Here is a 144,179-nt window from a genome sequence, read left to right as displayed (position 1 = left end):
TTACCTGTGTGTATATTCATCCAGTAAAGTGTAAGTCTAGTGTACTGCATTCTACCTCAGTTTGATCATACCCACACCATACCTGATTTCTACGTTGGTGACCCCGACAATCTGCAATGGCCATGTACGAGGTAAAATTCATGCCCATACATTTGTGACCTTGAGGCAATCTGCACATAATTGTTGTCCTGGCACCTCTATACCTACCTGGTACATTGACCATTCAAAACAAACAGTAAGAAGACAACAGTACATCTGTTGACAGACTCGAGCAGGGTGCCTCCTCAGCTGATGAGCTCTTTGTGATTCACCAACACTATGCTGATTGCCATGCATCATTTGACACACTCTGTATGAAGAACACATTGCTACCACAATGTAATGATGACATATCTGATGCCCTCACCATGCCATGTCATTGAGAGTGGGAGTATACATGTTATCCTGGTCCTGGCAAACAGTCACACCCACCCGAAACCTGACTGTGACCACTCCTCACTTCACCCAATATCTGTGCTTTCACCAATCCCAAACACTCCATGAAACACACATATTGATGCACTGCACTTCGCCTTGTCACCCATATGCCCCTCCACTCGCATCGTCTGTAATTCCTGTCTAGCTGTACAGCACATGGTTGCCATGTCTCTCCTGCACCACTCACTGCCATGCAGCTTGACTGCTGCCTGCTGCCAATCCTGACAAAACAATACTGACCCCCATTGGCTATGTTCACTTGGTTCCATGGTTGACTACCAACTGCAGGCTGATGATATCCGCGACACATCAGAGGAAACAAATAAAACATGACACTGTTTCAATCACCTTCAATTGAAAAATTTGACTCTATTTGACACTGACAACTTTGGTGTGCCTTCACGAGCTTACCACAACAAAGTGATCTCTACAATGTTATCTCTGTCAACACCAATTTCATCCACGACCCAAAACTGGTCAGTACTCAGCATTCCTGCTCCCTCATGGTATCCAGTCTGTCACAGACAGCCACCCACAGGCTGCACCCATCAAAGTTCACACCTGCTAATAAATTAGTAGCTCACATCAGTCGCACTACTCTCTCAACATATGTCACTTTGAACAGGCCAGTGTCTCCCTGGCATGCATGGCCTCCACATGCCAGCATCCTCACCACCAATCCTGTGCCCCCATCTCTTCAGTCGTATCACTGGTGTCCCATGTGGACACTTCCCAAATCAGCTACAGTATACCACCTGTTCAGCACTCATACCACGTTCACTGTGACATCAAGAAATGGCCGAGTCATGTCTCACGTAACTGCCAGCTAGGCATGGCTGATCACATGCATCTGCCCAGCATCACTATGAATAATTGGCCGGTCTTGTCTCATGAAAGTGCCAACCACAGTCATGTAAATCTGTACCTACCACTTCCACAGTCACCGACTCCACTCTAATCTTCCATTCAGTGCTCTCCACTATTCCAAAGGGTCTCTGTGGGGACATCCATTATGGTATATACATTGCTGATTGGCTGTGAGTGCAATATCCATGACTTGGCCACAGATTTCAGTTAGTTTAATGTCCATGATGAATAGCCCTGTTCCTTTTACCTAAATATATATTTGTTCAATGAAATGTAAGTTTACTGCACTGTTTAGTACATCATTGTGCCAGCACTGTACCCAACTTCTCCAAATATGCTTTTGAGAGAATAATTATTGATGTGGATATTCAGCATTTGGATGCATAGGAGAAGCAGCATCAGGCTCAAAATATGTTCAATTCATTGCTTCATGGTACTTTGGCCACATTTCATTGTTGCTTACTAGTTGTTACCAGCAATCAGGAATCAAGGAATTGTACTGATTTTAATGGGAGAGAAATCATTAAGGATCTTTTGGAAGAATAAGATGATAATGAAAATGTTATGAATTATGTAAGTCATGTACTTAGTGCTCAATTAGTTGATGTCACTGCTGATATTTTAATAGATAGTGGTTTCAAGATGTCAGCCTTGCCTGAAGAGTTCTATGAATCTGTCCCAAAGAAAAAAAATTTTCACTTTTGCCAGTTAGGGGTTTGAAAATTTTAGGTGCATCTGGGAAACATTCTAGAGCCATGGAGAATGAAGTACTGTTATGTATGTGCTGAACGGCATGAAGAGAGAGCATAATTTTTTGATTAATCCAAATCTAAGTGTAAAATGATTGGTAGGTATAAATTTCTTGAATGAGTGCAAATAATCTCTAGAGTTTGAAGGTAAAAATATGAAGCTGTGTGTGGAAGACTGAGAGTAGTTCCATTTAAAATTAATTTAAGTTTGAAAGAGACAATTCAGATATTTTATTTGTTGAACAGTTCTTGGTAGGCAATGTACCAAACCAGATAAGCTTCAGAAAAGTAAAAGGAAAAGGTATATACAAAGAGAATCTGAACAGAAGGATACTTTTGAAGAAATGTAGAATAGAGTAGAGAAAATTGAAGTTTTATCTGACAGACAGAAAGGGGATATTAAGGAAGTGATTATGAGTTTCAAGTAACTATTTTCAGAATCTACAAGGCAGGTTAAGGACTTTGAATGTTGATTAAATGTAATATCACATGATGAGTTTGCAGCAAAAATATATGCTGTCCTGTATGTACGAAGAGAAGCAGTAAAAGGAGAATTAGATAGGATGCTATTCCAGGGATTTGTTAAGCGATCTAGAATTGAATATATAAATCCACTCTTAGTTTTTCCTATGTGTAATGGGAATGCAAGCTTAGTTTTAGGTGCAAGAATGCTCAATGATACAGCAGAAAGAGTAATTTTCCAGTGGATCAATTGCTTCAAAAGTTTCATGGTGCAAAATTTCTGCCTTTGATGGATGCCACATGTAGATACTGGAATTTAAGATTGGCCTCTGAGTCTATGAAACACAATGTTTTTCTGCATTATGGTATTTGTTATTAGTTATGTACAGTGCCATTTGGGCTTAACATTGCTGTATGTGCATTTGTTAGGGCCTTGAAGCAGATTTTAGGTCCTTATTTAATGGAACAATGGTCGCCTATGTAGGTGATATAATTTTAGTTGCTCTCAATTGGGAAGAGTATTGCTAATTATAACAGAAGCATTGAGTGCTAGGTCAGGATGAGGAATGAGATTAAAATTGAGCAAGACAGGTTGTCAAAACATATGTGAAATTCTTAGGGTGCAGTAGTGAGCAGGGTATTAGGACAGAAGAAGCTAAATTGGAAGGCATACTATAATTCCCCAGCACTAACAATAAGAAGCATTTAAAAACCATGTTTTGTTCATTCTGCTTTTACTAAAAAAATTTTTTTACCCCAGCATTTAATAATTCACATTTCAATTCTTTACTAAAGAAAGACGAATATTTTTTTATTTTTTATTTCTGTCAATGATACAGAACTTTTGGTTCTTAGATTACTAGTTTCGGTCAGTAATGACCATCTTCAGATCTATTTTATAACATGTTCTGACATAACAAAGCCTCAGCAGCAGCATCACAAAATATGTACAAAATAAGCTTAGCATTGTTCTACACTTTAAAAATGCAGTGTAAACTAGGACACAGTGCTGGTGGAGCCGTATTACCAACAGTTCTACTGTTCATAGCAGTTCAATAGACAGGATGATTCTGCCAGCACTGTGGCTTAGCTTACACTATATTTTGAATGTGTGTGATGATGCTGATTTTGAGTATATTATGTGATGATGTCACTATGGCTTAATTATATTAGGACATATTACAAAGCAGATCTGAAGCTGATCATTTCTGACCAAAACCTGTAGCCTGAGGACCAAATGTTTTATGATCATTGATGGAAAGAAAATAAATTTATTCTACACCTCCTAGATCACTTTTTTAATCCATGAACAACTTATTTATTTGTTTATTTATTTTGATCCAACATCAACTGATTACAAAAAAAGGTTTTTTGTTCCAGTATTCTGGATGAGTCAGAGACTTACTTACTAGGGTTACATATTACTGGCTGGCACTTTTATCTGCACAACGTTTTGTTGAACAGAGTTACATATATGGACTATACATAAAAAATTGTTATTGCCATACTTAAATTAAGGAATCTACAGTTTGTGACATAGTATTCATATCTGACATTCCAATATTTACAGTTTGTGACACAGTCTAAGATCTGAGATTACATCTATTTTTAGATAGATGGTCTTCCATCATACGAGTTTACTAAATCTAGAAACTCATCTATTGAATATACAATATTGTTTAGGAATCATAATTTTAATTTCGTTTTTAGTTTTGTAATGGGCAATTTGGAGATATTAGGATGGAAGCAGTTCAGTAGTTTTATGCCTGCATAGTGAGGGCTTTTCTCATAAAGTGTTCTTCTATGAGAGATGATGTGGGGTCTCTCTCTACCTCTAGTATTGTGATCGTGTATTTCTTCACAGCTTGTGAGAAAGTTATTATACAGGTATGGATGGAAGAATGTGAGGAAGCATTCCAGAGCTTGATAATGTAATCAGCCATTAGTAGATCATCATACAACCCTGATTTTAGCAAGCCATGTTTTATGTCAACTGACACGTATGGATATGGGATTGGTGTTGCGATTTTTCATAGTGGAGAAGAACAAGGTGGGAGTGATCCAGTAGGAATGTTAAATAACCAGAATGTAACTGGACAGGAGACACTGGCATCCATATTTGAGTTCTAAAAATTTGATGAATACATGTTGAAGAACAAAGCAGAAATCTTAACTGATCACAAAGGCTTAAATATCAAGAAAAAAATGACACAAAAGTTTCTCAGAATCTGAAAGGGTGGATCATGTGAGAATAACACATTATTTTCTGCAGGGAAACCATAGTGAAAGAGTTATGAAGAAATTTACTAAGTTGTGTAGTACTTTCTGTTATCAGAAAAACTCAGGATGAGAGAACTTTATATCTGATTTTGTTGGGACAATCAATGATTTGTGGTGTAAAATGGCAGTATTTACTCATTGTGAATTAATATTGGGAGAAGAGCTAGCCAATATTGTCACAGAGAAGGTGAGTTTCCCTGTGACCCCAGTTGTTGACAAAAGATGAGAGGGAAGAACTAGCTAGGAGTAAAATGAAAAAGAAAGCCCAATAGAGGAAGACAAGGCATGATGGAAGAGTTACAGGTGTGATTTAGTCTTAGAAGATATCAGAGAAGAAATCCAATGAAACTAAAAGGTTTCTTCCAGTATATCATGGTGCCTTCATAGTGCAATCATGTCTCCATGAAAATGTTTATCGTTTAATGCCTCCAAGATCTAAAAATATATTTGGTACTGGGAACATCATAGAGTTAAGGAATTATGTTCTGAGTAGTGAGAATTAAGTACATAGGGGATCTGTCATCCTGTCACTGGTGCACTGTTTGGCAGGTGTGTGTCCCCAGCTGGTGAATGGTTTTCTTCACCCTTCACAACCATTCATCTCCCGCACTTCTACATCTACCCCCAACAATAGCATTTTTATTGTCATGGCGACAGCAACCAAGTACACAGTGTATGTTTTTTTTTAAGTAGCTAAGAACATAGATTTTGTACATTTTCTATGCTTACCTTTTACTTATTGTGCATGGTCTCCTTCCAAATACTTTCCTCCAGAATTGATACACCACTTCCAACACCATTTCCACTTTCTGGGTCACATAAAACACCATCTACGAATTTTCTTTTATCTCATCATCGTTGAAGACCTTCATCCTTCAAATGGGGGTTTCAACTTCGGAAGTAAAAAAAAAAAAAAAAAAAAAAAAAAAAACACGCAGCAGGGGCCAGGTCTGGAGAATATGGAGGATGAGGCAGCTCAGTGATTTCGTTTGTTCTGCAGTAGTTACACACCAACAGGGATGAATATGCGGGTGTGTTATCATGATGCAAGAGCCATAAATTGTCTCACTACATTTCAGGCCACTTCCTTCTCACATTTTCTCATAGGTGTTTGCAACACATCCCAATAGTACCATTGATTACCAGTTTGTCCCTGTGATGTGAACTCATGATGAACTAATCCTTCAAAGTCAAAGAAAACTATCAGCATGACTTTGAAATTTGACCTGACCTGACAAGCTCTTTTTGGTCTTGGAGAACTTTTCCTGACCCATTACGGATACTGAACCTTGGTCTCAACACCATAACCATACACCCGCGCCTCATCACCAGTTTTGACTCTCTTAAGGAACATCTCATTCTCATTTTCATGATACAAAAGCTCTTCATAGATTGTGAAGTGAAGGTCTTTCTGGTCCTGACTCATGAGCTGTGGGATGAACTTAACGGTAACACAATGCATTTCAAGATGTTGAGTGAGGATTTCATGACATGACACAACTGAAATGTTACATTCTTCTGCAGTCTCTCAGACAGTCATTGTTTGATTGGCATGTACAATTTCTTTGACATTCCTGACAAGAGAATCATTGGTAGATGTCGAAGGGTGTCCTGAACAAGGCCATTTTTAAATGATGTGAACCATTCGTAACAGCAAGTACATTGTACACTCATCACCACAGGGTTTCTGCAACACGATGTTCTACTCACTACAGCACTGAACAATAACTAACACACATACAAAAATTAAACTTCCAACAGTTATACATTAAACACAGGCATGTACAGGAATGCCACCCACATTTTGCTCCAACACACCAGTGACAAGAGATTACGAATGTTCCAGAATTATCTGAACAGACCTCATATATGTGTAAATTTGATATGAGAGAAAATTGTTTAATTGATGAGGAAAGGAATGATGTATTTTTTTATCCACTGCACAATTCCTGGAAGCCAAAGGTATTTAAATGAAGCTTTTAAAGTATAAGCAGATGTAACAATTAAAGTCAAGGTAAAAGAGCCAAAAGGTCTAAATCTCAGCAAAGTATAAAGCATGTGAAATTTAAACAATGGTTAGGAAACATACCCAGGCCTAAAAAACTGTAAGTGAATACTAATTATGATATAGAATTGGAGGGGTGTACCAAACAGCAAACATAGAAAATGTGGTATAAAAGCTTGGTCATTTATTATTTGTGGACTTGGGAGGGATAGATTTAAGTCACTACTATTGATCAAAATTTTCTGCTGATGAAAAGACATAATTTCAATTGAGTAGACCAGTTGCAAAAGTGGCTAAGTCAGTTTTAAAAGATTTTTGGGAAAAGCTGAAAAACGTAGCCTTGGTCTCACAGCAATATTACAGCGATGGTTAATGTCTCAAAGAAAAAGGAAAAAACATAGAGACCAAATCATAAATGTCTCTATAATCCTACATTAACCACTTATTAGTAATTTCATGTACAAATATGTACTTAGCACGTTTTGCAACTGAATGGGCCAGTTAGCCGCTTCTACAACGGCCTCAGTAGCCATGACGGAGTGCAGTTGGTTGCAAAACCAGCCAAAAAATTAATTCCTGTGTTTATCTGGCTATTTAGATAAGAATGGTAGACTACAGTAGTATACTAAAATAATGTGAAAGGAAGGAAATTAAACAAAGTGCTGAAATACTGTTTTATTTTAAATACTTCAAAAAGACTGTAACCTGTACATAAAAAACTAAACATGAAGTACTACAAGGTACAATATTAATATTACTCAGATTTAATCACTGAATTCAATCTTAACACCTGTCATGAAAGTGAGAAATCTTTGGAAAATGAAATATTGCAAAGAAACGATAACAAGGTAAAATTAAGCATATAACATTTGAGCTATGTTCAGGGAATCATTGTCATCTAAAAGCTCAAAATCAAGTTCTTCATCCTCAACATTTTGACATTCATCTGTTTCCATGATCTTCTGCTGCTCAAAAACATCTGTGTAGAATTTTAACTTTTCCTCCTTGGGCCATGTCTCTCCCCAGTGTAGTTCTAAGAGCTGCTTGATGTCCATAATATTAGCTTTTTTCAATGGGACACCTTTTGGAATATCCTCAGGAAGAGTTTCTTTCATGATATGTTTGCCTCTTTTAAGAATAGATTTTGGCTCTCCACTTTCACAATTGAAGAATGCTTCTCCTTGCACAAGACATAATTTTCTGTTTGCTGTCTTTATGATGATTATTCTCTTCGGCTTTTGAAACTGGAAGTGCCAGGATCCAGCAGCTTTGATGATGCCAGTGGCAACCTTCTCCCAGTCTCTCACTTTCTAGTTGCCCGACCCCAACTGCACCAATGTGGTGAATTTTTCCATTATGCCGACGTATATTACAGGGTTTTCAATTATGCTCAATTTTGAACATTTTCTCTCCGTGTTTCCAAAAACTCTATCGGGGGTATAAAAGAATGACCAACATTTGGGAACCACACTTCAATGCTCTCTAGGTGTACTGGAGCAGCGCACAGGAATCAGTACATCAAAATCCTAATAATTGTTGCATTCTTGTCTGACCCACTGCAACCATCCGAAAAGAGGCATATTTTGGTGACACAACGCAAACTGGTGCTAAGCAGTTGATGATGAAGGGATGAAGCAATCTGATTCAACCCCTTTGCAAATTCATTCTCCAGCCAAACATATGAGGTCACATTTTCTTTCATCTGACTGCTCATAGAGGAACTTCGGCAACTGTGAAATTATATAAGTACATCTGTCTGGAATAATGAGCCACCTGATCTGGGACTTTTGGAAGGACTAAAATTTCTGGCAGTCATAACTTAAAATTAGTTGACCTTGGATTTCTTCCTTCAGTCTTTCATAAAAAAATATCACTCCAAATTTTGTGAGCTGTAAGCTGATGTTCAAAATTTTTCTTTTTCATTGGCCAATTTTCCAAGGAAATCATGCTTTATAGGGATGAGCATGTATCAATATAAGGTGCTCCAAAGCCAGTATTAAAATTATTGCAGAATATTGTCCAGCAGTAGTCACGCTTTACGTCCAGATCAGGATGTTTGTCGCAGAACATTTCCCACATTATTTTTACATTTAATTCACTGGGAAAACATTGGTAGCGTAGCATTTTTCCTCTAAAGTAGTGACTTTCGATCAGCTTGAATTGTTCAATGTGTGTGACAACTGCATTTTTCCTATCTTCATACAACTTCATTCTTCTGTCACCTCCTCTTCTTCCAGCAGTTGCAGGTGAGAAATTGTTCATTATACTCTGACAAATTTTGATGACTCTCATTTTTCTGATCTGCAAAATCCCCATGAAAGCTGCTCTGCAAACCCTGCTGTTTATAGAAACTCCTTCAGGTTTTTTTAGGAGTATAAACTCCATAATTAGTTGCTTTCTTCATACTTTGTCTTCTGTAAGCTTAGATGTTTGAGGAGATGACACAGTGACATGTTGTCGAATGTAGTTGCTCTGCCATTCTCAGTTATTTTGTTCATAAAATTTTTGACGGATCTGTCTTACGTCCTGCATAGTGAGTTCTTTACATTTCAGCTTTCCAGCAGGATGTTTACAGTTTGGCATCTGTGGAAACCCTTTCAGTTGGTACCTATAGATAAATTAAAAATGAAATTGAAAGCCAACTGATAGTTGTTTTGTGTCAATGCAATCAGAAGTTCAGTGTTTCTATTTCCAAGTATGTTGAATTTACAAGAAACTGTTCCAGAAAACGTTAGGTAATGTTGCTAGGTCATTAATTCCAACAACATTAAACATTTAATGAATATTTTTGTATTACTATAAGCAGTGGTCCTTCTTACTGCTTCCATTTCTCGATGTTTCATTTCCATTGCTGTACATTCCATCTTCTCTTCCTATAAGTAGAGTTTCTCATAGTATCTTCCTTCTCATCATTAACAATAATCTCAGCTCTATTGTCATTGAGTTCATCAAAATGTACTTCAGTAGTAGAAATTTCCTCTTCATTACCTTTGTCCATTTTGAACTGTACTCCATTAAAAAATACCTACACAGTCATTTAAAAATACACAGTGGAATGAGTGTGCTGGTAGGTCTTTTTATCATATAACAATGCCTTCTCACACTTTCCTTCCTACAACGTAGCAATAGAAGCAAAAACATGCAAGAATCTACTCAGTACTGCCAACTCAAACATTTTAGTCACATGTTGCTAAAAATCTGAACTTTTAAAAAGTGTTACATGTGACAGTATGTCCGGTTCTGCAACTGTACCCTTTGTCGGTGGCCATTATCCCATTAAGACTCTGCCTCTTTTGCACCCAAGTAGGATTTGGCTGCTTTTGCAATCTAACACGTAAAAAACATAGCCACCTTTGCACCCGCATGCGATTTTTGCACCTCATTTTAAAATACTTAGAACCACATGCGCATAATTTTCCAAGGATGCCGAAACTGATTCATATGTTGTTCATTTAATTATTTCATTTGTTTGATATCTGATTTCAAAGTCACAACAGGTTGTAGAAATGGCTAAACAATTTTGTTTCTGGTTATGGTGTAAATTTTTTATTTCATATTAAGCAAATGGACTGCATAAGCAATTTGACATATCTAAGAATAATTTTCATATGATATTACTGAAATTTAATAGAAAAATAATTTACTCACCAAATAGCGGCAGGACAATACACATATAAAAAAATGATTTTACTTGTGCAAGATTTTGGAACCTGTAACTGGCAAAACATATACTGTCAAAGGCAGAGCTACCTGTGAAATGACACTTGTCATATACCAGCTGTTATATAAACACTGTTCAGACCTTTACATTGGCATAGCTATCACTAAATTATCAGTTAGGATGAATGGGCACAGACAGAGAGTGTATGCCAGTAAAACGCAACATCCTGTTGCAGAGCATGCTCTACAACATGACAGTCATGACCTTGATGCCTGTTCCACACACACACCATCTGAGTTCTTTCCCCATACACCAGTTTCTAAGAACTCTGCAGGTGGTAAATGGCATTACAATATGTCCTTGGTTCTCACTATCCACTTGGCCTGCCCTTTATTTATGTTAACTTCATTGGACTTAGCACTTCTGCTCTGTAACTATTCCTTTCTTTACCCTCTAATCTACCACCACATTTAATGCACTTAGCTTTCCACTCTCATTAACTTGTGTGCAATGTTTTAGTAGTAATCTCTGTCTTGTATATTACCCTGTGTTCCACCTTGAAGCTCTCAGGTTTTCAGATCTCATCTGATGCAGTCCCCAACAATCTTTCCTTCTCATCCTGTCTGGTAAGTCTCTCTGACCAGGGGTTCTGGGTGACTTTTCTGAAATTTACCCTTTTTCCTAAACCTCTCCAGTTCCTTTCCCTTCACCCCTGTCCTTCCCCTTCAACCCTTCTGCTAGAATAAGGAGCCACTGTCTCCAAAAGCTTGCATAGGTAAAACCTTTTTTTATATGTATATTGTCCTGCTTCCGCATGGTGAGTAGATTTTTTATCTATCGCATTACATTATAATGTCAAAAATAATTTGATTTTGGAAAGTTAATGAGTTTCAGCTGATAGATATTCAATGGAATTTTAGGAAATGTTAAAAATTTGTTCAAAGTTTTTTTCTTATTTTCAAAATTGTACAAAATCAGTTCGTTATTGTGTTAAATGATTGGCAGCATTTAATAAAATGGAGGTGGAGTATGAATATCTTTTTCTTTTTACTTTCATTAAAAGTCACAAGAAAATTTTTTGGGTAATAATAACAATAATAATAATAACTTAAAGGTTTCATCTAAATTCTAAGAAAAGAAGTCCATAAGAAGGAGCACTTGAAATGGCATTAAGTAGGTGGATTCCTGGAAATTTCTTATAGAAGATGGTGAGTCCAAGTTAAGAAGGAAGTTCTTAACTCTGCAGGTTAAAAAGTATTTATTTTAATAGTATTCTAAAGCAGATAACAGAAGACAGTTCCTAATGAGTTAGTTACTTCCATTACATTTTGTAGTCTTTCATTCAATTGCAAAAGTGAGTACATCTAATGTGACTCACCAATGCAGGAGCATATGTTCAGTGGACAGGGTGCCAGTTAAGGTGTTGGAACACTCGAAACAATGTGTCATTAGTGGGCTGCCTTAGAGGCAGGACACAAAAATGAGCACTCTGCAAAAATGTTAATTTAGGATTTATTTTAGGGCTTTTGGAGCACTAATGCTTTTTGGACACTGCTCCAAGTGTCTGAAACATTATCTGAGTATCAATGGGTTTTTCTGCAATTGTTACATGCAAGTATTGTGTACAAACAGGAAGTTACTTTGACAGTTTATGCAAGTATCATCTCCAACTTTAAAGGTCTTTAGAAAGACAGTATGGATGCATTCTCAAGTGAAGTTTAATCACACAGATGGCCAATTCTTTGCATATCTGTAGTGTTACATTCTGTTCATTTGTTCAGTGTTGTTATGCCCAAACAAGCAATTGTTTACTTTGGAATCTCCCCCCCGCCCCCCCCCCCCCCCCCCCCCCCCCATGAACCATGGACCTTGCCGTCGGTGGGGAGGCTTGTGTGCCTCAGCAATACAGATAGCCGTACCGTAGGTACAACCACAACGGAGGGGTATCTGTTGAGAGGCCAGACAAACGTGTGGTTCCTGAAGAGGGGCAGCAGCCTTTTCAGTAGTTGCAAGGGCAACAGTCTGGATGATTGACTGATCTGGCCTTGTAACAATAACCAAAACGGCCTTGCTGTGCTGGTACTGCAAACGGCTGAAAGCAAGGGGAAACTACGACCGTAATTTTTCCCGAGGGCATGGAGCTTTACTGTATGATTAAATGATGATGGCGTCCTCTTGGGTAAAATATTCCGGAGGTAAAATAGTCCCCCATTCGGATCTCCGGGCGGGGACTACTCAAGAGGATGTCGTTATCAGGAGAAAGAAAACTGGCGTTCTACGGATCGGAGCGTGGAATGTCAGATCCCTTAATCGGGCAGGTAGGTTAGAAAATTTAAAAAGGGAAATGGATAGGTTAAAGTTAGATATTGTGGGAATTAGTGAAGTTCGGTGGCAGGAGGAACAAGACTTCTGGTCAGGTGACTACAGGGTTATAAACACAAAGTCAAATAGGGGTAATGCAGGAGTAGGTTTAATAATGAATAGGAAAATAGGAATGCGGGTAAGCTACTACAAACAGCATAGCGAACGCATTATTGTGGCCAAGATAGATACGAAGCCCACACCTACTACAGTAGTACAAGTTCATATGCCAACTAGCTCTGCAGATGACGAAGAAATGTATGATGAAATAAAAGAAATTATTCAGGTAGTGAAGGGAGACGAAAATTTAATAGTCATGGGTGACTGGAATTCGAGTGTAGGAAAAGGGAGAGAAGGAAACGTAGTAGGTGAATATGGATTGGGGCTAAGAAATGAAAGAGGAAGCCGCCTGATAGAATTTTGCACAGAGCACAACTTAATCATAGCTAACACTTGGTTTAAGAATCATGATAGAAGGTTGTATACATGGAAGAACCCTGGAGATACTAAAAGGTATCAGATAGATTATATAATGGTAAGACAGAGATTTAGGAACCAGGTTTTAAATTGTAAGACATTTCCAGGGGCAGATGTGGATTCTGACCACAATCTATTGGTTATGACCTGCAGATTGAAACCGAAGAAACTGCAAAAAGGTGGAGAATTTAAGGAGGTGGGACCTGGATAAACTGAAAGAACCAGAGGTTGTACAGAGTTTCAGGGAGAGCATAAGGGAACAATTGAAAGGAATGGGGGAAAGAAATACAGTAGAAGAAGAATGGGTAGCTCTGAGGGATGAAGTAGTGAAGGCAGCAGACGATCAAGTAGGTAAAAAGAAGAGGGTTAGTAGAAATCCTTGGGTAACTGAAGAAATATTGAAATTAATTGATGAAAGGAGAAAATAAAAAAATGCAGTAAATGAAGCAGGCAAAAAGGAATACAAACGTCTCAAAACTGAGATTTACAGGAAGTGCAAAATGGCTAAGCAGGGATGGCTAGAGGACAAATGTAAGGATGTAGAGGCTTATCTCACTAGGGGTAAGATAGTACTGCCTACAGGAAAATTAAAGAGACCTTTGGAGATAAGAGAACCACATGTATGAACATCAAGAGCTCAGATGGAAACCCAGTTCTAAGCAAAGAAGGGAAAGCAGAAAGGTGGAAGGAGTATATAGAGGGTCTATACAAGGTCGATGCACTTAAGGACAATATTATGGAAATGGAAGAGGATGTAGATGAAGATGAAATGGGAGATACGATACTGCGTGAAGAGTTTGACAGAGCACTGAAGGACTTAAGTCGAAACAAGGCCCCCGGAGTAGACAACATTCCATTGGAACTACTGACGGCCTTGGGAGAGCCAGTCCTGACAAAACTCTACCATCTGGTGAGCAAGATGTATGAAACAGGCGAAATACCCTCAGACTTCAAGAAGAATATAATAATTCCAATCCCAAAGAAAGCAGGTGTTGACAGATGTGAAAATTACTGAACAATCAGTTTAATAAGCCACAGCTGCAAAGTACTAACACGAATTCTTTACAGACAAATGGAAAAACTAGTAGAAGCTGACCTAGGGGAAGATCAGTTTGGATTCTGTAGAAATACTGGAACACGTGAGGCAATACTGACCTTACGACTTATCTTAGAAGAAAGATTAAGGAAAGGCAAACCTACGTTTCTAGCATTTGTAGATTTAGAGAAAGCTTTTGACAATGTTGACTGGAATGCTCTCTTTCAAATTCTAAAGGTGGCAGGGGTAAAATACAGGGAGCGAAAGACTATTTACAACTTGTGCAGAAACCAGATGGCAGTTCTAAGAGTTGAGGGACATGAAAGGGAAGCAGTGGTTGGGAAGGGAGTAAGACAGGATTGTAGCCTCTCCCCGATGTTATTCAATCTCTATATTGAGCAAGCCATAAAGGAAACAAAAGAAAAATTTGGAGTAGGTATTAAAATCCATGGAGAAGAAATAAAAACTTTGAGGTTCGCCGATGACATTGTAATTCTGTCAGAGACAGCAAAGGACTTGGAAGAGCAGTTGAACGGAATGGATGGTGTCTTGAAGGGAGGATATAAGATGAACATCAACAAAAGCAAAACGAGGATAATGGAATGTAGTCGAGTTAAGTTGGGTGATGCTGAGGGTATTAGATTAGGAAATGAGACACTTAAAGTAGTAAAGGAGTTTTGCTATTTGGGGAGCAAAATAACTGATGATGGACAAAGTAGAGAGGATATAAAATGTAGACTGGCAATGGCAAGGAAAGCGTTTCTGAAGAAGAGAAATTTGTTAACATCGAGTATAGATTTAAGTGTCAGGAAGTTATTTCTGAAAGTATTTGTATGGAGTGTAGCCATGTATGGAAGTGAAACATGGACGGTAAATAGTTTGGACAAGAAGAGAATAGAAGCTTTTGAAATGTGGTGCTACAGAAGAATGCTGAAGATTAGATGGGTAGATCACATAACTAATGAGGAAGTATTGAATAGGATTGGGGAGAAGAGATGTTTGTGGCACAACTTGACCAGAAGAAGAGATCGGTTGGTAGGACATGTTCTGAGGCATCAAGGGATCACCAATTTAGTATTGGAGGGCAGCGTGGAGGGTAAAAATCATAGGGGGAGACCAAGAGATGAATACACTAAGCAGATTCAGAAGGATGCAGGTTGCAGTAGGTACTGGGAGATGAAGAAGCTTGCACAGGATAGAGTAGCATGGAGAGCTGCATCAAACCAGTCTCAGGACTGAAGACCACAACAACAACAACAACAACATACTGAATGAGTCAGTGAGAGTTAAATTACATATTGCTTTTTAGAATCATAGCCCCTCTAAATTTCAAAGTCAATGAGGTAGCCTTCTTGGCTTTCTATAAGTGACTAACATATGCAGGGTATCCCTCTGTAATGTATTCCTCGGGCATGCTAAAGATTACTGTTAACACAATTGATTGAAGTATCATCAATGGTGCATAAGGGAAGACATTTGCCTAATATTGCTTTCTTTCATGTCCTCTCTATTATGTCCCATGCTTGTTGTCAAATATGTGGGGTCTAGGAAGCCTGCTTACTATGTTCACTAGATAAACATTCAAACAAATCTTATTAATGAGTTTTATTACAAAAAAGTAAATGACAATACTTAACTTTGACAATTGCAATGAATTGTTGCAAGCAAAGGGCGACACACAAAATAAGCAGTTGTCATTGGTATAAACAAGTCTGTGCTACATAGACAGTACAAGCAAAGTAACTATCATTGACAATTCTATCCCAATCACTCATCTTTAAGCTACTATTGAACTGGGATGTCTCAGTCAGTCACAGCACATATGCCCTCTATGCATATGGGTCGCTGCTGTCGTGTTGTTGTCCTGGAGAGAGGTCGGTCAGTGTGCAATTGGCTGACATCTTCTAACAGCTATCTCTTCTCTATCCTTCCTGACTGGCGTGCCGGCACTTGACTTTACGACATAACATTCCTCCCCTCTCAAATTAACAGACTGTCATTGAATAAGGAGCACAACAATGGAAGAGGAGCAGGAGCATGGATGCTAAGATGACCTGGAAACTTTGGCTGCTGGGGACGTCAGACTTTCAGTCATACTCCACCATCTGGCCATCGCTTTGGTGCAAATGTCCCCTGGAAAATACCCGGAAGGCCTACACAAAGATGTAGAAGCTGTCAGCTGCTGCACCGAGGGCAGGTCCAGCTCCATCGGTAGGACGAGAGGAGGTGGAAGAGACAAAGGCTCCTTCTCCATGGGCTCAGCCCATGGTGTTGTGATGACGCCCTCTGGTGGCTGCTGTGGCCATGCTGTCCTTGGGATCTGTGAATCTGGGGGAAGAGATACAGAAGGATCACCATCCACATGACAGTGCCAAATTTGATTGTGATGTCAGCGTTGCAATCTGTCCAGGCCTGAAATGAGATACAAGCATGCGCCAAGTCGACAAAGGATCTCGCCTCATGCCCACTATTTGTTGGCAAACCCTGAAAAACACAATATCATGCAGTGCGAAGTGGTACTTGCAGCCTTCCTACAGTGCTGGATGCTGTGGATGGTGAAGCATGTGGAGCAGTGTCCAATGGCGGCAACCACGAAGCAATGCCGCCGATGATGGTCCGTCTCATGGATGTGAATTATAGGAGGTGAGAAACAGGTGCAATGCTTGATCGTTGGTGTGTGTGGTGCGAAGTTTGGTCATCTGCTGCTTGAATATTCTGACAAAACATTCCACTTCACTGTTTGACTATGTGGGAATGGTGCACTAGTTAGATGCTGTATGCCATTGCATTCTCAGAATATTTGAAATTCATTTGATGTGAACTGAGGACCGTTATCCAACATTATGACCTCAGGCAAACCGTCAAGGCAAAAAATAGAGGACAACGACTGAATTGTGCTACATGACATTGTCGAGTTCATTGGCCTGCTAAGTCTGTGTGCACATGTTGCCATGGTGATTGCAACTTAGGCCAAGTAGAGAATTTTTGTGGTAGAATGGACAGATTTCCTGCCCATGCGTGACTCTGTAACGTGATCAGTTCTATTCTGGTGTCCAGTCCCTGTCAAGTTCAGTGTTGATGTGCTAACTGTTTAGTACAAACAATCCCCCAGTGTCCTTGGTGTTGTAATTGCAACATTTCTTTTTGCAATGCTTTGGCGATCAACACACAACTGTCCACTGTCACTTTGAACAAGAAACACACCTTGCTGTATGGCAGGGCTATGCTGATGTGCAAAGTATTGGTGTACAACAGATTTCTTTATGCTACACAATGAGTGAGGCCAAGATGTGCGAATGTATTTTAGCAAAATGTTCAAATCTGAATCAGCTTCCATGGCCTGTGCAATTTTCTGACAATTCAGAGGAGAGGATCGATGGAATTCAGAATCCTTAGCATCAATGTGACAACAAGATGGAACAAAAGCATCGAAGTCTGTATCAGAGCCAATAAGAAGACATGAAAGTGCATCTAGGCAGTACATACAGGAACCGGCTTCATCACATGAAACAAGAATGGCAATGGCTTGTGATTTGTCACTAAGTAGAATTTTCTGCCATAAGAATAATGGCAGAATTTGCTGACAACATACACAATAGCCATTGCCTCTTTCTCTATTTGTGAATAATTACACTGAGCTTTGGACAACACTATTGACACAAAAACAATAGGCCTGTCATTATCACCAAATCTGTGCAAAAGCACTGCATCAATTCCATAAGAGGAAGCATCGGCTTGCAACACAATGGGTTTATCAGGATCAAAGTGAACCAAGCATTGATTACTGAGAAATGCATCTTTAAGTTTATGAAAAACTTCTTGGCCCTCAAACAAAGGGTACATTCCTGTGATGCAAACAATGCAATGGAGCTGTTATTTGTGCAGCATTTGGTATGAACCGAATATAATAGTTCATTTTCCCTAAGACTGACTGCAATTCTGTGACATTGCAAAGAACTGGCAGGTCATGTGACTGAAGAGGATGTACACCTTGACTGTTTATGACATGACCAAGATACTGCAACTCAGATTTCAAAAAATTACACTTGTCCAGTCTACACTTTAGTCCTGCATCAGATAAAACACAAAACAAAGTGCGCAAATTTGCATTGTGTTCTTCAGGTGTACAACCCGCTTTGACAATATCATACAAATTGTTTGAACAGTTTGGTGCCTTTGCAGTCAGCTGTTCCAAATACCATTGGAAAATGGTGGGTGCAGAAGCACTACCAAATGGCAACCACAGGTATTTAAACAATCCCAAATGAGTATTCACAACACACTGGGCTTGAGATTCTTCATCTAATGGTATTTGAAGATATGTGACACACAAATCAATTTTTGAAAAGTAGGACCAACACCTAATCTGTCCATGAGATCCTCTGGGCATGGCAATGGATAAGTATCAATCACAGTTTGTGGGTTGACAGTAGACTTGAAATCAACACAAAGGTGAATGTGACCTAAAGGTTTGGGGAGCAAAACCAGTGGACTTGCCCATTGACTAGCTTGTATGGGTGCAATAGCTCCACTATCTTGCAATTGTTTAAGTTCAGCAGCTACTTTGTCCCGTAATGCAATGGGAACAGTTCTGGCCCGGCAAAATTTTGGCTGAGCATTGTCTTTCATAGTAATATGTGTAGTAAAACTGTTAGCCTTGCCTAAACCTTCAGAAAAGAGTTCATTGAGTTCTTTCAGCAAGCAAGCTACACTGTCTTTTTGCATTGAATGCAGTCGCTGGCAACACATTGTCCTGAATATGAAAACTGTGCTTCATTATAGCACAGTGGAAGCTACAGTTCACTTATGCGAATGATACATGTCAGTAAAAGTACGTTTTCTGAGAACAGGAATGCCTGGTCCATTCTCAGCCAGCATGTTCATGCTAGATTTAGACAGGCATGGGGAGCTTAATAGTTTATACATGTTACGATTTGGCAATGTAACAGAGGCACCCGTGTCCAACAGAAATTTCACAAGATTTCCACTAATACGCAAATGAACAAATAGTTTGTTAGACTGGCATAGCACTGGAGGAACTGTTTGCTTGCTAGTGTTGTGAATGCCTGCAGCAGGTTGTGAATGTTCTGCATTGATTACATTGGCCTTGTGATTAGATTTGTGTGAGTGGGCAGGATTCTTATGTTTGTTCCGTTGCAAACATAGGGATTGTACATGACCTTTCATGCCACAAGTGTAACACTCTGCTTGTCTGGATGGGCAATCTTGGTGTTTGTGCTATTAATAGCACCAAAGGCCTTACTTAATTCTGTTCTCCTGTTTAGAGAACTGCTTACACGGTGTGGAGAACTGTTTATACGGCATGGCGCACGCGTGCTATTGCTGTCTACTGAGCCAGTCATAAGCAAGAGACAACTTGACCTGACAAATTGGTGGCTGCTTAAATGTATTGACCACTACAGCACTTGAATAATGCTGATATGGTATTTACACTACATGCTGAAATGATTAATTGGACCACTGTTTCAAAATCTGTTCTCTAAGTTTAACATCAGTTACATTGCACACGATTGAATCATGCAACATAGCATCTGAATATAAAGCACCACAAAAGCATGTGAATTTGCATTTCCTTGTCATACCCTGCAAATCTCTTACCCATTCACAATAAGTTTGTTCTGACCTTTTCTTGTAAGGAAAGAATTGGTACCTAGCTGTCACCACATTCACCTGTTGGTCATGATAGTTAAGTGAGAGAATCTATGACCTGATTGTAGGAAAGTTCACTAGGAGTTGCATTAGGGAACAATTTCTGAATGAGGTGAAAGACTGCACTTCCTACCGCTGACAAAAAGTAATGTAGTTTCACAGTACCTGACACTTTGTGAGCAATGGTGTGGGTTTCATACTGCTACAGCCACTCAAGTCATTCCTCTTCTTTACCATTAAACTAGCGGAAAGGTAGTATGGCACCCAGAGCTACCATTGTTGCATGTTACACTTTATTTGTGGCTTGACTGGAGAGTAGCTGCTGGACTGTGTTTAGCAGTGTTGAGTTCTGCTGCGTCTGAAACTGAAACATCTGTGTTAGCTGTGTTGCATCTATTGCTTGCAGCTGTGGTGCCTGGCATGGAGTGGGAGAGGTGGGTTGCTCATTGTGGAACAGGTAAATGTGATAAACAGACAAGGCAGGCAATAAGCACACAAGCAAAGAAAATTTCTGCAACGCTCCCTGAGAACACTGAATAGAAAAAACACCATAAGAGACACTCACAGCACTTATGCCCTCTTCCCATAGGAGTTGCTGCTTTTGTTTGTCACCCTGGAGAGATGTCAGCCAGTGTGCAATTGGCTGACATCTTCTCACACACATCTGTTTTCTATCATTACCAACTTGCATACTGTCACTTGACTTTACACTGTAACACTCTCATCTTAAACCATAGGTTCCAAACATGACTACAAGTATCATTGGTGATGTAAACTGCAGATTAGAAGGGGACGAAGTGCTCCTCAGTTATACTGAATGGTTTATTGCAGTTCCGATCTCTTTATTTAACTAACCACTCCCACTTCCCAAGCCACCTTGATTTATTAAGATAACTCTCTAATAACTACAGTGAGAAATTATGAGAGCAGAAGATAATGACTATCTTTGAGTGTCAGATCAACGACATGGTAAAATGTCAGGGTTGTGGCACTTGTGGCATCTTACAAATGTGAGATGCTCCTTGGCACACTGTCCGCATGATTAATTAATAGCATAGTACCTGTGTATTCAAGTAACTGGCCACTGACATTCAACTGATACAATTCTGGCCCAGTCATGTTTAAATTTTGTTGACATAATAGCTTTCTCCCTGTTACAATGATAGTAAGGCAGTATTAATTAATACATTTTCCAATATACCACCACACCTGCTCAGTTACAAGCTGATTGTATTTCATTACTCGGTCTTCAAAGACAGAGTTATATGGAGTGATAAAAGAATATTTAAATTTAGATTGTCCACTAACATGTCCAGTTTTGAGTGAGGTGTCAAAACATATTGATTAACAATTAAATACAGTTTGCACATCTTTGTAGTAGATTGATATAGTTTGAAAAGTTAATTCTGGCATATAATAATGACACATATTGTATGTCAATTCTTTTAATTTATCTTCTGGTAACTTTTCAATGGTAGATATATTTTTGGATGTATATTCAAATCATTTTTGCTAGAAACACATTACAGTAACTACAAAGCTTCACCTAAACATGATGTTTATATTGAAATTTTGAAAAAGATATCGATTAAAAAAGTAATTCATGAACAACATCTTAATTATATGTATTTCTTTTATTTTAGAAACATCAAATATTCTTCTGCTTCTGATAAAATTTGTTCTCCACATCACATGTCCATTAAGCTGTGTGCTCTGTTTCTTGCTGATAATGCTGCAACTCTGTTGATAATTCATTTATGCGCTGACTTTTTAGTTCCAATAAATTCTCCAAGTGGGATAACTGAAACAACATTATTTAGGCATTTAATTGCTAGTTATGCCATTTTCTGAATGATAATGAAGTTATTAAATAAAAATTTAAGGTTGTATCAGCTTTGAAGAGTTGCTTGATTGTCTCAGATGCAAAAATTTATTATTTACACTGATCAGCCAGAACATTATGACCACTGACCTATTATTGATATAAAGTGATCCAGGTGATAGCAGCATCACCTGGTGAGGAAATGACTGTTAGTCAGACACAAGCAGGGTGCATGTAGTATCACAGAGCGAGCTTTCTGTGTGTAGAATGGGGAAGGCATGCGATCTATTTGAGTTTGAACAAGGACAGATTGTGACAGTCCAGAGGTTCGGGATGAGGATTTTGGATACTACAAAACTTGTCAGGCATTCAAGGTGTGATGTGGTGAGTGTCTTCAACACATGGCAAAACCAAGCTGAAATCATGTACAGACACTGTAGGGTTGGGTGGGCATCCCCAATTACAGATGTCAAATGTTGTAGGGTGGACAGACTGATAAACCAGGATAGACAGCAAACTATGGTCAAACTAACATCAAACTGTAATGCTGGGCAGAGTACAAGTGTCTCTGAACACACAGTGCATGAAACACTCCTAATGACAGGCTTCCGCCATCAACGATCCATGCATATGCAAATCATAATGCCATGACATTGGCAACTGTGACTGAAGGGGACATGACCATTGGCACTGGATGTTGGTGCAGGGGCAGGGCACTGTGTGGTCTTATGAATCCCAATACTTTATTCAAGATTCCGAAGGGAGGGTGCAAATCCATCATCTTCCAGGAGAACATCTCTTTGACACCTGTACTTTGGGATGGAGACAAGTTGGCAGCAGCTCTATTATGCTCAGAGAAACATTCACCTGGAAATCTATGGGCCCTGTGGAGCTTGTGCAAGCCACCATGATGACCACAGAGTATTGTACACTGGTTGCAGACCAGATACACCCCTTCATGATGATCATGTTTCCTGGCATTTTTAAGCAAGATAATGCACCATGTCACAAGAGCATGCGTGTGATGTAGTGGTTTGAGGAACATGGTGGTGAGTTCCAATTGATGTGCTGCCCCCCCCCCTCCCAAATTGCAGGATATGAACCTGATCAAACACATCTGGGATGTGATTGAATGTGGTGTCAGGGCTCATCACCCCCCTCCCCGCAATTTGCATGAATTAGGTGAGCATATGAGGTGCTGGCTCCCATCGTGACCTACCAAGGTCTCATTGCTTACATGCCATGATGCATCACTGCTGTTATTTGTGCCAGAGATGGACATAGAAGCTGTTAGGTAGGTGGTCATAATGTTTTGGCTGATCAGGGTATTTTCTAACATTCTTCACAAGAAGGCTGTATCAACTGAAATAAATGAACAATGTACACACAGGATAACAAAAAAAGTTGCCAATTTGATAAAGTAAACATGTGAGAATACTAACAAAACAGCTGTACTTCATACAGATATGGAACTCAATTTTCCATTGGATTGTACTCCCTTATGTTCATGTTAATCAACTCGACAACTTACTTGTTTTAACCTGTGTGTGCATTGTTCATTTGTTTTGTTGATATTATCTTGCTGTGAAATGTTTGCTATGACCAAAACCAGTACACATGATGCAGACATGCAATTGTTCAAATTCCTGACAGCTGTATCAATTCACCTCATCAAAACTGATTTCCAGCTATGTTGCCACATAATGTTTTGCTTAGTACATTTGCAACTGTAGGGACAAAACACTTTCTATCATATCATAGAACTAGTTGTCAAACAAAAATGAGAGGTTTTCAGGCAGAATGTGATACTTCATTGAGACTAAAATTGACAAGCACTCAGTAGTAAGCCTGAATTATATTTAACAAATATTAAGCAACTGAAAATTATGCATCTGTAAACACAGAAAACAAAGAATTTCTTTAGTTTATAACACGCATTTCCTTTGGTTTAAGTTACTACTGAAACTCTGACACAAACTCATTTTTGATGATATTTGTTTTAAGGTGATTAGGTCATGGCCAGAGGCATATTTGTCTGCAGTAGCCCATAGTTCAAGGCATATTTATCCCTTCGATATTCTCTCCACCATTGGCAGATGAAGTATCGGGCAGAGAAATATTCCTTTGATCACAGCCTAATGTTCATAAAACAAATCAATTTTGAAGGAATTGTGATGTGCACAACCACAATATAAGACACAAAATTATTTCTATTTATGTGATCTCTCAAGTTTTCTCAATGTGATTGTTTAATTGTGTGCTTCCGGGTTTTCGGCAGAGTTATTGTTTTTTGTTATTGCTCAGTAGTGTGTTTACATTTTGTGGTATGCACTGCAGCTGTAGCGGTTTTAAAGCTAAGTACGACAAACTTATTTGTGCTCTGTAATACAGTTATTAAATTTAATGTTTTTCAGCTGTTTGTGCTGAAATAACAACTTAATAAACTTCTGTAATCGTTCCCTCGCTGTGTTTCTCAGAGTTTTCTGTGCGTTGAAGTCATTTAGTGAATTTTGTGCTTTAATTTTCAACTGATATTTATTATTGTTTCTAGTGAAACATTTCATTAAAATTTTCATTCACTGTTTTAACTTCGCATAGTGTTCCAGTGGCCGTCTGAATTTTTTGGTTTTAGCTAATAATTTTGTGAAATTTTGTTGGTATTGGTATTAGCTGTGGTGTAGTAGTATTAATACGAGTAGTTTCTTTCTTAATAGGCAGAGAATTTCGAGACTGTTATTGTTAGTTCTTAAATAGTTCTACTGCTGGAACTGAACTTAAGTAACGTAGACTTATAGTTTTTTCAGTAACTGTAAAATTTTACCATGAGTGAGAAGTATGGGCTTTGTCGTAGGTTTGTGAGTAGTGGGTTATGGTGTGGGATTTGTTCAAAGTATTTTCATTGGGGGAAAAGCAGTGGGGAAGCCAGTGGTCATTTTAGTGAGATCCTCTCCTGGGAATGCAGAATATGTAGTAGAAATAAGTTGATAGAGGAGCAGGAGCGTAAGATCTGTGCCCTTAATGGTGCAGTTACAATGAGCAAAGGAGGAACCAGATAGGTTGAGGAGGGTGAAGGGTGGTGGGGAATGGGAACTGGTAGTTGGCAAGAAGGCAGCTAGGAAGAGGAGGTATTCAGACAGTTTTACATGCAATAGATATGACCAACTGTCAGAGCTGAGTGGAGAGGAGCCTCACGTAGCTGTAGATGTAGGGAACATGCAGCAGTGTTCAGCAATTAGGAGGCCTAGGTTAGTCACAAAGTCTATCAGAAAGAAGAAGGTTCTGCTGCTAGGTAGTTCTCATGGTAGAGGTGTGGGCCAGCAGTTGCAGGAAGTGTTGGGTTCAAATGGTTCAAATGGCTCTGAGCACTATGGGACTTAACATCTGTGGTCATCAGTCCCCTAGAACTTAGAACTACTTAAACCTAACTAACCTAAGGACATCACACACATCCATGCCCGAGGCAGGATTCGAACCTGCGACCATAGCAGTCGCGCGGTTCCGGACTGAGAGCCTGAACCGCTAGACCACCGTGGCCGGCGGAAGTGTTGGGGACTGAGTACCAGGCTACCAGCATTGTGAAGCATAGTGCAGGGTTGGCTCAGGTGACTGACAGCATAGGGGAGTTATATAAGAATTTTACGAAGGAGGATCAGGTAGTGATAGTGGGTGGAGCAGGGAACAATCTCGATAGGGACGGGGAATATGATGTAGGTGGTAACCTGATAAAGATAGCTGCTCAAACTGGTGGCACTAATGTGTACTTTGTACAACTGTTTCAGCATCATGATCAACCTCACCTTTATGCGGCCGTAGGGCGCGTTGACCTGGGGCTGGGGAGGCTGCTGATGGCAGAGGGCATGGGTCACATCTCAGTGGTGCCAGTTGTGTCTATCAGTAGATCGGGTTTCACTAGGCATGGCCTGCACCTCAATAGGTATGGACAGGCAATGCTGGCAAAGCTTATAGGTGAGTGTGGTGGGTGGTGGTGGTGGTGGTGGTGGTGGTGTCACTCATGGAAAAATTCCTATAGTAGTTGGTGTTAGAGGTGCACCTTTTTTATATTGAAGTCAGCTGATAGGCATACCTGCATAAAGGAAGTCCCTCTAACTAAGGGCTCACCTTCCGAGGATGTAATGTTTCCAAGTAGAGAAGGAATTAGCATACTTCATCAAAATATAAGAGGTATTAGAGATAAAGTTAGTTAACTGCTTATAGATGTTAACTCTGAAATTATTGGTATATCAGAGCACCGCTTAAATAATCTGACAATTCAGAGGCTTCCTTTACCAGGCTACAGATTAGCTGGCTGTTTCTCAAGGAGTTCCTTGCGGGGTGGGGGAGTGGCTCTGTATGTAAAAAACAGTATTCCTTTTGAGTCCATAGACGTATCACGACACTGCACTGAGCAGATATTTGGATGTTGTGCAGCGGTAGTTGAATTTAGTGAAACTAAGCTTCTAATTGTTGTTGTTTATAGGTCCACTAACTCTGACTTCAGAGCATTTCTGCTCAAGCTAGAAACGGTTCTTGATTCACTTTGTAGGAAGTACCATAAACTTGTTATATGTGGTGACTTCAATATAAATTTTGTATATGATGGTGCAAGAAAAAGGATGGTGCTAGATCTCCTAAATTCATATGATCTGATGCAAACTGTGTTTTTTCCTACTATATAGGGTGCAGGGGAACAGTAGCACAGCCACAGACAATATTTTTATTCATTCTTCATTACTAGATGAGCATTCTGTTAGTAAAAGTGTGAATGGCCTTTCAGAGCATCATGCACAAATTTTAACACTAAAAGGCATTTGTACTCACACCAATGTCATATTTAATTACAAACTATGTAGGAAAGTTAATCCAACAACAATAGAGAGTTTTTTAAACCTTGTCAAGGAACAAGAGTGGCAGGATGTTTATAGTGCCGGTAACATAGATGATAAATACAATGCTTTCCTTAACACATTTCTCATGCTCTTTGAGAGTTGCTTTCCGTTAGAACATTCTAAATGGGGTACTAGCAGTAACGGGCAGCCCAAGTGGCTGACTAGTAGGATAAGGATATCATGTAGAACAAAGTGGGAATTATATCAAAATGTTAGAAGTAGTCACAATCAAGCTACAGTAGCCCATTACAAACAATATTGTAAGGTGCTTAAAAATGTTATCAGGAAGGCAAAGAGTATGTGGTATGCAATGAGAATAGTTAATTCACAGGATAAAATTAAAACCATATGATCAGTTGTGAAGGAAGTGTCCGGTCAGCAGCACAAGGTTGACGATATAAAGTCAGTTTGCAGTAATAATATTTCTGTTACTAATAAATCAGATATATGTACAATATTTAACAATCATTTTCTGAGCATTTCTGGTGAATTAAATAAAAATTTAGTTTCTAAAGGAACTCATATAACTTTCTTGGCAAATGCCTTTCCGCGATTGATGTCTGAAATACTCCTCTGTGATACAGACAAGAGGGAGATTGAGTCAATAATTAAATCACTGAAGACTAAGGACTCTCATGGTTATGATGGAGTGTCTAGCAGAATATTAAAGTACTGTGCTGCACATGTTACCCCTGTATTTAGCCATATTTGTAATTATTCCTTTAGGAACAGTCAGTTTCCTGAGCGATTGAAGTACTCAGTAGTAGAGCCGCTTTATAAAAAGGGAGAAAGGGATAATGTAGATAATTTTAGACCTATTTCTATGGCATCAGTGTTTGTAAAATTTATTGCAAAGGCCATGTATGTTAGGATAATTGATCATTTTGTATCACATGATTTGCTATCAAATGTACAGTTTGGCTTTAGAAGTCGTTTAACAACTGAAAATGCTATATTAATTTCTCTGTAAGGTACTGGATGGGTTAAGCAAAAGGTTTCGAATGCTTGGCATATTTTTTTATTTAACTAAGGCAATTGATTGTGTTGATCACAAAATATTGCTCCAGAAGTTAGATCATTACAGAATACGGGGAGTAGCTCACATTTGGTTCGCCTCTTACTTCAGCAACAGACAGCAAATGCTGATAACGGCAGTGATGTGGGATCTGAGTGGGGTACTGTCAAGTGGGGGGTGCCCCAGGGATCAGTGTTGGGGCCACTCCTGTTCCTTATTTATATAAATGATATGCCCTCTAGTATTACGGGCAACTCTAAAATATTTCTGTTTGCTGATGACACTAGCTTGCTTGGTAGTAAAGGATGTTGCGTGCAACATTGGCTCGGTTTCAAATAGTGCAGTACATGACCTCAGTTGGTGGCTTGTAGAAAATAAACTAACGCTAAATAAAAGTAAGACTCAGTTTTTAAGGTTTCTAACACACAATTCAACAAAACCTGACGTTTTAAATTCACAGAATGGGCATATGATTAGTGAAACTGAACAGTTCAAATTTCTAGGTGTTCAGATAGATAGTAAGCTGTTGTGGAAAGCCCACGTTCAGGATCTTGTTCAAAGACTTAATACTGCCATTTTTACTATTTGAATGGTATCAGAAGTGAGTGGTCGTTCGACATGAAAATTAGTCTACTTTGCTTATTTTCATTTTCTATTGTTGTATGGTATTATATTTTGGGGAAACCCTTCTCATTCTAAAAGTATATTTTTAGCTCAGAAATGGACAGTTCGGGCAATAAGTGGTGTTATTTCACGAACCTCTTGTCGACCTCTGTTCACGAGTCTGGGTATTTTGACATTGGCCTCTCAATACATATACTCCTTATTGTCATTTCCTGTTACCAATATCAGTTTATTCCCTAGAATAAGTAGTTTTCACTAGGTTAATACTCGGCAGAAATCAAACCTATATTTGGATTGGACTTCCATAACACTTGTGCAAAAAGATGTGCCGGATACTGCTGCATCCATTTTCAATAAGCTGCCACTCGAATTCAAAAATCTTAGCAGTAATCCATGTGCTTTCAAATCAAAACTGAAGAGTTTCCTCATGGGTCACTCCTTCTATTCTGTCGAGGAGTTCCTTGAAAAATTAAGCTGATTTTTATTGTATTGCTGATAGCATTGACTTAAACTTATGGACTGACTTTTTTAAGGTTCATGAACATTTATTTTTATCTGTTATTATGTTTATGTTGTAATTTCATGTACTGACAGGTTTCATGACCTCGGAGATTTGCTCCTCAATTTGGTCCTACAGAACCTGACGAGTAAATAAAATAAATAAATGAAATTTTATACGCTATGTTTCGATGACCAACCCAGCTGTCTTTTTAAGTTTCTGGAAGTTTTGCATTTCTATGTACTCATTGCCTGGACCCCAATCAGTCTCAAGAAGATGACTAGGCCAGTCACTCAAATATTGTGCATAAAATGGAGATAACAACTGGACAGAACTCCCAGAAGCACACTATTGATTTACATTTATGGTGAATCTTTACATGATGATTAATAGTGAAGTTATGTAGTCTGATGCACAAGTTTTTAAGAATCCACCCACAGACATAAATATAAATTGGAAATCCTCGCAATTTGAAAAAATAATAAAAATATTCTGTTAAATGCTCTTTCTATGAATCATCCAGTCATCTAGATTCAGCAATAACAAACAAAATTTGTAATATTCAACAACATAATTTTCACTATAAAATAGGCATTCATCCTTACAGTTCATACATGTGTTACTTTTTAAGAATTACCATGTAAATTTTAAGCATGCAGCAGTATATGAACTGCAGCAGAATAGTGCTACTAAAATGCATTAGGTTGTTCCCCAATTAGGATCTTTTCTGCTAATTTCCTGAATCAGCTGTATTATAATCTACACAAATGGAGATGCCCATAATATCCTGGACTTCACCCAAGGAGGGTGAGGATATGGTTTAGGCATTTCTCTTATAAGGTTCATTCAAATGAAACCTGCTCAGTGCATCTATCTTTGCCTTATACGTAAGATGGCACCATGTAACTGCGGGTATAGTGGCACCATCTGATAGTAGAGAGACTGACACATGCACACCATTTGATGTTGCATAGTGTCAGTGTGGTTTCACACTGAAGAGAAGGTGGTCACACAAGTTATAGTCCACTACCAAACATGCAGGCGAGTAAGCAGGAACAACGAGGAGTGATTTGATTTTTGGCGACGGAGGGAATTGGAGGCCCTGAATGTATCGATGGATGAACGCTGTGTGTGGTGAGTAGTGAGTAGAGTCTCAGTCATTGAAGTGTTGTGGAATGGTGCAAGTAATTCCTTTAGGGGTGCGAGTCCCTGGAAGAAGATGCTCATCCTGGACAGGCTCATCATATCAACAAACTGGAAATGGTTGTGGAAGTGAATGCTTTAGTCTTGGACAACCACAGAATCACTGTGGATGAGATCCATCAGTTACTGGGTACTAGCGTGGGCACTGCCACCACCATAATGCATCATAACTTGAACTTTTGAAACATCTGTGTGCAGTGGTTTCCACACCAACTGACTGCTGAACAGCACAATACTAGAATGGTGCTGTCTTTGAGTCATCTGCAATGTTATCATGAGGAGGAATATGGCTTTCTGTCATATATTGTCACAGGTGATGGAATGTGGTGTCACCATTTTGAACAAGAAAGCAAGCATCAGAGCAAGCAGTGGAAACATGTGACTTCACCACCTCCAAAGAAATCAAAGGCCGTGCACACCAGTTCTGGTAAGGTCATGATGTCCTTCTTTTTTGACCACAAGGGCCCACTGCTTGCTGAGTTCCTGGAATAGCGTACCACCATCAATTCCCAGCATTATCAAGCCACTTTACAGAACTTTAGATGAGCCATCAAGTTGAAACACCAAGGCATGCTGTCCAATGGCATTATCATCCTGCATGATAATGCCCGCCGACACCTGGCCAATGCGGTGAACATGACATTGCAGCAGTTATTGTGGGAAATGCTGAAACATCCACCATACAATCCTGATCTTTCACCGTGTGACTTTCATTCATTTGGACCTCTCAATCAAGCCATTCGTGGACATCGATTGGCAACAGATGACGAAGTGTGTGACTGGGTCCAGGCCTGGATTCAACAGCAGCCTATTAGCTTCTTCAAGGGTGGAATCGACCAGCTAGTGTTGCAATCGGATAAATGTGCCAACAGTTTTGGCCACTATTTTTGAGTATGTGTGCTGTGTATAACTACGTTTTTGAGTTAATAAAATCATTACCAATACTTTACACTAGTGATCTGGTTTTATTTGAATGCCTCTTATATATTTGGCAAGAGCAGTGTTGTTGTCTAATGCTCATTTTCAAATTCTCAACCACTTCTAGTTGCTTCAACTTATAAAACTTCCATCTCCACTATTCCCTGTGTTTCTCTAATTTCTCCAGTTTTAATCTACAGTCCATAATAAATAAATTGTGGTCGGAGTCCACAACTGTTCCTGTAAGCACGCTGCACATTAAAATGTTGGCTATAAATCTTTACCTTCCTATTACATTAGCTATCTGAAACATTCTGTTGTTTTCAGATCTCTTCTGTGTGCACAACCATTTCTCATTATTCTTAAAACAATGAGTAAATTATGCTTTATGAAAAATTGTACTATGTGACATCCCTTTTCATTCCACAGCCTCCGTAATTCAAATTTCAGCCTCTCATCACAATTACATTTTCATTTCCCTTAATGTACTGAATATTTTATTTCATCTCATCATACACTTTTTTTCAGTCTCTTCATTGTCCATGGAGCAAGTATGCACATTTACTTTTATGACTGTGGTGGATTGTGGTTTTCAGTCTGTCTTGGCTATAATAATACATTTACTATTCTGCTCAAAGTAGTTTACCCACATTCCGTCACATCTTCCTTTAGAATGATTACAAATTTTTCTCAAATTTCAAACACCTTCAAATTTGTTGAAAAACATAAAAGTTATGCTAAGTTTGACCTGGCATAACTAATGTGAAACACACATGTGATAAATATGAAAGTGTACACAGTACCAACAGTAGTTCCAGAGCAACCCTTCAGTTTTGTGTGCTGTACAAAGCCTCGAAAAATCACTCATGTACATTCACTAGAAAGTCAGGAATTATATTGAAGTGTGGTTAACTGTGTTAGGAGGTTCGCTCTGTATATGTGGTACCTCAAGATGATAAAATCATTGTGTTAAAACAAAACAGTTAAAAAAAATGATAAAACTGTGTTTAAAACTAAAACTAGAAACGAAGAGAATCTTGCAGCTCACATCTCACACACATTTTGTCTGTGCGCTTATTTTGTAAGTATTCTGCTAGAAAGCATTGCTTTTCATGGCTCATGAACATATACAGCTTGCACTTGAGCTCTGCTGCTAGGCTGGTGTCATCATTGCTGGGCTGGTCCATCATCAGTAAACATCATAGTGGCACAACTAGTTGAGCATGTACCTGGTAAAATGTGTCTATAGGCTGTCTTTCCATAGTTCTGAAAAGCTATCCATCTGAAAATCATTTTGTTCACTGAGCAGTTTGTCTGGCTCCTTCAAGTGATGTGGGAAAATTCTGAGTTCCTTCAGCATATTAAGGAAACTATTCTTCGGGTCTGTATGCATTACTTCCATTTGCTCTTCTATATTTTGTATATTATGCTTTGCATGGATTATATGTTTACTGAATCCAGTTTTTTTTAATTTGTGACTACATATTGTTTGAATCGATTATGGAAACTGGGCCATCTGTCTGTCCAGCATAAAACTTAACACACTCTGCACATTTTATTTTATATACTCCTTATCTGCTGAATTTTCTGCACAATCATCAATCTTATTTTGCAATCTCATTTTAATAGAACCTTGTGTACAAAATGCTATGCTGCCTGATTTATGAAAACATCATGCTATTTTTTTGTGATATGTTTCCTATAAATCCAAGCAAAATACTTCATGTCCTTGATTTGTATGGTTTTGTTTCTTGGAAATTGTTGCGTTTTACTTTTGATTATCTCATGAATTTTTGTTATGTTATTCATGTTACACCCATTTGTCACTGCCACTTGCTTGCGGAAAAGTTTATAAACCGTGCTATTGAAGTAAGCTCATTTATGCTCTGTGGGGTGGCAGTGGTTCTCGCATAATATTTTATTTGAGCACATCATTTTTCTGCATATTTTAAACATGTGACCTCCAGAGGTCTTACGGATTATTATATTTAAACAGTTTATAGTTCCAGTTCCAAGAGCTATTTCCTTAATATACTGAAGGAACTTGAAGCTTCTGTTCTTCATTTGAAGGAGCCAGACAAACTGCTCAAAGAACAAAATGATTTTCAGATGCATAGTGATTCTGAACTTTGTAAAGACATCTTATAGAAATACAAAGGGGTACCAAAAGAAATCACACTAATGTTTTTGTGGGCAGAGCTTTTTTAGTAATACATTTTAGTGCTAGGAACATATAGAGAGAACATTCCAGAGTGAGTAAGCCAAGTGTCATCACAGAAGAATGTTGGGACTAATTTTTGCTGAATACATAGTGACAACTGTTTTGTGTGATTGTCATTTTTGCAATGGCTGATCTTTGTGAATGGCATGTCATGATTAAATAGTGCTTTTTGCTCAGAAAAAAATGAAACAAAAACTTTTAAAATGTTAAGGACAGTGTACAAGGACAATGCTGAGATGAAAACTCAAGTGTCTAAGTGGTTTTGTCATTTCAAAAAATGGTGCAATGTCAATTGATGACAAACCTTCTTCTAGTCATCCTTTCACAGCTCAAACACATGAAAATGTTGAAAACATTCATGCAGTCAGCAATGAAGATTGACAACAGACCATGGACGAAACTGTGGAGCTGATGGGAGTGATTTGGAGGTCAGTGCAGTGAATTGTGACAGAAGATTTGCAAATGAAAAGAGTGGCTGCCAAATTTGTGCAACAACTGCTGACTACTGAACAAAATGATGGTCATGTGGAAGAGTCCCAAAACGAATCAAACTTTTTTCTCAAAAATTATTGCAGGTGATGAAACTTGTTGCTTTGCTTTAGATCCTTAATCAAAGCAACCATCAAGGTAGTGGATGACTTCAAGTTCACCTCTCCCCACGAAAGTTTGTCAAGGGAAATCAGTCATTAAGACATTGCTGATATGTTTGTCAAATGAGAGAGGAGTCATCCATTCAGAGTTTGTTACACAGGGACAGATAGTTAACAAGGATTTCTACTTGGAAGTTTGGAAAGACTGCACAGTAATGTGCAGTGGAAGCGGCCTGACTTGTGGCAGTTGGGTGACAATGCCCCTGCTCACACAGCCCTGTCTGTACTACTGTTCCTGACCAAAAATGGTATAACGTCCATTCCTCATCTCCCATACTCACCCGACCTTGCCCTGTGCAACTCTTTTTCATTTTCTAGAATGAAAAGAGACAGGAAAGGAAAGCTTTTTGCTGATGTTGCTGAAGTGAAGAAAAAAATGACTGAGACACTGTCAAGCATTGCAAAAGATGAATTTAAACAATGTGTTGAAAAATGGAATAATATATTACACAGTATATTAGTGCAAGTGGATTGAAAGCTTTTGCTTAAAATGTGAATAAATAAGTTAAAAATAATAATAAGTTTGATTTCTTTTTGGTACCCCCTCATATACCACCACGTACATACTGAAACAGTTTAAACTGCCCAGTAGTACTAACCCAGTGATTAAGAGATCAGCCCAGCAGCATGGTTGAACTGCAGGTCATATATGTTCCTGTGCCATGAATATGATGCCCTCTGATGGAATAGTCAAAAAAGAAGCACTCTAATATAAGAGACTGAAGACAATACAAGGACGTGCTGAAAAGTAATGCCTCTGTGTTTTTTATGTGAAACTTTAAAGCTTTTTACATAAAACAAACATTAATAACAATCCAAATCTTTGTTCTTCAAGTCTACATATTTATTTCTCAGCCCTATCATTCAACATCACCACCCTGTCATAAACACATTTCTCCCAACGAAAGACAAGTTTGTTGATACCATCACGCTAGAATGTTTGACTGTGTTGACAGAGCTACAACCTCACCTCTGTTTGTATTGCTCTATCAGTGCCAGAGGGAAGTTGTCACAGGTGTTCTTTAAGTTTTGGAAACAGATGAAAATTGGATGGGGCCAAGTTGGGATTGTATGGATGCTGATCAATGACAATGAATCTGTGGTGTTGGATTGTTGCAGATGTCACAGCACTCATGTGTGGTTTATCATTGTCTTGCTGCAGGAAAGGGTACTCCATGTGTGGACAAACTCTCCGAATTCAAAACTTTATGTCGGTGCATCAAAAATGGCATGCTATAATAGTTACATTAAATACTACCACGTTACACATCACAATTTGGAGCCCTCTAGCAGCAGGGGGCTGCAAATATGTAGACATGAAGAATAAAGGTTCAGAATGTTAATAACATATGTTTTATTTAACAAGCTTTAAGAATTTTCACGAAAAAATATGGAGGCATTAATTTTCAGCCCACCCACATATGTTAGAGATGTGAATTGCAAAATTCTCCTCCTCTCTAATTTTAGTTTTATACACTGACTAAAGTTTTATTTTATCTTTGTAACTGCTTCATTTTAACACACTGACTTTATTATCCTCCGATGCCACACATAGAGACCAACACCTAACATGCATGCACACATGCTTTTATAGTTGTTGTCTTTTGCAACTTATGGAGGCTATACTCAGCACATAGAACTGATGGTTGCTGTGCAACTTGTAATGTTATGTGTGCCTCGCTGCTTTTTTTCTTTAACTAATTTGTGCCTGATTTTATTCTGAGAAGCTCAGTAATGTATGTAAATACTGTAAATGTAAATGTGATTCACTCTAAATGTATGGACTCAAAACAACAACCTGTTAATCTGTATCTTGTGGAAAGAAGACGTGCTGTTAGGCCATCACTCAGAATGTATTGTTATATGTAATGAAAATTGATATTCTAGTGATAAAACTGAGTGAAGTATTTGTAAGAGTTGCCAAACATTCATGTGTACAAATTTTTTGGAAGTGGAGACTAGAAATATCTTGTTTTTGGAAAAGGAGGTGAACTTCATTGTCATTGCTGTCTATCAATCGACAGAATTGTAAGTGTACAAAGTTCACTAAAATACAGGAAAAGAAATGCATTCTCTATAGTTTTCATTCAATAAGTAACAACCTCTCATAATTTCTTAATTACAGTAATTTGCTTATGTTCTTGTACAATAGTATGTTGCTGAACTCCAGTGACCAATTTTGATGTAGCAAGATGTGTAGTTTGAAGGAAGTTTGCATGTCAAGCAATCTCCTTTTCTCAAAAAAGCAGATTGCTGTTTGTAACAACAGTGGTCCCTTAGGTATGAAAAACTACGAAAACTTGGGCTCAAAGCTATCCACAATATGGCCAAGTAACTAACAGAGTCGTATTTTAAACCTTTAAGAACAATAACTTCCTCCAAATTGCAATACGTCAACAACTGGTGCTGAAGCTGATAATTCAAGGAGGCAGCAACCAAAATTCAGGTACCAGTTACGACTTAAAGTAATAATCTCAATCAAAAATCAATCTCTCTCTCTCTCTCTCCAAACACATATATAAATATTCATAATGTTATTTAAAAAAAGGTCATTTTACAAACTACAGTTGATATCATACACACTTTTATGTTTATCACATCTGTGTTTCAGATCAGTTACGTAAGATCATATTTGAAATGTCTTTTATTTGTTTTCAACAGATCTGAAGACATTCAAAATTTGAGCAAAACCAGTAATATTTATAAATACCAATGTGACAATAGACTTCAATAGGAAATATTAGAACAATGGTCAGTAATCATGGATTTCACATCCTGTCAAGCTTTCATTTGTCATGCAGAAATGCAATTTATTTATGTACACAACATAACAACATAATAATTAGTTATAAAGTGCAACCAAAAATTGTTAAGTCTGCAAGGAGTGTCTACATCTAGACTTTATTTTAGCTCAGAGGCAGTGCGGAGAATCAAAGAGTTTACAATGCACATATGAAATGTTAGCAGGCAATTCACATCACTGTCTACATCACTCCTCCCCCCCCCCCCCCCTAAATGTCAATGACATTTTGGAGTTGAAATATTGAAATATACACAAAGTCCAAAATGAATTATGACTTGAGATTCACTTGTAAGCATGAGTGGTGGCACTGGAAGACTGTGTGTATAGTGTCCTTCTGCAGTTACACATAGGTAGCATCTCATCTTTGGCTTGAGTCTGGTGATGGATGTTGTGACAGAAGTGCCTTTGATATCAACATTAAACATCTTGTTGTGGCACGCCAATATTGTGTGTGGACCATCATATGGTGATTAAGAGAGGCTTTTGAACAGCATCACACAAGATGAAAATCTGTTTGCACGAGTTTAAGTTACAGAAGATGAAAGGCCACATGGGTAGAATGTTCCTTAGGGGCAGGACGGAGCTTGCAGATCTGTATGTGAAGATACTATGCAAAATCTGAGGTTTCAATAACACTGCCTGCTATGTCACTAATCAAGATGTCTGCCTATACAATAATTCAGCTGTTGTTGTGTTGAGGTCTGCTTTAAAGGCTGTCCTCAAACCTAGTAAAACAACAGATAAGCTATCAGTGCAATGCTCAGATGAATGGCATCTGAATGAAGCCTTTACTTGTTGATGAAGCCATTCTACAAGACCATTAGCAGCAAGTTGGTAGGCACAGGTTCAAATACAGTTAATGTCAAGCAATGCACAGAGATCTTTAAAGACATATGAGTCAAATTGCTTGCTCTCATCAATGATGACATGGAGAGAAACACAAAGCATGGAATCCACTTACAGAAAAAAGGTCATGGCTCGAGCTGCTGCTGCTGTCTTTCATAGGATGTACATGAGGCCAATGAGAGAGAGGGTCAATTCCTCTCAGGCAATATTAGTACCCTTCTAATGGTGGTAAAGGTCCCAATAATGTTGTTGTGAACATGTTTGAAATGTTAGCTTGGTGGGGCAAAGGTACCGAGCGGAGCTGTTACATGCCGAGTTACTTCATTATGCTGACAAGCATTGTGCTGGTGAACAAATGTCAAGTTCCTTCACAATGGCATCAGTACTAGACAGTGCATTTGCTTGTCCATTCTGCTCACCATCAACATGCTGAATGGAAATTCAGAAGTTTTAGCTGACACTGTGATGCCTTGTATGGCTTCTACCAGTTACACTGTACCATAAACATAGGAATAGCTAAATAAGAAAGGTGACCAGCTGAGAGATATATATAATAACAGATAGAGATCCTTTAAATGCAGGGAACTTAACTTATAACAGACTTGAATCCAATGTAAAGAATGTGAAAGAGCTGATCATTTTATGAAGTAAATTAAATATTCACCATCTATTTGAATATTGCTATAGTGTGAAGTAATATTTAAATGTAAATTCATGCAGTAAAGCAAGTTTTAAAATGCTAAGTGTGTATATGAAATGAAAAACATAAAATGAGTATTTCCTATTTGGGAATTTTGTGATATCTACCAAATTGTGCACAAAATATTTTAAATTTTAGATGCTCATCTACCTATAAATTGTATGTAAACTGTTTATAAGCTAAGATGCCAATATTTATGCAGTGCCATTCTTTTATGTTATGGGTTTGGAATTTGTAATATTACTACTTACATTTCTCAGAAGAATGAAAGATACATCAATGCGCATTGTACAGGTAGGTCTCTATGCTTACAGTGAGAAGGTATTTGCTTTTTGATAAACATCAATGTCCTCATACAAACATTAAGCTTGCAGGGGGAGATGTATGGTACTATTTGATACAACTAAAGGAGCAGAGATTTTTTTCAATGTAGTGTCACATCTGGTAATTTTAATAATATGATTACCACATGTATATGCAACAGTTTGCAATAACATTTGTTGTTATTATAGACAAATACCACATTCCTGAAATTTCTATTTCATGGAGGGATCTGTAGTACACAGTTAACTAATACAAAATTTCAGCCTGCTGGAATGAAAAGTAAACATTGATGACAATACACTAAATGTTAATTGACTTGTAAAATTCCCTGGTACTAAATAGATAATGAGTTAAACGAAATTTGCACATCAATAAGCTGAGTGAAGTGGTCAGTTTACCATGTTACCACTTAAAAATCTCTCTCATTATGTTAACATACAGTTGCAGATGCAACAGTTTGCAATAACATTTGTTGTTATTATAGACAAATACCACATTCCTGAAATTTCTATTTCATGGAGGGATCTGTAGTACACAGTCAACTAATACAAAATTTCAGCCTGCTGGAATGAAAAGTAAACATTGATGACAATACACTAAATGTTAATTGACTTGTAAAATTCCCTGGTACTAAATAGATAATGAGTTAAACGAAATTTGCACATCAATAAGCTGAGTGAAGTGGTCAGTTTACCATGTTAGCACTTAAAAATCTCTCTCATTATGTTAACATACAGTTGTAGATGAATTTCTTTTGCATGCTTGGTCATGCTGTTGTCCTGTGAAATAATTTTTTAGGGAAATGCAGAAACTGATTTTTTTCTGTTTTGAAGAAGTACAAGCAATAAGAATATTGTGGGAAACAGATAACCATGTATCTTACAGAGACCACAGCAAAGATCTTTGCACTTATTCTAACTTTCCAATGAATTTAAACTGTATTGACCACTCCTACAAAATATCAGGATATATCAAATACACTTTTAGGAACTACATATGTGGATTCCTCAAATATAAGCTGATTATTAATGGCAGAACAATTTCCTTGCTGAGGGCTTCTACCCCTGCAATCATTACCATAGTGAAACCTGTCCCATATACCCACCCACTACTGCACACTGCAGCCTTGTAACTGGTAAATTCTACAACATCAAAGACAGAACAACTTGTAAAATCACACATGTTGTTTACCAACCAATATATGTCCAATGCACAACATTTTATGTAGGAATGGCCACCCCAATTCTGGCTAAGTGCATCAATGGGCATAGAACTGTCTGCCTTGGGGTCATATTTTATCCAGTTGCTGAACATGCTCTACAGTATGACTCAAAGGAGCTGAGTGCCTGCTTCACCACACACTCACACAGGTTGTTTGGATCCTGATAGTAGTTTCTTTGAAATCCAGAGATAGTGACTTACCCTCCAACATATCCTCACATTTTGACACAATCCTGGACTTAATTACCATTAGAATCTTTCCCACCCCCCATTTTCCTTTTTGCATCACTACAACCTTTTTTTTCATCTTCATTACACAGTTTTATGTATTATGTCATATATAATATTTTATTTGTGAGTCTTTACTTTTTCATCTTGATTACCCTCATTCCCATCACTTATCATTACTTTTTTCTACAGTCTCTTTTTTCTCCTACTTATTAATTACACTGGTCATTCCATTACTCTTCTTCTTACTCTATCTTTACTTCTCACATGCCCCCCCCCCTCACACCCCCCCCCCCCCCCCCCCCCCCCATCAGCTCAGGATAGAAGCTGGCACAATGCTTACCACCACCACCACTATCATCATCGTGATCATCATCTTGAACAGTTTCCAGTTCCAGGCTGGGTCTGTTTAGAACATAAGCCCCACCATCTTGTCCTATTTTCCCATCACCTTTCTGCATTCATGCATTCACTCTGGTCCAGTACCTACCTCTTTTTTCAATACACTCCTCCATGTCTTTCAGCCATCTTACCAATGTACTACATTTGACCTCCAGGTCTCTCTGAGGCCTTGCCCTTGCATCTTCGTTTTTCCTTACCCACAGCTGGTTTAAGACTAATTGGGGTGCCAGGCTGAGAGGGGTACCAGAGGGGCTCCTAGTGTAGAATTTGTACACAGGGTGTATCAATTTAGTAGCAAAAGTAACCCATTTCCACACTCACTAAATTTAGATTTATTCTTAAAGGCCTTGCCAAGAGACCAAGGAATGGCTAATAATATACGTGGAAGTGGGTGAGGGGAGTGAAGAAAAGAGAGGCAGTGTCATAAAATGATATGTAATTCATGTGGGAAAACAGGAGGGGCACCGATTGATATGCTGCTTGTGTGAAAAAAATGTTCTTGGACTGGCCCTGCCCCTATCCTCACAACAGATGGGTCCCTGTCACCTTGGGCTCTGAGAAGCCTGTGTTATATTCACCGATTAACACCCATGTGTGAACAAAAAAATTTTTATTAGGTGGAGCAAAGCCACCGCTTAATTTTACAAAAAGATAAACTTGCTTCAAAAACAAAAGGCTTCTTCTCCTACCAAAATTTTATAACAAGCCAAAGAATATGCCACCTTATTGAACTGAAATATTAGTAACTGAACTGAATTTACATTCCTTTGTTGGGTTTTCTCTTGATGCTTTCCAGTGGATGCTGAGGAGATAGACGGGTGCAGAGTCTGGGGTTGATGGCTGGCATAGCAAAGATGTGGCATTTGGACATTCCAGCTGCATCGAAGTATCTTCCGGGTGGCAGTCTGCGGCGGGTTGAAAGATGCGTGATTCCCTTTCTTCTGGCTCTTTAACACGGCTGCTCCAGTCTTCCTCCGCTGATTCTGGAATGATGATTGGTGGATGGTGATATCATCGTGTGACCATCCGCACCAGAAAAAGGCTCTTGCACGTGCATAGTTAGCGGCTGATTGAATGTTTGGCAAGAACGCCTCTAGCACTGGCTGGCAGAACACACTGCCACTAAGTTGCACGCGCCGCTTAACTCTGCCATGATAGCCGGCAGTTCCGTTTGTGTGGCTGCCCAGTATTTTACCTTCCCTTATTGATCCCTCTTTATTCCCTGATGAAGCAATTAATAGTTTTAAAAGTTAGTTTAGTTTGGCATACTTTTATGTGCATGTGCTGGCAGTGCTAAACATTCTTCCTTGTGCAAGTAAGTTGTGGCCAGCAATTATCTCTCATAGACTTACAGTTTTCTCAAAGGAATTTTCCTTTTCATATACTGAACATCTGAGAAAATCATAACAAGTGATTAAAATGTTCTTTTCCTGATTATACACTTGCAAGTGATCACTGGAGCATAGATGTCACACCCTTTCAAATACTTCTGAATGATGTAAAATAATTTTGCAGACTTCAATTACACACTGAAAAAGCACCGCTGCATTAAAAATTTGTACTGCATACACCACTTGTCTTAAGGGGCCACAGAGATCTAAACCTAAGGATTTGATGCTGTGGGAAAATGCAGGTCATGGAATTGTTTCTTTCCTATCTATTTGTCTATTAAGCACTTCATCTTGAACGATGTAACTAAAAATTGCTTCAACATGTACAAACCACAAGCTTTATATTACCTGCAGGTCCACATCCTTTAACAAGTCTGGAAAAGTGTTCTGAGTGGAGTCCTTATAGATAGTTCCTGTAAGACATGCTGGGAGAATATGTAGACCTATTAGGCAGGACCTACAGTTCAACTGCTGTTGTTGTCTAGCTTGAATAGTTCTATAAAGTTTTCATTCAACAACAAGTGTTGTTTGTGAACTGTAGCAATGGCACAGCACAGAGACTGTTTCAATTTGAGAAAAGGAACAGTTTCTGTAGTCACAACAATGTTTTTATTCACACATAACGTACTACTACAGACATAAAGACTGCAAAATATTTAAATTGAACATATTATTGTGTAGCAGGAATTTGAAAGTTTTTAAAGTCAACTGTGTGTTTTCAGTCCTTTCAGATGACTTCAAAATCATCTCTGAATGCTGTACACAATGCTGGTGGAATAATTTGTGAACTGAGCCATCAAAGATTTTTTGTGAGTTGTCCAGCTTTATTATTCATTTATTATCAGGTCTCTAGTGCTAAAAATAGGTTAATTATATTAAATGCCACTGTGCACATTGTAATTAGTCTAATCTTGTCTCTCTTCACTCCTTGTGGGAGTGGTTATCAGACAGCTGTAGTGTATTTGTAGATTCCTCAATTAGTAATCATTCTTGAAATTCTGCACGCAGGGTTTCAAAAAACAGTCACTAAATATTTGTGCAGATTTTTTTCAGACACAACCTCATTATAGGCAACTGTATCATCTGCAAAAAGCCTGAAGTTGCACTGAATATTTTATGCCATGTCATTAATATAAAACATGAACAGTAAGAGTCCTGGCCCTTACCTGGGGCATATCTGAAGTACTTCTACAACTGTCAATAAAGTTCCACCAAAGGTAACATATTGAATCTTTCCAACCAAGAAATGCTCAAGCCCATCACAGATTTCAGTTTTGGAATTCAGGATGGAGGTCATTCTGTCTGAGATATCACATTAGGTTTGAGCTCATGATATATTAGCAGATTCCACAAAAATCTGATGTTAATGACACTGGACTTTTGTGGATCGATTTCTGCCATGATTTTGTAGGAGGGTGTCAACCTGTGCTCTCTTCTAACTACGTGCACAAGGTATAAAAGGACAGTACATTGGTGGAGCTGTTGTTTGTACTTAGATGATTCACAATGGAAGGTTCTTGATGTGATTATGGCTGCACGATGGGAATTAACAGACTTTGAACACAGAATGGTAGTTGGAGCTAGATGCATGGGACATTCCATTTCAGAAAGTGTTAGGGAATTCAGTATTCCAAGATCCACAATGTCAATATTGTGCTGAGAATACCTAAGTTCGGGCATTAGCTCTCACAAAGGGCAATGCAGTGATCAACAACCTTTACTTAACGAATGAGTGTAGCAGCATTTGCATAGAGTTTCAGAGCTTACAGATGGGCAATGGTACATGAAATAACTGCAGAAATCAATATAGGACATATGACAAATGTATCCACTGTGACAGTGCCGTGAAATTTGGCATTAATGGACTATCACAGCAGACGACCAACGCAAGTGTCTTTGCTAACAGCATGACATCAACTGCAGTGCCTCTTCTGGGCTCATGACCACATTGGTTGAGCCCTAGATGACTGGAAAACTGTGACCTAGTCAGATGAGTCCTGATTTCAGTTGGGAAGAACTGATTATAGGGTTCAAGTGTGGTGCAGGCCCCACAAAGCCGTGGACCCAAGTTGTCAACAAGGCACTGTGCAAGCTGGTGGTGGCTTCCTACTGGTGTGGGCTGTGTCTACTGGCATGGACTGGATCCTCCAACTGAACTGAATAATGATTGGAAATGGTTATGTTTGACTACCTGGAGACCACTTACAGCCATTTATGGACTTAATGTTCCCAAACAATGACATCATGTCACTGGGCCATAATTGTTTGTGATTAGTTTGAAAAACATTGTGGACAGTTCAACAAAATGATTTGGACACCCATATTGCCTGACATGAATCCCATCAAATTTTTTGGGACATAATAAAGAGGTCAGTTCATGCACAACATCCTGTACCATGAAACATAACAGTCCATTGAAATCCATTTACAACACATATTTTTCGATCCAATTTGAAATAAACAGGAATCACTGATGTAAACAAAAGGCAGTGGTATATATAAACCTATGCTTACAAAACTGATACCATAAAACTGTTTACTGAATTGTAGTTGTGTTGAGGTGTATAGCTCCTGTAATTGGTAGGAATATTTAGGATTAACATAAATAGGTGAAATCTGGAACAAATGATCGAGTACATTGGTCAACGTTTTCTTTTTTTTTTAACTGAGATGGATTTGTGTTAAAACAGTATCTAAATTAACACTGTGATATTTAAACAAAAAACTAACTGTGAGAATCAAAATTGATTAAAAAATTAAAATGTAATTAGTGAAAATTATATAAGTGGCGTGTAAACATAGGTAGTACTTTAGGTGTTTTGTCAATAATAAATAAATGATCTATTTTGCCACATTCAATGGGAGACTTGGAAACATATACATTGATGGGAACATTTTTCAAACCATGTATCTTCTGCATTTCATAAAAATAATAGAAGTATTGTTAATATTTCATATTTGTGTATTCACATACGCCTAAAATGTTAAATACTTAAAAGTCGATAAATGTATTTGCTCCATTAAAGCCAGTGCAATTGCTGGAATATGTCATTAATTTTAAGGCAACAGTTTTAATTGTATTATTAAAAAACCCTTTATAGCAATACTGAGGATTGTTCAGATTTATACACTCCTGGAAATGGAAAAAAGAACACATTGACACCGGTGTGTCAGACCCACCATACTTGCTCCGGACACTGCGAGAGGGCTGTACAAGCAATGATCACACGCACGGCACAGCGGACACACCAGGAACCGCAGTGTTGGCCGTCGAATGGCGCTAGCTGCGCAGCATTTGTGCACCGCCGCCGTCAGTGTCAGCCAGTTTGCCGTGGCATACGGAGCTCCATAGCAGTCTTTAACACTGGTAGCATGCCACGACAGCGTGGACGTGAACCGTATGTGCAGTTGACGGACTTTGAGCGAGGGCATATAGTGGGCATGCGGGAGGCCGGGTGGACGTACCGCCGAATTGCTCAACACGTGGGGCGTGAGGTCTCCACAGTACATCGATGTTGTCGCCAGTGGTCGGCGGAAGATGCACGTGCCTGTCGACCTGGGACCGGACCGCAGCGACGCATGGATGCACGCCAAGACCGTAGGATCCTACGCAGTGCCGTAGGGGACCGCACCACCACTTCCCAGCAAATTAGGGACACTGTTGCTCCTGGGGTATCGGTGAGGACCATTCGCAACCGTCTCCATGAAGCTGGGCTACGGTCCCGCACACCGTTAGGCCGTCTTCCGCTCACGCCCCAACATCGTGCAGCCCGCCTCCAGTGGTGTCGCGACAGGCGTGAATGGAGGGACGAATGGAGACGTGTCGTCTTCAGCGATGAGAGTCGCTTCTGCCTTGGTGCCAATGATGGTCGTATGCATGTTTGGCGCCGTGCAGGTGAGCTCCACAATCAGGACTGCATACGACCGAGGCACACAGGGCCAACACCCGGCATCATGGAGTGGGGAGCGATCTCCTACACTGGCCGTACACCACTGGAGATCGTCGAGGGGACACTGAATAGTGCACGGTACATCCAAACCGTCATCGAACCCATCGTTCTACCATTCCTAGACCGGCAAGGGAACTTGCTGTTCCAACAGGACAATGCACGTCCGCATGTATCCCATGCCACCCAACGTGCTCTAGAAGGTGTAAGTCAACTACCCTGGCCAGCAAGATCTCCGGATCTGTCCCCCATTGAGCATGTTTGGGACTGGATGAAGCGTCGTCTCACGCGGTCTGCACGTCCAGCACGAACGCTGGTCCAACTGAGGTGCCAGGTGGAAATGGCATGGCAAGCCGTTACACAGGACTACATCCAGCATCTCTACGATCGTCTCATGGGAGAATAGCAGCCTGCATTGCTGCGAAAGGTGGATATACACTGTACTAGTGCCGACATTGTGCATCTCTGTTGCCTGTGTCTATGTGCCTGTGGTTCTGTCAGTGTGATCATGTGATGTATCTGACCCCAGGAATGTGTCAATAAAGCTTCCCCTTTCTGGGACAATGAATTCACAGTGTTCTTATTTCAATTTCCAGGAGTGTATATAAAGCGGCAGCCATGTTGGCATGGGAGAGCAGTGTCTTAGAAGATATTTTGCAAGAAGCATGTAATTGCTTAAGTATGATGTAGGTCAGTGTTGTAAGCATGTTAGTATAATTATGACATGATTTAGAATAAAGGTTCTGAAACATAATGTTTGTATTGATCATACATGAAGTAAAAACCATGTTACAGTTGACAACATGAGCTTGTGGCAGCAGCAGATATAAAGCAAATGGATGAGTACACCCTACAAAATTATAAGCTTTGTTAACAATAATTTCATGTGCAATATTTCTGCAGGGGACTTCTAACAACTTGTGTCCATGCTACATCAAGTTGCTGCATTACATCATGCAAAAGGAGGTACAACATAGCAATAGGAGGTATCCCATAACTTTCATTGCCTCGGTATATATTATGGTTAAGAGAGGAACTAACTCATCTGCAAATTCTGTGTAAAATCTCACAAGGATTCCATCAGATTCTGAAGCCTTCTTTAATCTTAGCAGTTTCAGCTGTTTCTCAATATTGTTGACACTACTATCACCTGACTTTGCACTGATGCGAGAGTTAAACTGCAATTGTACCCCTGGATCTTCCTTGGTAAAGGAACATTTGAAAATTGAGTTCAGCATTATTGATGTTGTTTTGTTGTTAACTTCAGCTCCCATGCCATCCATTAGCTGTCTGGACACTAACTTTGGTGCCACTGGCAGCCTTTACCATATGACCACAATTTATTCAGATTTTATGAGAGGTCTACAATAGTTGTTAAGGCATCACATATTGCCCTTTTGACACCAAATGTATTTGATTTAGCATCTCTCCATCTAGGGCTTTATGATTTGTTTCACACTTATTGTGCGGTGGTCACTACTTCAACAGAAGTGTCTTTATGGTGCCTGTATACCAAGAAGTGTCCCTCCCACCCTGAACCATATTACTAAGTACATATCTGTCCAGTGTTTGGTCAACTATTCTTCTAAACTTGAGCCTCAGTTCCTTTATGTGGCCCTACTCAGCTAAATATTTCAAATTCACTCTTGAGATATTACAGAAGGAAGACAGAGCTGCATTATTCTCATCAGTGAATGAGTGTGCTAATGATACACAACCCCCTATCATAACCTCAGGTGAATGTTTGCCACACTCTCATTTTGAACCACGTGTTACTCTTGAAATCATCTCTAGGACTCATGAACTTAAAATAGTCATCCAATAATGGTATTGCAAGCTTTTTCTTATGATCTCAACACTGAGGGCACATCATGAAATTACTCAAAGACATTGCTACATGGTGTGAATAAAAATTACCTTTTATTCATCTATCCAGTCCTCAGAATTTAAATGTGAAGCAACTATATGTAAATTGCAAACTCTCATAGGCCAAATGTATGTTTCTGTAAATCATATTCTTTTTTCATTATGTTGTCTTTGCATCAGGTTGAGCAAATTACTGTACAAACACATATTTTTAATGACTTAAGAATGTAAGGATTTCAAAAAATAGTTTAATGGGACCATGCAGAATATACATTTTGCATATTTTCATTTAATGATGTTGTATGGACTAATGTCCTGGGGTAACTCATCTTTATGTCCTGTAGTAACTCATCTTTAAGAGAGAGTCTTCATAGCTCAAAAATGTGCAATAACAATAACGCGTGGTGCCCACCCATGATCATCTTGTAGAGATCTGTTTAAGGAGTATGGCATTCTGACTAATGCTTCACAGAATATTTGTTAACTGATGATGTGTGTTGCAAATAATCCACTACAGTTCAAAATGAACACTGATGTACATAATGACAATACTAGAAGCAAAAATGACATTAATGCCTCCATAATAAAGTTGCCTTTAGCACAAAAATGGGTGCACAACATTCCAGCTAAAAGTTTTGATCACTTACCCACTGATATAAAATGTCTCACAGAAAGCAAAGTAAAATTTGCAAATAAACAGAACAAGTTTCTCCTTAACAGCTTCTCCTCTTCTGTAGAAGAATTTCTACTATTGTAATGTGTAAAAGGTGTTGGGTAGGAATTACTAACTCACATCTGTATATCAATAATAATAATAATAAAAATAAACTTATAAATATTTGGCTTGTAGCCATATTTACAAGTGAATTGACTCATTCCACATTCAGAAATACAAGCAAAGACTTGTGAAGATTGGTGTCCCACTTCAGTATCCTACATAAAGACACGGCAGCAGTGTATGACTGCAAATGTACATGTAGATGTATGCATGTGCAGCTGTTTATCCCCCCTTCCCCCCCCCCCCCTCCCTCTCTCTCTCTCTCTCTCTCACACACACACACACACACACACACACACACACACACACACACACACACAGAATGTAATTTTAGCAATTTCAAATTCAAGATCACTTTATTGAACTAAAGAACAATACATGATGCAGTGTGATAAAAAACAAATATCAAGGATATGCTCTGTGGCCTTCCATGTTAGTAATCCAAAAGTATCCATTATCCATTAAGAATGTTTCATGATCTAGTTAGTAACAGTGAAATGAATGAGTTTTGAGTAACACTGTATGTAAATCCAAGCAGTAAATGGCTTTCATAAAACAATGGGAAAACTGGGATGGAATACTAACTGTTTGAAAAGTAACAATATTATGAAAAGGATAGTTGCTACTTACCATATAGTAGAGATGCAGAGTTGCAGATTAGCACAACTAAAAGACTGTCAGGAACTGAGCTTTCAGCCAACAAGGCCTTCTTCAAAATTAGATCTCTCACACACACACACACACACACACACACACACACACACACACACACACACACACATACACACGCGCGCGCGCGCGCGCGCACGACCACATGACCACAGAGACTCTGGTCGTGTGTGTGTGTGTGTGTGTGTGTGTGTGTGTGTGTGTGTGTCTGGTCTAATTTCAAAGGAGGCCTTGTTGGTTGAAAGCTCACTCTATGACAGTCTTTTTGTTGTGCCTATTTGCGACTCAGCATCTCCGCTGTATGGTATCAACTATACTTTTCATAATATTGTCTCATTCCATCCTGGATTTTTCATTGTTTATCAATTTGAAAAGGATTGATATGGGAGATGTTGATGTGTTGAGTGATAGACAGGCACAAGGAAAAAGTGTGCTAAGATGTCATTCAGCTACTGAACTAAGTCTTTCATCAGATGTACACAACAAAACTCACACACAAAATATTTCTAGACTTATTTTTCATTGTGCCTGTCTTCTATTCAACACTTCCACTATCTGGTGAGTAGCCATCAATCCCTTCCATATTGTTCTTACTTCATCTTGGACTTTCCATTGTTTGATTTGGTCCAAAGGACTTAATCCAGTACCTGAATTATACGTAGCCGTTTTTTTCATTGTGCCTGTCTGCCACTCAGTGCCTCCTCTATGTGGCTCTATGTGGTGAGTAGTGCTCTACCTTTTCATATTGCTGGCTTACATAATACCACACATGATAATGTTTTATATCTTACCTTTTTCTGTAATGCATCAATCATCTCATCTTTTTTCGTTAACTCATCTTGTTTTTTCATGAATTCTTTCAGTGGTATAAGTATTTGCTCTTTGTCAGTTCCGCTTGCAGGAACTCTTACTATCTCACCTAAAATGTATAAAAGTACTATGAGCTTTCACAACATTTTCAACAAAATTGTTCATTGTCTTAATGACAAGTAGTTTGAATTCAGTTCACGCAAATTATCAGCTGTTGTGGAACACCAGCAAGATGGGAGTGTGGTAAAGTTGTTCCCCATTGTGAATATATGGGAGGAGATTCACAGTTGTAACATTTCTTAATATCCTGCAACAGCTTAGTCTTGATTAATAGTAAAAGTCATATAAGTTGAAAAAACATATTGCTGGTGAAACTGCATTACGTATGAAGAAAGGAGGAAAACAGAAATGCATTCTTATGCATCCTGATTTGTGAGTCTACAATGATTCAGCAATAAATGTAATTTTAAGTATGTTTGTGTGCCCTCACACTCCTGTGCAGTTCAGTATCAGAGCACTTTCACTTCTAAATGCACCCACATATCTGTGTATTGCATGATTCAATCAGCCACCTAAATGGAGGCCCACCAGTGACACCCCTGTGCAGGGAGGAGACCCCCCAAGAGGGATCATTACCGATAAAATTTTATTAAATAATTTTTCCATACATGATGTGTGGCCGTAGTTGGCTTGGGCATACTGTGGAGGAAGGTGCTGGCCGGAAGACCGTGGTCGGCACATTCCTGCCACGTGCTCCTCGGTCAGACGTTAGTCCCACTGGCTGGTTGTGCTGATGAGGGTACACTACTAGCAAGGCGCGTTGGCGGAATCAACCCTCCAATCAAAGATTAGTCATGTGATCACATGGGGACACGGCCGGAAGCAGTGAGGGCGGCTTGAAAACAGCTCCGCACTCTCTTAGCTTCAGACCTCGCCCCGAGTAGTCGCTCCTCTAGCCTCTGCCTCTCTCCTCCAACCTCCTGATGAACAGACAGCAATCCCTCTTGGGGCTGCTCAGCCCTATGTAGGCACCCATGTACCATCGTTACATGAATAAACAGGGTCCATTCCAGCTGGATTACTTTTAATTATCACAATGCCCACTGCTCCTGACCCCTATTCTGACGAGCACCCCTTTCAAACTCCATCAGGTGCTGGTGATGCTTGTCACATGAGTACACAGCTTCTTTGTGTGCTCCAGCGTGATCACTCAGTGTCTGATGCCGTTCATGCTCCTTATGTACACTACCAGGTCTGATAACAACACTAAACATGAACAACACTAATGCAGTTCAGTGGCCATTATACCTCTCATGGAGAATAGCTACTCTAAACATTTATATAACTGCTGATAATGTGTAAGTTAAACTGACATCCAATCTTATACTCTGGATGCAGGCAGTGTAATTATGTGTCTGATGCCTAGAACCCCCATTATCTGTTGTTCTTTGTGTGGTCCACACACTGCAGAATGGTTTGATACTGCTCTCCATGCTAGTCTTTCCTGTACAAGCCTCTTCATCTCTGCATAATTTCCACAACCCACATCCATTTGAACCTGATTATTGTCCTGTTCTACTTGTACAATTTTTACCCCCACACTTCTTTCCATAACCAAATCAAAAATTCATTGATGCCTTGGGATGTGTCCTATCAACTTATCCCTTCTTTTAGTCTGCCATAAATTTCTTTTTTTCCCATTTCAATTCAACACCTCCTCATTTGTTATCTGGTCTACCCATCTAATCTTGAGCATTCTTCTATATTGGCATATTTCAAAAGCTTTTATCTTCTTTTTGACTGAATAGACCATTGTCTGTTTATTACTTTCATAAAAGGATACACTCCAAACAAATGACTTCAGAAAAGACTTCCTTACACATGAATTTTATGTTAGATGTAAACAAATTCCTCTTTTCCGAATATTCTTTTCATGCTATTGCCAGTCTTCGTTTTATATCTTCCATACCTTGGCCATCATGTGATTTTGCTGCCCAGAGTAATAATACTCATCTAGTAGTTTTAGTGTCTCATTTGCTTATCTAATTCCTTCTACATCACCTGATTCACTCTGACTACATTCCATTGCCCTTTTTTTTACTTTTATTGATGTTCATCCTCTAACCTCTTTTCATGACAGTATTCATCCTGTTCACTCACTCTTCCAAGTCCTTTGCTGCCTCTGACAGAACTGCAATATTATCAACAAACTTCCTGAGCTTTAATTTGCTTTCCAAGTTTCTCACTGGTTTTCTTAACAGCTTGCTCAATGTACAGATTCATTTCCTTCTCCATTATGACTTCCATTTCATGTCCTTTGACTTTTAGAACTGCAGTCTGGTATCTGTACAAACTGTAAATAAACCTTCAGCCCCTGTATGTTATCCTTGCTACCTTCAAAATTTTGAAGAGTGTAGTCCATTCTTTCTTCAGCCTGTCTTCTAAGATAAATCATAGTCTCACTGTTGCCTCAAGTTTTTCTAAATTTCTCCAGGACCCAAACTGATATTCCCAAGTTTGGCTTCTGCTAGTTTCTCCATTCTTCTGTAAATAATTAGTGTAAGTATTTTGCATCCATGACTTACTAAACTGAGAGCTTGGTATTATTTAGACCTTCTTTTGAATTGGCATTATTACATTCTTTTATAAGTCTGAGGGAATATTGTCTACTCCAGGGACCTAGTTTCCAGTTACACCTTCAGTGCTCTGTCAAATTCCTCTCACAGAATCATATCTTACATCTCGTATTCACCAACTTCCTTTTCTCTTTCTATAACATTGTCCTCAAGTTTGTTCCACTTACATAGGCTCTCTATGTATATCTGCCACCTTTCAACTTTCCCTTCTTTGCTTAATAATGACTTGCTATTTGGCAAGCCCCTGCCCATACCCAGAGACGGAGCACCTTGTGCAATCAGTGATGATGCAATAGCACCTTTGAACCATCAGAGGAGTGCAAGAAAGCATCAGTGCAGAGAGGACCAGACCTCTGCAGCATGGGCTGCCAGCTCTGTGGAGACGTTGGTGGTGCTGCTGCTACATCAATGATGATGGGCCCTCCTTCTGGTGCCAGTGATGTGGGATCCAAAGGAGGCGAGGGTGGCTGGGGCTGTGAGATCCTATAGTGATCCATCTCTGAAACACAGATATCTGTGGCAGGATCACCCAGCCAACAGGAGAGAAGTTGATTCTGTGCAGCCTGGATGAAGCCTGAACGAGATTGAGAGAGCAGTGATGACACTCCATTCCAAGCAGCTGTTGCTGCCAAAGACTCTGAAAAAGAGATGATAATTGACATTAAATTTAGTGTACTGTGGAGGAATGGCCGACTGCTGTGGTGGATGCAGCAGATGCAGCAGTGTTCTGCATCAGTGTCCATGAAGTAGTTTGACAAGTAAGTTATCATTGTTTGACTGGGAACAGTATGAGGACAGAAAAATCACTGGAGCCTGCTGCTGTGTGTGGAAGGCATGTAACTTGTCCATTTGTTGCTTAAAAGTTCTGACAAAGTTCTCTGTTTAGCTGTTAGACTGCGGCTGGAATGGTGCACTTGTCGCATGGTAAATGCTATTGGCATTACAAAATTGCCTGAAAGTCAGTTGATGTAAACTGCGGTCTATCATCTGAGAGTCCAAAATGGACCTGCACAATTAATGTGTAGTCCCTGTCAAAGGGTGCTGAATTTCAACAAATTGAAGAACCTTTGAGGTGGAGCAGCCTGGTGCTCCACACATGTCTAACGATGAGAGGTCAACTGTTCAGCCCGAGTCCAATTTGACTCATGTACAGTGGCATTGGGTGAGCTGCTTTGTACACACTGTGCTCCAATGATCTTGATGTAAGAGATGAAGAACTTTTTTCTGGGGAGAATGTGGAACTATTGCATATGATTGATCATTATCCTAGTGAAGCAGAGTGACACCCATTTATACAGAGAAGCCGTGCTGAAGTATAAATTATCAGCAACCTGTTCGGATTGTGAACAGATTTGACAGCATATGGCCAACCAATGTGGATGTACCCCAGCAGACTAGGGTCCACAGTTGTTGCCTGAGAGAGCCAACAGTGATTGATGGGAAATCCAGCAAGAGTTTCATGGCCCTGCAGATCAGCATGGAAACAAGAGTCTTCAGATATGTCGAACACTGTATTGTTGCCAACTGGTAAATGAGAGAGGGTGTCTGCATTGGAATGTTTGACCATCAGTTGATACATTGTTTCACAATGATATTTGGCAATATCAAAGACTTGCTTTGCAGCTTCTGTGCTGTACATGCTGGGCCTGGTTTGGAAGGGATAATAAACAATGATGTCATTGGCTTGTAATCTGTCACCAAGTAAAACTTCCTTTCGTAAATATACTGGTGGAATTTTGTCACACTGTTGATAATGGCAAGAGCTTCCTCCTCTAGCTGTGAATAATCTCATTGAGCCTTGGCCAAGAGGTTTGATGCAAAAGCAATCAGTCTATCCATAGGTCCGTATCTGTGTGAAAGCATTGTAACAGTCCTGTATGCTAGGACGACTGGCTTAGCAGGATAAAAACACTTTAAACAACTATCACTCAATAAATCGGCCTTCAGTTGCTGAAAAGCAGTTTGACACTCCTAAGATCATTCAAAAGGAACATTTCTCTGGTGTAATCTGTGCAATAGAGCCACAATTTGTGCTGTATTCAGATGTAGCAAATGTAGTAAGTGAGTTTTCTTAGTACTGCTTGAAGTTTGGTTATTTTGCAAGGTATTAGGAGATCAAGAATTGCAGTTAAATGAGACTGCCAATGGTGGGTGCCCTGAAAATCAATGACATGTCCTAAGTACATAGCTGCAGTTTGAAAAGAAGAACACTTTTTGTTGCAATTGAGACCAGCAGCAGAGAGAAATTGAAATAAATTTCTCAAATTAGAGAGATAGTCTGCAGGAATCCAACCCAAAACCATAATATCATCTAAATAGTTCATGCACGAAGGCACTGTAACAGTCAGCTGTTCAAAACAGCACTGAAAAATTGCAGGTGCTGAAGCACTGCCAAATGTCAAAAGTAAAAACTTGAACAACCCTGTGTAGTGTTGATCACAAAAAAACTCCTAAGACTGCTCATCTAATGGACTCTGCAAATAGACATGTCATAAGCCTATTTTAGAGAAGAAGCAACTTGTTCCTAGCTTATCCATCAGTTCATCAGGCTGTGGTAATGGAAATGAGTCAATCACTGTTTGAGGATTCACCACTGACTTGAGATCAGCACAAAATCTTAACTGGCCAGACAGTTATCTGATGACTAAGAGATTGCAGTGCAAGCCTCAGAATTGGTTATGTTGCCTAGGCTGCCCTGAAAAAGTTGACTGAACAGGGTAGCACAGTGGTTAGCACACTGGACTTTACTCGGGAGGGCGACAGTTCAAATCCACTTCTGGCCATCCAGATTAAGATTTTCCATGATTTCCCTAAATCACTTAAGACAAATGGCAGAATGGTTCCTTTGAAAGGGCATGGCCAATTTCCTTTCCCGTCCTTCCATTAATTGAACTTGTGCTTCATCTCTGATGATCATGTTGTCAATGGGATGCTAAACTCTAATCTTACTACCTTTTTCATTAAAAAGTTCACTGAATTCTGCACAGAGTTTTGAAACATTGAGGCACAGAAAGATTTATTGACATGAATTTGCAACCCAGAAAAATTGAACAAATAAATACCAAAAAAGTTTTGACTGTACTTTGGACACAACACTGTGAATGAAATTGTCTTTGCAATATTGCAAAAAGCTGCAAGCAGGCCACAAACACCAATAACTTGGATAACATGACTGTAGTAAGCTAAGAGAATTGTCTATGACTTGTAGAATTTAGGCTCTGCTAATGGTTCATACATGCATCTGTTCAAAATTGTCATTGAATCTTCCTTAGCCAACTGGATGCACACATTGCAGTTAGCAAAGTGACAAAAAGTTTGTTTGCTTGCTGCTGAAAACAAGAAGAGTTCTGAGATTTCTGCAACACTGATTTTAACACTGACTTGGAACCATGACTAGCACTAGATGGCTTTAAAAGTATGACACTGAAGTTCACAGACTGACTCTTGGTAGGAGGAACAGATGGTTTGTGTGACTTTCACTTTTGCAAACACACTGATTGTACATGCCGATGCTTGTCACAATGAAAACAGTTTGCATTGTGGGAGGGGTACGCTTGCTGTATGTATGACATGTTGCTCTGAGGGCAAGATTTGACACTGTTTGCGATCTGCATAGCACACTGCTTCTGCTGTTTATGGTGCTGCCCTGGCTGTATCTTGAAATGATGTGGCCTGTGAATTGGGTGCATGACTCATTTGCTGTTGTACATCTTTTGCTCCACAGGAATGTAATGAGAGTCAAAGTCAACCACAGCACTATCGTAACGGTACTGGACTCATTTAATTCTGACACTTGTTTCAAACTTGGATCCAGATACTTCAGTACTTGTGCTCCAATTGTGGAGTTACTACACATCCTGGGTAATATCATCTTGAATCATGGCATCACTGTAGTATCTCCCACATTCACACTTAACCTTGCTATGCCTGTTCTTGCATTGTAAACCCACTGTTTATTAGTCTGACAAGATGGTCTAAAAATCTGAAAAACTTGTAACAAGCAGCAGTCATGTTCATTTGTGGATCAAAGTACTTGTCTAATGCAGCAATCAAGTCCTCATAGGCTACACTTTTAGCATGGACAGTAGGGAAAATGTATATGCCAAGACGTAAGCTGCAACAAATACTGTTGCCAAAAAATGTTATTTTCTGTCCACACCTTGAGTATGGTGTGCAGTAAGCAGGGTGTCGAGCTGAGCATGGTATCCAAATCAGTTTTTCTGCTGTGCATTGAATGGTGGGAACTGTGATGCATAGACAGGTTGTGCTTGTGGCGGCACTGCTTGTAGTTTTGGAATGACATACATTTCACCGTTCCATCCATAAGTTGTTGATTGTTGAATTTTCTGAGCTTGTAACTGAATAGCTTGGCTTAGAGACAGCTCCTGTGGTATGTGGCCATGATTCAGTACACAGTAGACACTAAATAGTAAAAAAATTTAAACACTGGAACTGTAAAGAATGTCTTAATTAGAAGTCACAGACAAGAACATGCAAAAAAAAAATCAGCTTCTGTATACAGAACATAATGAAAACAGCAGCTGCAGATCAGAATGTTCTGACAGACTCAATACATTAGGAATGCTGCAGGCAAGCACAGTGTTTGTCCACAAATCTGCAAGAAACACACACTATCTTCATTGTCATAGTGCTTCTGTCTCAGCATGGCATAAATTCACCAAATAACAACAGCTGAATAAAGGACCAGATGTGGCGGCAATATTTTTTTATCCTGTGGTGATCTATGGGCTCTAAATGCAGAAAGCAGAGAATGTGAGACACAACAGTTAGGTAAAAAGTCATATACTTAACTCTGCGAGTTGCATATCATGAACACAGTGAGATACAATAGAATATCCAGTGTCAAAGTCCATAATACACTGTAGAATAGAGAGAGAGGCTCAATACCCATAGGTGTACATCACAATACTGAAGAGGCCTGATGATGGCTTGTGGCATCCACTTATACACTCTGATAGGGGCACTTCCTGCACTGGCTGAGGAAGGCTTGTCCATGAGGCAGCCATTGGTTGGCAGCTGCTAGCTACTGTATGGCTGCCTCTCATGTGGGTATCCCTAAAACCTGGTATGAATTAGGAATAGACAAACTGTACCTGGTGTCTGTGGTGAACAACTCAAGGCAGCCAGAAAGATGCAGTATTTCTCAATTTCTAAAAACCATTTGGCTCAGTACTACACTTACCACTTATTATTCAAAAGTATTAACAAATAGGATGTCAAGTGAAATTTGTAACTGAATTGAGAATTTCTTGGTAGGGAGGATGCAGCAAGTTATCTTTGATGGAGAGTCAGTGACAGATGTAGAGGTAATGTAAGGTGTACCATGGGAAGCGTGTTGGATTCTTTGCTATTCGTTTTATATAGGATGATCAGAAACAGTCTCAAAGGCTTGTAAGGGTGTTGCAAGGTAGGTTGTGCTGAGAAATAATTGGTAAGATAAAAATTCAATATGTTGTACTGTTTCCAAATTGGCTAATTAGGCTGTTGTGTGCATAGATTCAAGTGGCTTAACAGAGGAAGTATCAAAAAACAAAGTGTTCTCTGATTTCCTTAAACCAAACAAGAGAGTGATACAATAATTGGACATGGGAAGGTAGTAAGGACTGAATCTGGATCAGAGGCTGAGCAGTTGTGCTCTATCATCTATGAGATCAACTTACAGTAATTGTATCTGACAGGCTTCTTGAACTTGTATGCACAATGGCCTTCAAAGCTAATTAGCTTAAAATGGCGCAATGTATCAGATTCTTTTCCTAACAATTATTTCTCAGTACACAACCTACATCCAACACCATTAGAGGCTTTTGAGACTTTTTCTGATTGCCCTGTGTATTAATGATCTTACAGACAATATTAATAGTAGCCTCAGACTTTTTGCACATGATGCTGTTATCTATCATATGTATAGTCTGAAAGAAACTGCAAAAATATTCAGTCAGATTTTGATAAGGTTTTATGTTGGCGGAAAGACTGGCAACTTGCCTTATATGATCATAAATATAAAATTGTGCACTTCACAAAATGAAAAAAAAAAGAACAGTATGCCACAACTATAATATCAGTGAGTTACAATTGGAATGGTAAATGCACATAAATACCTGGGTGTAACACTTCATAGGGACATGGATTGGAATGATCACATAGGCACAGTCATTGATAAAGCAGGTTTGTTTATTGGTAGAATAGTAGGGAAGTGCAACTAGTCCACAAAGGAGACTTGTTACAAATCACTTGTGTGACCCATCCTAGGTTATTGCTCAAGTTTGTGCAACCTGCATCAGGTAAGACTGATGGGGGATATTGAGTGTATACAGAGAATGCCAGCATGAATGGTCACAGATTTGTGTGGCCTGTAAGTGATTGTCACAGAGATGTAAGAACTGAATTGACAGACTCATGAAGATAGACGTAAGCTATCCTGAGAAAACATGCTTACAAAATTTCAGCATCCATCTTTGAATGATGACTCTAGGAATATACTACAACACCCTACATTCGCTCCCATAGGGATAAGAGGACAAGACAGACTTATTACAGCACACACAAAGGCATTTAAATAGCCATACTTCCTGCACTCCATATGTCACTGGAATGGGAGAAAGTCCTAATAACTGTTACAATGGGATACACCCTCTGCCATGCAGTCTACAGTGATTTGCAGAGTATGAATTTATATGTAGATGCAGATAGATACATTCAAGGAACAAGAGGTTTTTGAAGTTTCAGAGGAAGCATTAGCCAATAACTGACTGCCTCCTCAGTGGCACCCATACACAATGATATTGAGGAGGTAGAGGGAGGGGGAGGGAAGAAATGTCATGTCGTTCGTTACAGATACCACACCGGGAATGTATATTCCTAGTTCACAAGTTGGCACCAAATGTTATGAATACTGCTCTGAGAGGCAACCACACAGCAACGAGTGGCTGCCAACTGATGGTCGCCCCATGGTCACATCCTCCTTAGCTGGTATCACCACTACCGAAGTGTATAACATGCCACTACAAGCTTTTCTCACCCCTTCATTATTGTGATACACACCTGCAAGTACTCAGCCCCTCTCTCTGTTCCACTTGGCTACAGATTTGGACACTCTAGATATTCTATTGAATCTGATAGCATTCATGTTCTGCAACTCACTGAGTTAAGTAAATAGTTTTTATCTAACTGTTGTTATGTCTCTCTATATCTCTCATTCTCTGATTTCTACCTTTAGAACACCTTGATCCATCACATGAGAAAAGTCTGAATCAGTGTCTTTCAAGTTCATGTTGGTTGTCATGGAAGCGGTCATTCTGTTTTGAGATGCCTCATTTGTTTGAGCTCAGAATATGTTCTTAGAGACTACAACAGATCTGTGTCAAGGATATTGAATGATAGTTCTGTGGAATACTTCTGCTATCTTTCTTGTATGCAGGTGTGACTTGTGCTTTCTTCCAGCTACTGGGAGTGATCTTTTGCTCGAGGTATTTACATCATATTACCAAAGGAGCTAACTCATCTGCAAATTGGGTATAGACTCTGATATGGATTTCATTGCGCCCTGGACCTTTGTTCAGTTTTAGTGATTTCAGCTATTTCTCATTGCCATTGACATATCTATTTCACTTGTGTTTTTAGGTGTACAAGAATTAAATTGGGCCAACACTCTTGGGTTTTACTTTGTACAGGAAGATTTGGAAACACAGTTAGGCATTTCTGCTTTTGGTTTGATGCCCACAATTTCAGTTTCTTTCTCATCCATGAGTGTCTGGACACTAACTCTGGTGTCACTAACAGTCTTTTCATAAGACCAGAATTTCTTTGGGTTTTGTAAAAGATCTTTTGATAGTATTGTGCTACAGTAGTCACTGAAGGCTTTGTGCATTGCTCTCTTGACACCCAAACACATTTCACTCAGCTTATCTCTATCTGTAGTCCAATGCTTAGTTTTATACCTATTATGCAGTAGCCTCTGTTTCTTTAGAAATTTCTTTAGAGTGACTGTATACCACTGATGGTCCCTTTCATCATGAACTTTTCTTTTGGCTACATATCTATCCAGCACATAGTCAATTATTCTTTTAAATTTGAGCCACAGTTCCTCTACATGCTCCTGTCCTGAACTAAAAGTTTAAAGTTCCTCACTGAGATGTTACACTACTCCTTCTCTGTCTAGTTTACTTAACATACAAACATTTCTACTTGTATTAGTTGCCCTTTGTATTTTGATATTCATGGTTGCTATAACTGTCTCGTGCTCGATGATACCAGTTACAATGTGGACATCCTTGAAGACATCAGGTCTATTTGTTGCCAAGAGATCTAGTATATTTCCATCTCGAGTGAGGCCCCAAACTATATATTCAGAGAAAGCATTTAATAATATTTCACAAGTGCCCACCACTAACAAAATTGTAATGATCTGAATTAACTGTTGGATGTTTAAAGTCTCTTCTGAAGATTATAGTATGATTCAGGAATTTTCGTACAAGTGAGCTAAAATTTTCTCGAAGTTTTTTGGTTACATCAAGAGGTGCGTTTGAGGGTTGATAGAAGGTTCCAATTATAATTTGATGCACTCACATGATACAGAGTCTCACCTAAACAATCTTGCATGCAGCTTCAATTTATATCCCGATGGATTTGAGTTTCTTCTCTACGGTGAAAAATATGCCACCTCCATTTCTTACTGATCTATATTTTGCTATATGCTTAAATTTTCCCCAAAAATCTCATTACTGTCTGCTTCCATTTTAATCAGCTTTCTGCACCTAGTATTATGTGAGCTTCACTGCCTTTTAAGAGTGCTTCAAACTGGCACTTTGTTTTCAATGCTTTGGCAGTCAGTCACTAGGATTTTAATGTTCTGCTGTTGGGTGCATTTCTTTATAACTTACACTGGTACTTCTGGGTTTTCTACAGCTTTCATTATCTGGAAGGGATGGAGAGTCACCTAATATATAAAAAAAATGCTTGTGTGCACCCCACAAACATTCAGCTATATGGGTAGCAGCCTCTGAAAGGGGACCACAATCTGAAGTTGATTGCACCCTGTTCCATCAGTGGTTGCTGGAACAGCATCTTCAACATGCTGTATGGGGCCCCAGGTATACACACTGAATGCACCTGGTGTTCCTCCCCATTTCTTGCTGCCATTTCCCTAAGAGTTACCATTGTTCAGTGTACATTTGAAATGCTGATGATTAACAGACCTTCTATTCTTTGTTTTTGCCTCCTATGCCTCCAGGTCCCACCTTCTTAATATTTTACCTTTTTGCAATTTCTCCAGTTTTTGTCTGCAGTCCACAACAAATAAATGAAGGTCAGAGTTCACATCAGTCCCTGGAAATGTCTCACAGTTTAAAATCTGGTTTCAAAATCTCTCTCTCACCATTATAAATCAATGTGGAACCTTCCAGTATCCCCAGGTCTCTTCCACATATAAAACATTTTACATGATTCTTAACCAAGTTTTAGCAATTATTAAATTATGCTCTGTGCAAAATTCTACCAAGCAGCTTCCTCTTTCATTTCATTCTCCTACTATTTTTCCTTCTCTTCATTTATCTGCTACTGCTTTTCAGTCACCCTTCACAATTACATCTTTAACTCCCTTAACTATCAGAATAATTTTCTTTATCTCATCTTACAGTCTTTCAGTCTCCTATAATCTGCAGATCTATTTGGTATATAAACATGTACTACTGTGGTGGGAGTTGGCTTCCTGCCTGTCTTGGTTATGATAATGCATTCACTATGCTGTTCACAGTAGGTTACCCACTTTAAACCAATGTAATGTTGATCTGTAATTTGAAGATGGTCACTTGACCGCAACTTATTGTCTGTGAATAAATACACAACAATTTTTGATGGTTCTGTGGTGCCATTAAAAAACAGACTGAATCTGTGCAGCATTGTCAACAGAAAATATTTTATCTGTCACACTTTCTCCAAAACAGGACATATAGCAGAAGTCTGTCTTAGCCACTTCCATAGACTCACTGATGGACACATACTGTTATCGCAAAAATAAGCAATATTCAACTGTGCAACTGCTTAGAGTGACTCTCTCTCTCTCTCTCTCTCTCTCTCTCTCTCTCTCTCTCTCTAAAGAACTGAATACTGTTAGCTGTTATTCTAGGGATGCCAGATAGTTTTCTTTATGAAATGGGCACATCAGTGACCATTCTGTATCAATCTCTGTATTGTAATATTAGTGCATCGCAATTAACACCTGAAAAATTTCAAATCTGGAATGTAGCCACCATGAAATTTCAATCCTTTGTCAGTGAACTACATCACTGAACTACAAGCAGGTGACCTAAGCCATCATATTTTTAAGTGTGGTGATCCTACTGTTGCAAATATATTTGGCCTTTATGCACACTCTGTGTTCAGAACTCTGTTCAAGAATATTTTTATGCTATCCAGCAACCAATTGCTCAAGCTGATATAGATGCATTTGATACACAATTTGTTCATCAGTTCAAACTGGGACAAGAAACCACGACCTTGGGGCTCAGATTATGTTTAAAGCTTCTGTGCTTCCTCATTTCTCAATCTTGACCAACACCACTGGGTGAAGAAGTTCTAGATTGGTTATGAAATCTTCTCGAGTTATCAGCCATGTTGTGTCATCATCTTGTTGCAATGTTTCAGTGAAGTCTGTATCCATCATCTTCAGGCAAATATTCATCACCTTTGCCTCAAGATGATGGATACAGAATCCTTTGAAACACTGTGACAAGATGACGATGCCACTCGGCTGATAACCCGAGAAGATTTCATAGCTGGAATATGGCAAGAAAGCCTGCAATCACATCTGAAAAGTTCTAGATTGACCAGAGCAGCAATATTGTTTGAAAGCAACAGTTAAACATTTGATAAACTCTTCCTTATAACTTCATGCTCTGCTGACCAGCATATAAGGCACCTTTTCTACCTATTGCAATCTACATACACCAAAAAAAAGTTTTGCATCATCCTGATTCCCAGAACTCTTGAAGACAGACATTGACTGTGGATATTGTATCACAGACACAGTCCCTTTGACTGTTCAGAGATGTCACTGAACCCACCCAGAGATGTAAACAACCATGCATGAGCAGTGCCGATTAGACGGAGGGGGTCCAACAGCCAATCAGTTCCAGTCATTCCACCACGGAGGTACATGGCTCGTGTTGTCTGTAGCTCAACCTTGCCTAGATGGTTCACTCATGAATCCAGAAAGGGCAAGAAGGACAGATCGGCAGAGTGTTGGGGTCTGGATGGTCCGAATTGTGCATTAATAACTCTGGCACTCTGAGGTAATGAACTGATGGTGAAACCGAGATGCTTGGGAATTCAATGCTCTTGTGGAACGATAAGCCATGGGCTCTGCAATTGTAAGGACACAATTTACGATGAGCTGTGGCCGATGTTGTTTGTGGGTGTTTTGCCATGGCAGATAAACAAGACAGCATGGGCCCAACCTGAACACGCTGTGCTGTAGCATGTTCGCCCACAATAAGGATGTCATGATATTGGAGAAGAAAGCAGTGGAATACGGTATGTGTATTAACCTTCAGTGACTTCTGCAGTGTTAGTTTACTTAACTGTGTGGAGATTGATCAGTAACTGTCACTTTTCAACAAAATTTACAAAAGTGTAAAAGTGTGGCCAATGCCGGATCGGTGTTGTCATAAAGTTGTTATATTTCTTCAGAATGAGATTTTCACTCTGCAGTGGAGTGTGCGCTGATATGAAACTTCCTGGCAGATTAAAACTGTGTGCCGGACTGAGACTCGAACTCGGGACCTTTGCCTTTTGTTCTTTTTGAAGTGTCTAGTCGCCCCTAAATTAAATACTAATTCCACACAGAAAGGGCCCCCAACAAGTGAAGTATCCAGGTGTCTCAGAGTGAACCAAAGTGATGTTGTTTGGATATGGAGGAGAAACAGAGAGACAGGAACTGTCGATGACACGCCTGGCTCAGGCTGCCCAAGGGCTATTACTGCAGTGAATGACTGCTACCTACAATTTATGGCTTGGAGGAACCCTGATAGCAATACCACCATGTTGAATAATGCTTTTTGTGCAGCCAAAGGTCATTGTGTTATGACTCAAACTGTGTGCCATAGGCTGCATGATGCGGAATTTCACTCCCAACGTCAATGGCGTGGTCCATCCTTGCAACCATGACACCATGCAGCATGGTACAGATGGGCCCAAAAACATCCTGAATGGACAGCTCAGGATTGGCATCACATTCTCTTCACCAATGAGTGATGCATATGCCTTCAACCAGACAATCGTCGGAAACATGTTTGGAGCCAACCCGGTCAGCGGTGGCAATATGTGGGGCCAATAAATGCCGCTGGTGGTCATGGAAGGCGCGGTAACAGCTGTACGATTCATGAATGCCATCCTCTGATCAACGGTGCAACCATATTAGCTGCATTCTTCAGACATGAACCCTATTGAACATGCCTGGGCTGTTTATGGACGTGACCCACCAACCACTCTGAGGGATCTATGCCAAATTGTCATTGTGGAGTGGGACAATCTGGACCAACAGTGCATTGATGAACTTGTGAATAGTATGTCACAAATAATATAGGCATGAATCAAAGCAAGAGGATGTGCTACTGGGTATTAGAGGTACCGGTGTGTACATCAATCTGGGCCACCACCTCTTAATGTCTCACTGTATTGTGGTACAACATGCAATGTGTGGTTTTCATGAGCAATAAAAAGGGCAGAAATGATTATGTTGATCCCTATTCCAATTTTCTGTACAGGTTCTGGAACTCTCAGAACCAAAGTGATGCAAAACTTTTTTTGATGTGTGTGGTATCCAATCTAATGTCTCCTACAACATTCATAATCTACCTGTGTGTGGCTCAATATTTTCACTTATGATTTTAACATTCATTAAGGATTACAATGGCCTACACTAGTTTCGTTGCCGCCATTGCAACTATCAGACCTGTAAAAGATGTGGGACAGAAGACTGATTTTCAGTAAGAGGTCTTAGGTAATTGTAGCATATGAAAAAGAATGAACTTACCTGGTTTATCAACAAGTTTCTCGATTAGTATTTCTGTTGTTTTCAGTTTTTCAGTTTCTTTCTCTTTGATTTTTTCATGTACATCATTCAGTAAGCGCTCAATTGCACCAGCTGTGGCTGTGGCCAATTTATCAATGTTTTCATCTTTGAGCTCTAGTCCAATCTTGCTTAAAACCTACGTCAAATAAGTTTTTATGTATGACCTGATAAGAATAGACACATGAGTAATTAGATACACTAATAATCAGGTTAATTTCAATTTATTGAGCATGAGATATTCCTAGCTACAGAATGATGTCTCAAGAAAATAAATAGAGTGCAACTGTGATGAAAATTTTCAGTTCACTAGACAATACTTTTTTCACAATGGGCACCACAGCCATGAATTTGTTGGATGAAGGCAGCTTTTTTCCACTTAGGGTATATTTATTAGTCAACCAAACCAAATGGTAGCACATCATGTGAATATGTTGTCATTTACATCCATATGGCACCTTGTTCTAGCTAAACACTTGATAATAACTTAAAAAGCCGAATCTAGCTGTCTAACAAAGAAGAATTCCAAATAAATACATCGAAGTGAAAAAAATTCTGACTTTATTCAACTACATATCAATCATGTGAGCTCCCCTCTATCTTTCAACTAATAAAATTGCCACTGAAACTTGTGGTCAAAATAACAGGGGATTGAATAAATGTCCAACCTACTAGTAGAGAATTTGGCTCAAAAACATGTCACATGTCACTTGTTACACATCACTCCCTTTGCTCAACTTGGCTGTAGAATCATTGAATTTTTACTGACTACACTAGCAATTATTTGAAACTGCTGTCATGCTTCACAGTTGTCATCAAAGTTAGTACAATACAATAGTTTACTTATGTAAATGAAGGCAATAACCATTTATGATTTAGAATTGAACAAAATTATTTTTATTGTGTAAAACAAATTGCTTGTGGATGGCAGCCTCATAACAGAATAAATAAAATAAAGGCAATTAAGACATGAAAAATGTGTGCAGGAAAGCTAGCTGCAAATCAGATTAGAATGCAGAAAACTCCCTAAACAAGCTAAGATCACAAACATGTTCTTAATTTCAAAATCCAAAAGTGCCTTCACTTCAAGGAAATCAATAATATAGTTTATTATATGATAATACAGTCAGTGAATAGCATAATAAATTGCTAAAATTATTGATAATACTTTTTGAGATAATAATTTAAATGGTCTTTAGTTCACTGAAGCACATCACAACATGATTCAGAAAGTAATATTTCAGTTTGCTTCAGAGACTAACAAGAAAATTTGAAGTTCTCTCAGTCTGTGAACAACTGTCACCTATGACTGATGAAGCAAAGCAGAGTTTAACACATAACATATATTACTGAGCAATGTGGTGCAGTGATTAGCACACTGGACTCGCATTTGGGAGGACGATGGTTCAATCCCGCGTCCAGCTATCCCGATTTAGGTTTTCCGTGATTTCCCTGAATCACTCCAGGCAAATGACAGGATGGTTCCTTTGAAAGGACATGGCCGATTTCCTTCCCTGTCCTTCCTTAATACAATGAGACCGATGACCTCACTGTTTGGTCTTCTCCCCCAGACAACCCAACACCATCATATACATTTTTAGTCTTTCACACACATTGCAGCTGACATTATGCTCAGAATCTGTCTCCATTGCTCAGGGTATTGGGCAACTAGCTGAAAGTTCTGACTCTTTGTAGCCTTAGTTTTTACATTAATTGTCTTCATTTTAGATTTATTTCTTTTTTACAATTTAGTTTTACAATTTAAAGTCACCTTTAGAGTTCCATGGTAAATGGTAATGACTATAAAGGTCATTCTTGGATGGAGTGTCTTAAATTCTAGTTTATGACTCTAGTTCTAAATTCATACTTAATCACTGTTATTAATATGTTCCCACTCCGCACATAGAGGAGGCACTGAGACATAAACAAACATAATGAAAAGAGTCCTTTTTTGGAAGCAGAAAACACATCCATGCACACACACACACACACACACACACACACACACACACACACACACATGTGCACGTGCACGTGGACACACACACACACACACACACACACACACACACACACACACACACACACACACACACACACACACACACATGTGCACGTGCACGTGGACACACACACACATACACACACACACACACACACACACACGGCTAGTGTCTATGGGGGCTCAGGCCCTACTGCTCATGCTTCTGATGGAAGCTACATTCTGGGGTGGGGGAGGGGGTGAGCAGGGGTGTGGTAAGAACAGGATGGAGCTCCTAGGTACAGACTCATGAGGCTGTGCTGTGGGAGGGGGGAAGGGCATAGGGGAGAGGAGAAATGTAAGATGTAGAGAAGGGGAAAAGACTAGTAAGTGTGTTGATGGAATAGACTCGTCAGACTTTAAATACCTAGGAGTGACATTGCAACTAACAGCCAAATACTTCACAAAACAAACAACAGAACATGTAGCCCAAGCAATAATAGTAATACAGGACATCAAAAACATCTGCCAACTCAGTCTAGAAACAGCCATGAAATTATTCAACACAAAAATCTTGCCAATCCTGGCCTACGGGATGGAGGTTATATGGGACCACCTGACAGAAAAAAATCTAGAAACACTAGAAAAGGTGAAATCGACTTATCTAAAAAGAGCACTAGGTCTCTCAAAGACAACAAGATCTAGACTAGTGTATCTGCTAGCGAGAGAGACATTCCTAATTGAAGACATCAGACTTCGATGTATGATGCCACACACCAGGGCTTCCAGAAAGCAACTGAAGATCATGGAGGACAAACGAGAAAAAATATGGCCGGAGTTCTATGGCACTGAAACAATGATGAACCGCTCATGGACAGCACCAAACTTCGAACAGCGACATGTCGTAACTAGACTTTCTATTCACGGCTTTCATCATCTAACCTGCAAAAACAAAACTTATCATGACCCAACCACAACATGCGTATTTGAACTGTGTAACGAAGCCGGTGAACGATATCACATAGACTTGTGCAGTAAAAGAGTGAAATCGATAAATGAATATGCATAAATGTAAAATGTTAAGCAAAGTAACTGTATATGGCTATTTGGCTGCAATTTTATTAAATAATGAAGAGAGCAACTGAAGAGTGGTTAAATATATTTATGTTTGGATTTGGTTGTGAATTGGGCTTTGTGCATTTGTATGTGGTTCATGTGTGGTCTGTTCCCTATCATGTGTCAAGCATTTGTGGCATGAAGTTTGATTAGTCAGTTTTATGGAGGGATGACATTTGCTGCAGGGTACACCTCTGTCCTGGGAATATAAGTGTGTCATGCTTATGTTGCACCACTGAAATGATTTTGCCATTATTTAAATTTCACAAAAAGACCATTAAAACTATACATGCACAAAAGTACCTGAAGTGGGTAGATATTCCAAATGATCTTTTGATGCCCGCCACCCAGTAGCCTCAGAATTTACAATACATGCACCATATTCACATGCAAAAAGCCTTTATTATTGATACTATGTACAAATTGGCCTGAATCTCTAGTTCACTTGATTCAGAATGTTCAGTGGTAACAGCACCTTTTGGATCACATACTTTTAGTCAGGATTCTTTACACTTCCAAAAAGATCATACAGGCATATTTTCATTCATGTTTTGACACAGTAAACCAAAAGAGTCTCATCTACTTTACTTCTTTTTCGAGCACTTTTGGTTGAAAGTATCACTTTATTGTTTAGCACATATTTCCAGTGGAAATTTTTGGTTGCTGATTCGGAAACTTTCCACTAGTAGTGCTCAATTCAGTTACATATAGACCAAATTGCTGTAAATCTGTTTTCCTGTTTATCAGTAATTTAAATGACTTATTCTTACTGAAGTATTATATTGATCATGAGTGAAAAGTGTCTGACTTGCCATTAAACTGTTGTATGTTTTGGTGTGGTGGATGTTGTAGTTATGTCCATAGGGGTGACTGTACTGGTGTAGGAACTGGGAAAGTAAATGAGGATCTCCAGTAGTTTTGTAGGATATGTAGTAGCGACTGGAAGATAGTGGAACAAGAAGTAAAACTGCTGTCCTTGGAGTTGAATTACACAGGGCTAGGAAAGATCTGGACAGTTTAAGAAGGTAGAAGACCAATGAAAGGTGGGAAGTGGCAGCGGGCAACCAAAGAAACAGGCCTAGAACTTCATACAACAGCTTTGTGGTGGATGTGAAAAATAAGTTTGATCTGTAACTTCAGTTAGAAACAATGAGCCTCAAGCAGGTGTGGATGTAGACAGGACACAAGAAACTTTCAGTACTAAATTGCAAAGACTTCCCCAAGGAAGAAATTGTAGTTGTACTGGAGGGGACAGTACTAACAGAGATCCTGACTACAATACAGACTGTGACCTGACAAAGACTGCATCAGCATCAAGGCATACCAATGGTTGAGTTTTATCTGCTCTCAGATATCATGACCAACTCCATTTGAACTCTTCTGTCAGGAGAATTAATCTGGAGTTGGAGCAGTTGCTTATGTTGGGTGCAAGGTCACATATTGGTGTGGTTCCTATTGATTCTCTCAGTAGAAGGGGCTTTACAAGACATGCCTTCATCTCAACAGGAAAGGGAAGGATAAACAGACTGGATGTAGTGGCAAAAAATTTAATGTGGGGAGTCACTCTTATGGGTGACAAAATACCAGTATTTACAGGGTCCAGAACAGCACCTTTTTAAGGTATGGAGGATAGAAAGAAATCAAGTTTAATGACAGGTTTGGATTGAAAGAAACCTTCAGTTGAGGAAGAAATGAAATAACATAATTTTGCCACATTGTATCAGCAATAAAAATTTTTAGCAATCAGCAAAGTTTTATTTCCATCCAATTTTAATTCAATCAGTGTGACTCAAAATAATGTTAATGAACTAATTGATTGCACTGGCAACTTACAGTCATCAAACCCAGTTGAATTAATCTGCTTGTCTGAGCATCAAGCGACCACTGGTATAGATGTGTTAAGTGTTACTGAGTTTAGGTTAGTATCTCACTTTTGTAGAGCAGAAATGGAGAAAGAAGGAGTTTCCACAGTCATCAGGATGTATCATAAATTTATGAGCATCAGCATTCATAAATTTTGCATATAGCAGTCTATGGAAACATGTGCAACAGAAGAATTTCATAATACATCCTTCATAATAGTAAGTGTGTACTGAACACCTACAAGTAACTTTAATCTGTTCATAAACTGCCTTGAAGTTCTACTGGCTTCTTTAACAACAACAAAACAAAGAAACAGTAGTTGTTAGTAATTTTAATGTAGATTTTCTTAAAAAAATCTCCCAGTAAGAATTTGCTACTAAGTAACACTATCATTCAACTTAATTCCCATTTCAAACTTCCAACCTAGGCTAATGGATTGCTCATAAACAGCCATTGATAATACCTTTATAGACAGGTCTAATGAACAAAATTATATTACAAAACCAATAATCAATGGCCTCTCAGACCTTGACACACAGTGCCTTTTGTTAAATGTTGATACTGAACAGGATATAAAATCTATCAAACCAGAATTCAAGAGGATCATCAGTAAGCCAGAGAGGGATTATTTTAGGGATAAACTGGAGTGATGTACACAGAGCTCATGGTCCAAATGAAAAATACAACACTTTTATTAATAGAGTACTTAACTAATTTAAAACTGTTTCTCCCCAAAACCAACTCAGATTAGACTAAAGTCTACAAAGAAGCCAAGGATTAATGAAGCCAAAGATTACTCAAGGAATAAAGGTATCTTGTAAAATAAAAAGTAAGCTCTATCTGTCAGTCAGAAGCTGCTCTGAAATGTGAAATGCATTTTATTCATCTCATAATGTGCACAATTTCAGAACATATGTCTGATGTACAGGAGACATGTCAAGGTTTCAATATGCTTATTTAAAATTTTGGCACACTTAAAATAACACTTTGTGGAGAGTTTACGTATTTGAAATTTGTCAAACTTACAGTATTTGCATCTACTATAACTGTCATAATTTTTTATTCTATTTTAGGGATCCAGCTCAAAGTATCACTTTGTCCTTCATGAAATCTTCCACAGAGTAGTAGCATTGTTCAATTAGAAAATAATGTAACTTGCTCTTTATAATATTTGTCTTCATATTCATTGTGTCACACCCTTTTATTGTGTTGTCAATTTTCATGGCTATATACTGTGGAGTCTGAGAATGCAGTTTTAAGTGATGAGAGGTGAGCATAAAGTTCTCTTTATGTCTTGTGTCATATGAGCGTTGAAAATGTTTTTTTTAATAGATCAGCTCTGCTGCATAGGAAAAGGGAAATGCTACAGCACACTACCAGACATGTTGCAAAATATTAAAGACAGTAATATGGTGATCAAAGCAAATATGCTACAGAAGAGGATAATCACACCAGGCAACACAATATAGACAATATCGGATACAGGGAATGAGGAGACTGATAGAACTAGACATGAAGAAGGGCAGATAGCATAAGAGTAAATGAAACATTGGTAACAGGTGAGTGTACCATTGCAAAACATTTTAACTAGCATTTCATAACTGTTACTGAAAAAATAGGGTTTTCAGGTTCAATGCATGTTGCCATGGAGTATCTCAGACCAGTCACTACAAAATATGACCATGACCCTCATTACATGAGTAGACGTAATCTAGTGGTTGTGATAAAATATCAACAATGTTAATTAAAGAGTGTGCTTCTGAGATTAGAAACATATTCTGTTGTTTATCAGTGGATCACTTCCTGAGTTGTTGAAATACACTGTAGTTAATCCTTCGTTTAAAAATGAAGATAAAGAAACCCATCAAATTTCCATCCAGTTTCACTTTTGCGAGCATTCTAGAAAATTTTAGAAAAGGTAACAGCTTCTTAACTGTATGACAGCAAACAATATATTGTCAAACTCACAGTTAGTATTTATAAAGGATTCTGATATTGGGAAGGCTTCCTACAAATAATGTGAGAATGTACATAATTCATTAGATAATAATGAATAGATGATAGTCTTTCAGTGCCATTTAACTGTGTAAATAACAACATTCTTTTAAGTAAATTATAATATTATGAAGGAATAGGAAATGCCACAGATTGTTAAAATCCTCTAACTCTGTCAGGAGTGTCATTTAGGAAAGAGACATGTATTAAGCTTTTAGGCATCATCCAACCAAAAACTAACGACATGAGGCACCCCACAGGGTTCCAAATGAGAGTCCTTACTGTTTCTTGTGTGTATAAATTATCTTCCATCTTTAACATTACCAGATCCAAAGTCTGTTCTGTTTTCTGATGATAAAAACATTATGATGAATAGCAATTCCAGTATAATCTTAAAAATACCAATTAAAGAGATTTTCAAAGACATTAACAAATGGTTTCTAGCAAACTGAAGCCCTCAGTTACAGAAGAGGGATGGTTTCAAGTATAATGTCTCCTAATCCATTCATTGCTCAGAGCTGAGTGTGTTTATTCTGTTAAATAAAGCTCCTACTTTTTATGGATCATGAGAAAGATTTTTCAAGCACTACCACTCTGCATAATAAATACTTGCTACTCAAAGTGTGAATAGCCCTAATTCTAACTGCACACAATAAGTGGAGATCCTGCATAATATTTAAGTCAACAAGACCTGAGCAGCAACCATAATTTGAAAAAAAGATACAAGATCACTCACAAACCAACTGTATCAAGATTAGCTGTGCAATTACAACCATTCTGGCCCCATAACCCTGTACTGTGATTAGTACAAGTTGAAATGAGTTTCTACTATGCCAGCATCACCGCTTTACCACGGAAGTACAGGATGTCATAACTGTGCCACTGATAGCAAATGCTTATGACAAGCTCAAGACAGAATTAGTTTGATGAGTCACAGTCTGACAGGACGACAGAACTCATCAAGTGCTGATGCAGAAGGATACTGGAGACCACAAGCTGTCACAAAACTATAGGAACTTAACGAGCAACATGGATATCAATACTGTTCCGAATAATTTCTGCAAACCATTTGGAGCAGCTGCCCACCACCACACGTCAGGGTGACAGTAGAATCCAAACAGAGATGACAGTAGAATCCAAACAGAGATGCCATTGAACAGTGGTACAGAGCTCATTTACAGAATTTAAGAAGCCATCATTCCTACTCAGGTTAGCACAGAAGCAGAGCCGTGCAGCAGTACAGCAATGACAGTGGCAGTCATGCATGCTGATTACAACTCTCTAGAGAGTTATTGAGTACACAAATCAACAAGCTGTTTTTCAAAGCAGTACTGACAATGATAGAGGGAAATACTGTAGAATTCAGAGCATCTTCTATGCTGGTACCATCAAAAGTTGAGAAAGCAGGCACAAAAGTGTACTGTGCTGTGTCCCTTCCCAATTGCCAGTGGCAGCTGGTGGTAGGTAGAGCTGACTGCCTGTCAATATTACAGCACTTGCTTATCAATGGCAGGAAATCAGTCTAAAAATATTTGGTGGACACTGTTCTGATTTAAGTATATGGCCACAAACCTCACTGCATCACGGCAGACCACCAATGGCATTTTGTTTGTCAGCAGTGAACAGCTGTTCCGTACTGACAAAATGGAACCCATCAAAAAGCATTGGATTAAGTAGTGTGTCACCACTTCGTATAGGACTTCACCATTGCCGATTTCTCAGAAGCAATAGTAGGCACTGATCTTCTGACTTATTACCATCAATTGTCAGGTGTGGCAAACACTCAGCTTATTGACAGCATTACCAGCCTGATTACTACATGATTCCACCACAGCTCAGCAGTGTACAGTGCCAAGTTAACACATGCAAGCGATTTTAAGTACACCACTCTGTTACAGCAATTCACAGCTATGACTAGACCTCCAAGCACTCAGACAAGTGCTACATAACACAGTGAATCATATTAAAACTGTTGATGGAACATGCAGATCTCTAAGTTTGGAACTTGATCATCTGGCTATCACTAAAGCTGAGCTTGACACCATGCTCAGCTATTATCCAACCATCAAGTGGCCAGCTGCACCTGGTACCTAAGAAGTGTAGTATGGCATCTATGTAGAGGTTATCATGCACTTAATGCCAGAATTGTGCCAGACCACTACCTGGCGACATTTTTGTGGGACTACAATTACACATTGCATGGTGCAACCACATTAATTGTACCTGATTGTGCCAAACCCTATACCCAGATCCCAGTAGCAGAGGAAGTCGTACCAAAAACAGCATTTACCACTGCATTTGGGTTAGCTGAGAGCATGTACATGACCTTTGAGTTACAGAATGCTACTCAGACATGGTAATGATTTTATGATTCAGTTCTGCAAGGTCTGCCATTTTGTTTTACTTACCATGATGATATTTTTCTATTTTTGGCCGCCAAGGAACAACACCAACAACATCTTATTGAAGTGTTCAAGTGCTTCAAGCAATATGGTGTGGTCTCGAACACAGCTAAATGTGTGTTCCTGCAATCTGAGATTACTTTCTTTGGCCATCAGTCATCTTCAGCAGGCTCCCTACCACAATCAGAAAAGTCTGACGCCACCTTGCAGACACCGGAGATAAACACTATTAAAGAATTACACCAGTTCCTAGGAATACTGAATTTCTATCACCACTATATACATGCTCATCAGAACTACAGGAACCATTAACTGCATCTTTTGCTGGCCCAGAGGTTATAGCCAATACTCCTGTTGAGTGGACTGATGTGATATGCTCCACTTTTGATGCTGCAAAACAGAGTACGGTGAACACTGCACTTCTTGCGTACCCCAAGCCTGATGCAACCTGAGTGTTAATGATGGATGCAAGTCAGATGACTATTGGTTCAGTGTTCCAACACTTGCCACATGGCCCATTGCAACCACTTGCTTACTGTTCTTGCCAACTGTCACCATTGTAGAAGTGGAGTGCCTATGACCACAAACTTGTTGCTGTGTATGAAGCAGTCAAGTACTTATGGCCACAGATAGGAGCATGAGAATTTACCATCTACACAGCTCATGAGCATTGACTTACATGTTCAAGTAGATCAGCAACAACTGCTCATCTTGTCAGTATAACCAACTAGAATTTATAGCTCAATTTAGCACCAACATCAAGCACATTTCCAGTATTGATAATGTAGTTCCTGATTGCCCTCATGCATAAACAGTGTGACAAGTCCTACTGATTTCACAAAAGTCACGCAGGTCCAAGATGATCAGGAGCTCCAGAATTTCCTAAACAAAGCTACATCTGTGTTACAGTTGCACCTCTTCAACATTCCTGTTGAAGATTTCAAGCTATATTGCAATGTCTCTCACAGAAGATATCATACTTTGCTACCAGCTACATTTCATTAACAAGTCATCGGCAGCTTACAAAAATTGTGTCAACCTGGGGCCTGTCCAACATTTTGCCTGGAGTTTAAGTGGTTTTCTGGCCTGGAATGGAAAAAGATTGACGTGAGTGGACACATACAAGTTTGCAATGTCTATGTGGCAAAGTGTCTCACCACATGCATGTGTCAGTCAGCGATTTCTGCGATACAACTGAACATTTCATTCACATGCATATGAATGTTGTAAGATCATTACCTCCACTGAATGGCCAACAACACTTGCTTACTGTGATTGCTCGGTTTACTTGCTGGCCCAAAGCAGTACTGGTAGACAATATTTATTCAGGAACATTAGCCTCCACTTTTGTGTTGGCATGATTACCTAGTTTTGGTTGCCCATTGCATCTTACTGCCAACAATCTCAGTCTGATTTATTCACTCGGCTCACAAAGTTCTGCACATACATGCATCATAAAACCACCAGCTATCATCTGGCAAGTAATGGCATGATCAAATGATGGTACTATTCCCTTAGAGCTGCACTCATGAGTCACAACCCTAACTGGACAATCGCTCTCCTGATACTTTTCCTTGGTCTGCAGAACATGTGTAAGCCAATCATAAACTCATCAACAGAACTTGTTCATGGGGAAGCATTACATCTCCCATGAGAATTTATTGATGCAAATTCTCTGAGGTCATCCACTCAAAACCAACCAAACTTCATACATCACATAAGGAACCACACTGCTCGCATTTGTCTTTGCACAGCTTCCAGACGCGGCATGCCACTCAGTTGTGTACATAACAACTTGGTTTGTTGCTCCCACATAATGCTATGTATGGATAACATTCAATCTTCATTACAACTTCCTTATGCTGGACCCCACAATGTTTTAAGAGGTGTGTGGACACTGGACATTGCAGTGAATGGCAAAAACAAACTGTTTCTCTTGATTGCATAAAGCCCACGTACATCTTCCAGGATGCATTACCAGCTGAAGCACAATGAAGATAACCTCATTTTCTGGTACCAGCACTACAACAACAGCCACAGGTGCAACAACTGCCTGACACAGAACTGCAACCAGTGCACACAACTCTATCTGGACATCACGTGCACTTTCCTGAATGTTTCCTTAATGATGCTCTGCTTCCAACAAGGGGTCAGTGTAGCATCAGATCACTGTTGTCTGCTATGTGTATTCTGTGTTGTTGTCGTGGTTGTCAGATTTAATTACATGCCAGCCAGCGATGCTGTATGCACCAGCAGTAACAGAGTATTCTGTTTTTTCTTTAATTGCAATATCTACATGATTACAATTTTCCTCATGTTAAAGTACCTACTTCTCACAGATCATGAGAGTGATTTTTCAAGCACTACCACTCTCTACTTAAAAAATAAATGCTATTCAAATGTCAGACATCCTTAATTCTAGCTGCATGCTACATGTGAAAAGTCAGTGACATAATAACTCTTTAACTTTAATGTTTGTATTTTTTCGTAATAAAGTATTTCAAAAAGTTACTACAGTTACCTATTATGACTTTATTTTCACCATTCCAATCTTTGCTATGGATTTTTCCACTACTGCTAGACACTAAAGAGATTGGATGTATTATATTAATTTTATTTTCATCAAAAAATCATACCATATGTACTACATCATCTTTCACATCAGTCCCATACATCATTGTGTCACAAAATGTGGTACCCTCTGGCAGAGTGACATATTCCAGCAGTGATCAAACATTGCCTTTCTTAATTTTCCAAAATGAATATGGTGTATTTTGAACATTATCATAAGTCCTCTGTAATGCTTGTAACCTCTTCAAAATAGACTGGAGATGGCAAAATTTTGACAACATTGTGTTACAAACTACAAGTACATGTTGTCTTCTCAAACACATGCCTTGGGTTGAAGAAAATTCAGAAAGGCTCCTTAACAGAACATTCTCAAAGGCATCTTTGAAGTTAGAAACTTCAACAAGTGGAGGGCAGTTCACTTTCCCCATGGTCAGTTAGTGATTGTTTGACACGAGCAACATCAATGGTGTTCTCATGCAGTGAATCTCTGATCAGTTTGACCCATGTGGAAGGAACTGAGACTTTATTGGTTGCTCATTTTTCTTGTCAGCAGTGCCAAAAATTCTGTCAAGTGCCATGAAAGAGTGTTCTGGGATGGGTTAGTACAGATAAAGTTTCTGAAAATGAACCTGAGAAAGATGCATCTAGAATGCAAACACATTTCTGTTTTTTCTGTGTGATGCACACATTTGTCCATGAAAACATGTGGCTCTTTGGCAGAATGATCAGCTTTGCTTGCAAAGTAGCATTTCAGACAGATAACAACTTCATATGGCAATTTTCCATTAGTTGTTTCAGAGGACATAAATATTGTTTTACCATTGGAAGCTGGCTACATGATCTAGAATATGCAGCTATAGTTTCTTTTATAGTATTCTCTCCCAATGCTTGTTACCAGAAGAGGTAAAATTTTTTGATAATCAGAAAAATCCTCTGTATTGAAAGACTTTTCTTGGACACCACCTTCACTTGAGCAAATATGTGTACAAATGTTTAACTTTTGACAGTGCAATTTCTTTCAACACGACAGCAGCTTTAGCTTGCCCAGTAGACACTGCATTATACTGTGCATTCATTTTAGTGCAGTCTTTACAAATATCTGTTTTTGACTCACCAAATTTCAAATTAAAATCATGCTGGAATTCATCATAAACAAATAATATTTTACATCTTTTTGTAACTGATGATACAGATCAGTGAAGTCTCTATGTAATAGAGGGGCAGTCAGTGGAGAAGACATATTTTTCACTTATACATTTGGAGTAACAATAATGACTCTCCTGAGTGGGATTATTGTCAATAAAATCATGCATCTTCTGGTGAACATAATCAGGTTTCTTGTGTCCAGGAGCATGCTTTCCTCTCCCATCCTTCAGGGAATCACCCAAATGTGTTATTTTACAATCCTATCTTCCTCACTTTATTCCACAAAGAGCATGAAATGCTTCAATGCATACCTTAACTTGGCCACTGTCACATTTGACGTAATAGTGGTAGATAGTTTCCCTCTGTTTGGCATCCAGTTGTAAAGATGATGACTCTGAACATGTGAAGTTGGATTATTTTTATTAAGACAGCTCTAGATCGTGACATATGGCACATGTCAAAGTAATCATAATATTTAACAATCATTTTTGATGGTATAATGAAATTTTAATTTATAGTCTTGTTTCATGACTGGTAATTACAAAATATGCCCCAATTGACTGTAACAATAATAATAATTATTATTATTATTATTTCCTTCACTTTCTCAGACGTTAAGTCCGGTTAAAAATGGAGTGACGCGGACCTTGATCAAGCGTCACTTCCTTTTAACTGTACGGTATGTGTTATATTGCATTTAGGAACTTTCGGGTAATTGAACATGTATTATTATTATTATTATTATTATTATTAAGAACCATTAAACAGCATTACTGCTCAAGGTTGTAACAGTATATATGAGATATTAATGCACCACCGAATCTATTGCACACTACAGTTTTAAATATTACATCCCTACAAAAACATCTGAACATTAGATTCATACAAATATGGTAATTATTTCCACAGAAACTTGTGCTTTTATTTTACAACAGTGGATTACCACATCTGCTGTTGTTTGATACAACTCTGAATGTAACCATTTTGTTGTTTATGACCATCTAGATCATTGAAGTATTTGAAGATCATATATTTTAGATCAATGGAGGGCTTTTGTGCACACTGAGATCTGCAGGGGAAATCTTCTATCCAGACATGTGGACCTACAGTAGTCCCTTTGTAGCCTTTATAGACTTTACGTAAACTATTAGATTACAAAATAATAAATAAATAGTGCTGCATAATATGTACATATATTTCTATAAATCATAATTGTTTGGTCCAAAATTTACAGTTGTTCTTATCTGCAATTTTCAACTACTTTGAAAGAACCACTTCTGTTTGGAAAGATTTATGAGTCTTTCACATGCATAAATGGTATCTGTTGTAGAAGGCTCATTTTCATTTTCAAATGAAGTAGAGGATTCAATATTATCTGTGCTAGTATTTTTATTTGCCCCCAATGTCATGTTTCCAGTATCTAAATTGCTTTCTGGTGATTCTGAGTTCTCATTAGGACTATATTCCAGGTCACTATCATCAAATAGATACTCATTCAAGGAGTTTACTCTCAGACCATTATTGTTCCCCCACCATTGTTCAACTGACAATGAATAAACTGCTGGCAGCAAGGAGCTTGGCTTCCACACTGGCAATAGTGCTGCCAAATGTCTTATGCTGCAACTACTTAACAGCTTGTAACTCAAAATGGAGACATAAGAGTTTCTATTTCTAAAACTACGTCCGTTGAACATGACAAGTTCACAGTTTGATGGACTTGCATCTTCCTGATCTGCAAATTATTTAGCACCATTGTGGTCATCATGGTGTGTAATGTGGTATAAATTGAATTTCTCAAAACCTTTGACTCAACAATTTCTGCTTCCAAGTGCTTCAATTCTTTGTCACTAAACTTCGAAAAAACACACTACATGCTGTTCAGAACTTTTAAGAGACTTTCCACCAGCATAGACCTAAAATATGATGACAGACATATGCAGGAAGTTGATAGTGTTATATTCTTGGGGTTACAGATTCATAACAAATTCAACTGGGAGAAGCATACCACAGGACTGCTCAAGCACCAAAACAAACCCATTTTTGCAATGTGAATGTTGTCAGATATAGGTGATATAAAAATTAAAAATCTGGCCTACTACACTTACTTTCCTTCCATAACATCATATGGGGCTATTTTTTGGGATAATTCATCCAGCCAAGCTAAAGTTTTCCTGATCCAAAAAAAAGTAATAAGAATTATTTGTGGTATGAACTCAAGAAAATCCTGCAGAGGGCTATTTAGGGAACTGGGGATATTAACTACTGCTTCCCAATATATTTATTCCGTAATGAAATTTTCATTAAAACTTTTTTCAAACCAACAGCTCAGTGTACAGAATCAGTATTAGAAGCAAGAATACCCTCCACAAAGTTTTAAAGTCACTTACTTTGTTATTTTGGTCCAGAAAGATGTCCATTATTCAGGAACACACATTTCCAATTTGCTAGCAGCCATAAAAGGTTTAACTATTAATATTTTATAGTTTATGAAGAGCCTACTGGATTTATTGGTGGTCAGTGTTTATGAATTTCTGAGTAAAACCAACTGATGTGTAATGCGAGTATTAGTACATGCCAACTTCTGTGCAAATTCAGTGTAGCAGTGTGATCATTGTAAATAGGTGTTGTAACATGATCTGATTTTTCTATCTGATGATGCATGGCTACAATAACCTAAGAATTATCATATGCACCTGTGTATTGAACATTTACATGTTTTATGACAAGTTTGCTATTTCCTTGTAAATGAAAATATGTTTAAGACTTTTTGACTTACTCTACATCCATGACAACCATTTGACTTGGAATCTGTGGACAGTATTACTGAACCACAATATCATTGCACATGGGAGTGAGGGTGCTTTTGATGGCTTATCACAAGTCAGTGTGTAATTGCAGTTGAAAATATATGCACAGCTCATCTGTAATCATTAACACTGTGATACATTTTCCTTAGTCACCACTGTACTTGTTTACTGTTATGTCACCATACATTTTCAGTAATAAAGTGGAATAATATAGTATTTGACTAGTACATCAGCATATTTGTTTTTTCTTTGTAAGTATTTATTGCATATTCTTGTTTTTCTGACATTTTCTGCCTCCTGGAGGATCTGCTCACTATGGATCTATTTGAATGAAAAGCGTATCTAATCTAAAATAATCTAACCCTCCTGTTACAAGTCTATAGTTCTTTCCCTCATTAAAAAGAATCAATTTCAGTAGAACTGACATATTTCTGTTTAAGTCAGTGTGTTTTCTGCTGCAAATATCATTTAGAATTAATTATAGTCCCATATGTACATAAGATGTCTAAACTAACAATTATATTTCATTTCACTTACTTCGCTCAAAATGTTACTTTAAAGATAATTAATTCTTTTTCATACAGACAATCTATTTTCACCACATTTCAGTAGTTCAACAGTTTTTATGATTTTATGAATATACTTTATTCATTTCAGGGTAACATGTCAGTGATTCTGCCACAAAATTTTGACCCCCAGACCCAGCAGTCATCTCCACCTCTTGGACTGCCATTTTTGGCACCATATAGCACAGTGACAATGGAGACCAAAATCACACCACTGCCGATGCCACCACCAGTTCCGCAGTCAGAGCAGATGTCCATGGAGACGCCACCTCCAGACACCCACCGTAATGCACCTGGGATTTTGCCCGCTGTCATCTTGAGCATACCATCTGTGTCCCTGGATGTGGGTGTCCACTCTGTGATCAGTTTTTCAGCCAGTGTTCCCGATTACTCTCAATGCATGTACTAGTGTGCAGACAGGGAGCTGCCGTCAGCTGTCACTACAGCCAATGTCCGCTCATGTACATCCACACTCCCTATACCTTTGTCATCTGACCCATGACTACAAGATGACAGTGCAGAGATTTGGAAGGAGGCAGGAGGAATGTGGTGTCATCCAAAGAGTATGGTCCCATGTTAAAGTTGGTACCTCACAACGGAACCAGAAACTAAAGACAGTTGCTGCTGGATGCAACTACAAATGAGAGACATTGATGAAGACAAACTCTCAAGACATTCCATACATCACTGCTGCTGGAAATCTACTTCTGTCAGAGTGCAGTGCCGCTCATCCCACTCTGATAGCTAGCTCGGATGGTAGCCTCATCATAGTATAGATCCAGGAATGAGCTAGTATCATTAGTCATAATAGTGCACTTAGGTCCAGAGTAAAGTGATTTTTGACTGTCATGTTAAACTAAGAACAATTCTAGGTAGAACAAACATTCAGTACAAGAACTAAAAACGTTTGCAACACTGCAGTACTTTTATTAATTGTGAAGAACAATTAGCATTGGGTGCTGAGTTTGTGTCATACGCATACTGTCCCTCATGTGGACATGGATGTCTTCCAAAGTTAAGTATCTGCTATTAAAGTGTTTTACTGAAACTGATCTAATATTAATTATATGTTGTAGAGCTACCCAAACCTTCTCCTCAAGTTAGGAACTTAGAACTTTTGTCTCAGCTTCTTATGAAACATAAAAGTTTTTATCATCAATATTTCGTACTGTTTTGTAGCAGAATGTCACAAGTTACAAAAGAGACTTGAATCCTGTGCTAATTTTTCCATCCCTCTAAGGGAACTGAGGAAAGAAGCAAAAATTTATTGGACATATGAAGGACTTATTTCAATAGTGGTACAAGTCCATTTTTGTTCATTCCGAGATACAGAGTCCTACAGTTAAATGAGCACTGAAAAATCTGCGGTTCAGATACCAGAAATATTCAAGTATATATACTCATACTCAAGTATATATATTTGAATATTTCTGGTATCTCAATTGCAGATTTTTCAGTGCTCATTTAACTTTAGGACTCTGTGTCTCAGGACTCTTGAAATAAGCCCTTCATATGACACTTTTAATATCAACGCCTACAATCAGTAACAAGTCCTCTACTAAGCCACAAGACAACATCTTGTCAGCAAACAGGGTGCACTCTAAAACAATGTGACATGTTGATGTCCACATAACAGAGGCAAGAAAATGTGGTGTACTGGTCTTCAAATAACAGACGCACTACACACTGTTGAAGTGTATCATAGTATAAGAAAACCATACATCAAATGGCTCTCCCTTAGCCAGAGATAAGTTAACAGGACTTTGTTCTATTTCAGAGGCTGGAAGGAAATATGGCATGGTCAGGTGGTAGGATTTTCCAGCCACAGCTTGTTCTCTACCTCCCTTCTGGCCATTTTTCCCTGCCAATAACGCATGATAATACTCCGCAACAGAATTGTTACTCCATGTATGAGAACTTTATGTTTTTTGCCAATGTAGGTATTGCAAACACTTCATTGGTTTCCAAACCTACCAGTTTACTGCCCTGAATTTCAGTGTGCTCTGGTACCCTACATTATACCACATCTTTCCTAAATACTGTAGGCAAAGAAGTGCATTCTCGATTAACTTGGTTTCTCTGTTAGAGGAGCTTGAAGTTCACTCAGAGACATTTCATTGCTCATATAAATTTTGTCTACTCCAGTGCCAAGATCTCATGTACCACAATGCCAGACTTATTAGATTAATTTGGTAAGTAGATCTTGATGTTGTAATTGGAGCAAACAAAAGAACAGGCATCACTGTCACTCTGTTTAGACCAAACAGACAGTGTTGGCATAATATGTCATAACAACTTGTTTTGAAAATTAAAATCCCAGATACTTTCCTTCTTACATTGCAGCAACTATAAAATTAGTGGGGGCGGGGGGTACTTCAGCAGCCACAGGAATCAGTACTGGGCTTATTCCTGTTTGTAATCTACACCTTCCAATGACTTTAAAGTTCAATTCAGAAACTGTAATGTTTGCTGTTGACAGAAGCAAGTTAATCAAGGTCTCATCTCAATGTCAGGAGACACTGCTCAAAGCCTCAGTCTCACAAAGACTATGTGAATTCTGGTTTATTAGCCTGATAACAGATGAATCACTGATTGCAAAAGCTATTAAGTCCACTTTTGGTGAAAACTGAGTTAAAGGCAAAAACTGCATATTCTGCATGTAGCTCCACCAGACAATGCATGAAAACAGTCAAAGTCATCGTTTGTTGCCATTCAAACAAAAGTAGGAAGTTTGAGCTGAGTGCAAAAACATCTTTACTTTCTTCTCAACTGTTGGAACTAAAGTAATGTGCAGTATAACTGTACGGAAGAAATTGGCATTGTTGATTTTAGTATTTTTGTTAAAATGGATGAAGTGGCATGTACCAGCAGTTATAAGAAGAAAAGGGTAAAACATTCTTCAGAATACCAAAGAAATATTATGAAGAAAGCTAAAATTCATGGAGAGGAACATGTGAATTTTAGAGGCAAAGAAATTCCAAAAAAGGTGACAGGAGAAGACTGCAAGTGTCGAAGAAGTTGTTTTAGTGTTATTCCATAAGGCAACAGAACTCAAGCTTTAGCACATTTTCTGAACATGGAATGCAAGAATAACCAGAACCTTTCCTGCAAGGACTGATCACAGCTAGTGATGTTGAAAGACACTGCCCAAGAAGCGAGAAGGGGTGCAGGCGTGAAAAATCTTTTAGCTACTGTGTCCTCAGGGGAGACAAATGATTTGAGGTGTGTAGAGAAGCCTTTGTAAGTATTTATGCAGTAACTGATGTGAGAGTTAAAGAATTCACAAATTTCTGTGTAGTGGGCAAACACTGAAAGATGTAAGAGCGAAATGTAAGAGTGTTAATGCTATACCATCAGAGGAAACTGTCAAAATTATATATCACATCAGATCATTCCTCATTAAGGAAAGTCATACTATCCACTACCTTTACTGTGAACTATCTGTGAAAAAAGTACACCAACTTTTTATTGCCAAACATCCATACAAATGCTATAATAAGATTTTTTTGTGAAAACGTTTCACTTGCTTTCGAAAGACCTAAAGTAGACACTTGCTGCACCTGTGAAGAGTTGACGTTAAAGATTAAGTCAAAAACACTCAATGAGGTAGAAAAATGAGCAGCAGTAGCAGAGAAGATTGTCCATATCTGAAGATCTAAGAAGTTTTATTATGCTCTGCAAGATGGGAAAGGACAGTCGGAGACTAATCCTGGAACTACTGCTTTATGTTTTGAGTACATGCAAAATGTTCAACTTCATGTCCCAGTGCAAGAGCTGGTCTACTTGTGCCAGTTGACTGTTGCAGTATTTTGTACACATAATCTACATACAAGCTCATCTTTTTTTTATCTCTATCATGAAGGGAACGTGAAGAAAGGACCCAATGAATTTGTACTTTTCTGTTAAGCTACACCAATGAATATATAGCCCAAGATGTGAAAAACTTATTTCCATTTTCTGATGACTGCCCGAGACAGAACAAACACAACACAATGATACACCTGCACTTAGCTCTTGTGGAGTTAGACCAATTTAAAGAGATTGAACATTTTTACCCTATCCCGCAGTCATTAATTCCTGCCATGTGATAGGGTATTTGGGGTAATAAAGAGAGCTCTTGAGAAAGTAGAGAGAATGTACACAATCCATGAATTTCTGGATCTTATAGTAACTGCAAACTGTAATTTCATCATGCATTTGGTGGATGGAAATGAAATAGTAGACTTCAAGAAGTGGTGGCCATCAGTTTATAAGAAGACTTGCTTTTCTATTGAAACATGAAAATGAGATATTCCCAGGGCTGACAAAGTACCACTAAATATTTCAAAGTTTCATCATTTCCCTAATAAATCATCAATGCCAGGAGTTGTGGAAACAATGGAATTCATTAAGGGCTTCAGACCAATAACTTTTCCTTGAAATTTGACCAAAGGGAGAAAACGCAGTTGTCAGATGAAAAGTGTTACAAGGATACGAAAGTACATATTGGGGTGAAGAAAATGGAAGACATTAAACAACGTGTACAATTTGTCCCTGACAGTGAAAGTGTGTTACCCTCCTGAAATGAAATATTAACGTGGCCTACAGCAAATATACAAGAAATGTTGGGTGGACTTCTCTACTGTAAACATTAAATACTATTTTGTTTGGTACTTGTTTTTCCTTTTGTAAACAGTGTTAATTAGTGAAAGCATTCAAATATGTCATATTACAGCTCTGTAAGAAACACAAGGGAACAACCTAAATCCACAGCATAAAAAGTTTTTGCACAGCAAATGGGTTAGCTTGTAGGTGAGAGACATTGAGTGCTACTTAACCTTCAGCTCAAGTTTCACCTTATTCTAATAATTTATAAACTACTTATATTGCTTTTCTCACTTTCCTTAAAAGTAGGTGAATGCGACATAGGTTGTTTTTGCAATCAGCGATTCATAATAATCTAAATCATTTGATTCAAGTACAGAAGACACATCAAAATTATGGTAAAACTTCACCATAAACATAGAATAACTAATGTTTAATAATAGCATCCTACTAATAATAAAATTTTGCTACACACACACACACACACACACACACACACACACACACACACACATGAAGGTGTTTTGCCAAGTCTGGTAAAAAAGCAACAAAAAAAATTTTTTTTTTTTGTAAACAACTCACCTTACTTTTTGACATGCTCTCCTTTAAAGGATGTAAACTTCATCCAGTAATCATCCTGCTTTTTCATTCCATTGGAAAAATAGGCTCTGTCAAACTCTGCAAAACACTCATTGACTGCAACTACTACTTCCTCATATGATGAAAATTTCTTCCCAGCAAGCCAATATTTCACGTTAGCAACCAGGAAGGTGTTACTTGGAGCTAAGTTTGATGAATAGGGTAGACAACGAACCAGTTCAAAGACCAGTTCATGCACTTTCCCCTTTGTTATCACTGATGTATGGAGTGGTGCCCTGGTAAATGAGCACTTTCATGTATGCCAACCTTTGTCTTTTTTCTGCCAACATAGGCTTAGAATAATCCAACAATGAAGCATAATAGGGTCCAGTTATGGTTCTGCCTTTTTTCAACTACTCTATGAGGATTATCCCTTGGGAATCCTAAAAAAAGTGGCCATCACCTGACTAGCTGACAAAATGATCTTTTCATTCTTTCAAGCACTGTTTCCAGTCTTTGTTCATTGTTTTGACTGCCATTTTGACTCTGGGCTGAGCAATGATGAATACAAGTTTCATAAACAGTCATAAATCTTGTGTATTGTGATTAAACATCACCAAACACTGTGTTGAAACGTTGTGCCCAGTGCACTTTTGGTTGGCATGAGCAATCATGGCACCCATCTCACACACACTTTCTTCATAGGCAATTGTCCATTCAGGATATTATACACTCACTCAGTTGAGATGCCTACAGCCTCAGCATTCTCATGAATTTTTATTTGATTATCTTGCATTACCATACCATGGATTTTGTCAATGGTTTCCTTTATACCGACATCAATTTGAAAGCCGGAGTGTGGTTCATCTTTGGTGCTTGTCCGACCATGTTTTAATTCATTAATCCAAAAGCAAATTGTCTTCAATGATGGTGTAGAGACTCTGTGAACTTCATCCAATTCTGTTTTGATTTGTGCCACTGTTCTACCCTTCAAATGAAAATGTTTAATAAGAGCACAAAATTCAGTTTTCTCCATTTTCAGTCATGGTCGACACACTGACCAGTTCATACTGCTGTATGCTGCACATTGCTGAAATTCTTTACACAACCCTTCGAATAATCAAGTTTCCAACCACAAAGACACAACAGAAAGTTCTTTTCTTTCATGGAAATTTACCAGACTTACCAAATCACCCTCATATACTAAGTTACCCCTTGGTCAAATTATCATTTCATCCTCTATGAACTTTTCTACTGAATAGTAACATTTCTCCCACAGAATCTGCAGTTGCCTTATTTTTAGCAACTCTGATTTCACATTAATATGTTTTCACCCCTTAATTTAATATATATTGTCATCCCCATATACTGTGGAATCTGTACATATAATTTCAATTTGTGTATGGGTAGCACAAAATTTTTTTTATTCCCCATGTTGTCTTCTTCTCAGGTCTTCAACCATGAGGTTGGTTAGCAGCAGTTTACCATTCATTTCTGTCTTTGGCCTTCCTCTTGAGAGCAGTGGTGCACCCGTTATCCTCCAAGATCTGGTTGATACACTCTAGTCTTGGTCTGCCTCTTGTATTTTTCCCTTCTGCTGTACCATCATGTCACCTGAAGGTAATTGAACACAGAAGGGGCACATGGGTCACCCATATGATGAGACAAGATTTCTCTTTCTCCACTCTGTGGAGGATCTCTGCATTTGATATCTTGTATACCAGGAAATCTTGAGCATTCTGCAGCAGCACCACATCTTGAAAGCTGTTGTTTGCTTGTGAAAAGGTGTCTTCTCATTAAAAGCAGTTTTTGCCTGGTGGATTTGTCCTATAATATCCTTCCTTGACCTTCCATCTCAAGTAATTTTACTCCCTAGGTAAGCAAATGATTCATCAGTTTCCAGTCACTCATTGTTAAATGAGTGTTGGGCAATGGCATTTTGCATGCTCACCACTAAGATTTTTGTTTTACCTTTATTAATTTTCATATTACAGGAAGGGCTGAGGGTGGCTTCCACATGGGTCAGCACTGCTTCTAATTGTTTTGCATCCTCACTTAACACTTCTTCTTTATTTGTGTCAGAGGTACACTAAAATGAACACATATACAATACATACAAAGAAAACTATACAGTATTCACCCAGAATTGGGCAACTTTGATAGCACTGGGTGCAGCAGATGTTAAGTCTTTCATGCTACAGCTGATTGGGCATGAGTTACATTTCAAGAGATGCCGGGTTGTCTGCAATTCAGTGCATTCATACAGTGTTGTGTTGGCATTTGGCAGCTAGAAGTTCCATTTAAGGAGATTGTCCCTCAATCTTGCGACTTCGGTCCATAGTCTGTTCAAGGACTTCCAGATGACCCACTTCTCTGTGTGTCCAGGTGGCATCCAGTTTGACAGGTGTTGGCATCTTTCTTTCCACTTGGTGAGTCAGGTAGCCGCAGCTGATCCTTCTAAGGGCTGTGAAGTTGTTAGGAAACTCTTCCTGGACTTCAGTCTTGGCTTGGCAGGTTGATGTCCAAAGAGTGGATGTGAGGTCACTGTATTTTATTTATGCCTCTCAATGTTTGCAGCAACCTATATTCTGATGTCACTTGGAGGAATCCCAGCGAGACATTGAACTTTGTCCATGGGGGTTGGCCTTAGGGAGCCTGTAACAATCCTACAGCTGTCATTAATGGCTACATCAACCTGCTTTGCATGTACTGAATTGTACCACAATGGGCTAGCATACTCTCCTGCAGAACAGCATAAGGCAAGAGCTGTTGTTCTTAATGTTTGTGGATGTGTACCCCAGTTCGATCCTGCCAGTTTCCGAAGAAGCTTCAGACAGTGTTCCTTGTAGGTCAGTGTACGGTCGAGAGTGACACCCAAATACCTGGGGTGGGAACAATATTCTGGTGCAACTCCATTCCAGAATATTTCAAGTTTCCTGTCGCCTTGTTTATGTTTCAGATGGAATGAACACACTTGCGTTTTCTTAGGATTGGGTGCGAGCTGATTCTTTTCACAGTAAGTACCAAGCTGTTGTAGAGCATGTGTAAGCATTATCTCTACATCTTCAAACTGATTGCCCTGGGCAGCAAGAGCAAGGTCATCAGCATATATGAAACTTTTGCATCCTTGAGGCTGTGGTTGATTGTTAATGTACACATTAAATAAAATAGGTGACAGTACACTCCCTTGGGGGAGACCGTTCTTTTGAGTTCTCTGTCAGCTGTGTTTTCCTTGGAAGTCCACAAAAAAGTGTCGATTCTGTAGGAGTGTTGCAATTATCCTTGTCAGCATGTAGTCGTTAGTCAGGTTGTAGATTTTGTGCAGTAACACTCTGTGATTTACGGTGTCAAAGGCCACTGAAAGGTCAACAAAAGCTACACCTGTTATCTTTCTCTGCTCAAAGCCATCTTCTATGAACTGAGAAAGATAAAGGATTTGTGAGGTGCAATTCTTGCCTGGTCTAAAGCCAGCTTGTTGTGAAATAAGAAGTGGATCAACTACCGCAGTTAAGCAGTGAAGAATCATTCTCTCTAGGATCTTATAGAGATGGCAAAGGAGAGATATTGGCCTGTAGTTCTTCGGATCCATTGGTGACTTTCCAGGTTTTAGTATCGCAAACACGTGTGCCTTACACCATAATTTTGGGATCTTGAAAAAAGCCAGACAATGGTTGTACATGTTTAAGAGCCAGTCTTTGGTTGTGGTGCCAAAATGTTTAATTTGCTCTACACAAATGTCGTCTAATCCTGCTGCTTTGCCATTTTTAATTTGTGAATGGCTTCTTCTAATTCACCTAGGTTGAATGGTCTAGTCAGGTTATTATTCTGAAATTGTTCCTTAAACTCTAATTTGAAGTCCATTTTTTTGATAGGAGATCTTGGTGTAGCATTCTCAAGAATCTGCGTAGCAATTTCATTTGGAGTGATGTTAGCATGATTGGCATGTTTGGTTGGATCGTTATTTAGTTTTCTCAGCAGTTTCCAGGCCTTCTGGCTGCTAATTGAAAGATCTGTTTCCTCCATAAGTTTAATCCATCTTTCTCTTTTGTTTTCTGCTATGGAAGACATTACTTCTTGACCAGCTAAGATGGTTTGCTCATTGAATGGATCTTGTTCAAACAGTGACAGGTATGTATTCATTAGGGCTGCCGACTGGGTTGTTAATCTGTAGAGGTGTTGTGTTCTGCAGTCTTGTGGCATAGATAACCATGATACCTTCTTCACTCCATCCACAAACTTATTGCAGTTTTCTGGTGTTGCCTGGAGATCAGTTACAATTTTATCCAGGTTGGTACTAAAAAGCTCCCAGTTAGCCTTATAGAAGTTGTATCTTCTGCGGAATGGAATGGTTCTCGGTTGGGATACTGCAGTAACTTGGCACATCAGAGGTGGTGTTGAGTACTGGGTACAGGGTGGCAAACTGTCTTAACACATTGTTGGCCTATGTGCTCACTTGCGAATATTAGATCTGGGTTATATCCACGTTTCCAACGTCCACTGTTGAAAGATGTGGGGAGTTTACTATCATGGATGAGAGTTAGTTGGAAGGTGTCAGACCATTTCAGCACTTCTTCCCCGTTGTCATCATCTTGTGAGTAGCCCCAAACTGTACTGTACCTGTTGAAGTCTCCAACTACAAACTTGGTTTGGTGTTTGTTGAAGTTCTCAGGGGCTACAAAAGAGAACTTTGCATTAGGTGTTTTTTAGATAGACAATACAATGCAGTTATCAAGTTCTGCTGTGAGTATTTCAGAATCATTGTGTTCAGAGATGGATGTAGACATAATGTGGAGGTCGGGTCACACAAATAAGGCACTTCCATATTGTTTATGAGGTCTTTCAGCAATAAGTCTCATTCTAGGTATTTTGGGGCGACACATTTGATCATCTCTGTGGGTTTCTTGTAGGCACAAACATCACAGCAATTAGTTTGGCAGAGTTCACCCAAAAGCTCTTGTTTGGGAGATGACAGTCCCTCTACATTTAAAGTCAGTATAGTTAACTTTGACCTTAAGAAAGGCCTATGTACAACAGATGACATCATTTGCTTGTACTTCTGGAATGCTGATGCTCGGTTCAGTACTGGAAAATCTATTACAAGTACCCATGCAGGGGCACCATGTGCAGGAATCAGCTTTACCCCCCACTTAACACTGATATATCATCAACAAATCTCAGCATGTCTATTGTCTTACCATGAATTTTAATTCCTCCTATGTCTTCTAGTTTCTCCTTAACTTCATCTATTCCCTCTGAATGTATCCGTTGAACAGGACAGGAGAGAGTGAGCAGCCCTGTCATACACCCTGCTTAACAGTAGCATCCTCTTGATGTTCTCCTCACCTTTTCACAGCCACCTCTTCTCTATACAGTCTCTGCATTAGTGTTCTTCCCTTATCAGTTTATGCCAGTCTCTCTCAGCATCTTGAAAAGCTGTCACCAGTTTACCATGTTGAATGCTTTCTCTAAGTTGATGAAGGAAATATGTGTGTCTTGAGCCTTCTTTAGTCTTTTCTCAAGAATTAATTGTAAGCTGAGTGCTGCTTCTCATGTACCTACAAGTCTTCTAAAGCCAAACCGGTCACCTGTGATCATTGCATCTATACTGCCTTCTATCCACCTTAGAATGATAGAGTTCAAGCTCTTCATGGCGCATGTTAGCAAACTGAGGCTCCTACATTGTTTACATCTGTTTGTCAATGCTTTATTTGGTATTGGCACTGTGATACAGTTTTTAAAGTTTATTGGGAGCTCTCCAGTTTCATATACAACTTGTAGTAGTTGTTCTCCAGCAGCCTTGATGTGTTCTGCTGGTATATCATCAACTCCAGTGGCTTTCCCAGGTTTTAGCTGCCTGGACTGCAAGGTCGAACTCATCGCACAATATATAATCTCTCTCTTCTTCCAGATCAATTTCCTCAGCGTTCTCTGGTTCCATGTCTTCATTATTTCCTGCATACAGTTTTTCAGTGCATTGTTTCCACCTTTCTACTAATTTTTTCTGCTCATATAATACTATTCCACCTTCATCTGGGATTCCAGTTCATTTTTACAGGCCAATTTCAGCTTGATCATTTCATTCACCTCTTTGCATTGGTCCTCCAGGAATTGATGTTCAGCCCTTTTTTTTTTATTATTTACAGTTGATTTCATTCCTCAATGCTCATTACTGCCTTTGTTCTTCCTGGGTTCTGTCTTGTTCCAGGTTACACCTTAAATTTATTTTTGATATTATGCTTTCTGTAATCCATTCTTTTTTATGGTTTTCCTTCTACCTTCCAACTACTACATTTGCTACTCACAGCATATTCCTTTTTCAGGGCTGTCAACTTTCTTCAACATTTCTGGTGTTGTTAATAACTGTAGCCATGTTTGTTTCTTCCTAGTACGTCGTCCTACCATATCATTCTGTAGTCTCTTCAGATCCCATTTCTTCTTAAGATTTTTGAATGTCAAATCACAGTCTCCACTCACTGAAGTCCAAATGATCAATCAAGACGTGAAGTCTATCAAACAATGGAAAATCCAGTATGGAATGTAACAACAAGGAAAGTTGCTACTCACCATATAGCGGAGATGCTGAGTTGCGATAAGCACAACAAAAAGATTCACACAATTTAGCTTCTGGCCACTAAGGCCTTTGTCAGTAGTAGACACACACATACACACACGCACCCACACACGCACACACACATGCACACGCACATGCACACGCACATGCATGCAAGTGCAACTTGCATACACATCTGCAGTCTCAGAGAACTGAAACTACACTGTGAGCGGCACCAGTGCATGATGCGAGTGGCAAATGGGTGAGAGTAAGGAGGAGGCTGGGGCGGGGAGGGGGAGGGATAGTACGGTGGGAGTGACAGACAGTGAAGTGTTCCAGTTTAGATGGAGGGCAGGAGAGAAGGTGCGGAGGGAGAGGGGGTAAGTAGCGAAAAGGAGAGAAATAAAAAGAAATTAAAAGACTGGGTGTGGTGGTGAAATGACAGCTGTGTAGTGCCAGAATGGGAACAGGGAGGGGGCTGGATGGGTGAGGACAGTGACTAACGAAGGTTGAGGCCAGGAGGGTTACGGGAATGTAGGATGTGTTGCAGGGAAAGTTCCCACCTGCGCAGTTCAGAAAAGCTGGTGTTGATGGGAAGGATCCATATTGCACAGGCTGTGAAGCAGTCATTGAGATGAGGGATATCTTGTTTGGCAGCGTGTTCAGCAACAGGGTGGTCCACTTGTTTTTTGGCCATAGTTTGTCAGTGGCCGTTCATGTGGACAGATAGCCTGTTGGTTGTCATGCCTTCATAGAATGCAGCACAGTGGTTGCAGCTTATCTTGTAAATCACAGGACTGGTTTCACAGGTAGCCCTGCCTTTGATGGGATAGGTGATGTTAGTGACCAGACTATGTGGTGGTAGGAGGATCTATGGGATAGGCCTTGCATCTAGGTCTACTACAGGGGTATGAGCCATGAGGTAAGTGATTGGGAGCAGGGGTTGTGTAAGGATGGTCGAGAATATTGTGTGGGTTCAGTGGACAGTGGAATACCATGATAGGAGGAGTGGGAAGGATAGTGGGCAAGACATTTCTCATTTCAGGGCACGATGAGAGGTAATCAAAACCCTGGCGGAGAATGTAATTCAGTTTCTCCAGTTCCAGATGGTACTGAGTTACGAGGGGAATGCTCCTCTGGGGACTTTGGGACTTTGGGAGGTGGTGGGAGTCTGGAAAGATAAAGCATGGGAGATTTGTTTTTGTACAAGGATGGGAGGATAATTACAGTCAGTGAAGGCTTCAGTGAGAACCTCGGTATATTTTTAGAGGGACGGCTAGTCACTGCAGATGTGACAACCATGGGTGGCTAGGCTGTACAGAAGGGACTTCTTGGTATGGAATGGATGGCAGCTGTCGGAATGGAGGTATTGCTGGTGATTAGTAGGTTTGATATGGATGGAGGTACTGATGTAGCCATCTCTGAGGTGGTCAACATCTAGGGAGGTGGCTTTTTGGGTTGAGTAGGACCAGATGAAGCAAATGGTGGAGAAGTTGTTGAGGTCCTGGAGGAATGTGAATAAGGTGTCCTCACCTTCAATCCAGACAGCAAAGATGTCGTCAGTGAACGTGAACCAGGTGAGGGGTTTAGGATTCTGGGTTTTTAGGAAGGATTCCTCTAGATGGCCCCTGAACAGGTTAGCATAGGATTGTGCCATGTTGGCGCCCATAGCCGTACCACAGATTTGTTTTTAGGTAATGCCTTCACAGGGGAAGTAATTGTGGGTGAGGATATAGTTGGTCATGGAGACTAGGGAGGAGTTTGTTGGTTTGGAATCCACAGGGCGCCTGGAAAGGTAGTGTTCGATAGCAGTAAGGCCATGGGCATTAGGAATGTTGGTGTACAGGGAGGTGGCATCAATAGTGACCAGCAGAGCACCGTGTAGTAAAGGAACAGGTACTGTGGAGAGTCGGTCAAGGAAATGTTTGGTATCTTTTATATATGAGGATAGGCTCCAGGTAATAGGTTGAAGGTTTTGGTCTACAAGAGCAGAGATTCTCTCAGTGGGGGCACAGTAACCAGCTGCAATGGGGTGTCCTGGGTGGTTGGGTTTATGGACTTTAGGAAGCATGTAGAAGGTGGGAGTGCGGGGAGTGGTAGGGGTAAGTACAGAGATGGACTCTGGGGAGAGGTTCTGGGATGGGCCTAAGGATATGCACTCCAGGCAAATGCCGGGATGGTTCCTCTGAAAGGGCACGGCTGACTTCCTTCCCCATCCTTCCCTAATCCGATGAGACCGATGACCACGCTGTCTGGTCTTTCCCAAACCAACCAACCAACCAACCTAAGGATATGAGTAGCGACTGGAGATCCTGCTGGATTACTGTAATGGGATCACTGTGGCATTGTTTGTAGGTGAAAGTTTCTGACAGCTGACGGGGTCCTTCTGCCACGTAATCCTTGTGGTTCAAAACAATGGTGGCGGAGCCTTTGTCTGCACATAGGATTATAAGATTGGGAACAGTTTTTAGATGGTGGACTGTGGTTCTTTTTGCGGATGTAAGGTTAGTTTGCATGCTGAGTGATTAGGGGAATGATGGTGAGGCAAGGTTTGAGGTTAAGAAATTCTGGAAAGTTAACAGGGGGTGGTTTGGAGGCAGAAGGGGTGGATCACAGTTGGATAGAGGAGTGAACTGAGTTAGACAAGGTTTCAATATTGGTCTTTGGTTGAGTCTGATTGGCCGGGTTGGTGGCGAAAAAGTGTTTCCACTGTACGGACCGGGAGAAGGAGAGAAGGTCTTTAACTAGTCCTGCATGGTTGAATTTGGGAGTGGGGCAAAAGGTGAGGCCTTTGGAAAGGACTGATATTTCTGTGGGACTAAGGCTTCTGGAGGAAAGATTCATAATGGTGTTGCAGGTCTGTTTTGGTTCTGTGTTCTGTGTGGTGGTGGGAGGGAGTTTTGGAGGGTGGGGTAAGTGTAGTATATCTGTGAGACAGGGTTTGTAAGCTACGAGGGGGCGTGGGGAACGTTTGGAGATTGTTGTAGAAGTGGTGGGTAGTGGTACTCCAAGGCAGGAGTAGGAAGTGAGCAGGATGGAGAGCTTTTTGAGGTAGCGTTGTGCATGTTGCTCAAGTTCCTGCAGGGCAAGAGTTTCAATGTGTGTTATGTATTCCAGGAATTTGGGATTACATAGCAGGAGAATTTTGTGGATGGAGAGAAGGTACTGCAAGGAGGATTGGGCTTGGTTGTTATGGTTTTCCAGGACTATGTTGGTGAGGGCTAAGGATTGGCGCAATCTGAACAGGTGGAGGTCATTGTGGAAGGAGGGGTGGCAACCAGAGATGGTAAGGCCATTAGGGGAGGATTTCATGAGCCAAGCAACAATGCAGTATGTGGAACTGGGATCTGGCTAGGGATAAGGAAACTTATCTATATTGACGCAGATGGAAGGAGCAAGGATCCATGGTGGTGCAAAAAATTACGTAAGAAAGTAGAATTACGACCGAAAAGTTACGCAAAATACACCCAAATATGTGTGAAAAGTACGAAAAAGACGAAATGGATGCACAAGGGGAAAAAAACGAGATGAAAGAGAAGTGTAAGAAATATGTCACATCCCATAAGGAGATACGTTCTCAGTAGTTCTTGTACAATATCATGAAGGTATCTGCTCTACAGATGCCTAAAAAGTTCTTGCAGAGACTTGTGAAAGACATCAATGATATTCTTTCAACTTTAATCAATAAATCAATTAAACATTCATCAGTGGGATGAGGTCTTTGAACTGGAAAAGATTGTTTCCACCCATTTTCATCTTAGCTAGGGAACAATACAGCACACTATAGCAGTATGGCATTGTAGTAAACACTGTGAATGCAGTATTGATTATTGTGTGCTGCTTGCCTTCCAAGGAAGAGGTGGGTTTCCTCCCCCTCCCCCACCCTTCCCCGCTGCCCATAACTGCACCACTTCACCACGTGCAGTAGCCCACATGAAAGGTGTTGCCAATTACCTTTATTTCTGGGAGGTTTATTCTCAGCTGAGGTGGATGTATAGTAGAATATTTACCAAAAATTAAATCTACAGAATATGTAAGTTAAGTCACAAAAGAATAACCAATATGCGTATGCATATGCATGTTGAGGGTTAGAAAAGTAGAAGGTAACAGTCACCAAAAAAAAAAAAAAAAAAAAAAAAAAAAAAAAAAAAAAAAAAAAAAAAAAAAAAAAAAGCATCGCTTAGTAAAGAACACAATTCACATTCTTTGTAATAAAAATGTTGTTGACTGGTGTTATCTTTACATGACAATATGACAGAGGAGCTTGCTATCAGTGAATGTTCACTTATTGTGAAGAACAACCACTCACCTTTCTATTCAAAAGATTCCAGTTGCCTATCTTCAGAGATTTTGAACTGGCTGCAACATAGTTGTGAAGATCGACAAGTTTTGGAAAGAAGTGCTTCAGTAATTCTGCCATAAGTACTGAAAAAAGAAGAGCTGTGTTACCAAGTTTGCCTTGCATTACTTCACAGATGAAATGTGCATCAGTGTTAAAAATATTTGCTGTATCATGATGAAACATTCATCAAATAGAATGGTTTCTGTCAGATGACTGGAATGTTGTCAGACCTTGCACTGTACACAGCTGCAAAGAAGGTACATGATACAAATGTGGCTGTGAGTAGGATGAGAAATTCTAGACAGAACAGTACTGTAGGCAGAAAAGTACGCATCACTCTAGGAAAAGTTTCATGAATGCAATTATGTCAGCATTACAACTGTAACTGTTAAAGAGGTTCGAGAGACATAATATATTAAATTGGCTCTTCACTGAATTGATACTTCCAAAATAATATTTGTCATGCAGTATATACAGGACATGTCTAAGAAGTGATGATAACACAATGTAATTACTGACTAAGATACTACCAGCATCATAAAGATCATCTTCAGAAACATGTGACTGCTTTGATGAATATTTGACTAACAGAACCCTGGACATTATACTGAAAGGGGAATGTTTACAGAAATGAAAGTAAAATTCAGTATGCCCAAAGAAAGTGCATTAATATCTTTAATTTAAATACATCATCTGATGACTTGGTAATGTCATGCTCTAGTCTGATATATCTAATAAATATATCAGTCAAATTCTTCATTTGTATGTAGGGTTTACATTACATCAGCAATACTGTGTCAATAATTTATTAATAGTGGCACCATGTAAAAAAATAAAATAAAACATTTAAAAAAAATCATCACTGGTAGAGTATTTTTTCATCCATTTCTTGCTTTACTGTGTCGAAACAAGGCCCCGGGAGTAGACAACATTCCATCAGAACTACTGACAGCCTCGGGAGAGCCAGTCCTGACAAAACTCTACCATCTGGTGAGCAAGATATATGAGACAGGCGAAATTCCCTCAGACTTCAAGAAGAATATAATAATTCCAATCCCCAAGAAAGCAGGTGTTGACAGGTGTGAAAATTACAGAACTATCAGTTTAATAAGTCACAGCTGCAAAACACTAACGCAAATTCCTTACAGACAAATGGAAAAACTGGTAGAAGCCGACCTAGGGGAAGATCAGTTTGGATTCCGTAGAAATGTTGGAACACGTGAGGCAATACTGACCCTACGACTTATCTTAGAAGAAAGATTAAGGAAAGGCAAACCTACGTTTCTAGCATTTGTAGACTTAGAGAAAGCTTTTGACAATGTTGACTGGAATACTCTCTTTCAAATTCTAAAGGTGGCATGGGTAAAATACAGAGAGCAAAAGGCTATTTACAATTTGTATAGAAACCAGATGGCAGTTATAAGAGTCGAGGGGCACGAAAGGGAAGCAGTGGTTGGGAAGGGTGTGAGACGGGGTTGTAGCCTCTCTCCGATGCTATTCAATCTGTATATTGAGAAAGCAGTAAAGGAAACGAAAGAAAAGTTTGGAGTAGGTATTAAAATCCATGGAGAAGAAATAAAAACTTTGAGGTTCGCCGACGACATTGTAATTATGTCAGAGACAGCAAAGGACTTGAAAGAGCAGTTGAACGGAATGGATAGTGTCTTGAATGGAGGGTATAAGATGAACATCAACAAAAGCAAAACGAGGATAATGGAATGTAGTCGAATTAAGTCGGTTGATGCTGCAGGAATTAGATTAGGAAATGAAACATTTAAAGCAGTAAAGGAGTTTTTCTATTTGGGGAGCAAAATAACTGATGATGGTCGAAGTAGAAAGGATATAAAATGTAGACCGGCAATGGCAAGGAAAGCCTTTCTGTAGAAAAGAAATTTGTTAACATAGAGTATTGATTTAAGTGTCAGGAAGTCATTTCTGAAAGTATTTGTATGAAGTGTAGCCATGTATGGAAGTGAAACACGGACGATAAATAGATTAGACAAGAAGATAATAGAAGCTTTCGAAATGTGGTGGTACAGAAGAATGCTGAACATTAGATGGGTAGATCACATAACTAATGAGGAGGTATTGAATAGAATTGGGGAGAAGAGGAGTTTGTGGCACAACTTGACTAGAAGAAGGGATCGGTTGGTAGGACATGTTCTGAGGCATCAAGGAATCACCAATTTAGTTTTGGAGTGCAGCACGGAGGGTAAAAATTGTAGAGGCAGACCAAGAGATGAATACATTAAGCAGATTCAGAAGGATGTAGGCTGCAGTAGGTACTGGGAGATGAAGTGGCTTGCACAGGACAGAGTAGCATGGAGAGCTGCATCAAACCAGTCTCAGGACTGAAGACCACAACAGCAACAACAATCTTTTAGCATATACAGACATTTCAGTACATAATTATATAAAAATGTATACAGTAAATTCTTTGAGCAGCAATACAGAAAAAAGACGATACATATTTTCTTAGAATCATTAAAGCACTACGGAAAAACAGATACAGGGCACACACTGATACAGAGCTCAAGCTAAATAACATTCTTAGTGGCAATGTGTCAAGCTGTATTATATAATATTAAAATTTTACAATTTATTTATTTAAAAACTCATCTAGACTGTGAAAAGCTTTTTCTAGCAGAAATAGTTTTAGTGCTTTCTTAAACTTACTCTTGTTATGAATCTCTGTCTTTATTTCAGTAGGAAGAGCATTGAAGAGTTTTGTTCCAGTGTAGTGGACACCCTTTTGTGCCAAGCTCAAATTTCTATGCTCGCTGTGTATGTCATTCTTCCTCCTTCCGTTATGCTCATGATAATTGCTGGTTGGCTGAAATATCTCTATATTTTTACAGACAAAACACATGAGAGAAAAAATATATTGGCATGTAGTTGTGTATATTTTAAGTTTTCGAAAGCTATTTCTACACGAGTCTTTTGGGCGCAATCCACGTATAACTCTTAAAGCTCGCTTCTGAGCAGTGAACACTTTCCTTGCTAATGGCTGGTTCGTCCAAAAATTAGTGCTGTATTCAACGAGTGAGTGAAAATAGCCATAGTCTACCGCTTTTGCAGTGTTATGTTCAACACATGTAGTGACAACCTGCAAAGCATACATAGCAGAGCTAAGCCTCTTACAGATATCTATTATATGTGAAGACCAGCTCACTTCCTTGTCAGTGTGCACTCCAAGAAATTTTGTTCTTTCCATTCATTCTATTGGCTGATTACCACATGTCACACTTATCTCTCTTTTTCTGTTTTTGTACAGAACTGTACTGGAATTTAATGAGAGACCGTTAACCACATCTGAGAGTGTGTGATTAATGGATTGCCCGTTCTGTTCTACTGTGCATAAAACTGTGGTCTCATCAGCAAATAATGTAAATTTACACAGCAGGCTTGTACATGTTGGCAGATCATTTATAAAAAATCAGGAATAAAAGTGGCCTAAGAATTGCGCCCTGAGGCACTCCACATGTAATGGAACTCCATTCAGAACGGAGGAAACACACATACTCCATCTGAGCTATTCAAGACAACTTTTCGTTTTCTGTCTTGAAGATACAACTGAAGCCAATTGCATGCAACACCACTTATTCTTAATTTTTCTTTTTGCAAGAGAATCTGGTGATCAACACAGTCAAACGCTTTAGACAAATCACGGAAGACATCAAGTGCTAGCAGTTTTTCATTGAGGGTTTCTAGGACTTCATTTGCAAGTGCATAGAATGCGTTTTCTGTTGAACAGCCCCTTTGAAAGACAAATTCGCTCTTGCTGAGTACTCTATTCCTCAAGACGATCAGTAATTCTCACATGTATTAGCTTTTCTAGAATTTTAGAGAAAGCTGTCGGCAAAGAGATAGGTCGATAGTTAGTTTCGTTTTATCACATTTTTTGTACAGGGGTTTCACAATGGCATACTTAAGTATACTGGGAACAACACCTTTCTGAAGGGAAGCATTGAAAATGTGACAGAGAATGTCCCTTATCCACACACAAGAATATTTCAACAAATTACTAGAAATATTATCAACCCCTGCAGAGTTCTTACTTTTTAGAGACATCATGATTTTTTAATTTCATCTACAGTGACAAAACTAAGGTACATTTCTGAAATCTTGTTTGATTATACAGCTTGACAAAGAGTTACAGCTTCAACAACATTGGGCTTGCAGCCAATCTGTTGAGTTACTGATAGAAAGAGTTTATTAAAAATCTGAACCACATTTTTAGGGTTATCTAATAGGGTACCTTCATATCTGATTTTATTTACATCTTCTTTGCTTGTTATATCTCTTCCTGTTTCTTTTTTTACAATGCTCCAAATTGTTTTTATTTTATTATTAGAATTATCTATTTTCTTCTCATAATTATGGGCTTTTGATTTCTGTATTAGTTTCTTTAAAATTTCACAGTATGATCTATAGTGTTCCCATTTCACAACATCTTTAGATAAACTTATTGCAGCATAAGTTTCCCTTTTGGTTTTACATGACTGTTTTATACGTTTTGTAGTCCAAAGCTTACTTACAGAATTGGAAGCACTATTGCTGACCCATTTCTTTGGAAACATTTCTTCAAAAAGAGCACAGAACTCATTTATAAAACAGTTAAATTTAGTATCAACATTATCAAGGCTACATACTAAAGACCGATCCATTTGCTGCAACCTATGGTTCATAGTTTCTTTTGCCTCTTCGTTCATTACTCTTATGAATTTCCATTGAGGAAATTGTTTTTTGAACAGACTAACATCATAAAGAGTGAGAATTTTTCCATGATGATCTGATAGCCCACTTATAACTTTTGATCTGAGTGTCTTGGAGACATTTAAACAAGCTTAAACAGAGGCCAAAGGATGGTTTTTGTGGCTGTGCGAATCAAAGAAATTATTGAATGGCTTGTCTTCTTGCTTAAAAGAACTGTTTCAGCAGATTCCAATAGCTTTTACTGTACTTTCCTTCAGTATCTGAAGAAAAGATATGATATCACTGCCAATAATCGACATGCATGCTTAGCTGGATTTTCCTTGGAGAATGAAATTGAATTTAAAGATTTTGAAAGTGCAGTGGAAATTCTTAACCGGAGAGGTCATGTTTGTATTGGTAGCTTGTACGAAGAATTCTCCAAATTCAAGACTAACTTACTTGAATGTGTGAACAAGAATGTTTGTGATGTATCGAAGTGGCTACGTTTCTTTTCAGTCATGCCAGAACATAAAGCGCCAAATATTTATAAGATAGTAGGACTCTTGTTCAGTATACCATGATATGATGCTTTTGTGGAAAGTGTGTTCTCATTAATGAAAAACAAATGGAATGAGACAAGAAACAGATCTAGCACAGAACTGATTCGGGTAGAGCCTGAAATTTCGCGAATTTTAATCAGTTATGTAAAGAATTTTTTGAATATGTAAAACAAGATCTTACATTATTGAAATATGCGAAAACATCTACAAAATATCAGTAAAAATTAGATGAACTTGTATAGATGTCTTTTGTATTTGAAATAAATCTGATTATTACAATATGTGGTAGCACTTAGTATGTGCTCATTATTATCTCTCAAAAAATCTAGAAAATTCGAAAATACTCTGTTTTTTCCTCCAAAACTGGAGTAGCTTCGAAAAAGCTTCGTTTTGCTTTAAAAAAATCTGGCAACCCTAGTCTGAGCATCTGTACTGAAAATGCTTAGGATTGCAAGAGCAAAAGGCTTGTAAGAGCAAAAGCTGTGAGGTAATCTTGGTAGCGGCACTGTGTTAAGCGACGTGTTATTACTGCGTGGAAAAGTTTTCTCATGTTATTAGGAGATTCAAAAAGAAAGAACAGATTTCAATTGTTTATTACAGACAAACTGTAAAAGTTAGAAAGTTATTACAGATGTCACCGGATATAGAAAGATTCAAAGTTTTGATACAGCTACGCCATTGTTTCTGTGTGGCAACTTGATTATACCACAAAAGAAATCATTGCAATCTGCATTCTGTCGTAAATTCAGAAAGAAGCCCCCTCTGCACAAGCAGATTTATGTCTAGCAAACAGGATTCTCGGAACTTCATTGCACATGCAAGGAGAACAGCACTGATCGGCCGCGCACGTCTGATGAAAATGTCGAGCGTACCTGAGATGCTTTCACAGGGAGTCCGCGGACGTCCACAACAGGGCAAGCCAGGAACTTCAATTTATCAAACAATAGTGTCTCCAGAGTATGGCAGAGGACACTTTTTCCGAACAACTCATATTTAGAACGAAAGAAAGAGACTGACTGAAACTGAAAGTGTTTTGTGTCATTTACATTCACGGCAGTCAGAACATCCGCGACTGGAGTGGTCCATTGAAGCCGAGTCTGGCGGGCGCGGACCACAGATGGAACACTCGACCCGGCGCGGACCGATTAGGGACCGCCCAGCTCCTCCCAGGCATAAATACTGGACTCGATCGACCCAAGGACCAGTCTCAGGTAGCACCTGAAGAAGACAGCGAGGCACGCTGTTGAAATATCGTGCGAGAACGACGCGAACATCCGGCTGGATTCCCGAATATCCAAGATGTCAACAGATCGCCGGGAAAGCATGAAGAATTACATTCACATAGTTAATGGACACTTCATTTTTGGGAAGGAAACTGTGGCAGGAATATCATACACGGACATGCTGCAAAACTTCACGAAAATCCCAGAGATTTCATTTTTATGAATGGCGGCGGCCCACCTCACTTTGATCTTGAGGTGCAGCGTTATCTTAACAACACAGTCCCACAACACCGGATCTGAAGAAATGAACAAGATCTTGTTCATTGCTCTTGGCCTTCCAGGTCACCAGACATCACATCTTGCATCCGTGGAGGTACATATAAGACAGAGTCTTTGTCACAGCTATGACAGCTACTCTTCAAGAACGGAGAAATCGAATTGTTGATGCCAAAGATTCAACAAACAGGGACTGGCTGATTCATGTGTGGAATGAAAGGGACTACCATTTTCAATTTTTCTCAAGCAAAGCTTGGTGCTCATCTTGGGTGTATGGTATAGTATATGTGCGGACACAGAACTTTGAACCTTGCTCTAATCAAGTATTTCTATCTTTCACAGTTTGTCTATAATAAACAACTGTAATCTGTTCTATCTTTTCGAATCACTCTGTATGTGAAAGACAGCCTTGCTTTACGAGCTTTAAATCGAAATCCTGTCATGGTAGGTAAAATGGAACACTGCATGCGTTATAAATTTTAACAAATTACAAAGCAGTTGATCCTGACCCAGACAGATGCAAGGACATAGACATAGGGGAGCGAGGCGCCCAGGGTGATCTGGACACCTCTTGTCACCAAAATGAAGTTACGCACAACCTAGTTTCCGTGTGGTGAAACTGAAAGATATTTTCATTTTCGATTATACCACGGAAAAGTGATACTGACTATTTAATGTTAGCACTGGAGTCTTCATTTGGAGAGTGGTAGAACTTTGGCGTTGTAATATTTCAGTATTTCACAAGGCAGCGGAATGGTAAACATCATTACAAATAACAATGAATTAAAATCAGTGGATAAAAATACATTTGGATTTGCCTATGTAGCCCAAAAATGGCATCGATCAAGAAAAATACCACTCAAACAGTGCCGACTGAATTTCTTTACCAAAAAAAAATTGCTCAAAATTCTATCATTTTAGCCCAAATGACATATTGCATAGTTTGTTCGTTTCTAAAAGATGTCTCATCCAGTGTTTACATTCTGTGAATAAGTGTAACACCAAATGCAGCTAAGAACTGTGGGTATTTGTGAGTATTACCTGATAATGTACATTATGAGAACGGATTTGCTATACATACAATTCAGTGCACTCACCATCACCAAAGCGTCCAGCTACACTTGGTCGACGATAAAATGTTCTGTAACATCTTCATCTGATAATGTGCTTCTAGCGGCTCGAAAATCAATTAATGATATAACAAACCATATCAAAATTTCAAAAAAGCTACTGCTTGCATATTTATACCCATATAAATGACAGTTTAAGTCGCAGTTGCAGTTAGTATGTTATCCCTTCAGAAATCGGAAAGATGCAGTCGACAAATTCCAGGTAGACTCCAAGAAAAGTTAACGTATTTCTGCTGTAGTTCCTGCTGATAATTTTATAAAAGTTTTTTTTGGGTAAACAACAAACAAATGGAGGAAAAAAAGAACAAAACATGGGTGTTTCATTGCCTGTGATAGAATCAGTTACAGTCTGTGCAGAGAATGACCTACCAATCCGAGGAATTGCCAACAATAAGGAACGAAAATTTCAATCCCTAATAAGATACCGTGCTAAATATGATGAAATATTAAAAAATCACCTATTGAACGGCTCAAGAAATAGCACTGACATACAGTAAGTCCTAAAATCCACAACGAAGTCATAAATGCATGTGGAAACTTGAGTCAAAAAAATTAGTAAAACATAATAACAGGTCTGGTCATGGGCAGTTCTCATTATGTATACACTATATAAAAGAAAGAGAATTCAGGCTCCCTGTACTAAGGAAAGACTGTTACTGTTTCCCCACAAGCAGATCTGTGCGCAGAGAATTTTTCTGCAAAGATTCTTGATACATGAATTTGTTTTAGCATTGAATTAGAGAAACTGGTAGGTCTGGGATATGATGGAGCATCAACAATGAGTGGGCATAATACAGTAAAAAAAACATTCCAGAGCTTCATCCCAAAGCAATGCATGTTCCTTGTTCAAGTCTTATTGTCTGAAACTCGTGCTTAGTCACTCTTTTAATGGTCCACTCACTAAAAAATAGTCCTGATGTTAAAGCAGTCACCCACTTTTCAGGCACAATACTCAAGCTGGAAGTCTTTTGAAATAAAACATAGTAAACATCTTACCCAAATCAAAAAATCAATATGTTGGATATCTGTGACACCTGATTTACTGAACGTCTAGCATCAGTTAATGTTTTCTTGAACTTCTTTCTGCAATTGTTCAAAGTATTCGATAATTTTCTGTTTTGGTGCAACTTTCTCAAGTACTGCATTGACAGTTTTAGCTGTCGTGAGAAAATGGAAGATCTACAGTGGCTTTGTTGGTTACTGAACATCTTTTCAGATTTAAAGCTTTCAACTTATCTTCACAATCCTCAGCTCTTCAATTTAGTGATGAAATACTCAGGAAATTTAAATACCTTTGTTCTGAAGATAAATTTGAGATACAATATCACATGATATTTGAAAAATCATCACCCTTAACTAAAGAAGTGTTTGAATCTATTATTGAGGTGGCTAGACAGGTAAAGAAACAAACTGAAAGACAGAAGAGCAGTATATTTGCCAGCAATAAATTGACTCATTGAAAATCTGGAGAAGAGATTTCATTGACACAAGGTTTCTTATCTTCATTCGAAATAATGTTACCCATTAACTGCCATCACAAGAACTTACATAAAATATACAAACTGAAAATTTTGCTTCGAGAACAGGGTATCTCAAACCAAAGTTGAAGCAGAGTACACATCATGATGTAGAAATGAAGTCATTAAGAAAAGTCTTACATCCCTACAAAACTTATGTTGGTTATTGCTGCTTGTGACGAGACCTTCTATCCAAACATACTATATCTTTTGTGTGCACTTGCATCCCTATCAGTATCAATACACAAAGCTGAGAGGTCATTTTCAACAATGAAACCAGGGAAGACTAATTTACAGAACACAATGGATAATGAAAGACTTACTGGACTAGAGTTACTGTTAAGTCCATCTTTCATGTAAACCGAATGGTTGTTTGGTTGTTAGACATATCTAACCTTCAGTGAATACTCTAATTTTATATGACATGGATAGTGTAAGGTAATAATATTTTTATTTCTTCCAACTACATTAAAACATTTAGATGAGTTCCTTAAGTCAGGTTATAATTTGTCTGTTGCTATCATGTAGAGATAACTGACATATAAGACATTCACATAACGTTTTGTGTGATTGAACTTTGGGTTAAGTATTGCTTTAAGCTATTTAAAATTATTCAAATTAATCATTTTTATTCCTGTTCTTTTGTGTAGTGCTTTTTATTCTTTTTCATGTGTTCCATTGTTATCTTCAACCTATAATGTTTTAAGCTGTGGAAATAATGATATATAAAATAATTTTTCATTACACTTGTAACAGTACTTTTCTTGATGTGGGAAATAGTTATTTATTTCTCGGGCAGGTAGTATTTAATTTTAATGTGGTTTGCAAAAAATTTAGACAACATGCATAGGTCAGCGAGGTTTACATTGGAAGGCGACTAGCAATCGCCATTTTGTGCTGTGACAGGTATCTGTGCATAAAGATGGCTAATTTATGGAACAATAAGGCTCGATTCATACGGTGGGCAACGTCACGTCAACGTCAACGCTGGTCACGTGACGTCAAAATATTCGTCCAATGCCTTCAAATGGCGAGGTTCACACGGTGGGCAACGTCACGTCAACGTCCGTTTGCCTGCCGGCCGGTATACTTCGAAAGAATAGTTTGACGTTGACGGTGGGGGTCACGTGGTTGGTGAACTGCTTACGATTGGCTGTTACTTTTCTGTCTGTTCTACGGCTACTCGCATGGCACGAGTTTGATTCTGCTAGCAGTGTGCCCTTACGGACCTTGAGTGTGGGAACGACCGAAAGTTAATCGAACTTGTTCGCCAAAATGTGGTGTTGTATGACATGAGCTGCAAAAAAAAGAGCGACACTTTGTTTAAAGAAGAAATATGGAAGAAAATTGGATTGGTTATTGGTCGCCCAGGTAAATAACTGTATGAATATTGTAGGCCTACTGCAGATTATATTTATTTTGTATGTAATGTATTTAGATGTACAACATCGCACCTGCATCTATTTATGTATGTATGTACTCACGATTAGGAGGTGAAAACGCTTAGAGCCTTCCTGCTTTCCAATTTCACAATTGTTCGCCAGTCGTGAAAGTTTATTTCGATCATTTGTATATGTAATACTTATCATTCCGAAGCAAAGATGAGCATTCTACCGCACATAGTCATTTTGGCTAGTAGTTTACTTATGTATAGTATTTATTTACATACTTTCTGGTACTGAGTCTCACTCAACATTTCGTATGGAACAGCTTATTTAAGCACAACTGCAGTAAAAAGTTCGATGTTTCACATTCATATACAGTTTGCAGTTGGTTCTCTGCAGTGCCAAAGCTTATGCAGGACGAACTTTAGCAGATTTAGATCTACATAACAAGGGGCCATAAATTGTGAATGTTTAGCCTATAGATCAATTTGTTGATAGTGTGCAGTATTACAATAAATATTCTGTTCTATCAAATACGTAAAGGTACAGAACAGAAACCCTCAAAGGAATTGGTATAGCTGAAGCTTCAGACTCACCTCAAACAAACCATTAATTTTTCTCCTGGAGAAATTGCACAGCGCATGTTTGTGTCTGCTTTCTTGGTGCGGCTGCTTATCAAAGACAGCAAATTAAAAAATTGCTGTCTCGACATTCGTAAATACACTCCTGGAAATGGAAAAAAGAACACATTGACACCGGTGTGTCAGACCCACCATACTTGCTCCGGACACTGCGAGAGGGCTGTACAAGCAATGATCACACGCAAGGCACAGCGGACACACCAGGAACCGCGGTGTTGGCCGTCGAATGGCGCTAGCTGCGCAGCATTTGTGCACTGCCGCCGTCAGTGTCAGCCAGTTTGCCGTGGCATCGGAGCTCCATCGCAGTCTTTAACACTGGTAGCATGCCGTGACAGCGTGGACGTGAACCGTATGTGCAGTTGACGGACTTTGAGCGAGGGCGTATAGTGGGCATGCGGGAGGCCGGGTGGACGTACCGCCGAATTGCTCAACACGTGGGGCGTGAGGTCTCCACAGTACATCGATGTTGTCGCCAGTGGTCGGCGGAAGGTGCACGTGCCCGTCGACCTGGGACCGGACCGCAGCGACGCACGGATGCACGCCAAGACCGTAGGATCCTACGCAGTGCCGTAGGGGACCGCACCGCCACTTCCCAGCAAATTAGGGACACTGTTGCTCCTGGGGTATCGGCGAGGACCATTCGCAACCGTCTCCATGAAGCTGGGCTACGGTCCCGCACACCGTTAGGCCGTCTTCCGCTCACGCCCCAACATCGTGCAGCCCGCCTCCAGTGGTGTCGCGACAGCCGTGAATGGAGGGACGAATAGAGACGTGTCGTCTTCAGCGATGAGAGTCGCTTCTGCCTTGGTGCCAATGATGGTCGTATGCGTGTTTGGCGCCGTGCAGGTGAGCACCACAATCAGGACTGCATACGACCGAGGCACACAGGGCCAACACCCGGCATCATGGTGTGGGGAGCGATCTCCTACACTGGCCGTACACCACTGGTGATCGTCGAGGGGACACTGAATAGTGCACGGTACATCCAAACCGTCATCGAACCCATCGTTCTACCATTCCTAGACCGGCAAGGGAACTTGCTGTTCCAACAGGACAATGCACGTCCGCATGTATCCCGTGCCACCCAACGTGCTCTAGAAGGTATATGTCAACTACCCAGGCCAGCAAGATCTCCGGATCTGTCCCCCATTGAGCACGTTTTGGACTGGATGAAGCGTCGTCTCACGCGGTCTGCACGTCCAGCACGAACGCTGGTCCAACTGAGGCGCCAGGTGGAAATGGCATGGCAAGCCGTTCCACAGGACTACATCCAGCATCTCTACGATCGTCTCCATGGGAGAATAGCAGCCTGCATTGCTGCGAAAGGTGGATATACACTGTACTAGTGCCGACATTGTGCATGCTCTGTTGCCTGTGTCTATGTGCCTGTGGTTCTGTCAGTGTGATCATGTGATGTATCTGACCCCAGGAATGTGTCAATAAAGTTTCCCCTTCCTGGGTCAATGAATTCACGGTGTTCTTATTTCAATTTCCAGGAGTGTAGTTATAAAATGACGTCTCCTCTTCTTCCAGCTCTCTATACAAATTGTGATATTCGCCTTCACACATTCTCTTCAAAATCATTTTCTTCGCCCATGTTCGTTTTGATTGGCTTGCCAAATTCCGTTCTCTTTCCTCATCATCTAAAGCAATTGCAATCGCAGCAAGTTCATCAGGACTAAATATAATGTCCGCCATCATCTCTCGTGAACACTTCTGCGAGTTTCCAATAACGCGCCAGAACGTGGTTGAAGTTTTGCCGTCTACATCTACATCTACATCTACATCTATACTCCGCGAGCCACCTTACGGTGTGTGGCGGAGGGTACTTATTGTACCACTATCTGATCCCCCCTTCCCTGTTCCATTCACGAATTGTGCGTGGGAAGAACGACTGCTTGTAAGTCTCCGTATTTGCTCTAATTTCTCGGATCTTTTCGTTGTGATAATTACGCGAGATATATGTGGGCGGTAGTAATATGTTGCCCATCTCTTCCCGGAATGTGCTCTCTCGTAATTTCGATAATAAACCTCTCCGTATTGCGTAACGCCTTTCTTGAAGTGTCCGCCACTGGAGCTTGTTCAGCATCTCCGTAACGCTCTCGCGCTGACTAAATGTCCCCATGACGAATCGCGCTGCTTTTCGCTGGATCATGTCTATCTCTTCTATTAATCCAACCTGGTAAGGGTCCCATACTGATGAGCAATACTCAAGAATCGGACGAACAAGCGTTTTGTAAGCTACTTCTTTCGTCGATGAGTCACATTTTCTTAGAATTCTTCCTATGAATCTCAACCTGGCGCCTGCTTTTCCCACTATTTGTTTTATGTGATCATTCCACTTCAGATCGCTCCGGATAGTAACTCCTAAGTATTTTACGGTCGTTACCGCTTCCAATGATTTACCACCTATGGCATAATCGTACTGGAATGGATTTCTGCCCCTATGTATGCGCATTATATTACATTTATCTACGTTTAGGGAAAGCTGCCAGCTGTCGCACCATGCATTAATCCTCTGCAGGTCCTCCTGGAGTACGTACGAGTCTTCTGATGTTGCTACTTTCTTGTAGACAACCGTGTCATCTGCAAATAGCCTCACGGAGCTACCGATGTTGTCAACTAAGTCATTTATGTATATTGTAAACAATAAAGGTCCTATCACGCTTCCCTGCGGTACTCCCGAAATTACCTCTACATCTGCAGATTTTGAACCGTTAAGAATGACATGTTGTGTTCTTTCTTCTAGGAAATCCTGAATCCAATCACAAACCTGGTCCGATATTCCGTAAGCTCGTATTTTTTTCACTAAACGTAAGTGCGGAACCGTATCAAATGCCTTCCTGAAGTCCAGGAATACGGCATCAATCTGCTCGCCAGTGTATACGGCACTGTGAATTTCTTGGGCAAATAGGGCGAGCTGAGTTTCACATGATCTCTGTTTGCGGAATCCATGTTGGTTATGATGAAGGAGATTTGTGTTATCTAAGAACGTCATAATACGAGAACACAAAACATGTTCCATTATTCTACATCAGATTGACGTAAGCGAAATAGGCCTATAATTATTCGCATCTGATTTATGACCCTTCTTGAAAATGGGAACGACCTGCGCTTTCTTCCAGTCGCTAGGTACTTTACGTTCTTCCAGCGATCTACGATAAATTGCTGATAGAAAGGGGGCAAGTTCTTTAGCATAATCACTGTAGAATCTTAAGGGTATCTCGTCTGGTCCGGATGCTTTTCCGCTACTAAGTGATAGCAGTTGTTTTTCAATTCCGATATCGTTTATTTCAATATTTTCCATTTTGGCGTCCGTGCGACGGCTGAAGTCAGGGACCGTGTTACGATTTTCCGCAGTGAAACAGTTTCGGAACACTGAATTCAGTATTTCTGCCTTTCTTCGGTCGTCCTCTGTTTCGGTGCCATCGTGGTCAACGAGTGACTGAATAGGGGATTTAGATCCGCTTACCGATTTTACATATGACCAAAACTTTTTAGGGTTCTTGTTTAGATTGTTTGCCAATGTTTTATGTTCGAATTCGTTGAATGCTTCTCTCATTGCTCTCTTTACGCTCTTTTTCGCTTCGTTCAGCTTTTCCTTATCAGCTATGATTCGACTACTCTTAAACCTATGATGAAGCTTTCTTTGTTTCCGTAGTACCTTTCGTACATGATTGTTATACCACGGTGGATCTTTCCCCTCGCTTTGGACCTTAGTCGGTACGAACTTATCTAAGGCGTACTGGACGATGTTTCTGAATTTTTTCCATTTTTGTTCCACATCCTCTTCCTCAGAAATGAACGTTTGATGGTGGTCACTCAGATATTCTGCGATTTGTGCCCTATCACTCTTGTTAAGCAAATATATTTTCCTTCCTTTCTTGGCATTTCTTATTACACTTGTAGTCATTGATGCAACCACTGACTTATGATCACTGATACCCTCTTCTACATTCACGGAGTCGAAAAGTTCCGGTCTATTTGTTGCTATGAGATCTAAAACGTTAGCTTCACGAGTTGGTTCTCTAACTATCTGCTCGAAGTAATTCTCGGACAAGGCAGTCAGGATAATGTCACAAGAGTCTCTGTCCCTGGCTCCAGTTCTGATTGTGTGACTATCCCATTCTATACCTGGTAGATTGAAGTCTCCCCCTATTACAATAGTATGATCACGAAACTTCTTCACGACGTTCTGCAGGTTCTCTCTGAGGCGCTCAACTACTACGGTTGCTGATGCAGGTGGTCTATAGAAGCATCCGACTATCATATCTGACCCACCTTTGATACTTAACTTAACCCAGATTATTTCACATTCGCATTCGCTAATAACTTCACTGGATATTATTGAATTCTTTACTGCTATAAATACTCCTCCACCATTGGCGTTTATCCTATCCTTGCGGTATATATTCCATTCTGTGTCTAGGATTTCGTTACTGTTCACTTCCGGTTTTAACCAACTTTCCGTTCCTAATACTATATGCGCACTATTTCCTTCAATAAGAGATACTAATTCAGGAACCTTGCCCTGGATACTCCTGCAGTTTACCAATATTACGTTGACTTTTCCTGTTTTTGGTCTCTGAGGACGGACGTTCTTTATCAACGATGATAATGTCCTCTCTGGTAAGCCGTCAGGTATTTTATCGTTTCGCCCAAGGGGGGGTCCCTCTAACCTAAAAAACCCCCGTGTGCACGCCACACGTACTCTGCTACCCTAGTAGCTGCTTCCGGTGTGTAGTGCACGCCTGACCTGTCTAGGGGGGCCCTACAGTTCTCCACCCAATAACGGAGGTCGATGAATTTGCAACCATTATAGTCGCAGAGTCGTCTGAGCCTCTGGTTTAGACCCTCCACACGGCTCCAAACCAGAGGACCGCGATCGACTCTGGGCACTATGCTGCAGATATTAAGCTCAGCTTGCACTCCGCGTGCGATGCTGGTTGTCTTCACCAAATCAGCCAGCCGCCGGAAGGAACCAAGGATGGCCTCAGAACCCAAGCGGCAGGCGTCATTCGTTCCGACATGTGCTACTATCTGCAGCCGGTCACACCCAGTGCGTTCAATAGCTGCCGGAAGGGCCTCCTCCACATTACGGACGAGACCCCCCGGCAAGCACACCGAGTGCACACTGGCATTCTTCCCCGACCTACCCGCTATTTTCCTAAGGGGCTCCATAACCCGCCTAACGTTGGAGCTCCCTATAACTAATAGGCCCGCCCTCTGTGACTGTCGGGACCTTGCCGGAGAATCGGCCACTGGCCCAACAGGCGAGGCATCCTGTGGTGGCTCGGAAACGATGTCATCACCACTAGGAAGCACCCCGTACCTGTTGGAAAGGGGTAAGGCAGCTGCCACGCGGCCAGATCCCACCTTTGCCTTTCGGCCAGGCACGCGCGAGCCCACCACTGTCCGCCATTCACCCTGGAGTGATGGCTGACCGGTAAGATGCTCACTGCCGGAAGACGCAGCGACATCAGGGGTTCCATGCGATTCCAAGGCCACCGAAGTAGGCATAGGTCTCACCACAGTTGCCCCAACGCCACTACGAGCCGACGCCTGCGCCTCGAGCTCGATGAGCCTAACAGACAAAGCCTCCACCTGCCCCCGAAGAGTGGCCAATTCTCCTTGCGTCCGCTCACAACAACCACAGTCCCTACACATGACTATGTTTACCCTACAAGCGAACGGTGTACTCGCCTTATTAGCAGCAGGAAATCGAAGTGCTCTCTCACTGACGGTCTAACCGACACTGAGCTGTTCTAACCAAACAAACAAAAGCCTGTACGATACGAGGGTCGATAGCAACGGCGATACTGTACACTACACTGTTATTAAAATAAACGGTTGTGTCTAGTAGGCACTCAAACACGCAAGAAATTACAAAAATAAAATAGTAACTACCCAGATAACTGAAAATAAGTTGTACCTGTTTGAAGCTCGCAAAAATGTAACAAGCGAACGGTGTACTCGCCTTATTAGCAGCAGGAAATCGAAGTGCTCTCTCACTGACGGTCTAACCGACACTGAGCTGTTCTAACCAAACAAACAAAAGCCTGTACGATACGAGGGTCGATAGCAACGGCGATACTGTACACTACACTGTTATTAAAATAAACGGTTGTGTCTAGTAGGCACTCAAACACGCAAGAAATTACAAAAATAAAATAGTAACTACCCAGATAACTGAAAATAAGTTGTACCTGTTTGAAGCTCGCAAAAATGTGTAACAAGCGAACGGTGTACTCGCCTTATTAGCAGCAGGAAATCGAAGTGCTCTCTCACTGACGGTCTAACCGACACTCGCTTGACATTCCGTCCAGTGCGAATGCAAGTGGATTTTTGGCGGTGTGTGACGTCACCGTGGTTGACGTGACGTTGCCCACCGTGTGAATCAAGCCTTATATACACTCCTGGAAATGGAAAAAAGAACACATTGACACCGGTGTGTCATACCCACCATACTTGCTCCGGACACTGCGAGAGGGCTGTACAAGCAATGATCACACGCACGGCACAGCGGACACACCAGGAACCGCGGTGTTGGCCGTCGAATGGCGCTAGCTGCGCAGCATTTGTGCACCGCCGCCGTCAGTGTCAGCCAGTTTTCCGTGGCATACGGAGCTCCATCGCAGTCTTTAACACTGGTAGCATGCTGCGACAGCGTGGACGTGAACCGTATGTGCAGTTGACGGACTTTGAGCGAGGGCGTATAGTGGGCATGCGGGAGGCCGGGTGGACGTACCGCCGAATTGCTCAACACGTGGGGCGTGAGGTCTCCACAGTACATCGATGTTGTCGCCAGTGGTCGGCGGAAGGTGCACGTGCCCGTCGACCTGGGACCGGACCGCAGCGACGCACGGATGCACGCCAAGACCGTAGGATCCTACGCAGTGCCGTAGGGGACCGCACCGCCACTTCCCAGCAAATTAGGGACACTGTTGCTCCTGGGGTATCGGCGAGGACCATTCGCTACCGTCTCCATGAAGCTGGGCTACGGTCCCGCACACCGTTAGGCCGTCTTCCGCTCACGCCCCAACATCGTGCAGCCCGCCTCCAGTGGTGTCGCGACAGGCGTGAATGGAGGGACGAATGGAGACGTGTCGTCTTCAGCGATGAGAGTCGCTTCTGCCTTGGTGCCAATGATGGTCGTATGCGTGTTTGGCGCCGTGCAGGTGAGCGCCACAATCAGGACTGCTTACGACCGAGGCACACAGGGCCAACACCCGGCATCATGGTGTGGGGAGCGATCTCCTACACTGGCCGTACACCACTGGTGATCGTCGAGGGGACACTGAATAGTGCACGGTACATCCAAACCGTCATCAAACCCATCGTTCTACCATTCCTAGACCGGCAAGGGAACTTGCTGTTCCAACAGGACAATACACGTCCGCATGTATCCCGTGCCACCCAACGTGCTATAGAAGGTGTAAGTCAACTACCCTGGCCAGCAAGATCTCCGGATCTGTCCCCCATTGAGCATGTTTGGGACTGGATGAAGCGTCGTCTCACGCGGTCTGCACGTCCAGCACGAACGCTGGTCCAACTGAGGCGCCAGGTGGAAATGGCATGGCAAGCCGTTCCACAGGACTACATCCAGCATCTCTACGATCGTCTCCATGGGAGAATAGCAGCCTGCATTGCTGCGAAAGGTGGATATACACTGTAATAGTGCCGACATTGTGCATGCTCTGTTGCCTGTGTCTATGTGCCTGTGGTTCTGTCAGTGTGATCATGTGATGTATCTGACCCCAGGAATGTGTCAATAAAGTTTCCCCTTCCTGGGACAATGAATTCACGGTGTTCTTATTTCAATTTCCAGGAGTGTATAACATCTTCAAGTTCTACTGTGAAATGTCTCATTCATAGCCGGCCTTGTGGCCGCGCGGTTCTAGGCGCTTCAGTCTGGAACTGCGCGACCGGTACGGTCGCAGGTTCGAATCCTGCCTCGGGCACGGATGTGTGTGATGTCCTTAGGTTAGTTAGGTTTAAGTAGTTCTAAGTTCTAGGGGACTGATGACCTCAGATGTTAAGTCCCATAGTGCTCAGAGCCATTTGAACCATTTCTTATTCATAATATCCTAGGAAAAGTGAGTTTCACCATCACAGCTCGAATGTATTTGAAAATAAACGGCACATGAATGACAACTGGGCTGTTAATTAGTGTCAAAGACTATACAACCATATTATCATGGGTTAATACAATGTACAATCCGTATGTTTGCAACGGAACAAACGTATCAATTCTGCCCAGTCAAAAAGGTCTTAGTCACAAGGCCCATGTAATCAGTGCAGTGTATTAAAAGCAGGCATTAGGAAAACTAGCAAGCAAACAGTTTCTTCAGTGCTACGCCAGTCCAACGAACTTTTTGTTCATTTGCATCCTAGTGGAAATCGTGTGAAATTTCAGTTGGACACGGGGGCCTCTGTTACATTGCTGAATCGTAGCGTATATGAACTGTTAGGCTCCCCACACCTGTCAACTAGACGAACCTGACGACTTGTAATGTTCTCAGAAAATGTACTTTGTCAGCCGTGCATCGCTCGCATACGCGAACTGTGACTTTCACTGACCACAATCACGCGATTGTGAGTACGTATTTGACCTTGATTCGTTTGATTTGTATGGCTTTCAAATTCAGGACAATTTGTTGTCAGTGACTGCATTCAATGCCGACGACAGTGTAGCTCGCTTGCTGAAAGAATTGCCTGAACTCTTTTTCCTAGAATTAGGCAAGGTTAACAGTTTTGTTGCACATATTACTATGAAAGACAATGCTTAGCCGAAACACTTCAGATGTTGCTTGTTTCGCCCATGGGTTCTGCTGACGAGTAACCTTCCAACGTATCCGACGCGGGGGACTGCGTTCACTGCCTGGTGAGTGGCGGACTGTTGTGCCGTTCTGTCGCTTGAGACGGAGAGTCAATATGCAGGCTGACCATCTGGCCTCGCCCGTTAACTCTGTGAGTGGACAGATGGCCGCTCCTTCAGCAGGGTCCGAGCAGGCACAAAAAGGTGAGGCGGTGGAGGGGGGGAGGAGGGAGAAGGTTTTGCTAGTTATTGGGAGCTCCAGTGTTAGATGCAATATGGAGCCCCTTAGGGAAGTACTATGCAGGACCGGAAAGAATTCCAATGTCCACTTGGTACGTCTGCCAGAGGACCTCATCAAAGACGTGGTGGAGGCAGCTTTAACCTACCGACAGGACCGTGTATGGATTCACTGCAGGTGGTATGGACAGACAGTCTTGCGAAGTACTTTCGAACACGTTTCCAAAAACTGTCTTGAAGAACTAGTTAGACAACCCAAACGCAATGAAAATATTTTAGGCCTTGTAGCTACACACAGACCTGACCTTGTCGACAGTGGCAGTATATAGACAGAGATTAGTGATCACGATATCATACCAATGTTGATTGCAGTAGTCTGAAAGTTGTTGCTCACGTCGCCTGGATTCTGAGAACATCCTCAGCTCCTGCAGGCAGCTGGCAGAAGCGGTGAAGATTGCTGGCCTCACTCGTGTGGTGCAAGCAGAGTTCACAATTTGCAGCATCATCGATCTGACTCCTTTGATTTGGAGGCTCTATCGCTTCGGTGACAGTCATCACCACAGATTTCCCGACCTGTGTAATGGGCTGGAGAGTTGCATGGTTGCCCTTGGTAAGTCAGAGATGCACCACACAAAGGAAGTGGCTACTTGGGTAGTGGAGTACTTGTGGAGTGCACTTGAGGGTTTTAGGCTAGGCAGTAGTTTGATTTCCTCTGGTGAATGCTAACAAGTTGCCATGCAGAGAGCGAAATCAGATTGCCTACAAATGTCAAAATTTTAACAGTCAATTGTCAAAGTATTCGTAACCAAGTTCTATAACTTTCTGCCCTCCAGGAAAATTGTTGCACTCTAAAGTTATTCTTGGAACTGAGAGTTGGCTGAAACCCATAGTAAAAATCTCCGAAATATTTAGCGAGGCATGGAACAAATATCGAAAAGATAGATTGTACGCCACAGGAGGAGGAGTGTTCATTGCTGTCGACAAAAATATTGTGTCTGTCGAGGTCGAAATTGACTAAGACTGTGAAGTTATCTGATGACAACAGTAGTTGTAGAATCATTCAAGGAAAGTCTACGTTCAGTAAGACGGAAATACCCAGAGCATGCAGTATTAGTTGGAGGCGGCTTTAATGGGGGTAGGACGTCAAACGGGCCGACTTGGAGCAGGAGAGGCATCACAGGACATTTTAATTTCCACTGTCTATACTTTTACAAATAAATTCATAAAACTTTGTCAGCATGACCAGGAAGGATTCAGGATTCACACTCATTGCAGTGGAAGTTGGAAAACATAACAAAATAAATTTTTTTACGTGTGACATTTCATCATTTTTCTCAATTACTAATGGCAGCATTTGTTGCTATAGGTACACTTTTCTTCATAAGTTAGACAGATTCTTCTGTGAATTTTACACAGCATACATACCATACTTAAAGGTGTATGAAACTCTAGAATTTATTCAATTTACGAAAAAACGAATGAGCTGTTATATTTTAAACTTCATAATTAAAAAAACACAAATTTTATAGTTATTTACCTCAGTTTTTACCATAGTTTCTAATAGATTTGGAAAATTCTAGAGTTTCATACTCCTTTAATTATGGTTTGTACGCTGTGCAAAATTCATCGAAGGATCTCTCTCACTTATGAAGAAAAGTATACCTATAGCAACAAATGCTGCCATTAATAAGTGAAAAAAATGATGAAATTTCACATGTAAAAAAAATTATTTCGTTATTATTTTCGAAGTTCCGCTGCTAAAAGTGTAAATTCTGAATCCTTCCTGGTCATGCTGACAAAGTTTTATGAATTTGTTTGTAGAAGTATAGACAGTGGAAATTAAAATGTCCTGTGGCGCCTCTCCTGCTCCAAGTCGGCCCGTTTGACGTCCTACCCCCCCTTAACCTACCGACAGGAACAGGTAGGGATTCACTGCAGGTGGTATGGACAGAAAGTCTTGCAAAGTACTTTTGAAGACGTTTCCGAAAACTGTCTTGAAGAACTAATTAAACAACCCACACGCAATGAAAATATTTTAGGCCTTGTAGCTACAAACAGACCTGGTCTTATCGACAGTGTCAGTATATAGACAGAGATTAGTGATCACGATATCATACCAACGTTGGTTGCTGAAGTTAATAAATCCATCAAGAACGCCAGGAAAGTATTTATGCCAGAAAAGCAGATAAGCAGTTGTTTGCATCGCAGCTGGGCAATGAATGGACATCATTTAGTTATAGTACATGAACGTCGAGGGATTACAGGGAAAGTTCTAACACATTGTAAATCACGCGCTGGAGACATAAGTGCCAAGTAAATTGATTAAGGGTGGAAAGGACTCTCTGTGGTTTAATAATCAAGTTTGGAAAATGCTGAGAAAACAGATAGTTGTACTCTCGGTTCAAAGTGGTTCCACAACGAACTCTTGAGTTTCCCTAAAAATAAACAGCAGCCCCCAGCCAGATTTAAATACGAACAATGTTCCTTGGTTTAATGTACTCGTAGTTCACCTACAATTGTGCCTGTTCTCCTAATCAACGGACCAACTCCTGCAACTAGTGGAACCTAATGGAGAAAGTTCCGATCTGTGAAGCCTCGGTGGCACCGTACACGATCCTATTTACAGGCGTGGAGCAAGCAGGGAATTATCACTGTTACAGTCGAATTCTGAGGGAAATCTATAGATCTCTTAGGCTGCCATTACCTGGATGGCCCCAACAGCCAACTACCTCCCAGTACATGTGTCTTTGCATTAATGGCGTCTTCCTTCATACAGAGGAAACTGTCAGTCATTACCATCTTGACGAAAATTTATAGTTATAAACTGAGAAGAGCTACATTAAAATTAACATCGTACAAAAATACTTCCGTACCTAACGTTAATATACTATTATCTCATTTCAGTTACTACCTCCCTCCCTCCCTTTCCCTCCCCATCCCCTTTTCTCTCTCTCCGTCACCTCTCACCTCTTGGAAATGCACAAGAAATAGCAATGCAAATTATTGAGTACATTAACTAGTAACATAGTTGCTAAACAAAGAGTTTTTTCAGGTAGAACACGATGCAGAGAGCTTAAATGAAATACGAGCTTCCTCGTTTCTCCGCCTTAAGACTGTTACCCATATGAAATATTTTGTGCTAGCTACGTTTACAATGGCTGTATTTTTTATTATGTTTCATCGAATTTCTTGTACGGAAATGTAAAAGTCCACTGGTGTACAAAACTTATGGACGAAATTAACTTTAAAATGTTGGGTCCCTTTCAAGTAACACAGCTCGGTAAAAATAGGACCATACATAGAAAGAAATACTACAGCATAGCACAGAAGCTAAATGAAAGAAACACACATTGAGACGAACATAAATGACACTTTAGTTGCCACCGCACCCACGATTTATAATATTCCCCTGCACATTACAAAAGACGAGAGATGCTTATTGATAGGGTTGTGATCGTCACGGACGGCAATGCATGCTCTTAACGTGCTCCTACGCTGGGCACAAGCTTGGTGAGGAGTTCTTACGGAAGGGCATTCCATTGCTCCACCAGCGCGGTTGCCAATTGGTAGACGGTCGTTGGTGCGTGTGGACGTGCTGAAACACGTCTCTCCACTGCAGCTCATAGCTCGATGGGATTTAAGTTGGGGAAATGGGCAGGCCAGTCCTAAAGCTGAATGTCCACTATTTCCAACAGCTCCTCCACCAGCGCAGTTCGATGTGGTCGCCCATTATCATCCATAAAAATCAATTCAGTCCGGAAAGCATCCCTGAAAAGACGCACATGGGAAATGAGTACAGTCTCACAATAACTTTAACCAGTGAGAGTACCGTGTTCAAAGATTTGGGGGTTAGTACGTCTATGGAACATTATGTCTCTCAACACCAACATTTGGACCACCAAAACGATCGTACTCGATGGGAACACGTAATGCACACAGGAACATTATCGAACAAAATCGTTTTGGTGGCCCAGCTGTAATGGTGTGGGAAGGCATAATGTTCCATGTTTGCGTTGACTTCCAAATCTTTGAACACGATGCACTCTTGTTAACGTTATTGTGACACGGCCTCCTTCCCCATGTGCATTTTTCCAGGGGTGCATTCCGTGCTGACTTCATATTTATGGATGAGAATGTGCGACCGCGTCGAGCAGCGCAGGTGGAGCTCATGGAACGAGAGAATATTAGCAACTGGACTGGCTTGTCCCTTGCCCCGACTTCAATTGGGGAGACGTATAGCAGCACGTTCGCAAATACCAAAGACCATTCAGCAGCTATCAACCATACTGCTGGTAGAGGAAATGTATGCCCTACCACTATAATTCATTACCAACAGAGCCGGCGTTACGGGAGCTAAGCAGGGCAAAAGTACTCCGCATCCAAGGTCCCGAATAAGAGCCAGCCTACATACACTACTGGCCATTAAAATTGCTACACCAAGAAGAAATGCAGATGATAAACAGGTATTCATTGGCCAAATATATTATACTAGAACTGGCATGTGATTACATTTTCACGCAATTTGGGTGCATAGATCCTGAGAAATCAGTGCCCAGAGCAACCACCTCTGGCCGTAATAACGGCCTTGATAAGCCTGGACATTGAGTCAAACAGAGCTTGGATGGCGTGTACAGGTACAGTTGCCCATGCAGCTTCAGCACGATACCACAGTTCATCAAGAGTAGTGACTAGCGTATTGTGACGAGCCAGTTGCTCGGCCACCATTGACCAGACGTTTTCAATTGGTGGCAGATCTGGAGAATGTGCTGGCCAGGGCAGCAGTCCAACATTTTCTGTATCCAGAAAGGCCCGTACAGGACCTACAACATGCGGTCGTGCATTATCCTGCTGAAATGTATGGTTTCGCAGGGATCGAATGAAGGGTAGAGCCACGGGTCGTAACACATCTGAAATGTAACGCCCACTGTTCAAAGTGCCGTCAATGCGAACAAGAGGGGACTGAGACGTGTAACCAATGGCACCCATACCATCACGGTGGGTGATACGCCAGTATGGCGATGACGAATACACGCTTCCAATGTGCTTTCATGTGCCGGCCGAAGTGGCCGTGCGGTTAAAGGCGCTACAGTCTGGAACCGCAAGACCGCTACAGTCGCAGGTTCGAATCCTGCCTCGGGCATGGATGTTTGTGATGTCCTTAGGTTAGTTAGGTTTAACTAGTTCTAAGTTCTAGGGGACTAATGACCCCAGCAGTTGAGTCCCATAGTGCTCAGAGCCATTTTGTGCTTTCATCACGATGTCGCCAAACACGGATGCGACCATCATGATGCTGTAAACAGAACCTGGATTCGTCAAAAAAAAAAAATGACGTTTTGCCATGCATGCACCCAGGTTCATCGTTGAGTACACCATCGCAGGCGCTCCTGTCTGTGATGCAGCGTCAAGGGTAACCACAGCCATGGTCTCCGAGATGATAGTCCATGCTGCTGCAAACGTCGTCGAACTGTTCGTGCAGATGGTTGTTGTCTTGCAAACGTCCCCATGTGTTGACTCAGGGATCGAGACGTGGCTGCACGATCCGTTACAGCCATAAGATGCCTTTCATTCGACTGCTAGTGATAGAGGCCATTGGGATCCAGCACGGCTTTCCGTATTATCCTCCTGAACCAACCGATTCCATATTCTGCTAACAGTCATTGGATGTCGACCAACGCGAGCAGCAGTGTCGCGATACGATAAACCGCAATCGCGATAGGCTACAATCCGACCATTATCAAAGTCGGAAACGTGGTAGTACCCATTTCTCCTCCTTACAAAAGGCATCACAACAACGTTTCACCAGCCAACGCCGGCCAACTGCTGTTTGTGTATAGGAAATCGGTTGGAAACTTTCCTCATGTCAGCACGTTGTAGGTGTCGCCACCGTCGCCAGCCTTGTCTGAATGCTCTGAAAAGCTAATCATTTGCATATGACAGCATCTTCTTCCTGTCGGTTAAATTTCGCGTCTGTAGCACGTCATCTTTGTGGTGTATCAATTTTAATGGCCAGTAGTGTATAAATCAAACATAAATTTTAAAATCTGCACCTATGATTTCGAGCAAAAGTGCCACACTCAAGCTGCAGGATTATTTAGAAAAACATATACAAAAAGTGCTTAAATTAATGCAAAATACCACCGTTTTGCATGTACGGCACGTGTAATAAATCAGATACTGTAGAGTTAAACATATTATCATTACATATGTACAACTATTGTAATATTTATGAACATATTTTAATTTTCGTTGATCCCAGATGTTAATGGAAATACAAGAAAAGGATTTTAATGAAAATTAGGATGATATTTTAAGTATCAAATAAGTTTATTTCTAAGCATATTGAACATGTATGTTACATAACATGTACAAATATGCATATACGAATTTTGAGCTTCATGCCTCTCGTCAAGTTCTTGTGTCGCAGACTGTCTGAGCTGTTGCGCTCTTTTGACAAGTTTAATTTTTTTTTTTTTACAGATTTCATATGGTAATAATATAAATATTAAACACAATCATTAGCAAAATAATTAGGTATTTTAAAACGATTTTTGTGTTGGGTAGCTTTTACACTGCCCACCGACCTGCATCAAAAACCTTAATACCTACTTCTCGCAGCATGGACTGCTGTGAGACATGCAGGAAGAGTGTCGCTGAGGTTCCGGCAGGTATCGAAAGGGGTGTGGTCCGTGTCGACTCCAGTACAGTGATCAGCTACACTAGTGCACTAGGTTCCTCATTTAAGTATCCATGGCGGGAAAAGTCAGATGAAGATGGTCTCATAGATTTTCGATTGAGTTTACATCCAGGGAGGTGCTGACAAGAGGAGTACAGTAAACTTATCCTGGTGCTCTTCGAACCACACACATAGATTGCAAGCTGTGTGACACATTGCCTTGTCCTGTTGGTAGATGCCGAGGAACAACAATCTGCTTGTAGGGATGGACATGGTCCCCGGGCGCAGCCCCCAAATCCTCCCGTGGTCAGAAAAATTGTACCGAATCCTCCCAAGCCCGAAAGGGTCTGAAAATGGATGGGACCGAATCCTCCCGTTTGAAACAGGTAGCAGTTGTAAACGTTATGAATACTTCAAGCGGGCAAAAGAAAGCATATGAAGTTACAGTAGAAGACTTAAAAACTGTTTGTGTGTATTGTATGTTTAAAATTTTTATCTTTTGTCTTATTTAGATATTTATGTTTAGAAACTGGAATCATTTATAGCCTTGATTTCTTCATAATTAATTGACTAAATTAGTAAATCATGATTTCGCAACACATATTCTATGTCAGTGTTCAATTTATGAATTATGGTTACATTTCCAGAAAATCTATACATACAACAAATTGGCAAGTGTCCAATGTCTGAATATAGGAGATGGTTAAGAAAACTTAATTTGAATGGTCTATAGAAGCGCAATAGACGGCAAAAAATATTTTTATAATTTCTTCTGCGTGCCTGTTTGTACTCACATTATGCAAAAAGTAATACAGGAAGTTGGATGCTGTTTTCACACTTATATTTTTGCGGCTCTAATGTAAAATCTGGTACATATTTCTTCTTTATAAGCAGCCTATAGGCAGAGTTATAACAGTTTTACCATAAGATCGTGCACGGATGCCAGTGTCATAGCTAGGGGTTGGTCAGAGGGTCGTTACTTGGTACCCGCAGCCAGCACACCGCTGATTTCTTGCCTCTGAATTTTGTTATGAGGCACTTCTTCATGATTGTGCTCTTCTTGACACTCCACGACATCGAGCTCCTCAATAGAAATGGTTTTAACAAAATTTCTGCAGCCATTAATGTTGCACGTCCATCGCGCTAGACCACCTTTCAGGTGTTTTTGATAACCGAAGGTGTTACCTTTCAAAACCAACATTTTCCTACCCTTCCTATTTATTGAAACTGTAGGCTCGTCTGAGGACATGTTCACTCTACAACGATATGCCGCGAACTGGAAAGTGGCCGCAGGCAAGCTCTGTCGCCGCGGCCGCAGGCAGCTGTGGTCATTAGCGCACACAATGCTCTGTCGCATTGTGTCAGTTTGGGAGGATTCGGTCCTGTTACCTGCTTACCTAGCTGGTTTCGGGAGGATTCGGGGCTGCGCCCTGGTCCCCAAGGGTAGATGTGTACCTGTGTTGACCCATTGTGTCCTCCACAACGACGAGATCACCCAGGGAATACCATAAAGGCATTCCCCAGACCATGACGCTCCCTACTTGTTTGCTTTCAGACGTACACGCCAGCAGCCATCTGTCCGATAGAGCATAAAACGTGATTCATCTGAAAAGGCCATCTTTCGCCACTCAGTGGACGCCCAGTTACGTTACTGGCGTGCAAATTCAACATTCGTCGCCAGTGAACAGCAGTCAGCATGAATGCGTAAACCAGGCACCTGCTGCAGAGGCCATGTGTATACTCATGCTCGTAAATTAAGGATAATTGCAGAATGTGGTGCCACACAACGTGGCACTGCACAAAACTGGCGCTAATAGCATAGGCGCATAGGGAACAACCCTCATAGATCTGTAAGTCCACAGTATTGGTGATAAGTTGATAAAACAGTCCCGAAACACATGTGCTACAAAACGCCACTGTTTCCTGCGCTTGTACTCCGACATCAATATGGGATATGATCACCACGCACACACACACAGGCCGCACAATGGGTTGGCACACTCTGGAACAGGTGGTCGAGCAGCTGCTGAAGTATAGCCTCCCAATCTCACACCAGTGCCTACCGGAGCTCCTGAAGTGTCGTAGAGAGCATCTCAGACGTTCTCCATGGGGTTTAGGTCTGGAGAACAGGCAGACCACTCCATTCGCCTGATATCTTCTGTTTCAAGGTACTCTTCCACGATGGCAGCTCGGTGGGGCCGTGCGTTATCATCCATCAGGAGGAAGGTGGGACCCACTGCACCCTTGAAAAGGCAGACACCTGAGCTATTACAGTTCCCCTGTCAAAGACACGCAGGGGTGTACATGCACCAATCATAATCCCACCCCTCACCATCAAACCACGACTTCCATACAGGTCCCTTTCAAGAGGACATTAAGGGGTTGGTATCTGGTTCCTGGTTCACGCTAGATGAAAACCCGGCGGGAATCACTGCTCAGATTATACCTGGACTCGTCCGTGAACATAACCTGGGACCACTGTTCCAATGACCATGTAGTGTGTTCTTGAACCAGGCTTTACGGGCTCTCCTGTGGCTAGCGTCAGTGGAATGCACGCTGGAGACAACTGTTCCAGAGGCTGCAGTAAGGTCCCGAGGAAAGCTACCTGCAGTATTCCGCGGCCGTCTGCGAGCACTGATGGTGAGATATCGGTCTTCTTGTGGTGTTGTACACTGTGGACGTCCCGTACTGTAGGGCCTGGTCACGTTTCCTGTCTGCTGGAATCGTTGCCATAATCTTGAGATCACACTTTGTAAGTAGGCTGTTTAGGTTTTTTTATTGGTAACGCCACCTCTGTATGAAAATCACTGGCTGTGCTGTGTGCAGTCTGTGGCTAGTTTGCATTGTTGTCTGCCATTGTAGTGTTGGGCAGCGGCAGCTGGATGTGAACAGCGCGTAGCGTTGCGCAGTTGGAGGTGAGCCGCCAGCAGTGGTGGATGTGGGGAGAGAGATGGCGGAGTTTTGAAATTTGTCATGAACTGCTATATTTATATATGATGATATCAAGGTAAATACATTGTTTGTTCTCTATTAATATCTTTCATTTGCTAACTATCCCTATCAGTAGTTAGTGCCTTCAGTAGTTCGAATCTTTTATTTAGCTGGCAGTAGTGGCGCTTGCTGTATTGCAGTAGCTTGAGCAGCGAAGATTTTTGTGAGGTAAGTGATTTGTGAAAGGTATAGTTTAATGTTAGTCAGGGCCATTCTTTCGTAGGGATTTTTTGAAAGTCAGATTGCGTTGCGCTAAAAATATTGTGTGTTAGGTTAAGCACAGTCATTTGTAATTGTTCAAAAGGGGACGTTTCATATGGCGACCCTGCCCACCAATACCATAATCTCTACCAGGACTACAGTGGGTCTGCTCTGTGATGACCTACCTACCAATATTCTTCAAAACGTCGAATGACTCTGCTGTGGGTTTGCTCTGTTGTGGACCATTACCTGTCTGCATGTCAAGAGTCAGCACTGTCTGTTCGTTGGAAGGACAACACTACTTCTTCAAGACTGCATGGAAATCCACTACTTCTGTGTGCAATTTCTTTTACTAATGAGACTTTGTGAAAAAAAACTGTAATTACTATTATGATGAATGATCAGGACTGTCTTTATGGACTGTGAGAAATTTGTAGCTTTTGACCAACATTGTATCAATAAGTGTGTGCATTTGATTTCTTTGTATTAGTAATTATGAAAAATTTTTTTCAAATCTGTATTGGCCACTGCCCAATCCAATTTGTAAAATTTTTTGTGGGGAGCATGGGGGCTATGTAAGTAGGCTGTTTAGGTTTTTTTTATTGGTAACGCCACCTCTGTATGAAAATCACTGGCTGTGCTGTGTGCAGTCTGTGGTTAGTTTGCATTGTTGTCTGCCATTGTAGTGTTGGGCAGCGGCAGCTGGATGTGAACAGCGCGTAGCGTTGCGCAGTTGGAGATGAGCCGCCAGCAGTGGTGGATGTGGGGAGAGAGATGGCGGAGTTTTGAAATTTGTCATGAACTGCTATATTTATATATGACGATATCAAGGTAAATACATTGTTTGTTCTCTATTAATATCTTTCATTTGCTAACTATCCCTATCAGTAGTTAGTGCCTTCAGTAGTTTGAATCTTTTATTTAGCTGGCAGTAGTGGCGCTCGCTGTATTGCAGTAGCTTGAGCAGCGAAGATTTTTGTGAGGTAAGTGATTTGTGAAAGGTATAGTTTAATGTTAGTCAGGGCCATTCTTTCGTAGGGATTTTTTGAAAGTCAGATTGCGTTGCGCTAAAAATATTGTGTGTTAGGTTAAGCACAGTCATTTGTAATTGTTCAAAAGGGGACGTTTCAACTTTATGGCGAGATTTACACACTCCTAAACATCCCTAGGTCCATTGTTTCCGATGTAATAGTGAAGTGGGAACGTGAAGGGACACGTACAGTACAAAAACGTACAGGCTGACCTCGTCTGTTAAATGACGGAGACCACCGACAGTTGAAGAGGGTCGTAATGTGTAATAGGTATATATGTATCCAGACCATCACACAGGAATTCCAAACAGATTCAGGATCCACAACAAGTACTATGACAGTTAGGCGGGAGGTGAGAAAACTTGGATTTCATGGTCGAGTGGCTGCTCATAAGCCACACATCACGCCGGTAAATGCCAAAAGACGAGTCGCTTGGTGAAAGAAGCGTTAACACTGGACTATTGAACAGTGTTCATAATGCACGGCCTGTGGCGGAGTGGTTACACGACAATAACAACCCTGTAATGGACTGGCTTGCGCAGTCCTGACCTGAATCCTGTAGAACACCTTTGGGATGTTTTGGAACGCCGCCTTTGTGCCAGGCCTCACCGACCGACATCGATACCTCTCCTCAGTGCAGCACTCCGTGAAGAATGAGCTGCCATTCCCCAAGAAACCTTCCAGCACCTGATTGAACGTATGCCTTCTGTCATCAAGGCTAAGGATGGGTCAATACCATATTGAATTCCAGCATTACCGATGGAGGGCGCCATGAACTCGCAAGTCGTTTTAAGCCAGGTGTCCGGATACTTTTGATCACATAGTGTATGTACTGCCATATATGACAAGGGTTCGTTTCCTCCCTCATGCGATAAAGTGTACCGAGTGCTCGTCTGTGCAGTACTCTGAACTCGAAACTATGTTCGGCCAAATGCCTTGGTCGCTACGCCAGCGGCGCTTTCGTTGCGCATCATATACCATATTGGTACATAAGCGGCAGTCAAAAAGTTTCTTTCCTGTATTTCTAGGAAAATACGCGTTTTCGATCCCACGTATGATGACGAAAAATGCTGAATTTTCAATTTTCTATCGGTACCGTTGTGCTGTGCACCCGCGTTTAATTTCGCGTAATTCCAGTGGATTTGGAATTCCTCTGGAGTTACTGTCGCCGGTATAGGGCAGGTCGGAGGATAAGATAATTAAGGGCTGCGGCGACCTGGAGAAGAGGAGAGTGTGACACGGGCGGCAAAGAGGGCAAGTGAGGCGGCGTGTTGTGGCCAAGCGTCTGCCGTGGTCCGTTGGCAAGAGTGGTGCCTTTGCTCACTCGGCGGGGCAGAGTGTTGGTCGCAGCCGTGAACATGGCTCGTTAAAAGCTACTTCCGCAGGACGCACAGTATTCGGCGTGTTTCCGCTGTTGAAGTTGCAAGCAGTGTGTGTCCATTGTGGTGCCGGGTTGGAGTCCGGTCTGACCTTTGCAAGTACTGGACGCGATGACGTCGTCTGGATGATACCCGTGAGTTTCTGACTACGAGCAATCTTCGTTACATCCTTCTCTCGGCGCTCTCTAAGCAGGCGTTTGTCAATGGGCGCTGCATTTTACGAGAAATCACGGTGAGCATCTGATTAGTGTGCACGCCACCTGGTGTCATGTGGCAGCTGTTTTGACTCCGTATCCTGGTTGTCCGATATTACTCGTGGTCCTGCGGTAGCGTTCTCGCTTCCCACGCACGGGGTCCCGGCTTCTATTCCCTGCCTCGAGATGACTGATGTTTTTGAGTTGTTACCTACACCTACATCTACATGACTACTCTGCAATTCATATTTAAGTGCTTGGCAGAGGGTTCGTCGAACCACAATCATACTATCTCTCTACCATTCCACTCCCGAACAGCGCGCGGGAAAAACGAACACCTAAACCTTTCTGTTCGAGCTCTGATTTCTCTTATTTTATTCTGATGATCATTCCTACCTATGTAGGTTGGGCTCAACAATATATTTCCGCATTCGGAAGAGAAAGTTGGTGGCTGAAATTTCGTAAACAGATCTCGCCGCGACGAAAAACGTCGTTGCTGTAATAACTTCCATCCCAATTCGCGTTTCATATCTGCCACACTCTCTCCCCTACTACGTGATAATACAAAACGAGCTGCCCTTTTTTGCACCCTTTCGATGTCCTCCGTCAATCCCACCTGCTAAGGATCCCACACCGCGCAGCAATATTCTAACAGAGGATCATCATCATCATCATCATCATCATCATCATCATCATCATTCATCCCCATTACGGTCGGAGGAAGGCAATGGCAAACCACCTCTGCTTGGACCTTGCCTAGTCGGAGGTGCGGGTCTCCCGCATCGTCCCCTACGCTCATCGGAGTATGGGACCTCATCCTGGTTGTCGTTGTTATGTAGATAAATGTGTTAATGATGAAGGTTTTGCCTGGTACTACTTGAGTTAGGTTCTGTCAATGTGTGTGGGCTTGTAGCTGTCACCATTCCAAGCTGATTTTAGAATCGAAGGGTATAGAATGCAGATGTAATTTTCTGATTTCCGAATTGTACTTTATAGTCAGTGAGAATAATTTAATCTATCTACCTTACTTCTGAGCGATGTCTATAGTTACTTGTTGGCTAGTATCATGAGCTCGAGCTGTTTACTAAATTGTTTGCATCTACCAAAAAAAAAAAAGAACTAAAGAAGAAATTCTGCAATTGTAGTACGTTAATTTTTACCAAATAATTAACGAGTTGAAACTTCCTGGCAGATTAAAACTGTGTGCCCGACCGGGACTCGAACTCGGGACCTTTGCCTTTCGCGGGCAAGTGCTCTACCATCTGAGCTACCGAAGCACGACTCACGCTCGCTACTCACAGCTTTACTTCTGCCAGTATCTCGTCTCCTGCCTTCCAAACTTTACAGAAACTCTCCTGCGAACCTTGCAGAGCTAGCACTCCTGAAATAAAGGATATTGCGGAGACATGGCTTAGCCACAGCCTGGGGGAGGTTTCCAGAATGAGATTTTCGCTCTGCAGCGGAGTGTGCGCTGATATGAAACTTCCTGACAGATTAAAACTGTGTGCCCGACCGAGACTCTAACTCGGGACCTTTGCCTTTCGCGGGCAAGTGCTCTACCATCTGAGCTACCGAAGCACGACTCACGCCCGGTACTCACAGCTTTACTTCTGCCAGTATCTCGTCTCCTGCCTTCGTGTTACAGGCTAGATGATTGTATCTCTTCTTAACGGTGATCTTGTTAAAGATGCCTGAGTATCATGACTGAAATTCTTAATGAGGGGTTCTAGTACTGTGGTATCGACAACCGCCGTCCATGTTCGTAGAGGAGGAGGAATTATTGCTACTGGCATCACCTCTGCCACCGCCTCTGTCATTATAAATTTGAATCACTTTTGTTAGCGTATGTGAAAAAAATGGCTCTGAGCACTATGCGACTTAACTTCTGAGGTCATCAGTCGCCTAGAACTTAGAACTAAGTAAACCTAACTAGCCTAAGGACATCACACACATCCATGCCCGAGGCAGGATTCGAACCTGCGACCGGAGCGGTCGCTCGGCTCCAGACTGTAGCGCCTAGAACCGTACGGCCACTCCGGCCGGCGGTATGTGAAGATGGTATCTGTTATTTCGGACATTCTGTGAGTAGGGACACTATGAATATAGTGCGGGATGCTGACACGGTAACTGAGCGTGTTCGGTCAGAGAGTTAGCTCCCCTCTATAATAAAAAAAACTGAGTGAATGGATCAATCATGTACTTCAACGGGCGACAGGGGACGCCCGCCACGAGCAATTGTAACGAACTATAACAAACAAAATAAGACTTTAAAAAAAAGAGTGAGAGATGGATAAAGCACCTGCCATGTAAGCAGGAGATCCCTGGTTCGAGTCCTGGTCGGTGCCCACATTTTCAACTGTCCTGTTGACTTATATCAACGCCTGTATGCAGGTAGGGGTATTCATTTCATTGTAATTTCACTTTTGTCGGTCATTTTGGCTACTTCGAAGGCAATGGCGTTTTGATAGTTACTGGCAATAGCCGATGGTTGATATTTGTGACATGATCATTTGATCATATGCTTTGCTGTTTGCAATGTAAATGATTTTTTTTACTTCATTTAATATTCTTTACAAAAAGGAAATGATTTTATACTGAAGAACGGGCCAAGAATAAAGTTGCTTGTGTATCCACACCAGGCAGTCACATAAGACGAGTGCAATGGCTCCTCGTGCACGATACTCGGTTTAACCGTAGCCAAATTCGACATTTCTGTGTATTCGCTGCACCCTGCAAAAAGTGCCTCGTCGCTCGATAGAATATTTCTCAGCCACATGTTATCATTTTCGACCTGTGCCAGAAAGCGAAGAACAAACTCAGAACGTTGATGCGGATCACGAGCTTTCAGTTGCTTCACCGTCTCGATCTTGTACGGGTACCAGTGTAATACAGAGCGCAAAACTTTCCATACTGTTGGCCTTGGGAGGACCAATTCTCGTGGCACTGCACGAACACTAGCACTACCCTGGGAGTGAGCTGCATGTTCAGTTATAGGAACAGCAACCTAGTCAGTAATCTCCACCCGGATAGGACGCCTTCCTCTTCCAGGTACCACACCAAGTTCACCTGTGTTTTCAAATTTGGTATCACCTTCGTTAAGCCTTTAATGACATCGGGTATCTCCTCAACCCTTCAGTCGGTGATACTCTCTCAGTGCACCGCTGTAATTGCTACTGTTTACCTAAAACAATTTCACTGACAGCGCACGGTCTTTCTTCTCGATATCATATTGTTAGTTCACGTTATGGCTTGTAAAATTACAGCGCAGATGTCATACTGTCAGGCAGACAGTATACAGCGCCATATTTGCACTTCGTGACCAAAATTTGAACTATACAATGGAGGCTTTCACGACCAGATGTTTAAGCTGCTGAGAATTCTTCCGGGTTGTATGGCCTTGGTCCATGAAACTCTTCTACTCCTGACGTTTCGCCCAAGTCTACGTCGTACATCTTCAGAGGTGCTCCTGGTTGTGCTGAGTCTTGCCGATTGACGAGTCGGACCTCGAAGAGCGGCCTAAATACCGGTGAAAGTGAGCGTGGTCTGGATTTCACGTGATAGCAGATCACGTAAAATCCAGACCACGCTCAACTTCCACGGTATTTAGGCCGCTCTTCGAGGTCCGACTCGTCAGTCGGAAAGACTCAGCACTATCAGGAGCACCTCCGAAGATGTCCAACGTAGCCTTGGACGAAATGTCAGGGATAGAAAAGTTCCATGGACCACGGAAGAATTCACAGCAGCTGAAAATTGGAACTAATTTGTTTCCAGCGTAAATCGGTTCCACATTCATGCATTACCATCTCTAACATGTTTCGCTACTATTCGATAATTACAGCCCACACTGCACCTGCATGACTAGATGCACTTTAGTTATAACCACACTGTATAATATTTCCAAACGATATTAAATTTGTCACTTCCCTGTTTGCGACTAGGTGTGATACACCAAGGTTCATCATGTGATGGGCAAGTACGAACACAGCGCAGAGAGAACTGCTCTTCATAAGGAATAAAAAACTGCAGAGACGTGTAGAGTTAGCAACACTTTTAAAAATTCCAAAACATGTAATGTATATTGACTGGTAGCAAGTGTACCAGAGTCATTTACCACGAAATCTCAAAACTATTTTAGTTATTCACCGTAAAACTGAAATGAGTTGCCCTCCTCGTACTTATCTAAGGTCCTGGGCAGGCTCCTCGCGCTAGGCGCCACAAACCGATCTTGAAATGGGAGTTCATTCGTTATGAACTGGATGATAGTAAGCTTATACAGGAGCAGGCTGGAAGTAGAGTAAGGCTGCTCATAGACAATAAGAAATTGTTGTTATTTATGGGGACCTCTGTAAAAAAATGGTTCAAATGGCTCTGAGCACTATGGGACTCAAATCTTAGGTCATAAGTCCACTAGAACTTAGAACTACTTAAACCTAACTAACCTAAGGACATCACACACACCCATGCCCGAGGCAGGATTCGAACCTACGACCGTAGGAGTCCCGCGGTTCCGGACTGCAGAGCCAGAACCGCACGGCCACCGCGGCCGGCGGGGACCTCTGTACGAATGAGCTATACTTATCAAATTTTGTTGTAGATTAGTATTTAAAAAATCGAATAATGCAACGTTTTCACAGGGAGAAATTATCTTACTTCTAAGCCCGTACCGAGCGAGGTGGCGCAGTGGTTAGCACACTGGACTCACATTCGGGAGGACGACGGTTCAATCCCGCGTCCGGCCATCCTGATTCAGGTTTTCCGTGATTTCCTTAAATCGGCCCAGGCAAATGCCGGGATGGTTCCTTTGAAAGGGCACGGCCGATATCCTTCCCCATCCTTCCCTAATCCGATGAGACCGATGACCTCGCTGTCTGGTCTACTCCCCCAAACAACCTAACCCCGTTCTAAGCCCGTTAACACGTTCGACATCATGACGAGTTATTGTGAATAAGATCCACGAAACATGCAAAAACTGAACAAACTTATGCTGTACCGCTTATAAATACTGCGCTGTCACCTGCACATTTTGATTAGAAACCTGAACGTAGAAATATCGGCAATTTCAAAACATTTACCAACATCAGGTCACGAACTATCGTTCTGTAATGCACTACTGTGATAGGCGGGACGAGAGGCAGAGGGAACTGGAATGACACCCAGCCTTATTAGGTCAAAATAATGAGGAGCTGCTTCAAAAAACAAGCGAACTGACTATCGCCATACTAGCAGCCACGTGACATTTTTTTTTTTAATCAAAGTGCTTTATAACATTTGTCACTGTGCTAAGGATCCTACTGCATAAAAAGTTGTGACGTCATTTGCGTTCATTTTATAATCAAGCAACAGTAATAAGAACTGCTTGAACATAAAAGACGGCAAAACCCACCTCATCTCCTCGTCCCCGGCCTCCGCAAAATCAAGAAAAATCATGATTTTTGTAACCCGAACTCGCATTCTGTTTTACCACACAAACAAACGCCGCTGTTCTCTTTGCAAATGGAAATGCCACTTGGCTCTGTGTTGTAAAAGTTTCCAGTAACGTTGTAACTTCAGTTCAGCCCGTGTCAAATACTACTAAAACTGTTAGTATATAAGGTACTACCGTGTATCTGACGTTTCCTTCCTCCCAACTAATAATCCGTACAAAGTATACAGGGTGTTTCAAAATGAACAAATCGGTTTTAAGGCATACGTTCAACTTAGAATTGCAAATAATACACCAGATGAAAGAGAAACACAAACAGTTTTGTTTGTGTACCTGTGCGCAATGGGAAGAGTATGCAATGACAAAGAGTGACTGAAAAACCTGTTGAACTAGTGCGAGTCTCTCACGCGAAAAGTTTATGAGCCATTCTTTTTCGGTGAATCAACTGTAACGTTGTTCTAAGTTGAACGTATGCCTTAAAACCGATTTGTTCATTTTGAAACACCCTGTATATTTTGTACGGATTATTAGTTGGGAGGAAGGAAACGTCAGATACACGGTAGTACCTTATATACTAACAGTTTTAGTAGTATTTGACACAGGCTGAACAACGCATCTTTATTTGGGAGCCAGATGGTGCGTCGCCTCACTGGCATATCTCAGTACGTGGCTGGTTACACGACGTTGTATCCGACCGCTGGATTGGGCGCAAAGGGCTGGTTGACGCAGCATTTTATGCATGACCTCCACGTTCCACTCGATGTGACGCGATCATGTGTATGTGCCTCCGATACCAGCTGATCTATCCGACTTTAGAAACAGTGTTACTGGGTCATTCCATGTCAATTCAACGCACCTCTCAACCTGAACCTCTCGGAATTCTTTCAAATTTGGTGCAGTCAATGGCCCAGATAAGAGATGGAAAGATAACAATTTGCAGATGTGTATTACTACTATGAAGAAAGTTACAGGTCTGGAAAGTTTGTAATTTGTGCTAAATTTATATGCATATGTCACAACATAAATGACTGTAATTCTGGTTCTATTTCAGTTACAGCAATGAAAATGGTACCATTGGAAAGCTAACGGATGCCACATGGCAGGATTCTGATAATTTTCATACTAAAGGTCCTTTGACCTTGAATATCTCAAGACACCACATCTTCAATTTTTTGAAAAAAAGATATTTAATTGCTCCAGTATGTTACTATAAATATGGTAGATATCAAGATGACACACCAAAGGCAACATACACAAAAAATTATTTTGTCAACTTAAATACACCATCAACATCCAGAAAGCAGTATCCAGTTTTTTCTATAACACAAAGCCAATAGCAGTTACTTTTATTCGGACCAGTTCTTTAATGTTTCTAGCTGTGAACAGCCAATGAAAGACACTTTTATTTCAACCAATCAACATTAGCCAGTTTTAGTGAAGAGCCATTCAGAGAGACTTTTATTTCAACCAATCAACATTACCCTGTTTTAGTGAACAGCCTATCAGAGAGACTCTTATCTAAACTAATCATCATTAGTCCACTGATCTCTATATATTTTGCAAATTTTGTTTCGTATGTTTTATGGTTGTGGCTTGTTTAACAAAGTGCAGTGTAAATGTGTTGTAAAGTAATATTTAGTAAAAAATGGATTTAAAGTCAAAATTGTATTGCTGCAATCCGTTTAGGGAAGAAGGTCATGCAAGAGTGCAGAAGAATTTAAGGAATGTTCAGGAGTGGATGATAAATGTCCTAATGTATTGTTCGTTGGAAAAATTTGCAGTAAATGTAGAAAAAAATATCGTAAAACTCAACAATCACTGCAGATGTTGTCTCAGTTGTGCTTGGTACTCCCAGAGAAGATTTAAGTGAAGATGAAGTAGCATCAGATCTGGCACTCGATGCTCTAAACAGTAGCCTTCAGTATTTATGTGAATCTCCTGTGAAGAAAAAGAGGCTTCAGAGTGAGAAAAAGTACCCAAAGCAAAAACTGAAAAAATAGCCTCTTTGTTGGAGCATACTCATATGGCACAACTGGGAAAAGAAGAGAGTGAATATGGAGAAAGTGAAATTATCACCCAGCTGAAAGATAAGTTTCACAATTCAGACTGTAAGTGCGACAAAGCACAAATTCTAACTGAACTTCCAAAGAAATGGAGTATAAGGAAAACTATGAAAAATTTTATGCTTCAGGTTACATCGTATGGAGAGCAAAACAGTAGCAGAACATGGCATATTAGTGACACCAAATCCAAAGCCAGGCAAGACATTATGTGAGAAAACTGTTCAATGTGTGCGTGATTTTTACTGTGATCATGACGTGATCCGTATGATGCCAGGAAGAAAAGGCTGTGTGTGAAAGAAAATGGAATTACAGTACATAAACAAAAGCAGCTGGTGTTGCACAACGTTAAGGAACTATATGCATATTTCAAAGCTAAATACCTAGATATAAATATTGAATTCTCCAAATTTTGTGAGCTGCAGCCAAAGCCCTGTGTTCTTGACAATGCCAGTGGAACGCATGCTGTTTGTGTGTGTGTGTCTTGCACCAGAATTTCAAGATAATGATTGAAGGTTGTAAACTTAAAGCACTAACAAAGAGTGAAAGTGAAGAATACACATTACCATCATACAAGCACTGTGTAGCATTTGTTACACGTAATGCTGCACTACCAGCATGTTTCTTAGGTTCATATCCCTATTGTCCAGGTGTGAAAAGACTATCTGATTATCTGTATGGTCTGTTTGGTAAGAACTGCATTGACTAAATTGTATACAAGTGTTGGTTAAATACAGACAGTTTAGTTCTAGAGGCTGTAACAAAGTCAACAGACGATACCATTGAGGTTTTCGCACCGAGGTTACAGCAGCTCCTACCGCACTCATTTATGTCCCAGCAGCAGTCCCAGTTCTGTAAAATCACTAAAGAAGGTCTCAAAGTAAATCAGTTTCTTGTTCTTTGTGACTTTGTAGAAAATTACTCCTTCACCATTCAGGATGCGATACAAGGATTCCACTGGAATAATTCACAGGCTACAATTCACTCATTTGTAGCTTACGAGAGACTCAAGCACTAATGAAATACGACATGTATCATACGTGGAAATATCTGACTGCCTTCAGCATGGTACAGTGTGTGTTTATTCTTTCCAGACAAATTTCAAATGTCAGTTTTCATATCCAAAGCACATTTATTACTTTTCGGATGGATAAGCTGCCCAATACGAAAATAGAAAGAACTTTATGAATTTGTCCCACCATCAAGAAGATTTTGATGTTACAGCAGAATGGAATTTTTTGCTACAGCGCATGGAAAAGGGCCTTGTGAGAGGGTATCAGGGACTGTAAAGAGATTAGCAAGACGTTCCAGCCTCAAGCGACCTTACGAAAATCATCTTTTGACATCACGACAGTTGTTTGAGTGGTGCAAGGAAAATATTCCCTCATGTGTCTTCTATTCTACATCGGTTTCCCATCATGATGAACATACGGCCAAGCTGAAACAACGTTTCAAAAATACAAGGAGGATTCAAGGTACCCATAAGCTTCGTTGTGTAATACCTGTTAATAAACATTTAGTAAAGACAAAGACATATTCTGTTTCTTTAGTAAGTAGAGAAGAGTCAGTGATTGCTATGGTGAATGAAATCTTGTTAACAAATATATGAGGATTTGTTGCCTGTATGTATGACGTTGCCGGCCGCTGTGCCCTAGCGGTTCTAGGTGCTTCAGTCCGGAACCGCGCTGCTGCTAGGTCGCAGGTTCGAATCCTACCTCGGGCATGGATGTGCGTGCTGTCCTTAGGTTAGTTAGGTTTAAGTAGTTAGAAGTCAAGGGGACTGATGACCGCAGATGTTAAGTCCCACAGTGCTTAGAGCCATCTGAACCATTTTTATGACAGTCATGGTGGGTTCCATATGTCTTACAAACATGTGAAAAAACAGATGACGTAGAGATCAACTTCTTGCATCCACATGGACCATCTCCGTCATTTGCGTTTCCTTGCAAACCAGACACTTGTGTCATCAGAAAATGTGACATTATCACAAGAGTGGATCCAGTGACACCAACTGGAAGGACATACAATCTCCCTGCATCGGATCTGGTGAAAATTAACAATGTAGTTGGATAATTGTGAGGAGAGATCAGTCAACTTTTCATTGCCTTTTCATTACAACTGTAATGCAAATAATTCATAATACCACTATAATAATGTAAACCATATCTTTTGTACAATATTACTTATGGAGTATACTTTATCATTATTTGTGTTTCATGTATGTGTGTTACCTTCTTCATTTCTGTAGGGTATTGATGCTGACAAAATATTTTTTTGTGCATAATGCTTTTGGTGTGCTATCTTGGTATTTACCATATTTATAGTAACATACTGGAGCAATTAAATATATTTTTTTCCAAAAAAATTGAAGATGAGGTGTTTTGAGATATTCAAGGTCAAAGGTTCAAGGTCAATGACCTTTAGCATGGAAACTCTCAGAAACTTGCCATGTAGCATATCAATGTAAGGTCTATTAGATAGCTTTCCAATGGTACCATTTTCATTGCAGTAACTGAATGAGAACCAGAATTACAGTCATTTATGTTGTGACAGACGCATGTAAATTTCACACTAATTCCAAACGTACAGACCTATAACTTTCTTCACAGTTGTAATACACATCTGCAAATTGATATTTTTCCATCTCTTATCTGGGTCATTGAATGCACCAAATTTGAAAGAAATCTGAGATGGTCAGGTTGAAAATGTTACTTTACTGCGTTGAATTGACATGGAATGACCCTATTGCAACAGCTACTCCTGACACATTGATCAAGGTTTCGGAACAACTCGCCTATCGACTCGATGTGTGATCGGTGTTCACACTGAATAATTGTACGAAAAACTGTTTGTGTTTCTCTTTGATTTGGTGTATTACTTATAATTGTAAGGTGAATGTAATATGTGCTACAAAGCCTTAAAACCCGTATACTCATTTTGAAACACCCTGTAGTCTCTCAGTTAAGTATATCGAAGGTAGTAATGATTTTGTTATGAAGTGGTTGCGTAAATATGTTTCATGATTAACATACGAATTTTGTAAGACAGTGTTCTTCGTTTACTCAACCTCTTCCCCCTTCACGGAACTAATATATGTGTCCCCACATAATATGGAGTTTTTAATACAGTTATAGTCTGTGGCTAGACAACATGTAACTTGCTCTATGGCTGGTCTCACACTGCTGCAGAAACCAGTTGCAATCAAAAAGTTGTGACTTTCTCTTCCTGAAAATGAGAGTTTCTTATAAATCTGTGCTTCAGTGAATATTAGATGTAGCTTCTCAAATATTTGCAGTGGTCTTTCTCTTTAGTTCCTATCATTACTCAGATGATCTTTTACTGTAGTTCTCAGTAAGTTAGTTTTCTCAGGCTCCCAGAAAATTACACCACGCCTCGAGACTGAGACAATGATGCATAATGAACAAGTTTTTTTTACATATAAATCAGTGTTGTTATATAACACATTCATGACCTAAACGAGAGCATGCTTTCCACGTGACTACTGCACCACATATTTTTTGTCTACGGTACTAATACACCACAGAATTTAACACACTTCGCAGTTTTTTATCCATACAATGTACTTCACTGTTTCACTATTTCACTTACACATTGTGTAGATTGTTTTGTTGTGAAATGAACATTTATGTTTTTCAAAATTAAATTTCAAATTATTATTATTTTACTCTTATCTCGGACTCCCCAAGTGTCCATTGTGTATGGTGAAATAATGCTTCGTCGGTTTTACAGAAAACCGTCTTGTTGAGCCATCTGCGTAGAAGACAGTATCAGACTGGTACTTCAATGGTGTAATGCAAAAATGGTAGTAGTCGTAATACTGAACTTTATAGAACGCATAATTGTGTATAGGGGGAGGGGTTATCTTTTTCAGTCATAGAGGAATTTCTTGCCGCTATTACGAACAAGTACTGCTTGTTTTCTGCTCGCTAAATATGGTGACAAGTTAGAGATAATACTTGAAAACCGTAACTCGTCAGTTTGTGGAGAGCACATCATGATTTACGGTGTTGAAAGCATTGGCGAGGCCACAAAAGATCCTGACACAAAGGGTCTATTATCACGACATTTCCTAAGTTTTGTGGTGATTATTTCATTTATTGCATGAGTTGTGCTACAGCCTTTCCTGAAATAACACTGATTGCATAAGCTAATGCTGTGGGATAGATTATAATTTGTCGACTGGTCACTACACATCCTATGACAGACCCAAAATCTTTTGGTTTGTATTTTGCATTTCTGTGATCGTTATTAATGAGATGTAATTAATAGGTATAGTTTCTAACGGATTTGCGAGATCCGCAACAACTTGTGGTGAAGTATAAATTGTGCAATCACTTGGTTACTAATAAATTGAAGTATTTGCTAGATGTATCTGATTTGAAACTGTTCAGCGTTGTACAGCAGCAAAGTTTCCACCGTTTGTTTAAAAGACAAAATTAAAAACTTACGATTATCTGTATCAGAGTTTGTAGAAACGCTCTGGCGTGAATTGCATAAGTTTATATCAAATCAAAGGAACAAGAAGGTAATCCATATTCGCTGAATAAAGTAATTACCACCATCCGCGAAGTCTCTGGCTATGTTTCTCTTCGGTCTAGAAAGTGGTATCTGATCAATCCACATATAAATTTCCTCTAGTTTATCGGCGCCCTCCATCCTTCAGTGGAACTCCGACCTTCATCAGCATGTGTAGGCTGCTATGTACATAAAAAGAAAAGCTGTTACAGAACAGCGTCGGCAGTGTCCACACTCGCTGTTTCTTTCCAGAGATACAATAACGAATAAATAAACGGCGATCGATGGGAAAGATGTTCATACTAAGAGTCATTCTATCATCTCACGAAAACCGACTCAATTACATTAAGAAACAAGAACTTCCACATTGGGCTCACTGGATATCTATCCGCCAAATACACAAAATTCTCTATTTTGCTGCTTTTTGTTGTTATTGGATTAAATAATATTTTTCCTTTGTTTTATTTTCTAAGAATACTGTAACATTTGCCCACAATCAAGCAGTATCTTATCATATTAACTGACTGATACTTGTTCCAGTAAGCCTACGTTTCTTTAAAGAAGCAAACTCCCATATAGAAAACGTCAGATTACTTTACAAATGAGTTAATATGTTAAATGTTTGACGTTGAGCATGTAAGCGAGGAAAGGTTCAGAAAATGTTTGAAATTGTGTTTAAAGTTTGTTGGAAGCCGCTAACTGGCTTCATTACCAAATAATGGATGAGTTTAGTCCGGCCAGTTTGCGCTCCTTTTTGAGCAAAAGCAAGTTTTCCACTTATCTCAATGTTTAAGACGCCTACCCTAATCAACAAAGATCAAAAAGAGCTATTGGGGCGGAAAAATCTGGAGGTGAAAATAATGTAGTCGCAAATTTTTGTACGATGTTAGGGTGAGTGCTATGAAAAACCTACTAAAAATCCTGAACGGTGGGCTGTGAGCTTGGGAGTGCGAGGGGGTGTTGAGGTCATTTTCTTAGGTTTTACTTGTATAACCTGAAAACCGCGGCATCTTGCGGAAATGTTTCCCAGTACAAAACAAAAGCATATTAAATTTCCCATAAAAAAAGATTCTGTTCATGTTTCCCAGTACAAATTTAAAGTATGTTAAATTTCCAA

General features: G+C 40.2%; 1 protein-coding gene across 1 annotated transcript; it reads right to left on the bottom strand.

The window, feature by feature from the left end:
• Positions 1–37,856: 37,856 nt before the first annotated feature.
• LOC124605977 (sperm flagellar protein 1-like) lies at positions 37,857–143,203 on the bottom strand. Its single transcript, XM_047137942.1, has 5 exons — positions 143,104–143,203; positions 98,061–98,176; positions 65,556–65,730; positions 49,850–49,977; positions 37,857–37,961 (listed from the first exon to the last, which is right to left on the bottom strand). Exons 1-5 carry the CDS (start codon positions 143,201–143,203, stop codon positions 37,857–37,859), a joined length of 624 nt encoding a protein of 207 aa, XP_046993898.1.
• Between the last annotated feature and the right edge of the window lie 976 nt (positions 143,204–144,179).

This window comes from Schistocerca americana, chromosome 3 (assembly GCF_021461395.2).
Source record: "Schistocerca americana isolate TAMUIC-IGC-003095 chromosome 3, iqSchAmer2.1, whole genome shotgun sequence".
Classification (NCBI taxonomy): Eukaryota; Metazoa; Arthropoda; class Insecta; order Orthoptera; family Acrididae; genus Schistocerca; species Schistocerca americana.
This window is presented reverse-complemented; position numbering and strand designations above follow the sequence as displayed.

Coding starts and splice junctions, on each gene's coding strand:
- LOC124605977 (XM_047137942.1), bottom strand. CDS start 143,203: ATGGAGGGCGCCGATAAACTAGAGGAAATTTATATGTGGATTGATCAG. Junction 98,177..143,103: donor CAGAGACTTCGCGGATGGTG/GTAATTACTTTA, acceptor TTCTTTTTTCAG/TACTTATGGCAGAATTACTG. Junction 37,962..49,849: donor TTGATGCATTACAGAAAAAG/GTAAGATATAAA, acceptor ATTTCCATTCAG/CATGTTGATGGTGAGCAGAA.